The sequence below is a fragment of the Argiope bruennichi genome, chromosome X1 (assembly GCF_947563725.1).
Source record: "Argiope bruennichi chromosome X1, qqArgBrue1.1, whole genome shotgun sequence".
Taxonomy (NCBI): Eukaryota; Metazoa; Arthropoda; class Arachnida; order Araneae; family Araneidae; genus Argiope; species Argiope bruennichi.
In genome coordinates this window covers 125,426,528-125,570,706 of record NC_079162.1, presented here as the reverse complement: position 1 = coordinate 125,570,706, position 144,179 = coordinate 125,426,528, and the positions used below count along the sequence as shown (strand labels likewise).

The window sequence follows — 144,179 nt, the reverse complement described above, 5'->3', positions numbered from 1 at the left end:
TTTGTTGGTTTCCTCAATTAAGAATACTTGAAATCAAATTTCAATAATGATGAATATGCAGAATTTTTAACTTTTGGTTCTCAGATGCTAGCTTTTTTATTGTTTTGTGGATAAAAATAATAGCAGTAATATTGATTTCATCATACTATTTATTCGATACCTATTAGCTATTATATGTATTTTTAATAGTTTTTCAAATATTTCTTTTTACAAAATTCATATGGTAATCTATTTCTGAAACAGATTCATTATAGCAAATTTAGCTTATCTTAAAGCATATTAAACCCAATAATTATTAGAATAATAACATTGATAATAAGTAATTACCAGGATTTATGCATTTAAAACAGGATACATACACATTAGTTTTGAAAATCTGTTTAAGAAGGTAAATAATCAATCATTGGAGTAACTTATGCATTTTAAAACTTTAACTTAAAACCTTTAACTTAAATAAATTTCTTAATTTGGGAATTTTAAGCATCAAGAATTATGCTAGGAAACAGTGCGCAATTTACAGTTAGACAGCATTATTATTACTTTTTTTTAAATTTTGATTTATTTCAACTTATGAAACTTAACTCTTCCAATACCAATATATAAATGTAATATTGAATCAATATATACATATATCAATTTATATTTTTATATTAAGATGATTTGAAGGAGATGATGAGGATTTGAACTAATTAAAAATGAAAAGCTTTACCTTCTCCATTCAACAGCCAGGAACTAATTATGAAAGTTAGAAATGTCTAGAAAATTAAATGTATTGTAATTGTTTCAGTTCAATTATCATCAGAAATGTAGATTTCTCTTTTTAATCTTTGGTATTTCAAAACAAAATAAGATATTTTTGATATGTTAATTTTAAAATTCTACTACTTAAAGAATCTATGCTATTTTTCATAGAATTATAAAACAATAATGTTTATATTTGTTCATACTCAAGAGTTCTTCACTACAATTTGTTACATTATGAATTCTTTAGTTTAATATTATTAAGTACAGCATTTTAGATTATTTCAAAAAAAAATTATTTTGAGCATTGCAACAACAGTGGGAGCTTGAATTTAAAATATCGCTACAAAATAAAATAATTTTTATGTTAATGACTTATTTTGATTTAATAAAATTTTATACTATTTATTTAAAATTATCTTAAAGTTTTTTTGCTGTTAGTTTATATAGATCATTTTCTTTGAACCATAAACATTATATTTCATATAGATTTGCATAAATAACGAATTTATCTTTTAAATTTTTTCCTGTAAATGTGAGAATCTATGTTATGATTTCTCATAGCTGTTAGATAACATGAGAGAGAAACTTGATATATCTGTTGGTGAAAAATAGTGACAATGCATTCTGCTGCAATAACTGAATTCTGCCGATTTTTTATAGCTTTAAAAATAAATAGAAAATAAATTAATATTTAACAGATGCATATACATTATTTCATTCTGAGATATTACCTCATATTGTAACATTTTATACTAAAGTCCAAAACACATCTCTGTTATAAAAAAATGATGGTTTCAATCATCACATTCCTAAGAATAAACGATAATCATGGTTTTATTGCGAAGAATAGAAAGGAAATTAGATTCTTTTCGTTGTAATTTAAATTATATGGTGCTTAATTATGCCTTAATATTTTAATACTAATATCATGTTTTTGACTGAGTTATTTTTAAAATGTTAGCAAAACAAGTTGATATAAAGGAACATTACATCTGTCAGGTAAGTATACAGGGTGTTCATTAATTATTGTCGGGGTTTCCGTACCTCATAACTTTCGAATAAAAAATATTACGCAAAAACCGATTACGTATTCGTAAATTACAATTCAAAGAATTTTATTAATGATATTAAAGTGTAAAGCTTGCACAATTTGCACTTTGTAGGCATTCAGTTGAAGGCGATTATGTATTCGTAAATTACAACTCAAAGAATTATGAATACGTAAATTACAACTCAAAGAATTATATATTCTTAAATTACAACTCAAAGAATTATGAATACGTAAATTACAACTCAAAGAATTATGTATTCGTAAAGTACAACTCAAAGAATCGCCTTCAGCTGAATACCTACAAAGTGCAAATTGTGCAAGCTTTACACTTTAATATCATTAATAAAATTCTTTGAGTTGTAATAGATGAGTCGCTCTCATCTATTTCAACAGTCGATCCCACACCTCCAATCATAGTATTCTCTTCGATTAATAGTCTGGCAAACGTCTCTACAAAAGCTATACCAATCAGTCATTGTTTTATCCGCCACATTCAAATCAGCCATATTATACTTTTGCATACACTGCCCTAACTATTTATTCGTCAATTTCAAAATATCACATATACTCAGATGACTTCCAGCAAATCAAGAGCCCTTCCTTACACTACGAGAGCATTCATGCGGATTCACTGTAGGCTGAGGTCTACACTTCCATTCATACCCTTCATTCAGCTTGGGTTGCTTGGTCAATTTCATTTGTTTCCCACACTTAGGATATTCATAACTTGAAGCAATCAAACCTTCATTCATACATCAATCTATACTCTGTTTCACCCTAACTTGGCAGTAGTGAATATTCTACGCATGCCGAATCGCAGTCGTTGTCAAGGGAACTGGGTTACTTTAAAATACAAAGTTACAAGAAATGTAGATCGCTAGGCGAAATTTTATCGCCCAAATTTTTCGCCAAATAATAAATATTTATTAACTTTATTAGATTGTCATTTTAAATCAGAATTATTCTTACCTTATTTTCATTATTTTGTTCAATATTATTGGTACATAACTTTACTGATTTATTAAAATAATTTCATTTTAAGTTTATACTTATTTATACGCGATTGAATGACTATTAAAATCCCACATAATTGAAAGCAATGCATAAGTGAGAGTGGCTAAAGTTTTTATTTCTTGACTGAATATTCAATATCAAGAAGTTGATTTTTCAGAGATTGAAGTTTAGAACTGTTAAACAAAATATAATAATGGTTTTGAGTAATAAGCCTTGCATTAATAACAATGTATGACATTATTTGCGATGAAACAATATGCAGTGCTTAATAAAAAGTAACGTTAAACTGAGATTTTTTTCAAATGTTTTACGGTTTTCTCAATAAAGTCTAAAAATTAACAAAAGGAAGAAATTTTTAAAAATTTAAATTTTCGAATTAATACAATAATTAACGTATTTATATTAATAATAAATAATTTTGCATATTATATATATATATATATATATATATATATATATATATATATTCATGAAAATCAAATTTAAAAATCAAACATTATTAATTTAATCCAGAAAATCAAGTATTTACAAATATATAAATACGCTAAATATTCAGAATATCGTAAATTATTGTATTATAAAAATCGTAAAATATTAAAATTCGAAGTAATTGAGAATATCAAGAGAAATAAATTATTTTATGGGGAAAAAAAACATACTTACTAAAGTTATTCAGAACATTTAAAAAATATATTAATTATAATATACATTATAAATGAGACATCAAAAATCATCAGCACTCATTAGTTCTGCCTCACTGTCACTTGAATCACTGTTCATGGAAATTATTAAATTTTGGTTTTCGCATACTTCCTCTACAAGTCCGTCAATTTCCCACATTTCTTTCTCTTTTGTTGTTACATGGTTAATGCATTTTTTCCAATTGTCAATTGTTACTTTTTGTATTGCTTGGATTACGAGCTCCTTTACATCATTAAGCTTAAAAGTTTTATTTTCGCGTGCAACATGTCCTTTAATTTGACTCCAAATCATCTCGATAGGATTTAACTCGCTGTGGTAAGGTGGCAATCTGAAAATTGTATGTCCATATTTTTCTGCAATAGTTTCTACTCGATATATATCATAAAAATGTTTCACTTCAGAAACTTTCTGCAAAAGTTCGATTTTAATCATGTCTTTATCCCATGAAATATGCTTTTGGGATAACCATTCTTAAATAGACTTTTTAGTCCAAGAAGTTGTAGGAATTTTCTCCATTTTTACAGAATGATAAGAAGCATTGTCCATTACGATTACGCTGTTTTTCTTCAGTTTAGGAAGAACACTTTCTAGCCATTTTTCAAAATGATCACCATTCATCTCGTCATGATAGTCACCAGTTTTTTTCCCAATAAAAATCTCAGCTGCATCACGGACGAAACCTTCTTCGCTTCCAATATGTGTAATAATGAGTCTTCTTCCTTTTCCTTTTGGTGCCGACAAACCTACTGTTAAATTTGAAGAGGAGGCTTCATAGCTACTTTTAATTTTAGTATCTTGCCATACTCGACTCTGAGAATGGCCTTCATTTACCCATGTCTCATCAAGATAATAAATGGACGTGTTTTGTTTCTTATAATGAGCAATTTTTCTCAAATAATTCCTCCGCCACAAAATAATATCTTGTCTCTCTAGGAGTAACGCTTGTGTTTTTTTCTTTTTTCAAAAGAAAATCCCAAGTCTTTCAATATTCTGTAAAGCGTTGTTCTGCTGATGTTTTTCGAAAAGATATCTCTATCATCGTTCACAACTTTTAACACTTTATCTAATGTTGGGATCTCATTTCTACGAAAAAATGCATGAATTTTTCGTCGAATGCAGGATAAGGTAAAGTCATCATATTTTATAAGTCTTGATTGTTTACCTTCTAAGCCTGGTCGCTTCTTTCCAGGGGTACTTAAAGCACTGGATGCCTTTTTTTCTTTTTTCAAACGGAAAACTGTTCTTTGTGAAACGCCCGTAAGATGCGAAACTTTGTCAACGATTTGATTGATAGAGTCTTGAGGGTTTTCTTCTCGGAGTCGAGAATAAACATTTAATATGTTTCTACGTGCTGCACTTTTTATTGGTTTCCCTCGTCTTGAAGGTGTATAGAGAGTAGTCGGTGATAACACTTTTTCAGACATTTTAGAAATGACGACTTGAATAAATATCAACAATCGAAAATGAATGTGATTAACAAGATCAAAAAATATCAGTTAATTAAAAAGCGAGAGCAAAAAAAGTACGTGTGATGATAATAACGGTGAGAACTAAATGGATAGCTGGCGAGGGCGTACAAGAGAACCGCGCCAAATATTTGACCTTGGAGACCGGTTCTACAAAGTGGAATTCATTATGTCAATCTTTTGGTTTTATTCGTTCGCTTTATTTACAAAATATTTAACAGATAAGCACTTCTAACTTGAGAATAATTTTAAATACATGCTGATAAAAAAACGATATCTGTAATTTATGATATAATTTGATAAATTTCAGCGCATTTTAGTTGTTTTAAAGTCAAAATGGATGGGGAACTCTTTCCCAGCGCGGAGCGTCACATTTTCTACCTTTTACAATACTGCCAAGTTGGGGTGAAACAGAGTATAACACAAATTTCTTACCATACACAGGCAGCAAAGCAAAATATTAGCTAGAATATTTCACTTCATTCATGAAACATTCATCCAAATTCTTCTTGTAATCCACATATTCCATTGAAAAAATGGTTTCCGGATTAACGGCTTCAGGTTCGTAGTAGAGGCAACGAAAAGAAATGCTAATAACGGACGGGTTTTTTACTGATAAGGTGGGTTCACACGAGGCCAATGGTTGCGCGCAATTGTTGTCTCACTACTGTTGCCCCTGTATTGTCCTCGTGTGAACAGTTGAAACAACGTCAGTAGGATAATGACCATTGTCCCATTGCGGTCACGTGATTTTACTAAAGTAGGCGTGACCTTCTATTGCGTGCAATAGTTGGTCGCGTGTGAACCCACCTGTAGGATTTGAAGTTTTGAAACTATCCAATCACAGATTAATTTACAATTCGAAAGCGAGAGAACAGATGTCCAATCACAGCGCACATTAAAAAAAATATCGGCTCTTCCATAAAATTGCTCCTTCCGGCCAAGGCGAAAAATAATAGAGTTGTCAGAGTAGAGAAAACGGGGGTTGCTAGCTTCGGCGCGTTATTGCCAACTTAGCAAAGAAGGGGGTTAAACTACGATTCACCCCACAAGCAGTTTCAATTGGAGTAAAATTCATTTTATAAACAGTTTATTCTTGAAATAACTAAGTATTAGCAATTGGAAATTGTTGATAAAAATCAGTTTGACATTCAGCAAATTTTTACTACTTCTACAAATCAGAAATTTCTTTTCTAAGATAAGTTTATATAGCATAATATATATATATATATATATATATATATATATATATATATATATATATATATATATATACTGATGCATACTTATTTGTTTGAATGATCAAAAATGTCATGGAAAGAAGTTTTTTGGAAATCAAGCGCGCTACAGTGCAAAATGTTACGCTGGAATGATTTCTATTGTACCGTACTGAGTATTGGAAAATTGCAAGTCAAATTTGGGACACGCCAAATTCTGCGAGTCAAAATGTGGAATTAACTCCTGACATTCAACTCGCTACTTTGGCGAGTAGGATAACTGAACACACACGCACTAAATTTATGTCGATAGATATCACATTATTAAAAAATCACAACACAAGAATAAATTTGGACTCTTTTTCCTTTTATTCTGGTCATCATTGCTTAGCAGGCGCTGCCCTGCTACCGCACACACTCTCGCTCACGCTACACGATACACTGAAGTGTTTTTCCCTTTGCCGCGAGATGGCAGCACAGTGACAGGTCGGAACATACCGCCCGCCTTGACGTAATGTTGTTAACACACACACACAAGGAAAAACTATGGAATATCACAATTCAATGCACAATGCTGAATAAAAACACACAAATTCAGATTTTAAACACTACACATTACAAGGTAATAACATTAATCACACAATAAAGAACATTAATATAAGATTACACATCAATAGGTAAAATACAAATTTTTGAAATGGCTCTTTTATAAACTCCAGATTGAGTTTTAACTTTTACAACTCGGACCCTTTTATCTTCACCCAGATAACGCTCAATTATTCTACCTAATGCCCAATTTTGAAGGGGTAGGTTTTTATCTTTAAGAAGCACTAACTCATTGATTTTTACATTATCTTTTTCTACCTTCCACTTGGACCTCTGTTGCAAATTATTAAGATACTGTATATGCCATTTTCTCCAAAACATTTGAATTAATTTTGTCAGTTTTTTCCAATTGGATAATCGATTGTCTTTAACTTCGGTTAAATTTGGCTCTACAACAGTATTTAAGGATCTGCCAATTAAGAAATGAGCAGGGGTTAACACGTCATACACATCGGTATCGGACGACAGAGGTGCAAGTGGTCTAGAATTTAGAATTCCTTCTATTTGCGTAATAACTGTTAGGAATTCTTCATAACTCAATTTGGAATTACCTAAAATGCGTTTGAAATGAGATTTAAATGCTTTAACTCCACTTTCCCAGAGGCCACCAAAGTTAGGTGCTCTAGGTGGAATGAAGTTCCAATCAATTCCCTCTGTTGACAAATAACTAGCAAGACTATTGTCGGGTTTTACAACTAAATTGTATAACTTAGAAAGTTCCTTATTTGCTCCTATGAAGTTTGTGCCGTTATCTGAAAATAATTTCGAACATAAACCTCTTCGAGCCACAAATCTCTTTAAACAAGCTATGAAGGCATCTGATGTTAAATCAGTGACCATCTCGAGGTGCACTGCCTTAGTAACTAAGCATACAAATAAACAGACATACACATTATGATAAGTGCCCTTTCTTTGATGTTTATATTTCACAAGAAATGGGCCACAAAAATCTACTCCAGAGCAATTAAATGGGAAGTCAGGAGTCACTCTCTCTTTCGGTAAATCGCCCATCAATTGTTTAACTCCTATGGGTTTAACTCTGAAACACTTAATACACTCATGCACTACTTTCCTACACGTTGCCTTACCTTGAACTGGCCAGAAACTTTGTCTGACATAATGTAGTAAAGCAGTAGGGCCTAAATGAAAATATCTTTTATGAAAGAATTCAATAATAAGCTTAGTTAATTTATGACCTTTAGGCAAAATAATTGGGAACTTACAGTTAAAATTTACATTACTATGTCTTATTCTGCCATTGACTCTTAGTACACCAACCTCATCTAAAAAGGGGTTTAAACATTTGATCTTACTTTTGTCAAGAACAGGTTTATTTTTATTTAAACACCTTAACTCTTCTGAAAATTCCCTACTCTGGATTTCCTTTATTATGAAGGTTTCAGCCTTCCTAATTTCCTCTGTTGTCAAGGGACCCAGTCTCCTTTCAGTTGGACTCCTCAAGTTGTGGAGAAATCTGAAAACATAACTTATTACATGCAATATTTTAGTATATTATTACAATTAAGAATATCAGTAACACATGAATTGTTCAATGTTGTAACTAAAACACTGTCACAGTCAACTTTTTTGAGTTCACAGTCTACATCGTCCTTTATCACAGAGTCAGAGATTTCTCTGCACGGATACTCACTGTTTTTTAGAAAGGCAGGGCCTTCTCACCACAAGTGACTCTCGAGAATTTTGGACGGATTTACACCACGACTGATAAGATCAGCTGGATTATCTCCTGACGAAACATGTCTCCACTGCTCCTGACACGAAAGGTCTTGAAGTGTGGCTACACGGTTTGCCACGAAGGTTTTTAACTGGGACGTCTCTTTTTTAATCCATGACAGCACAATCATACTATCGCTCCAGTAATAGGTATTGGACACTTTCAGTCGAAGAGCCGACTGGATACGCTGCATCAATTTCACCAGCAGCACAGCAGCGCAGAGCTCCAATCTCGGGATTGTGAGCTTCTTCAGTGGAGCTACTCTGGATTTACTAGCCACCATCTTGACAATAACCTCACCAGCAGGTGTTTGAGATTTGCAGTACACAACAGCTCCGAAGGCAGCTTCAGAAGCGTCGCTGAACCCATGAAGCTCTATAGCTTCGACGTCGGAAAATGGAAGAATACATCTGCTCACCTTGATGTTGTTAATGCACTGTAACTCCTTTGAAAACTTCTCCCATTCACTATGATTTTCAGGAGGAAGCTGATCATCCCATTAAAGATTCAGAAGCCACAATTTTTGTAGAAAGATTTTCGCTAGTGAAATCACAGGACCAAGGAGGCCCAGAGGGTCAAAGAACTTGGCTATTGTGGATAGAACTGTTCGTTTAGTATAAACATCCGTTGAAGTTATGGACACCTTAAAACAAAAACAGTCATTAGTATGGTCCCACGTGACACCTAAAGTTTTGTTATCACAGTCTGCAAAGTCATAGTTGCATCCAGAAGTGGTAGACAACTGAGGATGATTGCCTCGCCATTTATGCAAGTTCATGCCAGCTCGTTTTAACATGGAAGTGAGCTGCTGTTGCATCTCTATGCATACGGGTAAAGTCTTAGCACCAGATAGCACATCGTCCACATAAAAATCTTTCTCAACAACGGGTGCTGCAAGGGGAAAATTGTGTCCCTCATCCCTTGCAATTTGAATTAGCGTTCGAGTAGCTAAAAATGGGGCACTAGTAGTACCGTAAGTAATTGTCAACAGTTCAAACGTTTTCACTGAACCAAACTCACTGTCCTTCCAAAGTATTCTTTGTAGGTTTCGCTGACTGGGATGAATGTAAATCATCCTATACATTTTTTCAATGTCCGCAATAAATGCATATGGATGTTTGCGGAATCTCCTCATAATTGAAATTAAGTCCTCCTGCACAATTCCCCCATTAATTTGCAAACTATTGAATGAATTTCCATTCGTAGTTTCACTAGAGGCATTAAATACTACACAAAGCTTAGTGGTCATTTTCTCTGGTCTATATACTCCATGATGGGGCATGTAATACACTGTCTCTGGTTCTGTCTCATGCGTCACGTCTCTCATATGTCCCAACTTTTCATACTCATTAATAAATTCTTCATACAATTTTAAATAAGTTTTATCACGAGATAGTTTACTCCAAAGTGAATTTAATCTTTTTAATGCTATACTTTTAGACTCGCCTAAACAACTAGATTCCTCTTTAAGTGGGATTGTGACTACATATTTTCCACTAGGCTCTCTATAATGAGTTTTAACAAAATGTTCCTCAGCGATTTTTGCCTCATGGGATTTAGGGGTCTCTAACTCAACAGTTTCTAGTTCCCAGAATATTTTCATGGCATTGTTTAAATCTTCATCAATAATTAACCCACAATGAATTTTTGGGGAATCAAATTCCATTACACTACCGCAAGCCAAAAATCCAAAAACACTATTTTGAAAAAACAACTCGTGATTTGATGAGTAGATCTTTTCTGGCCTCAACAAATGATAGAACGATTTAGCACCTAGGAGACAATCAACTTTTTGGGGAACCATAAAATTATCAGCCAAATTAATATTAGAAGGAATTTGTTCTTTAACACTTAAATATTTAACTGGGGTTAAATCAGTGATTTTATCTACAACAAGAAACTCAAAATTTTGCTTAAAGCTCTTATTAACATTTGAAATTTCAGCTTTAATAAATTTGGTAACAGTCATTGGGGAATTATTTAAACATGAAATTGTTACATTTATTTTTTCTTGTTTTAACCCTAATCTGTTTGCACACTCCGAAGTCATAATATCGGACTGACTTCCTACATCCAGCAACCCTCTAACACATTGCAGATTCTCAAATTTATCTCGAATATAAAATTTATCCGTGCTTAACAATACAGTTCTCATTTGTTTATTTTCAACCGTACTCGTAGCTGAAAATGTCGATTGCACATTTTCATTAGTTGCGCAAGAAGTTGGATAAAAGGAATTAACTTCCGGGTTTAAAGTTGAACTTTCCCCTTTATTAACTATGGTACTAGTTTCGCTTTTACCACTCCCACTGAAATGATCAAACTCTCTGGGATAATGAAGTAACCTGTTATGAGGTTTATTACAAAAGCAATTTCTTGCAGAACACTTTTTCACATTGCATATTGGTGAGAGGCATTTAAAACATAAGTTTTGGGATTTCACAAATGCAACTCTATTACTAACAGAAAGTTTTTGAAATTCCTGACATTTAAATATTGAGTGGTTGTTCTGGCACATAACGCATTTAGAATTAGTATTCGATAAGAACACTTTAGAAACATTTCTATTACGATTCTCAAAATTTCCTTTACTGAAATTCCTTTGCGCATTTTTATTCGTAACGATTGCGCGGGAAAACGAACCGCACTGAGTTTTGGTTTCGGTTTTAGAAGCCACAAATAAATCACATTTTCTACTTAATTCCTGCACATTAAAAACAGATTCTCCTTGTTTAATACTGATATGACTTTTTAAATCATAAGGAAGAGTGCTAAAAATCTGATCAGAAACCATTAACTCACACAATTTAGAAAAATCATTCACATTACGAAGTTGAATGTAATACTCAAAAACAGATCTAACTCTTGAAGCAAATTGCACATAATTTTCTGTTGGCAATTTTGTTGCACTTTTAAATTGTTTTAGACATTCTTGATAAGTTGGTTGAAATTGTTTTAAGACAATAGATTTAATTTTTTCATAGTCACTCAACTCTTCTTCTTTGATATAAACCATTAAATGGCCAATTCTATCCCCTAATAGATTTAATAAAATTTCCGCTTTAAATTTATCACTAACTACTTTTGTTTTGAAAGCTTTTTCGAGCGAATTGAAAAAGAGATTAAAACATTCAGCATTTTTGGGAACAGGAATCGTCAAAACTTTGATACTCTTAATTAAATTCTCTAAACTAAAACTCTGTTCATTATCGCTAAGTTCACACGATGAGGATTTGAGCTTTAAAAGCTCTATTTCTTTCTCTACACGCAAAAGCGAAAGCCTTCCAATCTCCAATTTTTGTTCTAATGAACGCCTATCGTTTTCGGCTTGATCCGAATTTTTACTTCTTTCGTCTGAAATCACTTTAATTAAATTTTTCACAACCTCAATTTTTTGCTTATAAATGTCACTATTCTCAATTATACTTATCAAATCTACAACTTTAGCGGAAGATGCAAATTGAATATCTAGTTCTGTACACAAACTCTTTAATTCGTCTTTCTTCAAACTAGCCAAAGACATAATGAAAATTTAAGTAATTGAACACTTACCCACAATAATTATCCTTGAGAATTGGGACGAGAGAATACGCGAAAACACAGAGAACAGAAACAGAAAACACCACTCAAGCTACAACTTTCGTTTCCTAAGCCTACGCTAATCCACTTCGCATATTTTCACACACACACACACACACAAAAAACGTAATCCATCGCTGATCGGTATTTCACCTCCTCCGAGACGGACCATATGAACACACACGCACTAAATTTATGTCGATAGCTATCACATTATTAAAAATTCACAACACAAGAATAAATTTGAACTCTTTTTCCTTTTATTCTGGTCATCATTGCTTAGCAGGCGCTGCCCTGCTACCGCACACACTCTCGCTCACGCTACACGATACACTGAAGTGTTTTTCCCTTTGCCGCAAGAGGGCAGCACAGTGACAGGTCGGAACAATAACAAATTTGCGAATTATCCACCTTTAACTTGCAAGTCAAGGTTATATCGTGTTAGTGAATTCGGCCTGTGTATACAAAACGTTAACATTAAAATCAGCCTTTAAAAAACAAAACTGCTAATTTAATAAACTAATAATTTCAAAAATCGAGTCCAAATACAGTATTTTGCTATAGTTTAAAACAACTATAGCAAAATACTATTAGATAAGAGATAAGCAAACCATAAAACTAATGGACATCAATAAGTTTGAAAATCAAATATAATTGCAAAGAAAACATACAAGTTGTATTTAAATACTCTCCAAAAGGATTTGTACTAAAATCGAAAGGAGAAAATTAAAATTTACTCCTAAATACAAATGTAACTATCAAATTTGAATTTTCCCGCATTTAAGGCTGAAACCGTCTGCAATACTATGCTCATCATCGTTACACGATTGAAATTGAAAAATCTTAGCGCCATCTATGAAGCTGAAATAAAATTCAAAGAGAAAAACTAGATGGCATATCTTTAATTGTGAAAAATGTTAGAATATAGATAAGCCCTTTTTTATTAAAATTTCTATATTACAATAGTTTTTAGGAAAATCACCAAAAGATAAGTTTCCAATAAGATTGTTTTTTTCCTAAAATATAAGACATTTTGTAATCCCTGTTAAATTGTAAGAAAATCAAATTTTTGAAAATTTTAGAGCTTAGATTAAAATGGAAATTACTTATTTTGTTTACTTTGAAATCATTACTCACCCCATTTATCAAATAAATACCAAATAAATACATAATAAAAGAATACATACCATATTTAATACAAAAAAATACATACCAAAAAAATACATATTAAAGTTTTCTCATAAGAAATTTCTATTTTTAAATCCGAATAGGCAGCTTTTCATTGGTTTTCGTTAGTTTCATTTAAATTTAATTCATTTGGATAACAATTAATTATAATATTAGAATTATTTATGTTTAAAAGAAGTAAATTATCAACACATCTAAAATTATTTGTTTTCCTCATTAATTATTTTTTTCTCATAGTAATGTAGAAAAATATTACCAAATGTACTTGAAAAACCTGTCCCCTTAGGAATTCCTTTCATTTTTTTATAAAAATTAATCCCGTTATCTGAAATATAAATTTATATAATTCAATCCAGTTTGTCTTTGTAATAAAATTTTATGGTTAGATATTTTTCATATATAACGCTACAAACATTTGTTAATGCCGGCGCCCTGACATAGGGGTAGCGCGTCTTCTCCGTGATTTGGGCGTACTAGGTTCGAGTCTGGGTTGATCTTTAGCTGCTTTATCTGTCAGACGTGTGAAGGTGCTCCGCTGTGAAAAAAGGGCTGAGTTGCAAAATCGTACTCTTGACGCTATTAAATAAAAGAGACGCTCTTTCTCGGCTTAACATCGCTGAATTCGGAATTAACGGGCTTGTCCATAGCAAGGACCACCAGGGAAAAAAACATATATTAATTTTTCGTGTGGGAAATTGTGTACAAAGTTTCAAGATCATAAGTGTTAAATTTATTAATATTGTTATCTTTCAGAAATTCCCAAGATTAGTTAACATCATTTTAATTAATTAATTTTATTCAGGATAATCTTTAGGTATTTAACGAAATATTTTCCCATGTAGTAACTGTAACTTCCAATGCTACAAGTCCCAAATCTAAACGTTAATGTCTTTTTTAATGGAATTTGACTGTTGGGACTAATAAGAATAATTTAATGAACAAGTCTTTATCTTAGTCATTTTATCGAAAGCTGACATTCTAATTCCTTTTTTTTCTCTACTATTTAAAATGTACCTCAAATAAGATTTTTTTTTCATTAATTAATAATTTTTATAATATCATTTACAAATTAAACAGGAGTTATTTGCTGCTTTCTGTACTACAGTAATAATAAACCACTCTTTAAAATTTTTTATTTCTTTCTTTAATAATTTGTTGATATAAATGCCTCTTTTTTTGGATCTCTTATAATTAGAGTTAGTTTTAGTCTTTATTTCTTCAGTAACTTTCATTCTACTCTCCGAAAACTCTGATGGTATTATATTGATATTTTAGAAATGGAAATATACAAATCCTGTCCAATGGAAATTAAATTTTTAACTTTTCTCTCAATTTAAATTTTGTTCCGCTTTCCACAGTTTTCTTAAAGTGCTTCGCAATAAGCTTTAAATTCCCTATTATAATATGTTTATTTTTATCAGCATCTATAAAATCTTTATAATTTTCATTGTTACAATTACAATCTACTTCATTTATCTCATCTATAGCTTTGTTATAGTAATTACAATTACAAATTCGTTTCCTTAAAGTCACTGAATAACTAAAAGCTATTGAAACAACTATAATATCCTTTAAAGGAAAAAAAAATCTTTACTGTAGTGCACAATTTTTTGTAACTCCAAGTTACACAAACTACATAATACTCCTTATTTAAAATATTTTCATTTTTAAATATTAAAGCGTTTTTTTTCTCCTAAATTAAGCTTAAATTTCATTAGAATTATAATTACAAATGTAGTGAAAGAATTTTCAAATTTTAAATCTCCAATTTTGTTATTAATAAACCATTTAATTTTATTTTTTATAAGGCTTAAAAGATATTTTTAAAATTGTAAAAACGTTATCTCTATTATATTCCCATCTGCGATATTTCTGAAATTGCTCAAATATAATATCATAACTGTCGCCTCTTCATTTACCTCTCTTAAATCTCTTAATATAATTTTCTTTATCCAAAATGTCTTTAAAAACTTTAAATTTGTGATAAATGCAAAGGTTATCCTAGTCACGAAACTTTCACCAATTTATTTGCTATTGAGTCCATGTGGAAATAAAGTGTTTTAATTACAAATATGAACATAATCTAATCTATCTAATCTATAATTTCATGCTCTAAAATGTAAATATTATAGATAAAATGTTTCTTTTATGCATGCAAGTAATAAATTCTATAGATAAAGTTGGATGCGATACGTTTCAATAAAACATAATTCTATATGTATGAGTTTTATACTAAAATTATATTTCTTCATTTTTTTATTGCTATTGGTTATTTAAATACGATTATGCTGACTTTTAAATAATTTATTGTGCAGTAATTTTTAAAATTTTGAAGGAACGTATGATTTTTTTTCTGAATTCGAATGGAATATATGATTTTAAGCTCCATTGATTACTGGTCTCGTGTAAGAATAAGATTTTTTTTTCTTTTTTCAAAATATTAGAAATATTTATTTATTTAGTACTAGCTGGTACCTGGCTGCCGCAGAAGAAATAATTTTGGAAATATCGTTTGAAATTTGAAATATCTATCTTGTTAAATTAGGAATGATAGAAAGAATATTTATTTTCTTGTCGACATTGAATACATTCCTTGACATTGAATGATGTATAAAAGAGAAGTATAAATAATATTTATTCTAATATTTTAATTTATTATTCAAGAATACTTTTAGGTAGACAATATTTTTTTTTTCCGTCTTCAGCAAACACAAATAAATATCTTGGTTATTCGACTCATGAGCATCCAACATACAACTGGCCATGTGAAAAACTTGGATTTTCTAGGTTCAAAGCAATAAGTTGGCAAAGTTTTATCGCCATCGGATGGACGGTACGGCAGCGTATAAAATCCAAACAAACAAAAATTCATTTTTATATATTAGATTCTTTTCATTGGGTAGAAGATACGGAGATTTCACTGTCATAAATACTTCAGACAACTCATTTAATGGCACTGTAGTGATCTGTGAGATAAGGTCTCAATTTTGAGATCTGGAAGCTCCAGGTTTGAAATCCAATTCCAGAAAACCACCATGAAAACAGGTGTGACGCATGTAAATTCCTTCGGGCACAGATGCCCTTCTGCTAACGTGGCATGAAAATTTAGAGAATGAATTCTGGCTTAGGTAGCAACCTCGTCATTTGACCATCGTTCAAAATGACTTGATCCATTCAGAAATAGCCCTCGTATTTTTTTAAAATGAGGTATAAAGGAAACTAAATTCATTCAACTTCACATTCCCCCGTAGTTAGGGGCGCCATCCTGTTGTGATTATAGAAATACTTACTCTGAGGTGGATAGAAACGAAATAATCCCTATTACAATGACAAAACTGCAAACAAAATACTTGTATTTTTAACCCGTTTTTTTCATGAATATTATTTAAAATTAGATAATTTCGTTTAATACATCTTTAATTTTACATAATAAATCATTAGAAAGAAAAACTACTCTTTTTTGAAGTATTGAATACTATAGTTAAATATATGAAAAACCCTAAAATTGTACAGTCAACGGTTTCGGGTTTCTAATGGCATTTAAATACTTCATTTTAGTTGCCTAATGATAGGCAATTAAATATCTTCGCCTACATTTTGAGTTCACACTTTTGGGTTTACATTTTCGACCTTTCATAAAAAAGGAGGGGAGAGGTGTACCATTATATAAGTATTAACTATATTTTATTAAATAGCTAGCCGCCTTTGGTGACCAGCTGGTTCACCGGGATTAATGCTCACTTAAATTTTCAACTAAGCATTTTATATGACTTGGTTTCTAAATAGCTTCTTCGGCAAAATAAGCTTCAAATTTTGATGGTCATATAACTAGCGTAATATTATAGAAGCTTTACGTTGTTTCTTTCAACGTTCTATCTCTCTAATTTTTTGTCAGTTTCCGTAGAATTTGAACTTTAAATTGAAGCGGAAGTGAATAAGCTTCAATTAATATAAAAACCTTTTAGATGAAACAAAACGTGTTTTTTTTTAAGAATATGAATGCAGAAAACGGAATCGTTCAACCTTGACGTCTCATATGCACTGCGGAATATTTTTTATTATAATTTACTCAATACCTCAAAAATTTATTCAATAAAAATTTCTTTGATTCATCCTAAAATTCAGTTTTGAGTTTTACTTTGAAAAGGATTTAAATGGCGTAAATAATGGTATTTTATTTTGTTTCAGTCAGTAAATGTACTTCTGAAAAAATTATGAAGCTTAAAGTTTATACAGTTCTTTGGTTCTAAGGAATCATTCAGCACAATTTTCTTGACACACCAACTTTTAAATTAAGAGACTTGGAGAGATTCAGCGCACTGATTGGCGTACCTACTTTGAGATGGTTAATAAAGTGGTTTAAAATAATGCGTTTTTATAAGATACCAATATCCTAATTTTTATAACTCATTCATTTCTGGTCGCAATAGAATGAGAATTTCTTTTTATTTAAAATGTTAATGTCTCAAGAATATTTCACTAAATATGACTCATAAGATTGACTATCTGTACAAAAGCCTGAATTTCGTTTTTCATCAGAAAATTTATTGTATCAAACTACATAAAACAAAATTATATATCTCATTTATATTATTTTTCTCATTAAATGTGTACGCCTATTACTCACGGTTCAGAGGTTAGCTATTACGCTCTGAATATATTTGTAACGTAACCGTGGATATATTTGTATATTAAATTGTGTTTGCATCAAATAACACAGGGTTACTGAATTAATGATGCAGATATTTTAAGAGTCGCATAAACTCCTTTGTTGCTTTTATTTTTCTAGAAAATATCATGTTTCATATTTATTTCATACAGACATGTGCTACAAATTACATTTCTCTATGCTTAGTTTGCACTGAGAATCAACTTAATCTTTTTAATTTGGGTTTTTGTCAGCATCCTGGCGACATGCTGATTAAAGCTAATTTTTTTCATGCAAGCATAACATATTTGTTGCTGGTTAAATTTAATTTTTATTTTGTGTAAAATAAATTGATGAAAAATATGCTGAACATATTTTTTTAATTGATTAAAAATAGAAACAATTTAGATGTTAGAAAATAGTCTCATTGAAAAAATAATTTTTTGAACTTTAAGACGATATGAAAATTATTTTTGTACTGTGATACTGTCGAATATTATTGCGGAAAAGGGCTAAAATTTAGTATTTTTAATTACGAATTCGTAATTAAAATTTAAATAAATTGCTCCGAGGTGCGCATTCTCTCTTATCAAATTGTATAGGTACAAAGTTTGGTAACTCTGAGTTAAATGGTCGAACCTATAGAACGCAAACACACGCACACACACGCACGCACACACTACTTCGGCGACCAACTGGTTCGTTGGAGATATTGGTTATCTTTAATTTCGGTGAAATCATTGAGATATAACGGAATTGATTGAATTGAACGGAATTGACATTGATTGAACAGAATGTGGTGAAAAGTAATGGGAGAGGTTATTCTTTTTCCTCTTTGAATTGCAAAATCTCTGCAATAATTTAAAACCACATTTCACTCTAATTGATGTTATTCATTGAAAAAAGTGTCCCAAAACTGTGGAAGTCGAAATTGTGGTTTTATACTCAATTCTGATACTGCAAGACAAAAACGTCAACTGCTAGTGTCATCTATTGGCAAAATGTGGAATTAAAAATACAACATAGAAGAAAGCATTATAAAAAGGAATCATAATATTTTATTTTAATTTTTCTTTCAAACATTTTTACATACACTTCACAAGAATTTTTAAAAATAAAAACGTGATTTAAATAACAGTTGTTTGAAACAGATATTTAAAAATAATTATAGTAAAAAGTTTTTAATCTAAAAATCGTGAATTATGCATCCTTAAGTGTGTTTTGATCGCTATCCGAGATATGCACACTACAGCAGGGGTTTACTGCACAGTCGTTGGAGGTGGTCACCACGTCCCTTGAGAACTAGAAGAGTCCCAAAATCTATTTGACGATTTATTAAATAAAATTATTATTATTTTGTATTAAATAAAATTCAAGTAAAGTATTTTTTTCTTCAATGATCGGTTCTTTCCTTAAACATTGTAAGTATAGTTTAATACAATAATTTTGGATTCAATTATATTGTCTAACAAATTAGTCAAAACACTAATAAAATGGGTTCTCCCTAGCGCTGTCAGTTATAACGCATTTTCCCTAGTTAATTCAGGTTTTCACTAACATTGTCAGTTAAAATGCGTTTTTCCTAGTGAATTCGAGTTTTCACTAGCGTTTTCCCTAGTGAATTCGGGTTTTCACTAGCGCTGTCAGTTAAAACGCGTTTTCCCTAGTTAATTCGCTTTTTGACTGATTTCGGGTTTTCACTGTACACATACACACACATACATACATACCGGGTGTTTCAAAAATGACTGGTATATTTGAAAAATCAATAAAAACTAAACGGGCAGCGATATAAACTGTATAAATTCACCGTTTGTTGCAATATGCTTGGGACAACAGTAAATTTTCAGGCAGACAAACTTTCAAAATTTGTTATAATTTTCAACAACAGATGGCGCTGCAGTCTGGAAAAAATCTAAACTACGATATTTTCCAAATATCCACCATGCGCAGCAATAACATGGAATAGTCTCAGAATGAAATGAAAAGAAACCCGTGTAAACGTCTCAGGGGGGATGGCTTCACATGCAGAGCAGATGTATTGCCTCAGTTGTTCAATTGTTTCTGGATTGTGGCGGTTCTTCTGGTCTTTCAAGTGTCCCCACAGAAAGAAGTCACAGGGTTTCATGTCTGGTGAATAGAGAGGCAATCTACGCCGCTTTCTGTATGTGTGGGATAGTCCAAAGCAATCACACGATCATCGAAATGTTCGTTCAGGAAATTAAAGACTTCTGCCGTGCGATGTGGCAGGGCACCATCTTGCATAAACCGAGGTGTTCGCAGTGTTCCTCTAAGGCATTTTGTACCGCCACAAATTCACGAAGAATGTCCAGATAGCGTGGTGCAGTAATTATTGCGGATCTGGAAAATGGGACAATGAGTCCTTTGGAAGAAATGGTGGCCCAAACCATTACTTTTTTCGAATGCAGGGACGATGGAACTGCAATATGGGGGTTTTCTGTTCTCCGTATGCACCAGTTCTGTTTATTAACAAAGCCGTCCAGGTAAAAATAAGCTTCGTCAGTAAACCAAATGCTGCCCGCATGGATACCGCCGCCATCAATCCTTTGCACCATATCGTTAGCGAATGTCTCTCGTGCATTCATGGAAGCAGTGCTTAGGGGTTGCCGAGTTTGAAATTTGTATGGATAGAGATGTAAACTCTGGCGCACGATACGATACGTGGACGTTGGCTTTATTTGGACCGCAGCTGCAACACGGCGAATGGAAACTCGAGACCGCTTTGGATCACCTGTTGCACAAGCTGAGTATTGCCCTCTGTGGTTGCCGTACGCGGTCGCCCTATCTTTCAAGCACGTTCATACTTCAGGTTCCCAGTCCGTTGAAATTTTTCAAACAGATCCTTTATTGTATCGCTTTTCGGTCCTTTGGTTACATTGAACTTTCGTTGAAAGCTTCGTCTTGTTGCAACAACACTGTATTCTAGGCGGTGGAATTCAAACACTAGAAAAATCCTCTGTTCTAAGGAATAAACCATTTTTTCACAACAAATTTGCAATCTGTGAACAGCACACGCTTAAAGCAGAAAGACGACTTACATAATGGCGAACACACAGACTGCGTTTTCTTCTATATCTTTCAAATCTCCTACAGCGCCATCTGTTGTTGTAAATTGTAACTAATTTTGCAAGTTTGTCTGCTTGAAAATTTACTGTTGTCCCAAGTATATTGCAACAAACGGTGCATTTCTATTCACTGTTCGTTTATTTTTTATTGATTTTTGAAATATACCGGTCATTTTTGAAACACCCGATATATATATATATATATATATATATATATATATATATATATATATATATATATATATATATATATATAAACTATATATAGCCTTTGCAATCCGTACTTACAGCTGCATGGAATTTCCCGCATTTTATTTTGAGTTTTGCTAATGTTCGTTTTATATAATAGTGTAAATATTTTTAAGAATATATATATATAATATGCAAAAACATATTTTTTAAGCAGTTTCGTGGTCGAAGAGAGAAGACACTTTCGAAATTTTGTAACTTCCGATTTATTCCATCCCAGGAGGCATAATTTATCTACAAGTACGAAGTGACGAGATACCTGAGTCCATGACACAAGATAAGAGCAAAAGAAAGTGAAATATTTTCTCCAGTGATTTTATACTATGAGATTCTGATAGGAATTTCTTTGACACGTGTCGTTTTAGGTTAGGGAAATACAGGTATCTTTTAAAAGAATTTGCTGAGCACAACAGATTTATATCCCTTTACTCGCAGAGCGAAAATCGCTGATTTTACAGTTTTACAAAGCTCGTGTGTAGGATTAATTAAATAAAAATGGGTGGAACTGGATCAGGAAATAAGAGACCATTTTAGAAGTAAGTTCATATGGGTTAAATTAAAATAAAAATTTGGATTTAAATTAGATTAAGAGATATCGTCACAACCCCCCTCCCCCTCACCACCACCGCTGCAAACATGGTAGTATATCGGGACCTTTCGACACACAATCATACCTTACAGTGGGGGTATTATAACCATACTGAGTAAGAATTAAAAATTTAAATGCATATTAAAAGTGGTACCTAAGTTTTCTTTACCTTTACATTAATATTAAAATAAATTTCAATAAGGAAATTAGATATAAACATATAATATATTTGTGAAAATATTAAGTAAGCTTAAATAATCAACAATACCAACAAAATATAATAGAATGTATAATGTAAAAGTAATTTTCGGCAGAAACTCAGTTGATTGCCTCTATTTGGTGAGGAATGTCTAGGGAATGCTTGCACACAGAATTCCTTAAAATAGTAGAAGGCTCACCAAAGTCATCAATTTGGATATAAAATAATGGAATAATGAATTGAACTCGTGATAATAAAATATCATTGTTATGATTTTATATAAAACACTTGAATATGAAAATAATAAACAAGAGATTCAGAATACTACTATTATAAACATTAATACTGAAACAAATGGTATGAAAATGTGTAAGTTTGAAAAGAAAAGCATTTGCAACACAAGTTAACTAATTAGTGGGTGACTAATTAGACCTTGTCCCCTATTTACTTATAGTGGGTGACACTCAATGACCTAAATATTAGGACATGAAGACGGATAATATAATTCTTATTCTCTTTCTGCTCCCATTCAGGAATATTGCGTTTCTAAAGAGAGCTAAATATATCCAGGATAAAAATAGAGATTGAAATTAATTGATGGGTTGACCCTATACTCGCATCTCAATAAGACTGCTATGTTTGAATACATGTTGTGATGGCATCTATCAAAATATGATCACGAAGGAAAAAAAAAAAAAAACTTGTATGAGTGGAGATAACGGGCCAATCCAAGTTGGGTTATATGGGGAGGGGGAAGGTGGCTAAGAATTTTATTTAAATTATTATTCATAGTTTAATTTAATTTTTCTGGTTAGTAATAAGTTCTTAATTCTGGCACATGAACAATATCAGTAGTTTGTTTGTTAAGGTTAGTTACTATTTCATATGAACATGAAAAAACTGGAGATAATTTTCTACGATTTGGATAGTTATATTCCTCATACATTTCCATGTCACCAGGTTTGAATGGATAATCTATGAATCTAGCATCATATCTTATTTTTATCATGATATCTTTTCTGCCTTCTTCTACTGGAGGTATGGTATTATCTTTGGCTAATATTCTGGCTTCTTCTAGTGGAGGATAGAATTGATTTTGAGTTAAGGGAGTAAAATAAGGTAAAGTGCCAAATAACAAAGATTCAGGAGGAAATTTTGTAACAGAATGGGATGTGAAATTATACTCATTGATTAATTGCTCTAAAAGTCTAGTCCAAGGAATTTTAGTTGAAGAAGAATTAACCTTACACTTTTATTTAGTTACTATTGATAGGTTAACTCTTTCACATTTCCCATTAGTTTGTGGATGATGTGAAGATGATAACAGATGCTTGACACTGTAATTTCTGAGGAAATGTTTGAATTTAGATGAGGTAAAAGCACCATTTCTATCAGTTAATAATTTGGAAAGAACCTGAATTTGGAAAACTTGCTTTAATATATTAATATAAGCTTCAGAGTTTTCATTTTTGGAAGGAAAAGCCCAAACATATCTAGTCGCATGATCAATTACTATATGAAGAAATTTTTTAGTTGAATTGTAATAGTTAAATCCACCAACAGTATCGACAGAAAGACATTCAAAAGGATGATCTGTGGGGGGCACAGCCTGTAAAAGGCCAGATCTTTTTTGCTTTTTCTTTTTATTTAATTGACAAATATCACAATGTTTAACAAAAAGTGCAATATCTTTAGTAATATGGGGCCAATAATACTGAGGAGTAATTAAATTTATCATTTTTTGAGTGCCTGGATGTCTAAATTGTTCATGAGCTGTTTGCAAAACTTTTCTCCTAAGAGAAAAAGGTACAACTATTTTAAACAAATTTTTCTTTTTAATTACAAGTACATCATTAATATTTTTATATTTAGTATTATCTAAATTGTCTAAATTTTGATAGTGTTTTATCTCATCTAATTCCAATAAATGCACAGAATGTTGGAGATATTGAGCAGTAGGATGCCTTGATAACATATCAGCTTCAACATTAGCTGTTCCCTTTAAATATTTAACTTCATAATCAAACATGCTTAGTTTTAAAGACCAACGAAATAATCTTCCCCTTAAATTTTTTACATTTTTAAGCCAAACAAGAGCAGCATGATCAATATGAATTATGAATTTTTTCCCATGTAAATGGTAATAAAATTTATCAAGGGCATCTACTATTGCTAAACATTCCAACTCAGTTATACAATAATTTTTTTCATAAGATCGTAAAGTTCTTGAATGATAAGATACAGGATGTAATTTACCAGAACAGTCAGGTTGTTTTAGAATAGCTCCAATGGATACCTGAGATGCATTACATAAAACATGAAGAGGTAAATTAGGGTTATATAGTTGTAACACTGGTTTAGTTATCAATTTATTTTTTAACATTTCAAAAGCTTTTTGACAGTCTTCTGTCCATTGCCATGGTGTATTTTTTTAAGACGATTATTTAAGGGTTCTCTTATTTTAGCATAGGAATCAATAAACTTATTATAAACATTTACAGAGCCAAGAAAACCTTGAAGTTGCTTGACATTTTTTGGAGGTTGTAATTTTTTAATACTTTCAATATTATGATTATCAGGAGAAATGCATCCTTCTTTGACTTCATACTCCAAGAAATTAATTTTATCTTGAGCAAACACACATTTAGAAAATTTTAATTTAATGTTTTATTTTTCACACATTTGAAAAATCTGTTTTAAATGATCATATTGTTCCTCTAATGAGTTAGAGAAAACTACTATGTCATCAAAATAGTGACATGCAAAATTTGAAAATTTATGTTTACTTAAAATTCTATGAATAGTTCTATTGAATATTGCAGGTGCATTTTTAAAGCCAAAAGGTAGGACTTGAAATTCATATAAACCTTCAGTAGTTACAAATGCCAATTTATGTTTATCTTGTTCATGCAAGGGTATGTGCCAATATCCAGATGCAAGATCCAAAGTTGAAAAAACTTTAGCAGTACTTGATTTATCTAATAAGGTATCTATTCTAGGGAGAGGCTCTGCCTCAGATTTGCAAAGGGAATTAATTTTACAATAATCAATACAAAGACGACTTTTTACTATTTTCGTCTCTTTTATATGCTAATGTTACAGGGGAGGAATAATTACTAGTAGATTCTTTTATTAAACCTGCATCTAACAAATTTTTAATTTGCTTATTTATTTCAATTTCATCAGTAGCAGAGGTTCTATAAGTTCTTTGTGACACTGGTAAATCAGATGTTAAATTTATTCTAGGGGGTTCCATTCTTATTTTACCAACATCATATTTATTTTTTGCAAACACATGAGAATATTCTGACACCAGAGATAACACAGATTCATATAGTTTATTTACAGTCAGAGGTGGGAAAATTTCCTCTGAGGTATTCACTACCTTGACCTTATTATCACTAATGTTATTGTTTTCAACAATATGTAAAGACATATAATTATTATTGGTATGCAAGTTGGTAATAATTTTTCCATTTTGAAATATTTTATTTTTGTCACAATCTATAATTAATTTATATAAACTACAATCTGGAAGTCCTAAAATGATATATGGTAAAGAATTGTCCATAATATATAATTTGATTTTCTTATTTATTTGGCCAATTTTTAAATATATGTCACAAATTTGGATTAATTCGAACATTCCATGTGCTTGTTTGACTCTAATAGGGATTACATTTTTTCTTATCAAGTTAAGTTTTTGCACAATATCTGAAGATATAATTGAAAGAGTGGATCCTGTGTCAATAACAATATTTACATTACTATGAGGGTTATAAACATTGTCCATGTTAGCTAGACGATAAAGTTGAGATGTGTCCGGACACTAATAAGTCATTGTGCTGGGCCAGGGGCCTCATTAGGAGAATTTTGTCTCGTTCCAGGATTTTGAGAACAGCCAAGAGGGACTTCTGTGCACGGGGAAGTTAAATTGGCTGTTATTGGAACATTTGTCATAAATTGGGGTTGATGAAAAAGACATACTTGTGTTCAATGATAAGCATTTGGAATACCTCTTTGAGTACAAATTCTACATAGAGAAGATGGTAATCTTTGTTGGAAATGCAAATTATGACCATAGTTATAGAAATTATTGGGACATGGACTTATTGAATAATGATAATTTTGTCTAAAATTATTGTGAACTCGAGGAGTAAAAGAATTTTTAATCTTAAATCTATAATTAAAATTATGCCTAGGTGTAAAAGATGCTGGTTGCCTTACTCTGATTCTGGTTTCATTATACCTATCTGGGTTTGGTTCTGAAGATTCTTCCCTTTTTAATAGTTTAGTTGTTATTGTAAGCCATTCTGAAGGGGTGCAAGGAGCTTTTATGCTTACCAATTGTTTTAGTTGAGTTGGCAGTCCATCAGTAAGACCTTCTAAAATCAGTTGTGGATTAAGGCCTAACTGTCTGCCATAATTTAATTTTTGATGAAAATAACCAACTAATTTAGCATTTTTTGAATCAAATTTCAATTGTGAAAAATCAAGAAAATTAACAATATTGGGTTGAATAAACTGTTCGGTTAATACACAACACAACTCATCAAAATTATCAATATTTAAACAACTATTTATATAATGAGTTAAAGCTGGTCCTTTAAGAAATTTTGCAATATTTTTAATTTTCCACAAGTCAATCTTGTTATTCTCTCGGCAAATTTTGCTGAAATATCCAACCATAAATCCTTCATCCCATTTTTGGGATCAAAAGGGATTATGGAGGGTTCTTGGGCTATTTGATCATTTTCTTCCTTATCAATTTTATTTTCTGAACTTTGAGAATCAGACACATTTGTTTTATCTTGATCAGTCATTTTTCCAGATCTTAACAATATAAAAGTATATTTCAAATAAAAAACATTATAAATTTATGCATAACATTTTAAAAAATAGATTTGATAAAAGACTAAAAATTCAATACTTTAAACAATACTATAAAAATATAATTTGCAATAATTCTAAAATTTAAAAATGAAAATCAAAAGAAAAGAAAAACGCACAATATAAATATTAATTTTCACCCGCTGAGTCGGGAAACACGAAACACTTTTTGATGAATCACTTTTTTAATTAATCACAAAAAGCCAATTTTGAGCACTGGAGACTACGGCAGGTGACTATTATTTTGGTGATGATAATGTAACTTGGAAATGACGTCGAGATCGGAATTATTCAGCAGAGGTAAGGAGCCAGAAATTTTTTATGATGACAAAGAGCCTTAACTCCAACTATATAAGGAGCACGCACATGACGATATGGAGCACAAACACAAGGGTAGCTATCGAACAATATAGCCGGAAGGTCGGATAAGGTCACAGATTAGGCACGGTACCATCGACGATTCGGTAACATGACGGAATGCAGGGGATATTGCATCGGTTGGTATGGAACTTCGTCATGGAACGCCGTAGCCGAAGAAGCTTCGCCATCGGAGACAGCGTGGTTGGCCTCACCAGTATGAAACCCTCCGATGCACGGCGAGCTGGGGAGACGCGTTGGAGTCTCACCCGTGGATTTAATTTTAATTCTTTTAGTTCATTTGACAATTTTTCACAGGAAACTATCCTTGTCGACTCTTTAATATGTAAGCATTATTTTATGTGAAGCAGAATGCAGTTTTGAAGACAGTCAAGAGACTTTCGATTTCGTGACGTCGTTTTATTTTATTTTGGAGAAGCAGACATTATGTGCAAGCAGGAGCGACGAGCAACACACAACGGCACAGAAAGAAATGAGGGAAAAGCTCTTGAACATTTTATCCTTGGTCTTATATAACCTGAGATATGGATAGGGAAAATATTTCTCCATAGTGCTTATATATTATTAAGATAGGGATTTTTGCTACACGCGTCGACGAGGCAAGGGAAACACAGGGATCTTTTAAAAAAGACATTGTCTCGTCAGCGGTATTTTGTCCCTTCACACGGAGTGTGGAAAAGTTAGGCTTTTAGCCGATTCAGCAATTTTACGAAGCTTCTCTTGAATTAACTAAGTAGAGACAGTGGAATTGGATCAGGAAATAAGAGAATATTTTAGAATGGAGTTACTATGGGCTAAATTAAGATAAAACCTTGGAAATTAATTTGGATTAAATTAAGAGTTTAAAATATCATTACACACACACACACATATATATACATACATATATATACATTAAAGCATACAGTACTGTATGCTTTAATTAGTAATATTTTTTATGCCTTGCATTAATAAAAATATTAACCATGTAATTGTTATGAAACATTTACTTATACTTTTTAAAAATTCTTCCGTATTATTAAGTAAACTTTTAAGAACGTAACATTAGATTAGCTGTTATTGGATATGAGGTATAAAAACCGTTTGAAAGAAAGGGAAAATATATTAAATGTTAGTACTTGATAGAAACCGCACTTGCAAATAAATATCTTTTTTTAAATATGTATAACATTTTCATATGAAAAATACTGATATACAAAATAATAACACTTTTATATTGCAGAAATTATTCCAATTCGTGTATCTTTGAAAATTTTATCCATTCTTGATAAAAACTAAATGATACCATTGTAGTTGGGAGAGGACCCCTATTGTCTCTTGGCAGCCAATATTTTCAGATCCAGTCTGCCACTGGCGACATTCGACCAAACTTTTTATAGTGTATTTTTGCTCTTACATAGGTAAAAATAAAACCCATTAATTATTTGTGGTCCAGAGAAATCCAAACGAATGAACAGATTTTCTTCAAATTTTGCTCTCAAATCTATCCAGCATATTGAAAAATTTTAATGAACTTATCGAGGCAATTAATTAAGTAGTTAATTTATTAATCAGTAACTATGTTTCCACTGTACATGGTGAGTACAAATTGTCGTGCTAATGATTCGTTATTTTAGGCCATTTCGAACTACTGCAATGGTCGCATTGAGGAAGATCAGTAAGCTCCGTTTCCTCGTGGCGGCCATTGATTGCTTTAAAATAATGAATTTCAGTTTCTTAACGCGGTCAATTTTGGTCGCACAGGAAGAAGCCCTTTTTAATTTGAAATGGTAGTATGTTAAAATAAATTTCTCTTTATATGACTAACAGGACCAGAGAATTGTTTTTAAAGTTAGTACTTTTTTCAGGAGTATATTTATTGAACTCAGTAAACGCAAAATATTTTTCCATCTTGAAGAAAATATTTAGTAAATAACTACTGGGCTACGATTAGAGTGGGTATTGGTTGCGTATACAAAGTGCATTGACTCTGTGACATGCCTATACTGACACTGCTCTATTGAAAAAAGAGTTTTGTGAAAGAAATGCTTTTATCAACAATTGGATAGTACGAATTTTCATTTAGTTAGTCTTAAATGTATATATATATTTAGCTAATGATAGCTTCTGGGACAAAACAAATAGTAGGTTACAATACCAATTTATCTCGGTTTCCATAATTTGAAATTACAATAGTTAGAATGTACTTTTTAAAAGAATCTGATATTATGCTTTGAATGTAACTAAGATATTTCATCATCAAGTGAATGAACTCCATTATATAGCATTCATAAATTCATTACTGTTATTGAACTCAGTAAATATGAATTATTTTTCCATCTTGAAGTAAATATTTAGAAAGTAACTATTGGGATACGATTAGAGTTGATATCGGTTGTGCATACAAAGTGCACTGATTCTGTGAAACGCCTATACTGACACTGCACTACTGAAAAAAGAGTTTTGTGAAAGAAATGCTTCTATCAACAATTGGATAGTATAAACTTTTATTTAGTAAGTTTTAAATGTATATATTTAACTAATGATAGCTTCTGGAACAAAACAAACAGTAGCTTACAATGCCAATTTATCTCGGCTTCCATAATTTGAAATTACAATAGTTAGAATGTACTTTTTAAAAGAGTTTGCTATTATGTTTTGATTATAGCTAAGATATATTTTTTTTTCATTTAGCCAGTCTTAAATGTATATATTTAACTAATGATAGCTTCTGGAACAAAACAAACAGTAGCTTACAATGCCAATTTATCTCGGCTTCCATAATTTGAAATTACAATAGTTAGAATGTACTTTTTAAAAGAGTTTGCTATTATGTTTTGATTATAGCTAAGATATTTTTTTTTTTCATTTAGCCAGTCTTAAATGTATATATTTAACTAATGATAGCTTCTGGAACAAAACAAACAGTAGCTTACAGTGCCAATTTATCTCGACTTCCATAATTTGAAATTACAATAGTTAGAATGTACTTTTTAAAAGAGTCTGCTGTTATGTATTGACTGTAGCTAAGATATTTCATCACCAAGTGAATGCACTCCATTATATAGCATTCATAAATTTCTTTGTGCAGACTGGAATATTTATAATAAATAATTTCAATGAATACCAAATAATTAAACTTAGATTTTGTAGCGTTTATTAAAGTATGAAGCAAATATACACGATGGTACAAGAATCTCTGTATAATTTCATACAAATAATACAAGATCATAAATGCTTATTTACAAACAAAAATAGGAGTGATAATATAAACTTTGTATACAGGAAAACAATCATGTCAATGTATCGCCCTGATAGGTAAATGCATCGTAAAAAATAGAATTCGAGAAATAATGGCCATACATACAATATTTACATAAAACAAATTATTTACAGAAAAAATTGAAATTATTGCATTGCACACATAATTGATCCTATCAGAAATAGAGAATCTACATTTCAAGTTCCATTTTTACTTTAAATTCACAAAAACAAAACACTTATAGAACAGTTTCAAACAGAACGGAAACACAAAAAGATATACAGTGCCACAAAAGTAGTTTGAATAAATAGAATTCAAAGAATAATAAAAAAGTAACGAAATTTTCATCATGAGGGAAAAGATTTCAATATTTCAATTACACAAAGTTATGCTCTGCATTTTATTTACTTATTCATCATGAAGCCTATGGGTTATTCCAATATATTTTTCTTCGTGACAAATAAATATACAAGATTATGACAATGAAAAGAATACGAGTGTTGCAAACTATTTCTACGATAAAATGCTCTAAAGAAGTTTATTAATATTCTAGAGTATTTCATTATTATTTACTTCCAATCAATGTTGAATGGATATTAACCCCTTCACATACAATGACGAGTTTGACTCGCGCTCGAATTAATCAATTTTTAATTTTAACCTGCAATTAAGTGAAAGTATTAAGTAATTAAAAATGTAGAAGTGACTTAAAAATGATTCCATATCCCAAATCTTCATATATTGTTATAGGAATAAAAATAAAAATAAATGTTCTCTTATAGGATGTGCTATCTAATTCGGAAGTTGAATAAATTCGTTGGTCAAGGGGTTGATTCCCCTGCATTTGGTTCTGCTTATATATGGATGGGTAGTTTAATTAGTTCATAAATACTGAACTGGTACATTTTAAAACGAATTAGAAAAAAGATTAGCAACTGAAGTTATGATTTTTGTACATATATCTTCTATTTATTTATTTATTTTAAAAATGGAATCCATTAATGCATTACCTGCAAAGATTATTGACTGCAAAAGATCCGTCAATGAAAATCATTATTTTTCAATGATTCAATGTCAATAATTTTGTTACTTTCCTTCATAAAACATAATTTAAGGTATTTCTATAATAATTCTGACTGTTCTTAATATAAAATAAAGTGCAACGAACTGTAACATCAAATATGCAAGTTAGAAAGGCAAGCAAAAAAAAAAAAAAAAAAGATAATTTGATGGGAAGAATTAGTAGCAAAAATAAAAATAGCTAAATAAGTTACATTTTGCAAATGGATAAGTTGGAAAAATGTATGCAAAGCAAGAAGAAAGAAAAATCTTTGGTAGATTATAACACTGTTTTGTACGGTGGAAAGCTTTATAAATAATATTTCACAAAGGAATAAGTTGGATAAGCTACATTACATAAAGAATCTTTGGCAAATAATTACATGTTAAAGAAATATGCATTGCTTTTTGAGATTTTCCATGGGGCTCTTTATCTAAGCATTTACTTATTTTGCAAAAAATATATAATAAATATTAAATGAATATTCTAAAGTCTGAATATATTTTGAAATCTGGATAAACATACTGAAATACATGCGACATTATCTTGTACATTATATCACTTTTATAAAGAATCTCAATTTGTTAAACAAAATATATTTTATTTACAAACTATTTACACAGCAAAAAGTGTTAGAAAACTTTGAAATGGTGATTTTGTGCGTATAAAATAGCATTGGCAAATGTATATAATACATTAATCATAAACATATATAACGTTGTTAGTTTAGATAAGTTCAGGTTTCCGAAAGACAAATTTTGTTATCCTTTTAGCAATTGATAATTGTTTTGTTTAGATATGCAACTTATCTTTCGTTAAATAAGTTACTATTTTTTAAAAATTTAGATAAGATTTCTTTTAGATTTCGCCAAATCCGGAAATTGCATAACTTCTCATATATATATATATATATATATACACACAATACAAAAGCCAGTAAAGAAGAAATAATGAAAAGAATATTACGGAGTATTTACTCATCATGAATGTACATATAACATACACAGAAATATATAAAAATTATGAACAAATATAAAATCTCAAGAAATAAAAGAAGACAAAAATTATTGTTTTCATTGCTCATGCACATATACTAATAAAAAAAGGACTCAAATAATTAAATCAGTTAAATAAACTGGTTTGATATTGCTTCACATTTCAGCAGGCTACTGAAAGTAGAAACGAGAAAATGATTAACTGAAAGACGAGATTCGATGTAATTTTGGATAAAATTTAAATGACAATCGCTTTTAATGAGCTGTATATACATACATAATACAGACCGAATAAAGAAGTAATAATGGAAAAAATATCTCGGAGTATTTACTCATCATGATGGGAAATATACCGATGATATTCAAAAACTGTTTTCTTGGCCCAACGAATCAACGTTAAGATCACTCACTATCCTTCCAAAAACACCGACGCAAGAAAATGAACTATCCTAAATTAAGACATGTATATACAAATTTATGAACAAATATGAAATCTCTAGAAAAAGAAGAAAATGAAGACAAAAAATTGCTCTCATTGCTCATGCACATGGAATAATAAAAAAAAGGATTGTGACTCAAATAATTAAATCAAATAAACTGGTTTGATATTGCTTTACATTTCTGGAGGTTCCTGCAAGTAAAAGTGAGAAAATGGCTAAAATGAAAGTCGAAGTCCGATATAATTTCGGATAAAATTTAAATGAAATTCGCTTTTAATAAGCTTTATCTATACACACAATACATTAGCGAGTAACAAAGTAATAATGGAAAGAATATTTCGAAGAATATTTCATCATGAAGGGGTATATCCCGATGATATTTAAAAATCTGTTTTCTCGGCTCAACGAATCAACATTAAAGCCACTCACTATCCCTCCAAAAACACCGACGCAAGAAATTAAACTATCCTAAATAAAGACCAAAAAAGAAAAAAACATACACAGACATATATACAAATTTATGAACAAATATGAAATCTTGAGAAAAAGAATAAAGTGAAGACGGAAAAAAAAAATGCTTTCATTGTTCACGTACATGGATTAATAAAAAAAGGATTGTGATTCAAATAATTAAATCAGTTAAATAAACTGGTTTGATACTGCTTCACATTTCTGCAGGTTATTGAAAGTGAATAAAATGAAAGTCGAAATCCGCTATAATTTCGAATAAAATTCAAACTAATACCGCTTCTAATAAGTTGTTCTTTAAAAATATTAATTTGTTTCGACACAATAATTAATTTTTTTTCTTGATACAGTAAAATTTTAAAAAAGAAAAGTTCCTTTCTTCAGCAATCAAAATTGATCAACTTATGAAGCTTTGAATTTCATTACATTAGACACGTTTCCGAGTTATGCTCAGTCCTTTCGAGGACGATGTTCGCTGATTAGACGATTTTCCATAAAGAAACTGTTCAAATTATTTAAAATCGTGATATTTAAAGCTTCATAACTTGGTCAGTTTTATTTAGAGAAGAACGATATTTTTTAAAATAAAATATCAGTGAGCCAAGATTATTTTAATAAATATTGAGTATAGAATCGGAGGATTGAATAAAAATTTAGATTCTGCGGGTTTTTTTTTTTTTCAATATTTCATTTATTGACTGAAATGGCATCGAATATAATTCATTATATCATTTAAGGCATTTTTTCCAATTGGAAATATAAATCTATTTCTAACGATTTAGGAATTAGCTGTTCGGTCACAATTACACCTTAAGTATATTTCACACACAAAAAAAAATTAATAATAAACTCAATCTAAATAAAATTATTGATTTTCTTACATTAGATAATTGCTAAAAAATCGAAATGATGTATCAATAGCAGATTATTTCATCGAAAGCATGCAACAACTTATCAAGGTACAAGCGATAACATTTCAGGATACTAAGTTTCCAATTTAGAAGCGTAATCAGGCATTTTGTAATAAAACAAAATTACCGGAAACATAATATTTCATACGCACAACAACCATCTAAATTTTTATATACATTACGCATATTATAGAAAACTGGCAAAAATATGCTGGATTATTTTTAGGTACACTTCTGTCACGAAAGCATTATGCGCATGAAATTACGGGAAGCGTGATATTTCATACGCATAACAACCGTCTAAATTTTTAAATACATTACGCATATTATACAAAACTGGTAAAAACACACTGGATTTTTTTAGGTAGACTTCTGTCACGAAAGCATCAAATATATAATATCAAATATAGAGACAAGTTGAACACATTCGGCATAATATGCTACAAATACAACAAAATTAAACCAGAGAAAAAAGTTTAAAAAAAGTTGTTACATATGATTTAAACCTTCCTCATGGACAGAAATAAAATATTTTCACCAAACGTATTTTAAAAAATAACTGAAAATACTTTGAGTACAGTTCAGAACAATGCTTGTAAATGACTATCAAAATCTTACTCAAAAAATGTCATTGAAAGCAAAAAATACATATTTATACAGAAAAATCATAATTAACAATTTATAAAAATAAGCTAATCTAATATTTGTCTAAACTTCTATATGTTCATGGTTATGTCACAACTAAATGAACAAACATCATTGCTTACAGATTCTTAATGTAAATTCTTTACACTGATTTAAAAGAAGTACATTTTTTTTATTATTATTTAACTCATTTTCTGCTCAGTCTGTCTGTTCGGAACAAATTGTGCAATCAATTATCTACTAAGTTCCGGATGAGACAGAGCCTTGAACTGGATGACAATGCAATATTAATACGCTTTCCTCACAAATTTTGCAATCGATTGAAAACTTTCATTACTGACAGATGGCGCCACAATCGTTAGATTATCGAGCTAAGTTTAAAATCGAATGCAAAATTTGAAGTTCCACAAGAGTAAATGAGCAAAAAAAGAAAAAAAAATATATATATTATTTAAAAAATAAATAATAAATATGGTATAAAAAATCTTAAAATGAATAATATACCATATTGAATTTTAAGAATACAAAATCTCACATTTCTGTATGGGTAAGGAGTATTTATTTTATACTTTTTAGTTCATTTTGAAACATGATATATTATTTTTTTTATTTAAATAATTATTTTTTACTTTTTATTTATCTGTATAGTAAAAAAATCCAACCTTCTATTTTCAGTTATGTTCAGCAGTGTAAAATACAATGTCAATATTTATTTGAATAATCTTTTTTTACTAAGTTCATTGTGGAGCTGGTGTGATTTTGAACTAATTCAAGACCCTTCCCAGATTTTCGGCCATTTGCTGATAAAATAGCAATTTGATTATCTACAGATTTTACCTTTTCCGACGCTGGTCTGTCTCTCAGAGCTAAGACGTCATTCGGAACAAGTTGCTGTTTTTTATGTGGCATAGCATATCTCAATTTCTCCCAAAACCACTTTTCTTCCCATATTAAATACGTTTTGGTGGATAGCAGATACTGAAGATCCTTATCTAACGTATCTTTTGGTGGAAGTTCTCCTTTCACGATGATAATAAGTCTATCGATTTTATCTTCAAGCATTTGATAATAAGCAGTGCGAAATTCCACTTGGAACCACATGCTATTCAAAAAATCTTTAGATATTATTAATATTGTTCTTTTACTATTATGAACCGAATTAAGAATATTCCAGCTAATTAGATTTCCTGCTATCCAATTCCTCTCATGAATGCACAAATGGAAACGGGGCTCTTTGTCTTCTAATTCATCAATTAATGTAAGGGCAACATCACGATCAGAACTGCTGTAAGAAACAAAAGCATCAAATATTTTATCTTCGTCCATATCTTCTTCGCTGAAAAAACATGTGAATACATGGTGCATGTGTATGTATACATAAGCAATTACAGTCTGCTTGTTACGATAATATAATACAGATACTACAAACAGCAACAAAGCGAGAACAACACATATAACTGTCACAGATATCAAGTGAAGTTTGTAAGGCCAATCGTCAAGAGGACATAAAATGTCATCAGGAGTCGTTAAAATAGGAGTAAGTGTCAAAGTACCATTCCATTTCAGACGATTGGTGCACATTATTTTTTGCACATCTTTGACATTTTTATAATGTTCAGCCAACCACTTTTTAAAACTCTTCGTCGAGCAATTACAATGAAATGGATTGTCACGCAAAGTTATCTCAAACTTTGGATTGTTTGAAATAAAGTTTATTAAGGCAAGTGGTAAATGTTTGATGTGGTTTCCTCTAAGTGAAATATTCTTGAGACTAATAGGTATTTTCCAATGATCCAGATCTGTTATTTGATTGTTATCCAAAAACAAATCGGTCAGATTTTCCCACATTTCATCATTAAAGCTACTCATATTCGTAAGCGTATTCTCTTCAAAATAGAAAACTGTAGTGTTATAAGGAGCAGTAGGAGGAAGAACGCTCATTTTATGATAAGAGCAGTTCATAATGTTTGATTCATCTTTAGCTCTAAAGTAGCAATGACAAGGATGAGCGCAATTTTCTTGTAATTCACAAGTGAAGTGATCAGCTGTCAAAGACATAACTGCTTTTCCAGCTAAATTCCGAGGTTCGTTGCAAGTTAAGTTGTCAACCAAGTCCAGACGTGTAGATCTTTTCGGTAATTTACGGCTTAGCTTAACATAATCATAAAAATTATAAAGCTGGCAATTGCAAACAAATGGATTAGAAGTGAGAATTATTCTTGTTTCAGCATAGTTATCGTAATCTTTAGAAGAAAGATTATAATTAATTGCTTTATCGTAATTAGCAACACGATAGGCATTTACAGTTTTAATGTTATTATGAGCGAAGTTCAGAACGGCATTGTGTTTTCTAGCCAAATATAATACAGGAAGTACTAAATAACTTATTTTATTATGCTCCAAATTCAGCCATTCTAACTTTAAATGCCGAGTAAATTGAAAAGTTGGCATTTCAGTAAGATCATTATAAGATAAGTCTATGTGTTTGATAAATTCATTAGTGTCCAACTGAAAGTAGGTTAAATTATTAACGCTCAAATCCAAAAATTCCAGGAGTGGCAAGTCACGAAATATTGTTTGACTAGCATTTCGTATCTGGTTGCCACCTAGCACTAAAGTTTTGATTCTTCTGGTTTTCTGGAAAAGTCCATCTGGTATGACAGAAAGGTTGTTTTTGAAAATGGAAAGCTTTTCTAAAATCATTTGATCAGGAAATAAATTGGGTGGAAGCTCATCTAGACGATTGAAATTAAGATTGATTTCTTTCAACATTGAGTTGTTCATGAAAATATTTTTTGGAAGACTGGTTAAACTGTTTCGTTCCAGATCGATTACAGAAATATTTGGACTATAAGCGAAGAAATTCTCATGAATTTCAGTTAAGTTGCAGTTTGGGATACTAACTTTTTCAAGTTGTGTTAATCCAAAAAATAGATCTTCAGCCAACGGTTCCATAAATCTGTTTAAACTGAGGTCGATGACTTTTAAATTTGGGGTACTTTGAAATAAATCTTTGGATAAAGTCATTAACCAGTTGGCACGAAGCCGAATATGAATCAAATTTGTGAGTCCATTGAAAATGTCATCTGGTAATTGCATTAGATTATTATCACCCAAGTCCAAAGCTATAAGATTAGATAAATTTTTGAAAATTCCACTCGGTAAAACTCGCAATTTGTTTTTATACAAATATAATTTTTCAAGTAAGCTGAGGTTCTGGAACACATTTTCCGGTAGACTTTCCAGTGCATTATTAGTTATTTCCAAGGTTAATAAATTCGTTGTATTGCGAAAAATAGATTCGGGAAGACTTTTTAACCGATTATCCGAGAGAGATAAAAATTTCAATCGTGAAAAATTACTGAAAAGAGATTCTGGAAGAGTGTCGATGTTGTTCCCACTTAAAGATAAGCTTTTCAGAGAGCTGGATATATTACCAAAGAGGTTGGCGGTAAACAATTTGTCATCTCTCTTATCTTTAATAATAATTTGTTCTACAGGGTATTTCTCACGGTATGGTATGATTTCACTGAAAGATGTATTTGGAAGTGAACATGACTGAAACTGAAAGGTCTGTATTTGACCAAGTTCAACTTGCTGAAGAATGGATTGGTAATGAGGTTCATGCTCCCCACACTGAAAAGTAATAGATTGATCTGCGACATAAGTAACAGCATACAATGGTTCAAATGGAATAGAGTCGATACACGTGTAAGTCCATCCACTTAAAGTTTCTTCCGAAAGATCGCAGAAGCAAGAAACATTCTTTGATGTCTCCTTGATGGAACAGCTTTCTGTGTTTAAATAAGATGAAGAAAGCACCAACAGAAGTAGAACACAGATATTTCTCCAGTAATCCATGTTCCTTAGCACCAAGTAGCAGCATCCTTTGTTATCTAAAAAAATTACAAAGGTTAGATCTTATATCTAAGCAATACTAATAGGTAAAAATAAATAAATGAATAATAAGTTTAGTAAAGAAAGGAAGACTTGAGAATAATAACTTAAAATTAGAAGTTTTATCAGAAGAACAGTTTCACGATCATACTTTTAATATAGCATTCGCACCAAAAAGTTTAAATAGCACATTCTAGAAATTCATTTCTTTAGCTCAGATTTATATATTAAATAAAGGGTAAAAAACCAGTTACGCTTTTATTTTATTCTATTGTATCAGAGGTGAGTAATGAACGGGATTTAGTATATACTGGTTTCTATAAATGAAAGGGAAAAATCACAAAAACAGTGGTAATACAGATACGCTAAATTACTAAATTATAACGCTCCTGAATGTTATATAATGATTTTATGAAGTTAGGACATAAGTGTGCAGTACATAACATGATGTAAAGTCAGGAGAAAAATTATCAGACTAATGTTTTCTTTTGATTTAGACATTTATGAATTTGAAAAATTAGATGTATCAGTTTGATGCAGAAAAATTCACTTTATTATGATTCAATACGGAATTAACGCATAATAAGTTTTCAGAATTCTTATGAAGTATACAAAGTAGTAAGGGATGTCAAGTACTATATTGTTCTGTAATCTGTATTATATATAAAGCCTAAGAATTCGATAAAAATCATGCAATAACCCCCCCCCCCACACACACACACAAATAGAGAAAACGGATCGAATTCATATTGCAAACAAATTTTAAGCAAACAAGTCATTTGCACATAATTATAAATTAATTCAAATTAATTAATTGCGCATAATTCATAATTGATTAGTTAAAATATAATTCAGTGCATTGTAAACATTCATAGTGCGATAACAATCGAACAACTCAGTCGTAGCTTGTAAAACGGAACAAAAAGAAATCAATGAAAATATATAATTCAATGACCTTTGAAAATAAACGTATTAAGGGACAGAGGAAAATAAAGTAAAAGAAAAGGGTCAACGGGTAAAGGGAACATAATTTGTATTGATGTATCCTAATGAAACGAAATCCACAATTTTATTGACGTCATCAAAGATATACTTGATAATTCTGCGTAATATATTCAAGGAAAATTACTACTGCAACTGACTTTTCCTTATAAAAGCACGAAATATCTCTTTTTATTATTCCTAGAGGATGCTTACACTTCAGTAACCTTTTACAGAACGTTTCATATTCTTTCTTTGCAAAAAAAAAAAAAAAAAAAATCTTGAGAACTAGTAATAATATAGAAAATATTCTTATATTATTACTAATATCTTTTTTTAAATAACTCATTTTTAAAGTTAGAGGAAGATGCTTATTTCTGTTATTTACAGAACTAAGTAAGTTACCGAGAGTTACAGAGTTTTGGCGAATTACAGAACAACGGCTTTATGGAAACGTAAGTTTAGTTTTAATTTCAGAGAATGCAAAAATGTTTGAAACGGAAATTATTTTTTGCGGTCTTTAGCCCCCCCCCCCCCCCCGAATATCTCCTAGGTCTTAAAAAAATAAAATCTTGTTTACTGTAGAAACTCTTTCAAAGAAAACTGTCATGTAAACAGTTTAAAGAAAGAAAAAAAAATTGAAAATTTTTAATAGCAATGTACAATTTTTATTACCTGCTTACACTCTCGCAAAAACTTTTTAATAATTCGAAAATTTTAAAAAAAATTAATTAACTTTAATACCTCCTTACTTACTCATACTGTTCGCTTAGATAGTTTAGTTAAGCCTGATTAAGGTGCCGTTAAAGGTTATTTTCCTAAATAACTTCAGAACATGAACAACGTCAAAAGATATAACAAAGGAAAAGAATCAAGGGTCAATGAGTACAGAATATGCAATATTCAATTAAATCATTCAATCACCTGCTTTAAATGCCATTTACAATTCCAATGACGTCATCAAAGATGTACTTGATAATCCCATATATATTTTTTGACAAGAAAATTACTACAAGATCTCATACAGGCAACTATTAAGTAGATAACCGCAAAAGGGGAAAATGATAACGAAGACAAAAACATAAATGATGAAACTGAGGAAAATGCGCAGTGATAGATGTTCTCCGAAGGTACACATTCAAAGGAAATATACGATTTCTGATCATGAGATCAAAGTGAAATCGATAATATCAAAATTTTACTATTAAAATGAAATCAATGATGAGAAAATACCGGTAAGTTCATTCAGATAGCTGCGTGATCTGTACGCAAGCGTACATAAAAGGAACTACGTAACACTAATGCCACTGATAATGGATTTCTCATGAAAGCGATGAAAGTCCATTGTCCAGGCTTACCAGACCCCAACGAAAAATGGTGGATAAATGATCTTGACAAGGTTCCGATTCGCATCTCAATGTCAATATTTGATTCATAAAAAAAAGAAAAAAATCACTTTATTTTGGAGTTTGAAACAGAATTTTGACTGGTAATGGCGAAATGACACTATGAAAGATACCTCTTTTAATCTCATTATGTCAGTCAGCTTAAAACGGTAAAAAAAAAAAAAAAAAAAAAAAAAAAAAACCATCATTTTCGGTTAAATATACAATTGTTTCCGATTTTATTTTTATTTGTTGTGTTTACTGAAACTATTGTCTTTATAGTTCTACCTTACATATATTAAAAACAAAGTCTGTTTTAGAATCTACGGAGTTTGGACTTTATTTTCAGATCATAAAAAAACTTCACATTTTTCAGGACAAAGCATCTTTACAACCTAGTCGGATATTTTAACTGATGATTTAGAAATAACTTTAAAACCGAAAGCAACAAACGCATTTTTAATAACAAATTTGCATCAATAGAACATACAAGAAACATCCACCTTGGTGTTTTAGTTTTGAAATACTCTTCCGAAAGAAACACAGATGATTAAAGAGAAAAAAAAGTTTCATTTATCAAGAAGAAAACAATAATCTTGTATATCTTTTTTTGTATTTTTTGGTGGGAAAAAAAAACTGTTATTGTTATTATTTTAACATTCTACAAAAAGAATTTGCTTAGTTGGCAAGAAATAGTCTTTATTTCATATGGAATCCTACGGATACTACGTTTGCCAAAAAAATAATGTAGCCGCAAAAATTAGGTAGAAAGATTTAAGAGTCATGACAAAGTATCTTCTTAGAAAATAAATCGCTAGAAAATTTTAAAAGTAGATATTAAGTGCAGATGCTAGATTCTAAAATATTATGGTACGACATTATAAAAAATTACGACATTATAAATAATCAAAAGAGAAGAAATCTATAGGTCATTATCACTAAGAGAACTAAAAGTAAACAAAGAGACTTTAAAAGAAGACAGTAACTGCAGATGCTAGATTCCAAAACATTATGGTACATGCTGTTAACAAAAAATTAAATTATGACATTTTAAATAATCAAAAGAGAAGAAATTTATAGGTCATTATCACTAAGAGAATTAAAAGTAAACAAAGAGACTTTAAAAGAAGACAGTAACTGCAGATGCTAGATTCCAAAACATTATGGTACATGCTGTTAACAAAAAATTAAATTATGACATTTTAAATAATCAAAAGAGAAGAAATCTATAGGTCATCATCACTAAGCGAACTAAAACTAAACTAAGAAACTTTAAAAGAAAACAATAACTGCAGATGCTAGATTCCAAAACATTATGGCACGTGCTGTTAACAAAAAAGCATGAGAATATAAATAATCAAAAGAGAAAAAATTCTATAGGTCATTATCGCTAAGCGAACAAACCTAAACTAAGAAACTTAAAAAAAAAAAAAAAGTCAATAAAACAATTCTTCAGAGGCCAATCTACTTCGAGATCTTACTTTACTATTGTCAGCATCATGAGGAAAGCGTCGTCGATGTGTTGGGTGTCTCAAAATAAGAATGTCTTTGTTCTAAAATAACTAATCAGCGATTAGTTACCTAAAGTTGGTATCTGAAGAATAAGATGTTTAAAGTTTTCTTTGAAAAGAATCGAAATATATTTGCCCTCAAGCAACCAGTATCATCTTTTTTTAAAAAATGTTATTTTTCATTTTTTAATGAAAGGGATGGGGAGATTTAATTGGGGACATATTAGCATTTATGTCACCTAAACTCCCCATTTTCTAATCCATTGCAATCAAACATCTAAATTTTTGTAAATCAATTATGGATTTCATTCAAATCTTGAATTTTTGTTAATCAGTTATGGATTTCATTCAACTCTTGGACATTATTAATCTTTAAATTAGCACAAAACTCTTTTTTTTTTTTTTTTTTTTTTTTTGTAATTTTCAAAAAGAAAAAAAATGCCGAAAGTACTGAAAAGAGAAAAATTAAAAGCAACAAAAATTCCTTGATAAATACAGAAAAAAAAAAGTAGAAAGGCTTGGAAAGACTCACAAAGGTTCTATTTGAATTAAATGAGATACAGTAAATTTATCAAAGGAAACTGGATGCATGAATCATAACCAAAATAATCTTAAAAAAAGCTGTTATAGATTTGAAATTACAACGAAAATTCATATGATTTCTTCAGTATTTTATATTATATATCATTATGAATAAATTATAGATGATTTTGGGCTCTAAAAGGACGAACTTACATAAGATTTTAAATTTGTAAAACATGATATATCTTCAAAATGCAATTTCTGGAAGAAAGAAAAAAAAAAAAAAAAATGAGGCGTAATGAGGGTAGGACAGGGAAAAGTTCATGTTGCAACAATCAGAGATACGCAGGAAAATTGTTTAACAAGTGTGAAGTCATCCCTGACAAAAATACAAACTCTATCGCGATATCCCGTAATGAATATTATCCCATACATGCCTGCGGTGAGAATTATAGTCACGATAACTAGCGTCTTAAAATTCCTGGAGAGTAATAGGTAGGAGCTATATAAAACAACATTAATAGTATGGTTGAAATCTAATGCAATTTTACAATTGAGTTTTTAATTTATAACTTCTAAATTAGAGATTGCATGGTGCGACAAATGTTAAATTTTTTTTAAAAAATGTGAAGTCATCCCGACAGAAATAAAAGCTTTATCGCGACAGAAATAAAAGCTTTATCGCGATATCCCATGATGAATATTATCCCATACATGATTACGGTGAGAATGAGAGTCACGATAAATAGCATCTTAAAATTCCTGGAGGGTAATGGTGGAAGCTGTATAATACAACAATAATAGCATAGCTGAACTTTAATGCAATTTCACAATCTCATTTAATTTATAACTTCTGAATTAGAGGTTATTTTGTGCGACTATAGCAAAAACTATAAAATTAAATTCGTGACAAACAAATAGAATATAATGAAAATTGATGAAAGTTATAATATAAACAGCCTGCTACAGGTAGTTATTATAATGATTATTCTACCACTACGCAAAATTTATTATGGACAGTTGTCGTGATAAGAAGAGCGAAAGTCGTTTTTCTCCATTCTGAAAATATTTATTAACATACAAACAGGTTTAAAATATTGTGCTTTAAGCAATTTGTTTTATAACGATAAATCAGTAATACAATCGCAAACGTTCGTGAGTTTTAATTTCCAATTCTTTCTATAATTTATTCAGGTAGAAAAAGACAAAAAAATTATGAATTACGTCTTTACACATTAATTTTGTCAGGAAATTTTGTTATTCTTTTCTCCTTTCTACGCAGACAAAGGAATATTTATTTTTATTAAACTGGTTATTAAGGAGAAAAAAATGACTCGCATTATATTGCTCTTTTGAGCAAGCTGAACATAGCGCTAGTGTTTAGTAAATATCATTAAACGCAAGATATGTCTATGAGAGAGAATCAATAGAGTCAAATAGAATTCGGTTTTTCAAATACAGTTACATAGTTACACGTCCGGCATAACTTCTATCTATTATTATTTCTAAAAAAATACCGATTCAATTAATATTTGTAATGAAGAAATAAAAAGAATTACATTCGTCATTCATTTATGTTGAATTACCGAAACTTTTATTTACATATAAAAAGTCGCGCAGAGTATAGTTAAATTTATTTTATTATCATAAGCTTATTTTCATGCCATCGTTAGTATGCAATTTCAAGAACCTCGGTGTACAAACAATTAATTGGCTCCTCGACAGGAAAAAACTTCAAATGGCGTCCAAAATTAGGCCAGTCATATACCTAAAATGTACTCCTGAAAGCAGATAGCATCCAGTTTACTGGGAGTCCAGGATGAAATAATAACAGAGATATACTTAAAAAATATAATGAAACTAAAGTAAAAATTTTTTTCAGACATAAGAATAATTCCATTTAGAAGAATTCCTAATATAGAATTAGCAAAACATAGATAATTTTTAACATTGTTAACAAATTTTTTTTGTCATGAACATAAAAGGACTTAAGAAGTAAAGAATTTTTATTTTCATGAACATAGAAATAGAGAGAATTTTCTAAATTATTATTATATTTACATTAGTTCCAATAATCAACACAACTACTTTTTAACAAAAAAATTAAGCAAAAGAGCAAAATCAAAATCAGCGAGAAAAATAAAAAAATTATCTCAAAAAATTTTTTACTTCATTTATATCGAAAATTTAACTTCACTAAAATGAATCAATTTGTACTCATGTGTTTGACTCCGGAATAATATAGATGAAACTAATAATTTAAAAAAATTATTGGTGCCAATTCATGTCTATGTGATATACATTAAATACACCCTGTCAACTCAATTTTGAAATCCGCTGAGTATTATTTATTTGTTTCTAGTATTATTTACATTACAATTCTGCAAAACTGTGCGGCGTAAGATGTAAATCGACATGAGCAGTTTTATCACGCGAATTCGATGATATTTTTTATGATTTACAATATCTTCAAAAGTGGCTAGTAAATATTATACAGCCCAAATTCGTGCCATTGAATTCTTTTTTCGAAACAGAAAACAGATTCTTTAATACACTGATTTCTGTAAAATATGGCACTGATCTATGTAAATGAATTGTGCTATTGAATCGAAGCTGAAGGAGAAGTCAAGGAGATTATTAAACATGCTGGGAATAGGAATCAATGGTTACAAATGAAAGTTTTTGCGAAAAATACAGCTTAGACTCATTTGTTGCGCAAATAAGATGAAAACACAAAAATATAGAAATTCAAATGCAGGTAGTCTAAGTACAATGCGCATATATAGAATGTTTAAAAATACAAAAGATACAAAATTTTTCCTGAGTTAATGTAGGAGTTTATTTTATATAAGGGTATAACTGAAGCTTACGCACATAATCAAAACACGTACCTTTAGTGAAATATTACAAATAGAGCTTAATATAAAAGACAGGTCATACATATGACAAGGCACTGTCAGAAATATTTTATCTAGAAAAATAAACAGATTCTCAAAATGTACTCCGAGTACATGACATGGAGCAACGGTCTATCAAACCAAGGATAATATAAACATCCATTTTCCAATCCTACAACAAAGTGAATATTTATGATATTGATTTACATCAACGTGCATATTGATATGCCAATTTCTAGTAAAAAAATTAAACTTTATGGATGGGATATCCCCACTCTTTCCGCTTGAATTACTTTTATATATTTTAAGGTATCCGACTAGGTTGTAAAGATGATTTTTCCAGAACATTTTGATTTTTTTTTTATTATCTCAAAATAAAGTTCAAATTATTTAGATACTAAAACAGACTTTATTTTTAATATATGTGAGATAGAACTAGCTATAGATGCAGTAGTTTTAATAATACACAACAAATAAATATGAAAACAATGATATTTTTAACCGAAAATTAGTGATTTTTTTTTTACCATAAAATTCTCCAAAATAATATTTGATATGTTTATATGAACACTTTATCTAATCAGGCTCGGTTTGTTTATTTATGACATTCTTATTAAAAAAGGGTAGAAACTACATTTATTTCCTGCGCATTTGCGTGAACTAATTTACAAGTACAATATTTAAAAGCATTTTCTGAAGAATGAATGTTTTACTGTGATTGATTCACGGAAAACATGATAGCTCAAAATCAGTCCAGTAAAATTTCATGAAATTTGGTATGCGTGTATCTAAAATCTTTGAGGATGTTATCGATCGTGGATTTTAAGGTAACTTCATCATTTACAAGCATTTTAAGTTCAAAACATAGATAAACTTTGGCAAAAAATCATTAACGGGGGCTTCAAATGCTCATAAAATTTTTATTTATTAAAATAATTTTTACCTTGTGGTCTGTTGCATTTTTTGTAGTTTGGGCTATATATTAGTGAAATAAAAATTAAATATTCCCATTCTTTTTTAACTTACTCTGTTTTTCCTAACATTGAAAATTTGTTAAATTTTGATTAAATAAGCAGGTATTTTTTTTTTTTTTTTTTTCAAAAATTAAAGACAATGAATGTATTTTTTTTTTCCTTCTAATTGGGATCTTTCAAGTCTGTTACTATCTAGCTATTTCGTACAGTAAAAAATGTTTATGCATCATTTTTTTAAAAGAAATTCGTCTCCGAACCTAGTCGGATACCTTAAATAGTACTATCTGTAAATTTAGAATTGTATTTATTATTATTATTATTATTATTATTCTAAAGCATAATCGCGAATGGAGAATATAAAAACCGAGTCTGTCATGATTTTCATGCTTTTTTTATATCCTAGAACGTAAATCTTTGTAGAAGGCATGAAGAAAGTAGATGCATCCTATTCCAAAATTGAATCCAATTATTATTTACCAAAGATGTAGATAAAATAAGTAAGGATTGTGTTTATGCGACCAAGAGGCGAAAATTTTATTAACACTATTCAAACATAGAGAAATAAAATTCTACGAAACACAGAAGCTAAATTTTGTGAGAAGTGAAATATTCGAAGAAAATATTGCGATGAATAAAATAGTTCCTTTTTTATCATAATTATTAATAATAACAACATCTGTGAATCCAATTCATATTACGATAAGATTTATTTCACTTTGTAATCATCTTACTTTTTATATTAATGCTATTCTGAACTGCGCATATTTCCAATTTAAGTAGGTAAAATAAGTGACAATGACGAGTTAGCACACAATTGATCACGTTTTATTCAATTCGCGCTTTTTTTCCTCATTTTTTTTTAACCACATCCAAGGCTACAATCTTCAATCAAACGTTCCATAGCGCACTGTTACTACGTTCTACGGCAATGTAAATTTCAGAAAATGTTAAACTCGAAACTTGGTACAACAGATGATATGGCTTGTATTCGAACTTTTGTCCTCGTGTGTCAAATACTCTTAGTTATAGCGTAAATCCGAAATGTAAAAAGTAGAGAGAAAGAAACTCGGTTGTCGCCCTCGTCATCTTACATTTATCAAAATGAAGAGCTCAGCACTGATTAACTCGTATATAATTTTAAAACAATATTTTAACACATGTATCAATCCAAATGAAGCTACTGTTCGTTTCAGTATCCTAAGATGGTTATTTTTCGACGATTCTATTTCACTACGTGGTGAGACGCGAAAAGATAAGCGCATTTACGAAATTTTTTGTCATTGTTTAACCTTGATATCCGCCATATTAGATACTTTTTCGTTCAATTTTTTTTCCACATATATGCGAGGAACGTATTCTTTCTGAACGTGTTATTTTATTTTAATTCAGTCAGCGAATAATCCGAGTTTACTTTATTGTTAAACTAGCCACCTTTGGCGACCAGCCGGTTCGCCAATCTTAATGTTCGTTAAAATTTTAATAATTAAATATTTTATGCAATTCCAACTTTAATAGATTCTTCAGCAAAATATTTTAAAACTTCAAATTTTGATAGTCATATAATTCACTCATAATATTATAAAGGCCTTCAGTTATAACGTGATATGTATCTCTCTAATTTTCTGTTACCCCTCATAGAATTTATGCTTTAAATTAAAGTGTAAATGATTAATCTGCAATTAATATAATAATATTTTTTACTGAAACAAAGCATTTTTTTAATAATATGATTACTGATAATAGAGTCACTGAGCGTTTAAACTTTATGGGCACTAAAGAATATCTTTCTTAATTTATGTAATATCTCAAGAATTTGTCAACAAAATTATCTCGGATTCATCATGAACAGATCGATTAATGAATAATGTTTCATTTTAAATGCATTAAACACTAAGAAAATAAAATGAATCGTTTAAAATAATCGGTCTAAAACAGGTTTAAAAAAACTACTTAAAAAACGATGTACTTAAAACTATAAGCATATACAAAAAATATATATAACTAACATAAATACAATTTAATTACAAAAGTACACAACTAACATAAAAATAATTTAAATCATTGAAAACAGGTTAAAAAAAACTACTTAAAAAAGGATGTACTTAAAACTATAAGCATATACAAAAAATATATAACTAACATAAATACAATTTACTTACAAAAGCATGCAACTAACCTAAAAATAATTTAAATGATCCGTTGAAAGTCGTTGTCATGACAACAATCAGAACAATGCGCATGCGTGAATTTTCTTCGCCAGTTAGGTAACGCAAATGCGTGAATTTTTCTACGCCAGTTGGGGTAACGCTAGGCAGATTATACATTTTTAATTTCCTTTATTCTGTGTTATTTTAATTCAAAAGTACTTCAGAATGAATCTGAAACATGGACTAATGAACAATGTTTAATTTTAAATGCATAAAACATTAAGAAAATAAACAGAATCGTTTAAAACAATCCGCCGAAAAATATTAACCCTAGCCTCATTACTGTTGGGAGAAGAAAGAAACGGAAGCCTTACTCATTTGGCGGTGGGGGAAATGGAAGATTTTTTTTGGCGGAAAGGTTGGCGGTGGGGAAAATGGAAGATTTTTTTGGGCGGGAAAGTTAATTTTTAATTAATAATTAAAATTCTAATTAAAATTTCAAAAAAAGGGACCCCAGGTGCACATTCCCGACCTCTAAGGTATACATGTACCAAATTTGATAGCTGTATGTCAAATGACCTGGCCTGTAGAGCGCCAACACACACACACACACACACACACACACACACACACACACATTGAGCTTTATTATAAGTATAGATGTAAACATTTCCTCCTTTCATCTTTCCTCTCACACCTATTTTGACGAATTAAACCCATTCTAACGCATGCGCAAAAGCCCAGAGGGTTTTAGAATCCATTGGCAAACAATATGTAAATAAAAATAAGACGAAAGACATGGAAACAACAGAAACAAAAGTTCCATGTATAAAATACAATAAAGTTTCAGAAAATTTGATCAGATAGCGAATCAAAAAATTAAAATAAAGTTTATGAAATCAAACATTTATTTCTACATAAGTGAAGATGAAAAATTTCAATTGACTCACAATCCAAAGAGAGTTATATATATATATATATATATATATATATATATATATATATATATATATATATATATATATATATATATATATATATATATATATATATATATATATATTTCTTTTCTGATTGAATAAATTAAAATTTTAATCTATTCTGGGAAACTAAGAAATGCAAAAAAAGTATGAAAGGCATTTGAAAATAAATTGATAAATAAAAGCAAATAAAATTAATAATAAAGACTTCAAGGCAATGAATTACACAGAAATTAAATGAATTTCACAAGAATGCCCCCAAAATTATGAAGAGCTAAATTTTAATGAAATAATTCACTATGTGAGCAAATGTATTCGGACACTGTCGGATTTACGCATTTTTCGGAATTTCTCCAAAAAGATTGAATGAACTGTCTTTAAACTTTGATTAGGGGAAGGAAAGAAAAAAAAAAATTGAACTATGTTTTATCATGACGATTCGATCACAAGGGCATTCAGGGGACGACCAGAAATTGAAGACAAAGAAAGGGATTTCGTCTCCTCCCTGCTTCGCAGAAAGCAGGTAATGATTTGAAATTTTCAACGATGGTTTTATTTTCTTTGAATAATACATAAATGCATTTTCGTAAAAATATCACCCCCATTCGATAAGATATAAAAGATTTTTTTTCTTTATAAAAAATGTCATATTTTTCCGCAAGTTTTTTTGCTATTAAAAAGTCAAATTTTCCACGAAATAATATTGAATTCGCAGAATTTATAACAAAGTTTCATTCATGCACTATATTAAAATTAAAAATGAAATTTGTAAATATTCGAGGGAACATGAGCATTTTTAGCAAATAAATTTAGCGCATGAGCGAAATATAGCATATTTTTACTTTCATAATTTCAAAGCCCGCTATATAAGGCAAATTATATCATAATTCTAGTTGAATGCCATTAAGATACAGAAAGATCAGTGAGATTAATTTAATTTCATTCAAAAGAGAAGTCAAAGAGAAGAAGTTTCCCACAAATTGATAAATTTTAAACTAAAATATTTATACTGAATTCTATGAAAAGTTCGAAATATGCTAAAAGATCTTCATACTTATAAATTAAGTACGTAAAATATATTGCATAAATGCAGCATAATAAATAATAAAAATTTTATTATGTTACTTATTATTATTATTTTTGCACAAACATTAAACATATATAACATGATTTCCAATATAATTATAAGCATCCAAATACTTTTATTCTTCATTTATCCTACAGATGTGTCAATTACTAATGCACTGAGGGGGGGCCACCTTTTGCTGCAAAGCCGCCTACTACTCAATGAGGAATATCGCCCACTAGTTTTTGGAATCTTCTGCAAGTATGAGCATTTTTAGCATATACATTGAGCGTATGAGCGAAATGTAGCATATTTCCCTTTCAAAATTTCAACGCCCGCTATATAGGGCAAATTATATCATAATTCTAGTTGAATGCATAATAGATTCAGATAGATATAAGTATTGCAGTGAGGTTAATTTAATTTCACACTAAAGGGTAGATAAAGAAAAGAGATTTTCCACAAATTGATAAATTTTAAACTAAAATAGTTATACTGAATTTTATAAAAGGTTCGAAATATACTAAAAGCCCTTCACACTTAGAAATTAAGTAAGTAAAACAAATTAAAGTATATTCAGTATTATAAATAATATAAACTTTATTATGTTATTTATTATTATTATTTGCACAAACATCAAACATATGTAACATGTTTTCCAATGTGAATATAAGCAACAAAACACTTATTCTTTATTTATTCTACAGATGAGTCAATTACTAATACAATATAGAGCTATCGTTTGCTGCAAAGCCGACTGCTACTCTATGAGAAATATAATCCACTAGTTTTTGGAATGCTTGTAAAAGAAAGCTCGTAAGCTCGGTCACTGATGTGAATCATTGTTCTCTAGCTCGAATTTGACGTTACAGTTCATTCCACGGATGTTCATTGGGATGAGACACGGTCTCTATGCAAACCAATCTAATTCGAAAAAATGCGTAAATTCGAAAGTGTACCGATACTTTTCATTATATAGTCTATTTCAGGCTAACATGTGCATTTCAAAAATTATGGCTTAGGGATGGCTTTCGTAAAATATCACTTGCTATCTATAAATTATGGCTTATGATTAGATTGTGATTGGAAATAAAACAAACTACACTGAGATGGCACATATGTTGCTTATGTTTCAAAGAATTATAAGGTGGCTCATTCTTACCTCATGTTTGTAGAAAAGATCGAATCCATTTATTATCTTTATTCTCAGACATTTTTATTCTCCACATGCATATTGTAATCGCTGGATCAAGTAAAAACATGATTAAAAAATCTGATGTTTCAGTAACTGGAAACGCAGAGAGAAACCATCATTGTCCTGCAAGAAAAGAAATATTTATTAAAAATCCTTATAAAAAGTATTTTCAGATTTAAATTTCTGCACTGCATTCCCACAATAAACTTAGTACCAATATATCAACAGACAAAATGGAAAGAATTTAGCATACTCAATAATATCTATAAAATAAATAACATTTTACTGGAATACAGAATTAATTTACATAGTAAAGCACATTGCCATGTATTTTATACTGTCTACAAGTCTTCCAGTAAAGCACATAAATGACAAAAACATCTCAAAACGCTATCAAAACGAGTTGTAAGGTTAATTTTAATGCTGCAATAATACATTTTTTAAGGTATAATCCAAGTATATGAAACTGTGTATGAATACTAAGTATATGAAACAGAGAGGAAGGTACCGAGAAACACACATATTTAATTGAAAAATGAATTACAAATAACAAATAGCAGTAGAATTAAAATGCATGTTAGATGGAAAGGCTAGAAAAGACCTGGCAAAAAATATATCGATGAAAATATAATAAATATTTACAATATGAAATAATCAAAATGTTCATTGTCAGTGGTCAAATTTCCTATATAGGGAACCAAGAACATTTTTTAAATACTTTTTGCATCTACTTAGCATTTACCTTTTACCTTCATATAAAAAAATTGTTATAGAAATGGAGGGAAATAAATTTCCATAATGCTTCCATGGAAAGTCATTATGACTTTCAATATCATCACAGTAATCGATACATGTAATCGATACATCATCAAACAAGTGGTTGCAGTTATAATTACTCAATGGAAATAAGGCTATGATCTCAATGTGTAATCACGAAATAATGTGACATACCGAACATTCCTGAGTCCTAATCACAATTGTGATCTTTATGTAACATTTTAGACACACTTCAATGTTTATGTCATGCTATAACACATAACTTCTTATTCCTATTAAAGGACTCATGACAGCAATAATCATTTGTCACGGTGACATAACAGCAATACGCACGAAATATGCATTCACCAACATTTGTGACTTCGACATTTCCATATACCATTCATTTGCATGTGCATTAATTCGTCACATTTCAAAGTCATTTTGTAGCGCCGATGCGCCTAGTTGCTAAAATGTACGGAGACTTCTTCACTTGCTATCATTCACAAGATGCACCTAATCCATCAAGTGATGCTTGCATTCAGGAAAGGAAAATACGAAAAATTGTTAAGATGCAGGAGAAAGTTCAGTTATATGTTTTCAAGCTAATTCACAAGCAACATTTAGACTTACTTAAATTGAAACCGATTGAAGTTATTTTAAAATAAATGTATTCGTGCAGCTGATGTAAGTGGCAAAGACAGCTTGAGCAAATGTTTATAAACGCCAAACCTTCAGTGGCAAGCTACATGACGTCATTTGATTACATTTAAATATTTTCTTTAAAAAATGAGTTCTAATATATATAGTTTCGCCAACACTTTATAACTCTTCCCATAAAAGATAAACATTAACCGAAACGTCATTGTTGTACAAAAAGTGAAATATGACTTAAGTATTATTTAAAAGACTGCAGGCATAACATTAATATATTTGAAAATGTACAGTTCAGAAACAGCATTTTCCTTATAGGCCATTTTGTTGGTATTTCTCACTTTAACCATAATGAACCTGCAGAAATCATTCAAAAAGGATTTTACTTTCGAGCAATTATTTAAGGTACCTATTGTTCTTTTGAATTTGCTCAGCGTTTAGACAGAATTATGGGTTGACTTGAATTAATAGGGGCTTTTATGAGGCCATTTCAAACGAAACACGAAAACAGCCAAATCGAGATGATTATTTTAAATCCTAGAAAAAGGTTCAAACCAACACCTTTCAAGGTGATGTGCTTTACAATACCGCACTCTTCATTATGCCCTAGGATATTATCATTGCAACAGAGATCGAGGGAAAACAGTTTGTTGTTTTTAGGAAAACAGCTGCCATTTTGAGCATCATCTCTATTTTTTATATGTACTTTTCACTACCTCATTCTTCATTATGCCCTAGGTTATTATCACTGCAGCAAAAATCGAGGGAAAACAGTTTGTTGTTTTTAGAAAAACAGCTGCCGTTTGGAGCATCGTCTCTATAAATTGATGAATTTCTTATATGTACTTTTCACTACCGCATTCTTTATTATGCCCTAGATTAATATCATTGCAACAGAAATCTAGGGAAAACAGTTTGTTGTTTTTAAAAAAACAGTGCCTGAGTTTAACGCCTTGTTTTCAATAATAAGAATTTTTTATTTATTCCAGAGTAGCAAATAACTAAGAAGACCATATTTCTTGGGAAAGTGCAACTAAAAAAAACTGTGATCTTAGAGTAAGCTTAATAAAATATCACGCCATTTAATTTCTGATACACAGCTAAAGACATTCTGCACAAAGAAATATTAACAGATTTGCATTTTTAATTATAAAAGAATACGCGTATTTCTTTTGCCGTGATAGTAATTGATTTTTCACTTTGATCACATTCCTGATCAATCGGAAAGTTTGAAAATATGAAACAAGCAAAATTTATTAGGAGTTGCTTTTATTGTTAATAGTTAAACTTCAATTAAGAGGATTTCTCATAAGCGGAAAACATTAAAAGAAATTCTTCAAATAAATATTTATGCATAGAAAATCAGGGAATACATGTACATTTATAAATAAAGTAACACATATATTCAGATAATTTTAATCTAAAGACGTGAGCGTATAAATTGCAATTTGAGAGCTACAATACCCACCAAATTATCGTCATTTCTATTATTCTCATTAAACAACAACAACAATGTAACTGCTATTTAGTCCTTGCCATGCAGGGAACTAGAACATTTCTCTGCTTAATTTGAAATATCAGATGACGCACTGGATTATGCTGAAGAATCAATTATTTAATAAAGGAAATATAATTTTATCGCTTAAACAGGAAATGGAGCAAAACATGAACAATGTAGGAAAAGATTTATTTTGATATGTCGCGAACTCCTTACATAGGTGATTTATAGTTATCATTGTTTCTATGAGATATAAAGTAATTTCGTGACAGAACACATAAATTATCATTCCTATATAATTTTTTAAGGGACGTCAGAAAGAGAGAAGAAACAAGTATCGATTATCAATGAAGCAAATGGTACTTAATTGAGGAACCAGTATTTTTAGAAAAACGTCAAATGTTGGGGTTCAGCAAAACAAAATATGGAATAAAAAAAATCCATAGGAAAACAAAAGGTCCTAGACTACCACAGGAATGCCTAGTTTTGACGAGAAATTCAAAATATCTATTAGAAATACAACTTTTCATCACAGAAACATTTGCAATATATGCTGACATTCATTGTATCATGGCCAAAAAATACTGCATATTCCATCAGTACCAGATTTAGACATTTTTTAATAAAGGGAGTACACATTAAGGGTCAATTCGTTAAAAGTGACGGCCAACATTCGAAACTAGTTTTTTGAGAAAAAAAAAACTGTTTCTTAAATTATGTTTGTGGTTTCTAGTTAAATAGTCCATAAAAGCAATAAAAAAAAATTCTTTAAAAATTTCTGTAAATGCCTTATTTTTTATTGAATAATTCGAAGAAAAATTCAACAAATTTTAACCAAGACAGTTCACCAAAACTATACAAAATCCTACAAGGATCATAATTTATTTTACACGCTAGATACATAACATAGTTGTCTTGAAAATGAACTAAAATCTGCGAGATTGATTCAAATTCAAAAATATTATGAAAGTTTATATGTTATAGTAATATAGACATAGTTCTCAATTTTTCAAACATTTTCTAATAAAAAATAATCTAATGTACATCAAAACATTTATTTCAATTTATTAACAATGATATGCAAAACGTTCCCTAAAAGTATCATTAAATTTTGTAATTATCATTGGGGATATTATGTTAAAGGTTGGTAATTTATTTCGAAAAACTAATTTTGAGAAAAGTGCGTTGTATTTTATCATAGAAAAGCGTTCCCTCCTTAGAAATTAATACAATATTTTTCTTCTTAAACCTCCTTTTTCATCCCTCATTGAACATTTTTTTCTTTCATAGAACTCTCAGTTTTTGTTTTGTTTTTTTCCCGTGAACTTTTGACAAGTGGTAATGAGTGGCTTCTGGAACTGTAAACACGTCCATAATTAAAAAGCTTTACACTTTCTACTTGCCAATATTTATTTGCAATTTATTTAGTACATTTAATTCACTAGTCTCACCTTCATTAAGCTGAAAAGTAGCAACATCGGATCCCAATGAAAATGTTTGGAGCGCAACGAAATAATGTTTCGGAACTATATTCCAGAGCAAAAACCATTAAAACTTTCATGGGTAGTGGTAACACCTCCACATTAACGTTACAATGAAAGCTGAGTTCGAGAGATCAGGAAATTATTTTTAGAGTGCACATAATTCAAAACTAAAACACACACATACACCCGCGCGCGCATATTATTGTTCCTGAATATCATATTATAGCAAGTATGATTTATGAAAATCATATATTTTATAATAAAATATTAGTCAAAAGCTGATTATTTGCCCTGTGAATTTAATGCGCAAAGAATAAGTCATCGGAAATGTTATTTCTCTTTTTTCAGCAAAACGTTGCTAAAAGAAATATATAAAAATATTGATTTAAAATAAATGCACGATATTTTTCTTCTTCGCTCTATATGTGAAAGTTTATGCTCCCGAATAAGTAGAAAACATAAATCTGCATCAGAAAGAGGTGAACTCGCGGGTAATTTCAGAAAGCACTGATATGTTAAAGCAACTTTAACAAGAATCTTGTATCGTAAACATCGAGATAAAGGTTGATAACCTATAACGCTCATATAAGTGTTCAAAGAAAGCATCAAAGAGTTTAAAGAATCGGTAGAGAACTTGAAGCTATTATCTTGATGATTTCAGCAATCAGAAATTTTCAAATAATTGACGAAACATTCTTCTTCCAATATTCGATGAAATTTACGCAGAAGTGCATAATTCCATCAATTTATCATATAATTCAGATATAGGATTGTATCGACATGGAAGCAGCCGATTCTTTTACTTTTATTATTTAGAATAACCTCGTCAGACGCAATGACACCATCACAAAGATACCATTAAAAAAAAGAGTCACAACAGCTTTAGAAGCTGCAGTGCTTAAGCCTATCATCTGTCATTAGGAAGCGGTTAGTGACCTAATTAAGATTCTCGACCATTACATTTATGGAGCCTTGGCGAAGGCGTTTTTTATCGTCATTTTAACAAATGGGCCTTATTTGCATACTATCAATTTAAATTTAACATTTAAAACTCACTGTATAACATTTATGCACGTGCAGACGGAATTTATAACGATGCCTTTCCAAGAAACGTAAACAGACTTCATTATTAGAGCCTGGCAAGACGTAACTTCGTTTTTTTAGCACTACTTATCGATGTAAAAGTAGAAATAAATATAAAAATAAAACTAAAAACAAAGGCGAGAAAAACTTTCAAGAAAATTTTAGTGAAAATGCCCGTTTTTATTTATTTATTATGATTCATGACTGCAAATGACTGATAAGTTATCCATGTTAATACAAAATATTATTAAACAGACATTCGGCTTTGATAAATATACTATTGTTAACGCCGAATCTGTTTAGATGAACTTTAATAAATAAAAAATAAATAAGAAAAAAAAACTGGAACCTGACTAATTGCTTAGCAAAGTGTTTACGCAATTATAATATTTTATAATTTACAGAATTTGCATTGTTTACAAATTTATTTACTTTGTAATTAGGCCAAAGATTATTTTCTTTCTTTAATTTCTTTTTAATTGATCTGTGTGCAGTCCTTTCAATCTAGAGGCCTTAGATAGCTGTCTAATCTGCCTAATCAAAAACTGCAATTGATCACAGAATAATACAAATGTCCTCACACTAGAGATTCATAGCATGGAACGAATGTATACTAGAAAGTAAAGAGCCAGAGTACAAGCATACTATAAAATATTAATAACCATATAGAATATTAGCCTCATACCCTCATCAGCGTGATATCTTAACCCACCGTACCGAATGAAGAGGAAATTCTCTTTCATCCAGATTCTTACTCTACATTTCTGGAGTATATCGCACAATCCCAACGACAGCAATGCAAGCCATATTCAACATTCCACTCCTGCACAAGCAACTATAACTTGAAGTCAGAGTAACAACAATAACCCCCTCTTGCAGCAATTTAACAGAGATTCAACCTCAAGACATGGAGAGGAAGGCAACTGACTGGGCTACTCACTCGTCAGAACATTTCTATCCCAAGCAAATTCCATTGGAAGATAATGAATTAAACTTAGACCACGCAAAGAACATTAATATTTTAGCAGGTGGCTCGGAAACAGAACTTTCGTTCAAGATCTTGATCAATGACATCTGATCCTATCCGCGTTCTGACAAAGTCATTCCAAGTTACTGCACCTCACGAAGGAGTTAAATATGCACCTAATCTTCCAAACAACAGCACATTTAATATGCATGTCGATAATACAGCCAAGTATCATGACACCCTCTATTTCAAATAGTACAAAGCATCTTCATTTCAAACCCAAACATCCCATGGGTAAAAGCGCATGTAGCCAACATGGGCAAAGAAAACGCTGACCAACTGATGAAAGGTGAAAAGCGACATGAACAATTTTATAAGCAAACAAAGCTTCCTATACATATAAAATACTTCCAATGGAAAAATATGCTAGAGGAATAGCGAAAATCTTGGAGCAACAAGACAGAAATTTTTTAATACCTTGACCCTCAGTAGCCTTTGTCCTATTAACTGGATCAGAAAGGGTATTATTTTTTTTCTCTGAATATGGCCTTTTCCCTACCAGCCTTAAAGGATTCTTTCTGAGAATGATCAATGCAGCTGTTGTGGAACTAGCATGGTACTATGATATAGAGTGTATCTTCAGACTTTCATGGCACATGAAGAAAACAAGCACAAAGCATCGAGCCGGAATGGATGAAAAAAGTCACCAATAATATGAGCCGTTTATTTTGAAAGTGGGGCAAATCCATTTTTGAAAAAAAAAAAAAAAAAAAGAATGGATATAATGGCAGTTACTGATAAAACTTGTTATGATCTTTTTATGCGTAAAAAAGTTATAGTAAAAAAAAAAATTTAGATTCTAGTATTTGTGAGATGGAAGCTTTAGCTCTTAACAGTATTAAAAATCTGTTTATTTTGAGTGGTGCAAGTCCATCTTAGATTGAAATTATATTTGACCGAATATATTACGGCAAAATTTTGCTCCGGTTGCTGTATGGTGAAGCAAATGTGGCCGTTTGACATCGTGTCTGAAATCTAAGGTGTTTCTATTTATTTATTTTTGATATTAAGAATCGGTGGTTGTATTTCATAAATAATAAAAAGTATATCTTAATTTTGTGTGTTGATAATAATATGTTTACTTCCATCACCGATTATTCAGTCCAGTGACAATTAAATAAATATCATTGATCACAAATTTTTATTGTCACGACATTCATTTTTACCGAATAATCGTAATTTTGGAGTGGAACTATCCGTAACTATTCAATCCAGAAACCAGTTCCTTGCATATTCTCCAGGATTACTATAAAGTAATACAAAATTGTCAAAAACATAATAAATTTTTAGTACATGAAATTAAACGTGGAAATTTATTTTCAATCCAACCTCTGGAAAAAGCAGTTTAAAAAAAAAAAAAAGAAAAATACCGATGGAGAAACCATGAATTGATTAATTATATGCTGGATCAGATTTACAAGGGGTGCATCATACAAAATGCTCAACAAAACTTCGATAGAACGAAATTTTGAATTTAAAATTATCGATTCATCAACACAACGAGGAAGGTAAATAATTCCAAGTAATTTCAGAAATATAAAATTATCTTTTATGTATGAAAAAAAAGGAGATTTATTACATTTGAAAAATACAAGGATATGATGGATTTATTACCATATATACCTCACGTCCATCATGAACATTTTAAAATGTTAAATCCTGAATGAAATTCAATTTAATTATACCTGGGTATAAACTGAAAATGTATAATTTCATTGAAATTCTTAATAAAACTGAATTGTTTTTTTGTTATGTTATATTTTCTACAAAAATATTCTTTGTTTTGTTTCACTTTTTATCAAATTATTAAATATTTATAAAAATTTGAATAGGATTTTGTTTTTATTATTAAAAAGAGGCTGATGCAAGTGAAATATTTCCCAATTAAATGTACGTTTACAATAATTTATTCATTTTGAAAGTGAGGCAAGTCCATTTAGTTATAATAAAACTCTTATTTTTTTTTTAATCAGCATTGTAAACACTATTGGATTACAAACTTACCTTATATGGTACCACAAAATACAAAAAATATATTTATTAATTCTTACCAATATTTTTAAATTTATTGAAACGCAAACCTTTAAATATCTCGCAATAACAAAAAATGGACTTGACCCATATTCAAAATAAACGGTTCATATAGTTCCCTTCAAACTATTTCTAAGATAATTATATTTATCATAGAAAATAGGGATGTTTTCCTGCTCCCCTAGCCTCCAGTGTCAAGTGTCTCGCATTCAATGATCAAGGAAAAGATAATACTTCATTCACCCTGTTCATTTACATTCATTATTATCTTTTTATTATTATTATCTTTATTAGAGTTATTACTTATAATTATCAATCAATAACATTATTCTAATTTACATATATTGCTTTTTTTGCTATGATTTAAAGATGACGAGTGCAATAAATATTGGATGAATGATTTTGTAAAATTCATAGCACAGATCTATTTATTATTATTCCAGCGATTTCTCTTTCTCTATTACATAGCACAAAATTTCTTTAATAGATAACAATTTTATATCGGTTTTTCTTATTATTATACGTTTATAATTTCTGAAAATACATTTTTCCCGTTTTATTTTATCAGTAAATATTTTGTTTTAAATAAAATTCACGTATCATGCCCATCAAATCGTTCAGGGACCGGAATGATTACGGACATGGGGGTGTGAGGACGGCGTTCTGTTCTGTATGAGCAATTTGACTGACTTAATTTAACTTTTTTGACTGAACTTAACGACTGAATTCAATTTCCGTATAAGAAATATACAAAAAGTACAGTATTATTAACGTATGCAAATTCCAGTTTTTGACGAATATCTATTTTTTAAGACTTTCTTGAGTTCAAAAGACGCCGTTTAAAAAAACTGTTTGTCTGTGGGGGAAAATACCCTCAAAAGCACTTTAAGAAAGACGGATGCAATTTGATATACAGTCTTTACACCAAATGTGAAGATTTCTGTCAAATTTTGAGCAATATCTAATCAGAGGAAGTCTGTCTGCCTGGATGCTCGAATATAAGTTAACACGATAACTACAAACAAAAAAAGCTATATGGATGAAATTTGGTACAAAAATTTAACTTTTATATTATAGACACCTATCCAATTTTGTGTCAAATCTAACAAGGGGTTGAGCGTCTGTCGGTCTTTTCTTTCAGAAGCATGTAAACGCGATCGCTCAAAAACGCAATGACTTCATTTTATCAAATTTGGTGATTTTGTGACTACAATTATAATTCTGCGTCGAATTTTGATTCAATTAGTTGGGGAAAAAACGCGTCTAAAACACAAATTCACCTTTATTAGAGAATAAGCGTGAAATTTTTAGGAAGATCACTCCTAATAGTTACTTATTCTTTTATGTTATTTCTTCCTATAACTAAGAAGGAAAAAAATGATGTTAATACTTATATATTTTATGTTATTCAAGACTTCACATTAGAATTTATTCATGAACATAATCAAAGGTTTATCCAGACATTTTCAAAATCTGCACCAATTGAAACGAAGCTTAAAACTATAGGTTATAATACAAATTATAAACTTATAATTCAAGCATCCGTTTAAGGATAGGGAATTAAATAGACAGCAATGACAACAAAAAAAAGTCCTTTTTTAAAACAAAAAAAATACCGACAATTTTTGTTTGTATTATAAGCCTCTTCATTTTAGAAAGAAGTTCTGGAAATGCATATGCTAGGTCAACAAAATAGTCTGTCGCATAAATGACAGCTCGTCCAGACACAGCGTCAGCTTTATTATACCCTCTCCAATTACTGTCAGCCAACTAAGAGGCCGTTTCAGTAAGCAGAAGTGTAAAAAAAATGAAATACACCACCAAACCTCCAAAGCTGCTCTCTGTAATCCAGAGACAGTTTTTCGAAGATAAGGCGAGACCTCTTGACCTGAAGTATTTTTTTTAACAAGAAGTGAGATAATTATGCTTTCAGGAACTGTACTTTTTCTCGAGTTGATTCCAACGCAAGTTAAAATTAGACCGGCAACATCTGTCTAGATGTGGATATTACTTTCAAACCGCTCTCTACATCTACTATTGAAACAACAGCGATTACAAAAGAGACTATTCTTCCAAAATCACTAAGATCACTTGTACGACTTTTTTTGAAAGAAAATGTAAGGCAGACAAAACAAAAGACCACGATGACACAAAATGAAAAGTGACTCTCTAATTTTAAAAGAAAGAGGATTCAAATGGTGAAGTAAAAGTTAAATACTTTAAGAATACAAATAAAAATTTTTTTATTCCATAATCTGTTTAGGGAATCCTATTGCTTTATTTAATAGAAATAGTGAAATAAAAGCACTGTTTACTGTACAAAAAAACCATACTTTGAACAAACAGTCTGACGTAATAAAGTATAAAACCGAAAAATCTTAAATTAAATTAAAATTCTTATTTGCCAACAGAAGTTTCCCTGCATGGAATAAAAAATAATTATTTAAAACTTAAATTCAAAACCTCCCAATTTTAGCAATGTATCTCAATGTTTAAAAGAATATAGAAAGCTATAGGATTTTACACGTTGGTATTTCTTCAAAGGGCGAATTTCTGATGGTTTGGTGAGATGAAATTTATAAAATTATTTAAAAATAAATTTCGCGTAAATAACAGTGCTACAGAGCTTTTTCCTACATAACAAGGATTACGAGAAAATTACTTATACTATTCCAAGGCCAGAGTATAATTTAATTTATAAAATTTGATGAAAAAGCAGAAGCAGCAATAACAACAACAAAAATTCCAGCTGGCCTCAATTATTACCAATTTGAAAAATTAATTAGATGGGCCGATTTATTTATCAAGTTAATAGTTATGCATAAAAAAGAGTTGAAATAGCGGAAATACAAGTGAAACATCAAAAAGCTACCTATGCCTTCCTCTTAGTCACAAAGATGACATCAAATTTATATGAAAAGTTTTTATTACTTGTTACTGTTGTGATTGAGATAACTTAAAAATATATCAGAAAATACAAACATTCAAATACCTCACAAAAAGTATTTTCTGAAAAGAGCAGCCAGAGAAAAATTATGTCGCTGTTTATGTTTTAGAATACATTCTGAAATATATTTATTGCATTTATTTTTATCGCAGCCGCATAAGGCAAACAAAACAACGGCTTATGCGGCTGCGATAGAAATAAGGCAACCGCATAAGGCAAACAAAACATATTTTGGTATGTATTCTAAAATATGTTTTGTTTGCCTAATGCGGCTGCGGCTGCGATAGCACGGTAGAGAAGTCCCGCCTTCGTGACCGAAGTATCGAGATGTAGGAGTTAAATCGGTCGCGGCTCAACCGTGCTTAAGTTAAAATGAAAGTCTTTTGTTCTGTATCAGACAACAACATAGATGCGATTCAAAATTGCTCAGTGAGTCTGCAACAACAGATGATGCAGATGGAAGTGAAATTTAATGGCAAACAGTCGTTACAATAGAAGAGATTTAAGATGTTGGAAAGTCAATAAATGAACGAGTCCTTTTTTACTTTCTGGTATATGAAGTATAGGGAAAGTATTGCAACTCGGGATTTGGACAAATCTCCGCGCTTTAGACCTCCGTGAGTTCGAAAAACACATTAGGAAGATGCTGTCTGTCTGTGATAAAGGTAACTCAAAAATGCTTTGAACCAGATGGATCAAATTTGGTATATGGTTTTTACACCAAATTTACAAATTTCATTCAAATTTTGGGCTAAATCCATTTAAAAGGAGTTTGTCTGTCCGGCTGTTCGAATATAAGCTAATAAGATAACTAAAAAACGAAGAGGGCTAAATGGATAAAATTCGGTACACAGATTTAGCATCTGTAGTGCAGCCACCAAACATATAATGAGCCAAATTCAACAAGGATTGACTGTCTGTCAATCTGTACTTTCAAAAGAATGTAAATGCGATAACTGAAAAACGAAATGACTGAAATATATAAAATTTGGTATGCGATTTACCGATTACAATTGTAGTTTTGTACCAAATTTTGGTTTCAATCGATTCCGAAAAATGTGTCTAAAATATAAATTAATCTTTATTAGAGAGTATGCGAGATAGTTTTGGGGAGACTACTTCCGATGGTTCTATTTTCATTTATCAATCCCGAATTATTATTCCTTTCTATGATGAGGTTATAAGCGAAACAGTGAGTTAACTTATTTGATTTAAATTGAATATATCTTCCATTCTGCTTAATTTGCTTTTAAGTTACTTTTTTTTATAACTAGAGAGAAGAGATTTAAGTAAATAGCAAGTGTCTGTCTCTTTAGGTTCGAAAAGAAATGAAACTCAAGGAAATAAATGAACAATTTTTATAAAAAATAATGTACTCTTTTAGCTTCATTTTTAGAACAACATAAACAAAAGGTTAAAACTTGCCGCGTCATTTAGCATCGCAGGAGTAACGGGCTTTCCTACGCATTTCCGGTTTCGGGTTGCGATGGGGTTTAGATGACAACATGATCTCAATAAATTTTAAATAATATGAAATATTTCTGATTAATTTCTTTTCAATTTTTATTTTTTTCTTCTACCATATAATAATTTAAGCCGGAATAGGTAACAGATTTGATTCGATGATATCCCAAAACCTGGATTTCTAGCAATGATTCTCATGCGTTCAAATGGTATAAATTGATCCACAATTCTGAAAAGATTAAAAACTGACTTATTTCGCAATCGTTTCTAAATCACCTGTTCCACAATCTAAACACGCGGAGAGAAAATGCCCTCGGGACAAATATCCATAATAAGCTGAAGAAGAGGGGGAAATATTTAAGACATCCTGCTACTTTCTGAGGTCATCATTCGACAGCCCACAAAAGCCACTGAAATCAAGCATGACTGGTGGCAGTGGGAAGAGTTTTTTTATCTGCTTTTCTTATTATGCGCTTTTCTTTTTTTTCTTTTTTTTTTCCCTACTTGAAAGGTTTTCACTACGTTTTATTGCTGCAACAAAAAACAAACGTTTGATTAGTCAGAGGTTAATGAAGGTCGAATAAATGAAACCGAATGTTGATTTGGTATTTACGGTGAATAAGGAAAAAGAAAATTTTGATTGTCTTAGTGCTGAGCATTGATAAATAAATAAAAAGCATAACATGTTCTGTTTATAAATTAAATGGAAAATTATGAATTCTTATACTAAAGCTTACTTGTGTATTATTCTTAAAATTTTGATAATAATTGCTCTTTATACTTAGAATAAAGGGGGAAAGTAGTATTGCATTCCATCAAAAGCCGAATTCAATTCTTGAAAATTTAGGTTAGTTATATTTGCGTTTTGTTTTGAAGCTTAAAATGATATACAAGTTTAGTTATATTTACGTCCTATTTTTACATAACATGAAAGCTATTTTCGGATGATCCTCGCAATTTTTAACCATAGTCAAATGATGAAGATGGCGGTTGATCCGGCGTCCCTTATCCATTTTTCTGCGCTGCACTAGCGGAAGATTTAGCAGCGTAAGCCAGGAACTTGAGTGTGGCAGTTCTTTAGTGGAATCGAGTTTTGAGCCTGAGGTCTTCCGGCACCGATGACGAGAACTTTTCACCAAGACCACTAAACCTCTTTCAAAACAAGCAATGTTTCTTAATTTTTTTCATATTTTCTTAATTAAGACCCCAAAATTTTTAATGAAATCATCAATCACCAGTGCTATTTATTATCACTTTTATAAATGATTTATGGAAATGCACCAAGAATGTTTGTCATTGAAAGAGATTTTACAAAATAAGTAAATTCACATTCATCTGCTTAGTTTTTCTTCATAAATGACAAAAAAATGTAGTTAAAAATATATTCAAAAATTAAAAAATTAATATATAAAACAGTAGCATAATTTTATTTAGAATTGTCTAATATGTTCATTTATATATAGAAATTGAAATAATATCATGAAAAAAAAAAAAGACAAAGGGCTGAATTTTTTCAGCATGCAGCAGCAGATCAAAACCCAGTAATGAAAGACAATTTTTGGGGTAGAATAATATTTCGGCGTTATTCTTGAAAAGAAAAGTTATATGAAATTTTTTAATGTGTTTCATGAAATTTGATTTTCATCCTTATAAGAAAATCATTCTTTCAAGAAATAACTTTAGCTAATAGCTATCTTTAAAGCTCTTTTAATTTTGACTTACTGCTCATTTTCCCTGAGTCCAACAGCGTTGAAACTTTTAAACTCTTCTTCTCTTTAAAAGAAATCTATTTCCACATTCTCCTAGAAACTTTTAACTCTTACAGCAGAAATATTTTTATTACAACAGACAATTTCAGTACTAGGTTATCAAAAGGATGATAGTAAAAATCATGCTTATATTGCAAGGTTGTTCAATCAAATATGAGTAAAATAAGCAAGACTTTGTTAATGGTATCGATTAAAAATTTTTCGCATGTTGCTGAACTGATTCCATATTTAGTTAACTATTCAATAAGAGTAGACTGGAATCCGCGAGTGACATTTTGACTTCTAACTGAAAATGCGAAGTGGGTTGTCCCTTTCACTGGTTGTTTCCATACAATCTGGAATCTTGCCAAAAAGGGCGGAGTTTTCAAAAATCAATAACGTATCCCAGCGTTTTTCAACCTTTTTTTAACTTGAAATATCCTTTAAATATGTTTAATTTAGTGTCACATATCTCATGCTGTGGGTTGGTAAAATATCGGCCATAATAAAAGCAATGAAAGCAAGTACATGAACAAAGACGATTTTTAATTTTTAAATTGGATATAAAAAATAATTTGCAAGTTTCAAATACAAAATGAAAAGCTTACTTGTGAACTCTGGATTTCTGGTAGTGAATACTGCATATTTGGACACTTCTAATGAGTTCTCAACAATATATATATATTACCATTGTAGACTGGTCTTCTTATTTATCCAATTACGATAAAGAAATATGATGGCAGTAACCAAAAAATGCCATTCAGTTCATAATCTAGGGGTGTATTCATAAGTTCCTTGCAAATATTACTTTCTTTCATTTTTCCAAATGTTTTTACCGACACTCTTGAATCCAATATTTAAAAAGAACTCAGTAATTATCAGCTTCTGGATTTCTATTAAGTAGCGCTTGCAAAATCACTGAAAAAGTTCTTCATTCAAAATAACGAAAACAAAAATTCGTAGAAAATAGTTAATAAAACTTAATTCGTGTTATCTAAGCAAAGAGCAGAACGTATTATAAAAAGCAGATTATTTTTATTATCACTTATTCCACAAAGCATCAATAAATCCACTTTAAAATTATCACTAAAGAAATCAGAAGACTAGCGTTTACCTGTAAAAGCGATTAATAACAATAAGCCGATTTTGCCTTCGGCGTTGCGTTAAAACTAAAAACTAGATTTCTCAGCAACACGTAATGGGAGCCTCATTTCAATTCGCATCACAACGTAGATTTCACTACTTTATATGCAAATGCTCCTTAGTAACAATAAACATGCTCTTTATCACCGTCTGTCTGAATGATCTAAATACACTTATGAAGTTACACAACAGTTCTCACAATTTAACTTCTAGCCTATTTGCCCCAAAGCTATAAAAATCGAGTTCACAAAAATGAAATAAATAAAGTTAATTTTTATAAATTTTTCCCTTGCATCGTGATTTGTATTTAAGGAAAGACAGAGTCATTTTAATCGAAGAGATATAGCATACAACATGTTACTCGTTCTTGTTTTACTTAACTTAAATCTTTGGAACTTCTAGAATACAAATAGAAGAAAACGAACGTCATGGGAAAATGTACGCCAGATTGCTTAAGGCAACAAAGGGATTTCCAAATATTTTTTCACTGATTTCTAAGTTGTTGTTCTGAAATTCTTATCAGAAATTTGTAACAACGTGACAGAAAATGAGGTATATATATATATATTTATATTCATTAGGCAGAAATACTAATTATGATACAATTTTTGTATTAAAAACAGAAGTATTTGAATTTCTTCAAAAAAATCTTTAAGACAACGAATACTATGGTCTTACTATAAATTCAATAAAAATAGTTTTTAAAATACATATTTTATTAGTATTCTAAAAAGAAGAGATTCTTTTTATTGTAATTATTTTTTTACTTCTAAGTCTCCAATTTATAATTCAATATTATAAACATTAAGGAACCTTAAAATCCACTTTTCTCCAGTTCATTAGTAAATGGCGGCTATCGCCTAAGTTAAAATTTAAATCAAAATATTCTATTAACGAATAATTGAATTCTGAAAATATTGAAACAGTGTATTGTCATCGAGAACAATAAGTAAATAAAATTTCAGATTCTAGAACAACAGGAAGTAAGAGAATAATCGAGTTAGATAAGTGCATAACGATGTAATCTATATACCGTTTGAACATGCCATTTTTTTGTTATTGATACAAATACATATTATGCATGAAAAATTTAGTTTTTATGTATAAATTTGATTCGCATACAACACACACACACACACACGCACACGCATACTGCTCCGAAATACGGAACAAGAAATAAAATGTTCATTTTGAACAATAATAATAAAAAGGCATTAAAAAAAATTTCTACAGATGAAAAAAAAATGTTATTTCTGTCGAGTTTTTGCAATTTTAATACCTGTTGCACATTGAAAGAAACCTCTAGCGCAGAAAATGTTTAAAAAAAAATTATAAAATGAACATAGTTTTCTGATTAATGTCGTTTTCAACAAAATCTTTTCTCAACGCCTGTTTCAAATTGCAGTATAAGAATCAAGCATAAAGGGCCATAAAATAATGTTATCAATATTCAAATTTAATCAAAACAGCGTTCACACTTTAAATTTTCATAAATTAGTATCTTTAGAATTGATAAACTACAAGGATAATTAATAGATTTCGTCGAAGCACTTTCCAAATGTTTATTCCTAATTCGTTTTCAGAAGTGTAAACTGAATAATGATTTATATAAAGCAAAGTACAAAGACAAACATAATAGACCATTCATCCGGAACACTTTACCTGAAAATACAAAGAAAAGACAAATAAACGGCCTACATTAATGTTTACCAAGCGTTTCCAGGCAAACATGTATTTTTAACCCATTGTTATAATTTTTATTGCTCCTTTTTTTAAATAAGGAAAGTTCAGCTCAACCAAATTAGAAATAAATATTAAGTTTAATGCAAAAAGAATCAAAAAGTAAGGAACAATGAATCCGGCCTGAAGACTTTCTCGAGGGTCACCCTCAGGCAGGGATTCAAACTAAGGATTTTCTTATTGTGAGGGGTCTGACTTTCGTCCAAACATATTGACACTTCGTGACCCGAAAATACCCAGAAATTGAGGCCTTAGAGATAAACCAGTATCACAAAAATAAAAGAAAATAAATTATACGATATCAAGAAAATTATTAACTTCCAAAGCGGCTCGGTGTTTATTATACGTATAATAATATTTAATTATTTTTTCTTTTTATACGCGAATGTTTACCAAGCATGAGTGCCTTTGTGAACGCACATACACATTAATTTTTTAAGCGAACATTTTTGTTCGATATATAGAAATTCAATTCGATATACAGAAACTGTTGTGAAAAGATTTTTCCAATAAAAAAAAACGATACATGGAGATTTTTTTTATTTATAAGGAATCGAATGAATTATTTATAATACTTTACGCGTGCGGGCAATTTTGCCGTAAGTAATTTTGACTGGATTTGAACCAGAGAGGGGAAAATTTTAAAACGGGCGAGTCAGTATAGTTCATAAAATAGCCATCCAGTTTATAAGGCCCATGATTTACTTACGATCGAAGATAGATAAAACGTCCATGATTTATTTACGATTGAAGATAGATAAAATGCCCATTATTTACTTACGATTAAAGACAGATAAAAATTCAAATTAGAGAATTATCACTTCATACCCCAAACAGATGTTGCACTGAAAGTCTTTCGACAGTTGCAAATGCTTTAAAAGGGCTGAAAAGTGATTTTCTAACTTCCACTGCGTCTTAACCTATACTTGTGAGACATGTTTGTAAAGCTCTCCTCAGTTGCTTCATTTCTTTCATTCTTAAAGATACAAATGTCATAAACATGGAGGCAGAAGGGATGAAATGTTTCTTTATTTAGATCTTCACACAAAAAGAACTTGCATTTGCCTTTCAAGTTGTCGAGAGAATAGTTTTAAACCTCTTTAATCCAAAAAAAAAAAAAAATGAAAAGGTACAAAACTAGATTTAAAAAGAATAATTATCATATGCTGCATTAAAAGTTTTATATTTCAGGACGCCAGAATTACTTTTCTGTGAAATTATTTATAGTATGAACAACTAAAACGGAGCAACTAAAAAGATTTTTGGTATAATCCTTTCATTAAAAGATTTTTACAATATATATATATATATATATATTCTTACTTTTTCATATACATATATATATATGAAAAAGTAAGAATATTTAATAGTATACATTACGCAAAAATTATTTACAGTTCTATAATTATTATCTGTAAGAATCGCAGGTAAGAAAATAGCTCTGAATTTAAAGGAACAACATAGCATTACAAAACGCAACAAACCGATTTCGTAATTCAAAATTAATGAAGAAGTGCATATGCATTTCATAGCGAAATTCGAAACTCTTTCCGCTTTCATTTTTTTAAAAACTAAAATTTTAAGGAAAGTATTTGTTTTTCTCAGACTAAAATCAAACAAAAAAAATATTGCTTTACTTATTGATTACGCAAAAACTTCAATGCAGCAGAACTGTAAAAACTATTTTTGAGATTCAGATAATGAAAAAAATAATTAGTTTAAGTCAACTAAGAAAAACTAACCATCCATCATGAGAAAACGATTTCAAGTTAAACTTATCAACATCAAAAGTTTAAACTCCATAACTATGGTAAAAACGAAGAAAGAAAAAAAAAAAAAAAGAAAAGAAAAAAAACACGGAAAGATTATTTTTGAAACTCAGTTTTTAAAACAAGTCTTCGTGGCCAAACAGGATCTCAACTTTAAACATTCACGAGGAAAGAGTTTACTTTCAATGACCTGGAGGCGACAAAACCTTTCTTGATGCATATGTATGGTGTGTTAAAAGTAACTCATTAGCATGCTTCATCAATTTAAACAATCTCGATTTGTTTTGCTTTTGGACTCGGAACAGACGATGAAGTACTGACCTGCATGAAAAATAAGAAAAAACAAATGCGGATTTTCCTTGATTGTTACCTGAAATCTCTCTTAAGGCTAAAAGTGAGGGGAGGAGGAGAGAGAATCCTTTTCTTTTCCAACTTATGCAAACATGAACTTTCATTACAGATCGCTGACACAATTTATTTCAGAAGTAGAGATAAAATGCTTATTCCAGCGAAAGGGTTTTAGCATTTTCTCCTTGTTTTGTTTCTAAACCGCCAAATATAGAGTTTTTTACCTTATCTTTAGATATCCACTGACGCAAAAACTTGTTTTCTCGATTCACTATCTATATAGAACTGACAATATGTAAATTAGGTTTTAATGTGGACTGTGATTTCAAGTAGCAAAAATAAAATTATGCTTCAGAACAACATTCTATCTACATAAAAAATATCAAAACACTTTTTCGGTTAGAGTACCAACAATTGAAAAGCCCGCATGATATTTTTTTTCCGTTGAACCCTTTATTTACTGACGGTACTTAGAAGTACCATTTAAATATGGGCTTATATCTTCGTAATTTAGCTATTTTTTCTGATGGTATTCAAAAGAATATGGGGAATGTAACCTAGATAGCAAGTAGTTAATATAAGCTAAAAGTAGAAATTAAAAATATTTAATTATTAATTAAATTAATTAAGATATTTCGATTAAATTATTTTTTTTTCTTGGATTCCCTGGGATTATTTTGCAAGGAAACTTAAATACTGGTGCAAATAAAAGTTGAAAAATTGATGGTAAAATAATTCGGTAAATAAAAGGTTAAATCTTGAATCAGGCCTGTTAGTTTCTAGTATAAAATTTATTAGAGATCTGAAAAATAAAAAGGAAAAAACATCGTAGTACAATTAACCAAAACGCACTTGAGTTAGCTCAATGCTACGTCTTTTTATCTTAATTCCTAGGCAAATTTTTTTTAGCAAAACATGAAAATAAAACAGTATCATTTATGATTTTAATCAGATAATACAAGAAAAAACAAAGCCTAATTGCATCATATAAAATCAATATTAATTTCTATTTAATATATATTTAAATATAAATTATATAGATATAATATATGTTTAAAAACTGTCATTAATCATTGTCTTCAATATTGGTAAAAATTATTAAATTTTTCAGTAGATAAAAGTAAAAGCATTTAACGCCTAGTTTTTTTTTTTTTTTTTTTTTTAATATTATGTTGATGGCTTTTTATATCATTCGATTACCTTGAGAAGAATAATTTTCAATTATATTTTTTCATCAGACACTTAAAAAAAAAAATGGTTTTTTTTCAAAATTTCCTACTTATATCAATGAATGTCGCTTTTAGTGCTTTAGAGAAAATAGGAAATACTATTTATTTCTTCTGCAACAAATTTTCATCTTTTTCCTTTTATTTTATTCTGAACATGAAAAAATAATCTGCTTTACTTTGAAAAAAGGTACTGCTTAGAAGTTAAAGATTTGTAAAAGTTACAGTTTTAACAGTATCTTTTATAGCTTTGCAATTCAAAGCATAATTCGGAGGAATCAGAACATCCGAACAGAGTGAGACTTCTGGATAGTATTATCCGAGAATCATGACAGACACGAAAGAGATGATAACATCTCCAGAGCGAGTAAAGACTTTGTAACTAACTACATAAGGTTTCCTTGTCTATTGCATCAGTAAAAGGATGTTCAAAAAGCATACTGTATGGAATTAATATCGATTTTGATCTATTTTTTGATCACTTGTCAAGCTTCCAGCTTTTGCAAATTTGCTTTCTAACGTGTATTAACTGAGTCCTTAGTTTTAAGACACATATTGTTGAAAAGTTTTTCATTCTCAAAATACAACAAAAATTTCAGGTTTTATTCGAAATCATAAAAAAATAAATTTAGGCACCACCGAATGCATAGTTCTTATGATAATAAATATAACAAATATATCCAATAATGCACAGAAAGTAAGGCAGTCCTTTTCAATCAAAACTGAAGCCGCACCTCCAATTGAAATTGTTCAGTAAGCATACATAATAAATAAATTTGAGCTCATCATTTGCTTTCAATGCTACATTCAGTCAATATCTCAAAGTAATCACTGGAAAATGTCATCCAAAAGTCAATCGACATCCCTTCTTAAGACAACATATATAACAAATGCATCCCTCTTATGATAACGTATATAACAAATATATCCAATAATGCACAGAAAGTAAGGCAGTCCTTTTCAGTCAAATTTGAATCCGCACATCTAATTACTCCAACTAAAATCGTTCAACAAGCATATGTAATAAAAAAAAAAAATTCGACCATCAATTGCTTTCAATACTTCATTCAGTCAACCTCTCAAAATAATCACTGGAAATCAATCGACATCCATTCTTAAAACAAAATGTTAATGTTTCTCATTGAATAACCAGAAAAATTGGGTGTCGATTGATTTCCTATAAAAGGCTATACTATTTACTATAAAAGGCTTACCTTTGACATCTGTCTGCTCGCAAAACCTCAAACAATTTGAAAGCCGATTTGAACTTCCTTATCATATGAGCACCTTTACTCAGAGAGAGACTGATAGAAAAATTAATGAACGTGAGCGGCATATTTATTACAGTAAACGCTTCAGAATAAATAAATGACATCACCTCAGTTTCGAAGAACAGTTGCCTACCTATCTTTTTGCTTTTCGTAATAAATCATTAGAGCGATGGAATTGAGAAAGAAATTGCTTTCAGCTAATGATCGCTGCTATTCATCGTCTTATTTACTGACAAAGAAAAGATGATTATAATACCGCGAATCAATGAAATTTAAATATTAATTAGTGTAAAATTTACGAAAAATCATAATTAAATGTCAACACTTCTTAGGAAATTCAGAAATAATGCCATTTATAAATAAGGCTCATTGTTAGGAAATTAAGTATATATCGATAATATGGGAAATATTTCACAACATTCAATTATTTACAAAAGAAACAGCATAATCTTCACATGAAAGTAATGAAATATTGAGAAATAGAGTTTCAATTGTTTATTTTTAATTATAATATATGAAATGGCATCCGTGTTCTTCATTTTAACCTTAACAATATCATAAATTAAATTTTAAAAAGTTAAAATCGTGTTATGTAAATACGAGAACTTTTCTGGAAGAAATTAAATATAAGAGTTTTTCGTCAATATTTGCCATTTGTATACAAAAATGCATACTTTAGGCAAAACTAAAAGTAAAAAAAATGGCACTATTTATATCGCCAATTTAAAGTTAAACTCAAAAACGACAACTGCAGATATTTCTTTAATTTTATTCTTTTTAACAACTAAATGAAAATCTACAAATCATCACAATAAAAACATTTTTAACATTTTTAAAAACACAAAATATGTTAACATTACGAAAAGTGTTTCCATCAGAATTTTTTATTCCCACTGAAATCAATCATGTATTTTATTAACATTTTTTTTAATCTGAATATTTCATATGTTGAAGCACTAGGTAAAAAAAAATCAACTTAAATGTAGAAATTTACTTATTTATTATCATTTTCTCAATGTAAATATATCCATTAGAATATAACGCATTCATTACTTAGAACATAATTCTATAATTTAAAAAGCATTTTTTAAATATCTGAAATGTGTCTTAACATTATGGTTGATTTCATACATAGAAATAACTGATAATTGATTCTATTATTGTATAATTAAATGGATCGAAGCATGCAAGTTTTATAAACTTCGTGTACAAAATTAAGCTTTATAAGGAAAAAAAGACACGAATAAGTTCCATACCAATCTGCAATTGCAATTATTTTAATTATTAAAAACCACTTAATAAAAGCGTTATGAGAAATGCAGCTTATAAAACTTCGATTAATATAACTTGTTTCAAAAGCTAATGAACTTGACGCTTTAGCTTTGTTTTTTAAACGGAAATTCAATTTTATTTGTTTTTTATTTAATTATCTTAAATGATTTTTCTTATTGTTTTGTATAAATCGAAACTTGCATTAAAAAAACTTCAACTGTCGTGCATTACAAGCAAAGCAAAAAAAAAAAAAAAAAATGTGTGAGCATTTTGTTTTGCATAATTTTTTTTAATGTAGTAAATAAGATCAAAATCATCCGGCGTCATTCAACAAAATCCAATTGCGTATTACTCAATAGTTTAACAATTATCTTCCAATTATTGTTATTGGTTTTTCCTTCTCAGCATGTGATAATAAAAACTACGTACAGCATGGCATGACCAGTGTGCCCTGTTAAATCAATTGTCGGTCTCTAATTATCAGTACAGTGCTACATATGAAAGAGCAGCTAGTTAGCTAAAAAATAATAAACAGTTTATTACTGATTTAAAACATTTTGCCTCGAGTCACATACTAATGTAATAAAAAATAATTCTTGAATGCTATTTTTGGAACATTAAAAAAAAACTGGATAAAAAGGAGTTCATCTTAAAAACTATTTTTTGAAGTAGTTTTCATTTAAGGTTTGAGTTTCCTCTGGTTGATGGCTGCAACACATTTTAAAAATCTAACGATAAGAAAAATGACAAGCATAATTAGATGTTCAAGCTTCCAAAAGGCTTGCTTCAGATGTTAATCTCCGAAAATTGTTATCTTCAACTAAAGAGTAATCCATTCAATTACTGAAATGCTGCGATGTCATTCTTCTGAGAACCGATGCTGAAATCCATATCATAAAAAACGTCGTTTTTCTAAAGAAATTCGGTATCTGCCAACTTTGTTTTTAACAGCGGATTATTATAGAATTAGAGAAAGAGAACAGTCTGCTAATCAAAATGCAAGAGGTCGCAAAGGCTTGCGGTTTTGATTGCCCTCACATCCACGCACTAAGCACTGTCCATCCCACCGACTTTCCCCTCACAATCAAAATCCTAAGTGTTGCGTCATCGAGGTTTCTGTCTCCGAAAAGGATATGCTCTGCTGGAGGAAGTACTTTCCTTACAAATCATTCCGAAAGACAGTGGTCTAAAAACTAGGTTTGCGACCTTAAATTAGAGCAACGGGGGAAAAATACGTGGACGCCAATAAAATAAAAAAAGGATCAAAAAGAAAGTTTCTTTTATATAAGGGAGAGTGAACAAGAATTTTTATCAGGCAGTTAATATCACCGAAAGTGCTTTTTCTTTTTGAATCGGGCTATTCCAGTATTATTGCCTCATGTTATCACTATCTCCGTATTTTAAAAAGAAAAGGAAGTTATAGATGCTTAACAACATCCGCTTCTTAGTAATGGAGTTCAAGCCCATTACTTCACCTGTAGATAAGACTTGATTTGAATTCCGTTCATATTTCAGAGAGATACTTCGATTTTCAATTAAAAGACTTTTGCATTTTTTTGTTTATAATAAATGTTTTACAAGTTTCTAATTAATTATAAGCAAAAAAAAAAGCAAGTTAAGTGTGTTTTTTTTATTTCCGGGAATTATGCAACAAGTAAGACTGGTAGTGTATAAAAATACGAAAATTTTATTAAAAAAAAAGATACTGAAATCAGCATTTTGAACTAAACTACTGCACAAATAAAAAGAAATTGATTCATTATTTGTGGCATAATGTACGTACTATGAAAATAGACGAGGAAATGCATCTTTTAGATTCAATTAATTCGTAGACTTTCTGTATATATAACGTAAAATTATATTAAAAGTTCATTAAAGAGAGTCGTATTAGCAATGCTAATATTTACATAAATGTCCAATAATTGGGAGATTCTGTTGAAATGTCTAATTACTGATCAATTACACAATCGTAATTCCATCAAAATTTTGAAAATTGCATCTTGATGAGTTTGTATTTCTCAATAACATATAAAAAATTAGCTCTTTAGACAAGCAAAATTTTTCATAATTTTTTTTTCGAATCAAATGACACTTTTAATAGTTTTGAAGGTTTGACTTACGAATGTTTAACTGGTATGTTTAAATCGTATTATAGATCAATTAAACACATTTCAAGATATTTCATTCAGATTATGATATTTTTCTTCAATCTCGGTCTTTATTTTTTGACTAAATGGAAATCCTAAATGATAACAAAACAGTTCATGATAATTGTCTCATTATTAAACAGTTTTTATTAACCGTTTTCTGGTACACTTGTTTCAAATGAATTTTTGTTTGAAAACCGTTTGTGTGATATGAACTTATAACTAGATATAACTTGCAAAAGTAACTGAAGTTAGAACTAGATTTTAGTTTCATGCTATGTACATTATAAAGTCTATTAATGTGCATAGCCTGAGAAAATGACTTATCATTTTAAGCGTCAATAACCGGCGCGCTGGGCCGGTTAGAGGGCTGTGCAGGCAGCGCCGCGATGATGCCGAGCGTGCAGAAGCGGCAATTCCTATTCATAAATTTGAAAATTCGTGCGCGCGTAGTTTGGCTGCTGGCTGAAACAGAACATAAAGGAAAGCGAATAGAAAGCTAAATGAAAACAACGGAAATCGAGTAAGAGAGAGAGCTAGAAAACGACGTAGCTTACAGTCTAAATTTTTCAGAATGCTTGAGAAAACTGACAAGTGAAAAAGCAAGAAGAATACACAAATCTTAAATTAAAGACGAACTATGAATGAATAGTAGTAAATTTAATGGATTTAAATATGATAAAAAAAATGTGAGTAGATATTTTTTAAACATTCATTCTCGTGGGATAAATTATTAATTTAAATAAGGAATATTTATAGCCACTAAAGAGGAACTTTTACAAGGATTTGAAAGCTACTTTTTTTACATAAAAATATAGTAAAATGATGTAAAATTGGATCGACCTCAGAGGGACAATATTTCTATTTTTCTTTTTAATAATACTTCGGAATAATTCTAAAATAATACACATTTTTACTTCAAGAATCCCATTTCTTCATTCAAATCAAAGTTATCTGCACGCATCCTTAGGGTAAATGCAGTGGTATCGGAAACCTAGTCGCATATTAAGAACATTTTATAGTCCGCAATACAACAACAAGTTTCGTTTCAAATATTCCCACGTATCGTTCATTTTTTTAAAAGCCAAAACAAATATTTTAGGAATCTTACAAGAAATAAAAAGGTATTCGTCATTAAATAACAATGTGAACCATCCAAGCGATGCAGAACATAAAATAAATGCACCTGCCTAAATGTAAAAGAATGCGAATGTCAACAGAGTTTCTACCAAGCCAGAAACATTGCCAGAGAACATAAGATTAATCGAATGACATAAAATGCAATAAATATAACTGCAAACCTTTTTAAGAGCTTTCTCTCAGCAGGTCAGTGAAAACGACCCATATCCAATGATTAAACAACACTCAACTCATAGAAAAAGGTAATAAAAAGAAAAGACATACGACAATATTTCATTAAAAAAATCTAACAAATCAAAAGAAAGTCTAGTCTAGAATGATCTATAATCAAAAACTTCCGCTCTCACTTTTTTTTCCTCAACCCAAAATTGAGCTCAAAAATTTTTTTAAGGCATGTGTTTTGATTAATTAAATTTTTCAAATAAATTGACTTTTATTGATCCAATAAAGTCAATTCGTGTTCCGTTGAGCATCTTTCACAGAGAAAAGGAAGATCTGTCATGCTGATTATATTCATATGTTATCTTGAATTTAGTAGTGCCACTGATGAATTCTAAATATTTCTCTATCGAGAATTTCAAATTTCTTATACATTATTATAAAAGCATGCAATTAATTAAAGTTTTATGAATGTCTGCCAAATGGGTTTAAACAGAGATTTATGGAATTTTTTAACGGAAAAATGAAAGGCTACAGTCTATTCTACTGATAAGTAATATATTTTTTAAAAAATAACACGGACAGAAGAATCCAAAAACGTTTAGAAATACACAGAGAGTAAAAAAAATCGATTAAATAAATATTACCAATATTTTTGAAAAGAAATAAATAAATAGAAAGTTAACTTTTGCACCGTGAAAAAATAAGAGGGAACAATTAATTTTTTTTCTCGGAAAAAGCGATATTTTTTCTCAGCCTTTGTTCTACAAGAAATTCTACAGGATTGAAAGTTCGGCACTTTTTTTCATTTTCCTCACGATTTTTTCGAAAAGTATCCGAATGCTATTTCATTCAAACTGATTTTAAATAATTTTTTTAAAATATTTCTTCGGAATCCTCCGTTGCAATTTACATTCATTTTGCTTTACTCAAGAAATATTTGCAAGTTTTTATCACCTTCAGAATTACACTGGAAAGAAGAAGAGTACAATTACAGCTCTTGATTATAGCATGATTTCCAATTCTTTATTTCTTTTAATGCGTTAGACTCGTGCGCCATGAATGAATCTAAATGGCACAGTTACGAGTAAGAAATTTAATTGATAAATAACCGCTAAAATTTTCCGGCGTGAATTAATAAATACAGCACGAATAGGTTCAATCTCCAGCTATTATAAATAACTTTTTTCTATCTCTCTTTTGAGTCATTGAAAAGACGAAGAAAATGCCTAAACATTGTGGCATAAAAAGCGAAAATGATTTTGTAACCTATATCTCCAAAGCGCGTTTATGTTAGGTTGACAAAGAAAAAACAACCCACAAATGTATATTTTCCCGAAGGCTTTTTTTTTTAATTCTGAAGATATACTTTTTTTTCCCCAAAATCTTTGCCATTACTAAGCATATTTCTTAAAAGAAATGTATGGAAAATCATAAAACTCATTTTAACTTCGAAAACTGTATTCGTCATCTTCATCCAAAATTGTATTTTTGCATGCGCAAATCAATTATATCACTCAATAGAGCAGAAAACAGGACAGTGTTACACTTCTATAAATGCCCTCATTGGCACGGTTTTGGACATACTTTGTTAAAAAGGCGTGACATCGAATTACTTGCGGCACCCGAGATTTCACATTCCTACAGTGAAAAACACAATACTAATTGTTTCATTGACGTATGCGGAAAACATTAAACCCATTACGAATTCCTATTAAATATGCAACCTCAAAAAATGCGAGTTGAAAATATAGCTAACATTAAGATGACCTTAAACAAATTCCAGTTGCTTGTCTGGATACGCCCGTCTAAGCAACACCCCCACTGCGAGGTTGAAATAGGAATTTTGATGCTGAAGTGAAAGTTTAAAATTTTGCTCCTATTTTTTGTACATCTTCAAGTACACCAAGCGCTCACGGAAACTGGTTTTTACTTAAAACATTCTATCCACTTTCCACTCTGACTTTTAGGCCTTGACATCTCTTTTCTCTGATTTTTAAGCTGTGTGTGTGTTCTTATGGATGAAAATTTGGATAAGACAAAGGTAAACATTTCATTTTCAACCTTGCTTCCGGCTAGAAGTAACTCAGTTTTATGGAGGAAAAAAATAGTTCTGACAGAATGAAATATGATTAGCAATAAACGAAAGTGTATGGAAGTGAAAGTTTGAAAATATGGCTATAAAAGCAGATTTAAATATGATGGAAATTTGAACATCTCTCTTATGTGAAGTACTTCTTTAAAGAGATATTAATACGTTAATCGTCACGTGAAGCAAGTATGGCTCACAGATAATGCATTTGTTTGGGCCGTATGAATCACTTATATTCCACGAGATTATATCTATAATGAGTCAAATGTTTCTGTGGACCAGAAAGTCCAGACAATATTTTGTCTGATGATGATTAATGTGTTAATATTCAGTCCAGTTCTTATTTATTAACTAAATAATTGCCTACTACATTGTCACTGCTGTTGCACGGACGTGTTTTGCTACATGTCACTTAAAAAGGACTTATCAATTCAATATTGTAGAATCGTACGCTTGTCTGAATTAATTTATTTTTAACTTATATCTAAAACATAACAATGTTGGTGCCATTGAAAGCCGGTCATTTTTGTTCGTCATTTTATTCCTTTGTGGGGTCGTTAAAGGGTTCAGTAAAAAGTCTGAATTAGTGTAACTGTTATTTATTTACAGGTTACGTTACACACGGACAATTTGCATACATAATTTTAGAATAATTTTATGAAATATATATAGCAGCATGTATTAAAGCATGCAGCACATGCCATCGACTGACCTGAACTGAGTCATTGAGCCACAAGACGTCAGAGGGCGCTGTCTCTGATGTCATCACAGTCAGTTATGGTAAATATTACAAGAGCGGCTACAAATTTATAAACTGTAATTGAACTTTCTTTACTGAAAGCAGATAACTTCCGAACTTAAATTATTGGGCCCTTTTTCTCAAGAGTCATACAGGCATCTTACATCATAAGTATTGCAGTTAATTTGACTAAAAACCAGCAATCATTGGCACCATGCACGTACTCGTCCAATGAAAAATCCAAAGGCAGTCGGAGCGCCGACACTTTCATTAAAAGTAGAAAAGCGTTTAAATGCAATGTTCTAAAGTCATCTTATAATTTGATGTAACCGTCTGTGCGCTGAATCAAATAAAAAAGTGTCGCTTTACTTTTCTCGATTTGATTTTGGCGCAAAGTATGAAAAGATGACAAGCTTCTGGTAGTTACGTTCAATTCAAATACATCCCGATTTTTTCAAGTCTTTTGCTATTTGCATAATCTCTATCATTCCGTTAATGTCTGTATAAATTTTTCGAAACATAATTCTATGCCAAATCAATATGAGCATTTCTGACTTTATTTCGTTAATATTTATGTTTTAATTTTTCAATATAATACTTTACAGCTTGTTACTATTTATTGAATTCACAAAGGAATCTAACGTTACTTGCGACTTTACGCTTTTTAGAGAGAGTTATCACTGATCGTGGATCGAGAGTCACGAATACTTCGCACTTTTTTCCACTCTAGACGCGGCATTTCTTGTTAATGAGTATCATTCGCAAAGAAGTCTTGAAATTTATTTCTTCAGAAATGTAAATTTCAAAGAAAGAAATGCATAATGATGTAGTCACGTGGCCCTCCTGTCGAAAAATCAAAGGAAGAAACGACGACCGCAGGAATTTATTACCATGATTTATCTGACTTCATGAAAATACGGTATGACACTTTCTTTTCCCCACCTACTTAAAAATCTGATTATACTTTTAAATTCCATTTCCCACAACGGAGTTTAAGATTTTTTCATTAACACTTTCTTTACAAAAAATAGAATCTAACGAAAAATTATGTAATTATTAGTGATTTTTTTATTATCCAATAGTAGAAAACTCTGCAAATTTTAAGAGATTGAACTGATATCAACTATTAAACTGGATATGAAGGAAATGCCTATTGTTTACATAAAAAGCCATTGCTTTCAATTTATTACTTTTCAGTTGCTTGATTTTGAGACGCCTGAGTCGATTTTAAGTGAAGTCGATTTCTGAGTGAATTATTTTTACTGAAAATCCGATTAACTGTACTTCTAATAAAAAAAAAAACGAAGTCTTAAGAAGCTCTTTAGACACCGGCCCAAAGAAAATTGTCTAAAAATTTTAAAAATATGTAAAAAAAAATATTTTCCTTTTGTTAGCCTGTATAATATGCAAGGTGATACAAAACTCACAGTGCAAACTTTTAGGGGGGGGGGGTAGAAAACACAAAACCAAAAGAGTTATATAAGAATATGTGAACAAAAACCCTAACCTGATCAGCTGGTGGATAATGAAGATGCAGAAGCCAATAATAAATGGAAAATACTTTATTTACTGATACTTCACCCTAGTACAGTACGTGTACACGTTAATGTTCATGTTGGAACCGCAACAACCCACGAAGTACGCACTCATAAACTGCTGAACAACGGTTCTCGATGAATGCATGAGCGGATATTATTGGTCATTCTTAATCCGACTATATCCTTTTACCACTCCGATGAATGGTTGGAAATATTGTATTTTTCAGGAAGAGACACTACCGGAATTACTCAACATTGTCCCTGAGCCTATTCGGAGTGCAGTCTTTTTCCAGTACAATTTATTTTTCCAGTACTGTATGCAATTACTTGTATTTGGGCCTCCATTGATTCGGTAGAGTGGACCCATCCTATGGCCACCACGACCTCTTGATTTATATATCCTGGTTTTATTCTTATCGGTGGGGAGGGGGCACTGAAAGTCATGATCTGCGGAACCACTTTTGACTAAAATGGTCATCTACAAAAGTATAAGTCGCAGCTGCAAATACCAGCGAAATGCTTTATAATTTAGAAAAAGTCACACAATCAATGCGCTGACGTTGTGCATAACTGAAAATGGTAATAACTTTGAGCATTAGCCGTGAATCGTGACTTCTACATGTACTGTGCTAGTGTGAAGTACCGCTATATAAAGAGTTTTTCTACCCATTATTGACTTCTTTATCTTCATTTAGCCCCCAGCTGATAAGATTGTGGTTTCCATTCATATATTCTTGTGTGATTCTGTTTTGCTTTTGAATTTTCTACCTTCACTAAAAGTTAGCTCCTTTGAGTTTTGAATCACTTTGAATCCCATGGTCCCAAGATTTGATTATAGAAGACATGATAACAATTTCTATACGGGTAAACGGACATATTAATAAGTATATGTTAAAAATAAAACTTTTTGTATCTCGCCCGCTTTAACAAACATTTAAATATATATGACGTTTTCAGCCTGAAAAGAGGAAATTCAACAAAATACAAGAAAAATGTAATCAGTAAAAGCAATTTAAAAGGAATTTTTATTGAAGGACTCATACCTATGACTTTTTGATTTTGATAGTTAACTCCAAACATTCTTTTCTACAAAACTTTAACAGAATTTTGCTATAGAATTATGGGGAAAGTGATTGAATCCTTTAGGACTATAAAATTGTTTTGATACGAATTAGAAATCGGCATTAAATACCTATCTAAAAATGGTAGCCTATTAAACTTGTAAAATGCCAGTTTGAAATTATTCAAATTAATTCTGCAAGGCAAAAGAAAGCGAAGCTGGAAAAATAAATACAAAAATGAAAATGATAAAGCAAAATATATTTTAATACAAAAAGCCTACCCATAATCGAATTTGATTAAACAATTCATTTAGAAAAACTCTTCTATTTTTATATACTCTTCTTTAATTTGATTTGTTTCATTTTTGTAAGGATGAAAATTTCTAAATCAATTTTTCACACACTTCCAAATGTGTTAGAATTTTGAAATTTGGTGCATTTGTGCATTCTAAATACACTTAAAATATATATTTTTACAACTTAGTTGCTGTTCACCAACTAAATCAATATTGATAATATCGTTTTAATAACCATCGATCACCATTAATTAAATTTTTATTTCAAATAAATGGTGGTAATTAATACCAGAAAAGATTGAATTCAATATTCTATAATATTTATAATAGTGAATCACAAATTTAAAGTTAAAAAGCAGAAAATTATTAAAATAAAAAAATTCCTCTTTTTAGTACACTAATAATAACATGTTTCTCTGAAAATTTATTATGAAGTTCAGTCATTTTATGAATGTCACTTTTATGTCAGACGAGCATTATTTATCTCAAATTTGTATAAATTAATAAGCGTCATATGCATATTACACAATAAATAAACGATGCGTGTATTTGCTTTCCGTCAGCAGTTGCAAGCACGCGTTTCACATATTTTGCCAACACAATGGCTCTTCGAATTTGCTTTAACAGCAATTTGATACACGGAGAGTTTTCGTTTAGTTTTGAACTATTTCAAACATAAACACTTCTTCGAAAACTGGTCGAGGATTGAATGCAGGGTTATCTTATCACTGCTGGCGTGGTATCTTTGCTACGTAAAGAATGTTGTCCACTTTTAAAATGATGCTAACGAGTTTTCGAAGCTCCTATAATGTAAATTATTCCAATCAGAAGTAGATTTATCGATAATCATTAATTAAAATTTACAGAAGAATTCGGAGCAAAGTATTCAGAACTGTCACCTTATCTCATCAAGTAGCATACATGTTTTAGATTCATTAATTTTTTGTTTAAGAACGCAATGGCATGAATATCGACATTCTCTGACTAGCGTAAAATTAAAAAAAAAAAAATGTTGAAAATCAAAAATAATTAAGAGAAGATTAACTATCACCATTTTGTTTTCTTTGCGGTAAATCTACAAAGATATATTTAAAATTATTTTTTTTCTTAGTTTATACTTGTATGTGCACCGACCATTCAAAGCATTTTAATAAACAGAATCAACTTAAAAAAACCTATTCAACAAAGTGGAAAAAATATTTGATAGAATCTTTTATATAAAAAAAGAAAAATGCCTTAAAAAATTCAATCCTTTTTTTAACGATGCCACTTTTGAAGATATTTTTTAATCTCTTAATAATTCGCAACTGAATGTTGCTTTGCAAGTATTAAAATAACAGGAGGGATAGATAGCAGCACTTGCATACAAAAAAAACAACAACCATGGCACAGAATCATTTGCACAAAAATAGAAAAATATCCTAAAAAATTCAAGCCTTTAACTATGGCATTTTTGAGGGGGGGGGGTTGAATCTCTTAATAATTAGCAACTGAATGTTGCTTTTCAAATATTAAAATAAAGGAGGTTCTTGAATATAAAACCACCAAAGAAAATTTTAAAAAGATAAAATTAAACAAAAAGTGGAGACTAAGAAAACATAACGCATTCATTTTCTCTTTCTTACATTTCTCTGGTCTGAAAAATCATTTTGGTTTTCTAACAGGTTTTTACAATAACAGATATATGCTTAATTCGTTAACAGACGATCTCAATTTTTTGTTGTTGTTGTTGTTTCCAAAAATAATCAGTTCACAGCATATGTAAATGCATTATTTAGTAACAATGAGGTGAGATAAAAGTTCACGTCATAAATATTACGATTTTTTTTTTCTTTACGACATTCTTAAGACTTTTTTTGCACCTTCTAACTGCTGAGATTTGAAAACAAAAATGGATTCCCCATTTCAAAGATTCATACAAGCGGAGAGGGAAAAAAAGGAAATAAAACATGCAATAATACGATAAAGAATTCTTTACGCATGATTACAGGTAAAACTACGTTCGTAAAAACGAATAAATATCGCAGGAAAAGTATTGATTTAAATAACAGAAATCTCTGAACGTTTCTCAGATAATTAATATCGTATAAAATAATTTTTAACACTAATAAAGAATTATGTTCTCTGCACAGAAATAGTAAATATTATTAGTGGATAAATCGTTCCAATTTGTTGACTAATTATAACTCAACTAAATATGACACTAGCAAGTATCTGGAAATTTTAACTAAATAAACTTCCACGTAGAAAATACGAAAAATTACTTTTAAAAAATCTTATATTTTATGAAATTTTTCTTTACTACGCCTAGGTTTAACTAACATATATAAAAATACTCATGAATAGTTCATAGTTTGTATTTAAAGGTTTAAAATCTCATATTGAAAAAGCTTTATTGAGATATCGTGTTCAAGCACATCATTTAACGCACACATGTTACAAAAAGCTTATCTTTCATAAAGCAGCCTATTCATTTTTCACGATTCACAGCCAAGATGATATGATGTTGTCTGATGGTTATATAGGTAAAGAAAAATTTAGAAAGATGGATAATTGATATGGTCTTCGGGGAGATTCTTTCGCGTCTTTTTCACTGTACCAATCCCGAAAAACGAGGAAGTTAACTCGAGGTAAATTTTCAACTTTGGCGTTTCACCAGAGTAAGGCAAGAGTACGCCGAAATCACATTATCTCAACAACGCGATAAATAAAACAAATGACTGAAAATATAAACCAGATTTCGAACTTTAAGAAAATATTCATTATCTTATGCAGCTACAGTAAATATTAGTAGAATGTGGTTAAAATGATATTGTATTTTTTTTAAAAAAAACTTCCGGTTTTAAATCCTAAATCTATCTTTTTGTTTTAAACTTCAGCAAATTTTATTTTTATTTTCCTTAATACAATTTCTTAAATTAAGTCGATTTATGCTCATAACGCTGAAAGCTTTTCCATAGAATAAAATTCGCTCCATTTTAATTATGACGATTGATTAATTTATGTTTAATAGGACAGCGAATTATTTCTTTTATCCTTATAAAACAATGTTTTCATCTATTAGCATTTTTCTGGTTTCCTTTTCGCAAATACTCTGGACAAATAATAGGCAAGAAACAATTGAGCCATGGGGTAAGAAACTCGTAGCTGTTTTTCGCAGCTTATCGTCTATATCGATGTTAATGACCATTCCTTTCCAGTTAATAACTTTCTCACATGCTAGCTTAAATATTCGAGAAAAGGTAAACTCGGAAGCAATTTCAAATTTCAACTTGGCTCAAAAGCTCGGGAAAATTTGATTTGCATTTTATAGATTAAAGGTTACCCCCTCCCCCCCGCTCCAATACTGTGAACATTAAACAAACAATGTAATTTCATGGATTTATTATGGTTCGGCAGCAACTTAACAATTATTTTGAACAATAAAATAACTTATTTTACGAAAAATATAATAATAAAAGGTTGCAGAATAACAAAGAATTAATATTTAAAGAAAAACAAATATAGCCAAAAATCTTCAACATATGCCACTGATCTTTCTTGTCTGTTCCATAAATAAAGTGTATAATTTGTTTATCGAAAACATTACTTTTTTTTTTTACTCTAATTGAATTGAAAATATTAATGGAATTGGCTATTCATTTTCCACTGGTGCCTTAAAAATTCCATGCTTAATTTATCAAATTCTTTGCAAAGATTTCTCTTTCTTCTAGATCTTTTTTAGGTTCGAGCAGGACTTAAAACTGGAAAGGGAGATATTCAGCTAATTAAAAAAATAAATAAATAAATTGGTTTGACTTTAAACTGATTACAAATAAAAAAATAATTGGTTAAACTCAACCACAACTTTTCAGAAATTTCTCAAATCCAAGAAAACTTTAATAACTTCCTGGCTCCCCTCGCAGGAGCAGATACAATTTCTTTACAAAGAGCTATCCATATATTTTAAAGCCTAATAGAAGCTATTCAGGCATCAAAGTAAGGTACATCAATCATTAATGATTAAGAATCGATCAGAAAGTTTAAATGGTAATCCTGCAGCAGCTATTTTAATTCAAATTTCTTGTCGTACTCTACTTATTAAATGCAGTAGCAAATGGAATGCTATATACTGATCAATCAAAAATGCTCCTTTTTCTTAAAGACTTCAAACAGTTCTTGCATTAAAAATCGATTTCATTTATAATTATTCCCTTTATTAATTAATATAATTATTCGTATTCTGTATTAGCTTCTATATTAATTATAAGAAATGATTGTTTAAAGGCATACAAACAATTAAGACAAAATACTTTGAGAATCAATAGGCAATGGTAAGTCAGACACTGACTATTCGATTGTTATGTCAAAAATGTTATATATGCTATAGATATTGAACGAATGACATACATAAATAAAATTTTAAAAAAGAAACTCTAACATATATAAAAATGTTATTTTAACTAAGAGTAATTAAATATTATTTAGTTATGCTAATACACTGAAAATATTTATTTATCTTATTCTTCACAATTTACTAAAACTAAATTCGCATTAAAAACAATTTGTTTAAAAATGGAGTGCAACAATTTTATTTACTGATATTTATTTTATTTATATTGTTTGTATTCTATTTTATTGATAAGTGATTTGAAATGTATATTCATCGATAGGAATATGAGAAGCAAATTCAAGAGAAATAAATTAATTGCAGATTTCTTGCTCTACAATGTATCTTATGAAATAAATAATCGTAATGTTTCTTAAAAATGTCAGTATAATACTTTAAACGACAATGTAAATATCCTCATAGAAGAATATATCTACAAAGAGTTGAATAAAATATATCATACAGAACAAAATACCTAAAAGCGAAGAGTTTTTATCCGGAGTTACACAAAATGTAAAATTTTTGTAATAATTTTGTTGCATAAAAATTCTGAACCAAAATGAAAAAAAAAAAAAATCAAAGGTCATGGAAGATTTTTAAATAAATTAGAAGGCACAAGTATTCCTATATTTAAATATGAATTTCTAAATCCTTAAAAATAAATTCCAAATATAATAAATCGATTAATACAATACAAAAAGCATATCTAGAAATGACAACATTCTGAACAGTTATAACGAATAAAAACTTTCAACACTCACCTTTATGTCAATCTGTCAAAAGAGAATAAATAATCAATCCAATCGTCAACCATCCACAATAGATCACAGAATCAAAAAGAAATAGATTTTAAGTACAGCAAAGCGTCGACTGACAAGTAAGTATGTATCTCGAAGTAACGGTCGAAGTTAATGTACTAATGAAAGAAACATTTCATGGGACACAAACTTTCAGCAAGAAAGTCATCAAAACTTTATCACGTCCAGAGAACTGTTTATACTTGCGCTACCAGATGTTTTCATAACTCGCAGCTTTCGTCCAATGGCGCGTGAGCTTTGAGTATCACATACACTTAGCGAGAGAAAAAAAATACTGCGGAACTTTCAAAAGCATTAATACACATGCTCTTTTACTAACAGAGAATCTCTTGTTCAAAATTCAGTTAATAAGCGATTTATTCCACTAGTAGAGAAACAAAAGGGAAAGCAGACTGTGTGTGTGTGCGATCACGCGCATGTAGTGTGTTCAGCTGTAGTTCGTTCTCTCGTTTAGGACCTTGATGTTCTTGTGAAGAAGGCAGTCTATCCACTACATGCCTGCGGCTCTGGGACGATTTGGATGGCGCTTTTTTCCTGTACGTAGTTTCGGGTGCCAGGGGTAATAATGTCTTCGCTCGGACCTGTTTTGAATGGACGTTTGTTTGAACGCTACTTATTTACTCCCCCCCCCCCGATAGTTATTTTCTACCCAACTGGCATCTTGGAGCTTTCGCCTGTTGTCTTTCCGGTTTAAGTTCGATGAGTATAAGAGAAGTCACTTGTTGCAGTGCTTGACATTTCGACAATGACAGAGATAATTAAAATGAGGTAATCAAAGAAAATTTAGGAGGATGTTTGCAGATAAATTATAGTGCAATCTGTCCATTTAGATAAATTATTTTTAGAATTAATGGATGGCTTACGATAAGGAAAAGGTTTTGTTTTATTTGACTTTTTTGCGCTGATGCTCGTCTCCAATCACCCAAAAACAGGAAGACTTTATATTTTTGCAGATTTGTGTTGAAACTAATTCGCATGTATGATTTGTAATACATAAATTAGCTGAAAGTGACTTGGCTCGAATATCAAGATGTAAAGTGTAATCCATTTGATCCTGAGCCGACTCATCCCCCACAAATTTTTTCCACTTCCCTCATTTAAAAAAAAAAAAAAAAAAAAAATGTACCGAAATAATACGGAATGAACTTTAAAATCTCCTTTGTTAGTAATAGCAACATCCTGGTCCCCTGAGATGAGGTCAAGAGGTTAAATCACCAGAGGCGACGAGTGTACCGGACCAGGATAAAAAAGAAAAGTGGGGGGTTATTGAAAAAATCTTGGGTGTGTGGAATGTCTGCATACCAATACTTTAATCGGGACCGAACTTGTCTCTCAGTGGCCTTGGTAGCAGCAAGGGGAGTATCTTCTCCCCCAGACTTTCAGCATGTCTGAATTTACATTAAAACAATCACCAAATTTTGAACTAATTATGGATTGCAGCTTTTTATTCCTTACATCGACGACAATAGAATTAATATGATTATAGTGCTTAAAAAAGAACGTGATATATTATTTTTCAAGTAAATATTTTTGAGAAATATTTACTGACTTAGTTGCAATATTTTATTTATCGGGGGGAAAAAACTTGGTGATCCTGAAAAATCGACGAAATTATGTTTGTTGCGATTCTTTATGTTAATACTCATATTCATCAAATTCAATTTATCGATACAAATTTATTTTTGAATTGATGAGCAGATAATTCACACTGCTGTTTCATATATTTATTTATCAATTCTCTGGAATCAGCATAAATCAGATTACGTAATCAATGCAATTAGTAGGCACACAGTAATAATGCTAGATAAACAGTTATATGAAAATCAATTGCATGAAAGTGCATGAATTGAATGATATATACTGACTGAAAAATATCAGCCGATAAATTTTAAATACTTTTTAACACTTTTAAACTTATTTTTAAATATTTTTAAACAGTTATATGAAAATCAATTGCATGAAAGTACATGAATTGAATGATATATACTGACTGAAAAATATCAGCCGATAAATTTTAAATACTTTTTTCATAATCTCTGTAAATAATAAAAGCGAACTTCTGATTTTTTTTTTTATTATTATTATTATTGGTTGTTTTACTGGGCAGAAGATTGGATCTAAGCTTGCTAAACAAACATACTTAAGAGAATGGAATGTGTATTGGAAGAAATTTTGTTAGAATTTTAATGAATCAAAAATTAAACAAACTTTAGCGTTTTTAAAGATTACTTTCGAAAATAGTATCGTTCAAAAATTTTTCCTCGCCTTTAAAATTAAAAAATGTGTCTTTCCATTTATACAAATGTATTATTAGTTTCCTGCCAATTCTTTCCTGAATTTAATAAAAAAATTTTAAGTATTTTTGTGGATAGTTTCTTCTTCATTTTGCCAAGAAATTCAAACCATTTTAGTTGCAGCTGCAAATCTTTAATTGCACGTTGCTGTTCGATTGTTGAGACTTCAGAAATAAAGATTATGTTCATTTTTCATAATCATTGGTAATATTGTAATAAAGTTCAACTTTTTTTTGTTTGTTTCAGCGTATTTTTTCCTGGAATCTATCAACATTACCCTCTAAGATATTAAGCATGTTAGGAAATTCATGAATCATGAATTTGTTTATATTTGAGGCTCTTTGATTTGATCAAGTTTTAATTCAGCTAATATACTGTTGAACATAATGAGCGCCGCTTTCGTTTTGATGTTATACCAACAGCATAAGAAATTAGAAAGTAAAGTTGTCCCTGACAACAGACATTTATTTGGTAGATGAAGAAGATAGTGATGAAATGTGGCTTGATTTTATTACTAATGCTCCTATATACAAATGTATTCCTGAATGGATGTGTGGCTGAAAGTGTGGTGTATGATATGACTCCCACATAATCAAAAGACGCTGCTAGATAAAAACTAAAATATTTACTTACTGAGAGAAACAATCAATTTGCTTTAAAATATTAAATCATCTCATTCAAACTGACCTCTCAAAATGGAAATCATATTTATTACTATACATATGCATATACATGGGTTGCTTAAAATACTGCTGACCTCTGCTACCAGGAGATGGTAGCCTGAAAAGGGATCTGAATCTAGAGATGGAGAACTGCCAGCGAGAAAAAGTCCTCCTCAGTATTAATTATAAATACCCATCACTAGAGCCAGTCTGAGGAAGTTGAAAACTGAAGATTTCAATTAGACCGGTAGAATGGTTGGTGTCATTCAGAGTCAAATAACTTGTTCTGGAACTGCTACAGATGTAAGGCTACAAAAATAACACTTAAATGTCTCTTACAATTTCAAGTCAAGAAAGATTTTGTTAAGGGAATCATGAATATCAAGTTATGCATGAGACATTCAATTGAAATTGAAGATGATCAGTATTCCCGGCAAGCAAGTGGGTCGACAAAGGCGGTAATTTTTCAATAAACAAACTTCATTTTTATTACCTACAGACTATAACATTTTTTCAGATTACCTACACTCAGCTTGATTCCCACAAATGAGAAAATCGGGAAAAATTTCCGCCTATTAAACTGGAGTTCAATCCTAATAGCACGAAACAGACTGCATAGATTTAACACAAATTATGCACGCAATGAAAATGTCTATCCTAGACTTAAGTGAAGAAGATTATACAGCACGAATGTGTCAATCAACTCAATATCGTCTAAATTGAGGGAAGGCCAATGGAGGAGGATGTTGATATTTTTGGTCGTCAGTTTTTTGAGGTCCCAGTATGACAAATGTTTAGTTAACACATTTAAAATCAGAAAACAAAAATGCCGTTATTAATATCTTCCTCAGTTCTTTTAAAATTATCCAGGTATTTTATGGTGGGTAAGAGATAACCTCATGAATCCATAGACTTTACATGTCAGCAGGGGATGTTCAATTTGGTGGAACCTTTGGGATGATATAGGGCATATGCAGATGGTGTGATATAACTCCTGATATGTCAAGAGATGACTCTAATAAGTGAAGATACCTAAGCATCTTATCCGTTTACCTACTCCTATTCATGTTCATTGTGAATTCTGACAGATTTCAACATTTTCAGTGGTTCATGAACACTCTTCTGCCTTTAGACTTCCATGGCCATCTGAATCACATGAACATTATCGAGCATATCCGTGATGCCTTGCAACGTGCTGCTCAGAAAAGGTCACCACATCGCAATCCTATATAGATTTGTGTATTACTCTGCGAAATTGATATGAATTGCCTCCAATATGCCTTCAGATATTACTCGAGACCATGCCACGTCGTTTGAGGCACTCTTGCGTGCTCCTAACATGATATTAGTCAGATGTGCCAGTTTTCCTGATTCGTCAATGTAGTAATAAAAATCTAAGAAAGGAAATCATAATGAAACATCTACAGTAAATATGCTTTTCAAAAAGAATAATTTATTCAGTTCAGCCTTTGTGTATATGAATATGTGTCATTCTCTTCCTGAAAAGGATGATTTTAACACCTTGTGGATGCTAGAAAAAAGTAAAGTGTGGCTTAAATAACGCCCATATTTTCAAAATATATTTGAATTTTAAAATACACTACCGATTAGCAACAACGCAGTTGTAGTATTTGTTTGTTTTGAAATAATTGTATGTGATGTGCTCCCTCTGAGCTTAAAATAATTATTCAAGTATATTCATTTTCATTAAAAAAAATAGCATACAGACAAAGTACGCCATTCTTTGTTCTCTTGTCGAAACGAGAACTCTCTGGAGCATAAAAATATTCCAGGGTCCTGACATGGTAAAAATTAGCAACGTAGTATGATAGTTAATTTATAACGATTTCAGTTAATGAGCGAAAAATTGTGAAAAGGTGCTTAAACAAAAGTTCTCGTCTAAAAAAAGTTCTAAAATCTTTAATTTTTGCAGCTATTACCTATCACAGTTTAGTTTAATTTAATTATATTAACGTCCCGTTTCAAAGCAACACTAGAGCTATTTTGGGACGGACCTCGTAATTTTGAACAGCGGGCAGATGACAAGTGTGGTACCTGAGCTGGCACCCCTTCCCCCTCTCCAAGCGTCCACACCACACCAGCGGGAGGACGTTTGGCCTCGACGAATGCACCAGATCCGTTTACACGATGGTTCTTTGTTGGAATCGGGTGTTTAACCTGAAACCCTACGGTTCCGAAGCCAAGACCTTACCACCAGGCCACCGCGACCCATTATCTTACACAGGTATGAAATTTTTAATGAGATTTTTTTCCTTTAGAAATTGTACACTATTTGAATAAAAGCAGCTGAAGATGAAAAGATCGAAATTATGCCTTTTCCATAATCTTACATGCACGATATTATTTAAAAAGTTCTTTAAGTTTTCTAATCTTATTTGGGATCATTTCATTCTTTAAATACAATATATTTTCATCAGTAGTATAATACTGTCACGAAAAATATGAGTTTTTATAAAGCAAATTGGATTATTTATGAAAGAAAAATGCAAATCAAACACGAATGCTCATACTCAGCATAAAAAATCTTAACAAATAACATCAAATAATCTAAATTACATGCATAAATTTTAATTGCATCACACAAAAGTATCTCGAGGCTTTCTAAATTCATTTTTTTATATGTTAGATTATAAATTTCAACAGATTAAAAAAACCTAATCAAATCAAGAAATGAAAATTGAATGAATGAATTGGTCTGAGTATCCAGTTCCGTAATTGCATTCATTAAAGGAAATGTAAATTAACACTTCCTTATTTAATATTCATTAAGTAAGGAAGTGTTATTCATTAAATAAAGCAATGCAATTGTATAATTGTTTAATTAAATTGATATAATTATCATAATTTTTTCCTTTGGAATTTATTGTATCAAAGAAAAGTTTTAACAGTAATTGAACTCTTTTAAGACAGCAATTAAAAAAACTTTGTTTTAATCGACTTCAAAATAAAATGCAATAAAAAGTGTGTCATTTCAATGTAATTTTTCCTTTGTTATTAAAAAATATATAACCATATAAGGAAATTTTTATCAATTTTATATCTTCCAATGTGTCGGTTCTTTCAGCTTGCTGAAATCATGAAAAATAAAAAATAATCGGTTTAAAAATCGGAAATTCTCCATAAAATTTAATTCTGTTCTGAAAATTATAATCCGAATTTAATAATCATATGTAATCTTATTATGGTAGAGAATTGTCTAAAATACCAGAGCTGATGGTATCATGACAAACAAATTTTTAAAAAATCCCATGACATATTTCAGAATGATTTAAACAAGCAAACATTTTCTGAACTTTGAATTGGGTCATTCTTTATATAAAGGATGGCGGTGTGAAACAAGAGCAATTTGTCACAATCAGGATAATCATGCTTACGTGTGGAATTAAATTATAGTCAAAGGATCAGGCACAAAGAATTGGGATTATTCACAAAACCAGAATGCCTATTTTCTGTGCATATTAGAAATCGCACAGAAAAAAAAATCTTCCTTATCTAATCAGTTCAAATTAAATTTAATTCAAAAAATTTCACATGAATTATTTTATTATAATTAAAAAGTGGGGCGATTTCAGATATATTTATTCAAAATCTGATTAAATATGAGCCGTTTGTTTTTCATTTCATCATAAAGAGTTAAATTCCAGAAAATGATCTCCACTTATCCAAGCCATTTGGCCATTTTATTGAAATTCAGTGATAAACCAAAACAGTAAGCTTGTATTTTGAGTAAGCCATTAAAAATGTACATCTTGAATTTCACGTCTTTTGAAATATGAATAATTAAAAGAAGTTAATTTTTTTCACTGAAATGTTGAAAAGATGAAGTGATTTTCAGTTTCATAAACTTTATAAAACCTGCAAAGTTGAACAAAGGATTGAATTCAGTTTAATGGTTCAAATAATTATTCAAATTCTGTAAGGGGAATATATTTGATAAGCCTCTTAATATGTTTATTCCTCGATCAGATTAACTGCCATGATGAGCATTCAAATTTTCGGAATTGCACAACATCCCAGTTAGAGTCTAACAAGGTACAGCTTTTTCTATTTATATGCATATTCAACTTATTTTAGTCCAACTATAAATTTGAACAGAATGTTAGCTTTCGAAAAAATATAGTTTTCTACTAGTGTAAATATATAAATAAATGTACAGAATAGAATTTTAATCTATAATAAACAATAATATATCATATTACATTTAAAAACATTTTGAAGCACTAAAATTGTTTATTATACTCTCTAAATCTATTTAATTAATGATATTCCTGTAAATTAGGATCATTTTCGCAAAATTTAACAACATAATGCATCACAAAAATTGATATCAAAAAATAATAATGAAAAACTTACATAAAAATTTTCTGAATTTGTCATTTATAAACATAAAAATAATCAATCAATACTTTATGAATGAACAAATGAAAAAAAAAATTATATCGTCCATAGCTGGTTGTACAATCCTCTTCTAGTATAAATATCTGACAATATTTAATGATTGTTATTGTTCTAATAAAAAAAAAAGGTTAAAACTGGATTTGATAGATAATTCATAATTTTGTGTTCTGTTTGCGATAAATTTGAATTTAAATCCTGAAAAAATTCATTACACTACTTTGCGATTACTGTAAAAAAAAGAATTACCATATTTAGGATTAAGGATTAGGATATGTAGGATTACTGTAAAGATACAATAAAAAAGAAATGTCCAGAAATTATAAAAAAAAATAAATTCGCCCGATATACTAAATTTGGTGCCATTTAAATATAGTAGAAAAGGAAACTCCAAATGCACTTGAAAGTGTACTTATAAATAATATTTTATTCGCAAATACAGTATCCGTAAATAATATTCTGTTCAGAGATATAGTTTTACGTAATCATTGCCATTAAAAATGATAAATATTGCAGGTTCGAAATTTTTGAAATAAATCCATTTCATCGGCATTTCTGAAGAAATGAGTTAACGGCCAGAATTTGAAACGTGCATCAAAATAGATATTTTTTATCTCCTCATTTCAAAATTTGATATGAGAGAGCAAAAAAATAGAAAGCATCGAAGAATTTTTAAAGTATTCAGTAGGCTAATTTTGCAGACGTTACTCGCTGGTCGAAAAGGATGTAATTCTCACGTGTTCCATCATTGGTAAAGTTCCCGTTTTCCAATTTAATCGAAATGATGCAACCCTTGTTAGAATGCGAAATTTAGTTCTGAATTAATTGCATTAGTATATTATTTAGCTCTTATGAATAGCTGGAAATGTCTGCTGAAACAAACGGTTCAATTAAACTTGACAAAATCTTAGTTCTTTGTAAATTTCACTTACATAATATATTTTAAATTGAAACAAAGCTTTTTAATACAGTTCGTGCTAATTATTGTTCGATGTCTTATGTTTACACACACACACGCAAGCACATATACATGTAAACACATAATTTTTAAGCAGTTTCGTGGCAGAAGAGAAAGAAGACACTTTCAATTTTTAAACTTCACTTTTATTCCATCCCGGCAGGCATAATTTATGGACAAGCAAGAAGCGACGAGGTATGTCAATCTTGTCTCAAGAGCGAACAGAGCGAAAGAATCCGAAATATTTTTCCCCTGTGATTATATACTGTGAGATTCTGATAGGGATTTCTTTACACGTATAGATTTAGGAAAGGGAAATATAGGTATCTTTTAAAAGAATTCGCTTAGCTTAACAGATTTTTATCCCTTCACTTGGAACGTGTGAAAGTGCTAATTAAAGCAATTTCACAGAGCTCCTGTAGCATTAATTAAATAAAAAAAAAAGAAGAAAAGATGGCATTGGATCAGGAAATAAGAGAACATTTCAGAATGAAGTTAATATGGCCTAAAGTAAGATAAAAATTAGGAAATAAACTAAATTTAAAAATATCTTTACATACATTAACTTCAAAGTCGCAAGTTATAGTGAGTTAAGAAGCTATCATTTTATACTAAGAATTGAATGAGTATAACTATATAAGTGAAAAAATATTGGTGGCTTGTTGTAAAACAGTTTCTTTCGTGGTAAGCACTTGCGAATTGCCGAAATAAATTAGTCACGAGTCGTTACTGAAACTGCAAAAGAAATGAAGATTTTCTTGAAATTTGTTTCTGTTGTTTATTTACCTGCGGCTTGTTGCCTTCAGGAAAGAAAAAGTATTCCGGTAATAAAAAAAGCTCACCTTTGCTGTCTATCTAGTTCCATTTCCTAATGGTGATGGCGTCTACCAGGTTTCCTGTAGGAAATATTTTGCCCCCGACTCACTTCTGGACGGGTAAAATTGAGTCACGATGCAAGGTCACGACTTCGCGGGGCCTCTCGGAAATTGCCCAGGAATTCGAAGGAGGGAGAAAAAAGTTCTGCTTTCTTAGTATCCAGTCAAAATATTTTATCGGCCCTTCCACCCAACTATTGTTAAGCCTGTTTCTTATCGTGATTTTTATAATTCTTCTCGGTCTCTACTTGAAAAATTACCTTGGATAAGATCTGTTGAAGAGGCAGAAAGTATACGAATTGCACGAACCTAGTTAAGAATTATTTGTTAAAATAAATGCAAATGAAGATATATAAATGATGGGTTACATATGCTTTAGTTATTTGAATTGTCTAGCCCGCATTATATTCACAGAACATTAATACTTTTAAAAATCTTGTTTCATTGCATTAATAGTTGTTTAAAAAATAGCTGTTAGAAATGGCTTTTTTTTAAAGAATTGCTTTCTACTCTTTTGATATCACGAGAAGATTAAATTGTAATTCCCTGCTGTTGAATAAGGAGTTCTTTTAGGTAATGAATCAGAGATGATAAAAAAGTATCAAAAGAGATCATACTAAAGACTTTCTTTTGGTATATTTTGTCAAAGTTGAGTTCAGCTTGCTTTCTGTTGTTTCTTATCCAACGTGACAAAATTTCGAAGTTTATAAAAATATTGTCTTCAATGGCAAATATACAGTTAATTATGAGTAACTTTCAATTCTGATAGTCAATAAAGATTCATTTTCGTTAAAAATGACATAAAATAACAAGCACTTCTAATTTCTGGAAATCAGCATTGACTATAAAATAACATGCATTTCCATATACCTGTGTGTATAGGAAAGTTGGATAGAAAGCTGTCAAACTTGAATTCGGTATGGTGACAAAGAGTGTTTCAAAAATTTTGATTAAACTTTACTTAATTGAAATCAAGCAAGTTTCTGATATTTTTTAGTTTTCTCAACAGCTTCAGCCAAAAATTTTATTCGCATCCAACATACAAAAATTTACAAAATTTTCTTTTCGAATGATATCAGCTTTCTTAGGATAAAATTTTTATGTTTATTTTGACAACTTTTCAAAAATTATCAAATTGGTGTTATTTGATTTTAAGGAATAATTTACAAAAATATTTTGATTATTGTAATTGAATTAAAAATATTTTCATTGTTTCATAAAAATGTGTATTTTTTTTCTTCCAATATTGAAAGTAGTTAAAAAAAAGGAAAAAAACATTTGTCTAGATTAACTCTGGGGAATAACTTCAAATTAGTTTTTAATCTTATCTTCATACGGTACAGTTACAAGTAGTAATATTTCTCTTACATAGCAATTTCCATAACATAAAAAAATTTCGCCTTTTTTTATAAGAAAAAAATTGTTTTCATTTTTAAGCGCGTCTATTTTTTTTTCATCATAGACATTTTAATACCTACGTTTCAACTCGAGTTAAGAAAAATGAGATGTTTAAGTTTTGAAATAAGTGATTAAAATGATTTTTCTGCTAGAAGTTAAAAATTCCCATAAAATTATTACATGTTTTTTTGTTTCTTCTCTTTTTATTTTTAGAAAGAAAAATAATGCGTCAACGAAAAGTGAAAAGTTTTAACAATAATAATCCTCAGAAATAGTTTTGGATTATTAAAGAAATTAGTTGCAAAAATGTAAATAGAAACGTGTATATAAGTGGAAAAATAGGCATTTAACTGGTGATATTTTTAAAATAGATTCTTCTGCTACTGTATTGTCTATATCTAAACGTTCATATGTATAAAAATTATTAAATCAAGCATATGACACCTTAATAAATGATTTGCGATAATGAATTTTCTTTTAATTGCTAAATCTTCAAGCTGAATGAGGCGAAGCAGTCAAAACAAACTACATTTTAAACAAATATTTTATATTTAAGGTGATTTGGTCTGTTTTCAAACAAGTTGAAATATGATAAATACATGACATCCCTCCGCCAGTTAATACTTAGTATTTTTTCTACGATGGTTTTCTTTCTTTTTATTAATCTGATATGCACCTAATATCTTTGTTGCGGTTTTCTGCAATCTCTACAATTTTTAATGAAAGATTAAGAATTTTCTGATGATTACTGATTAAGAATTTTCTAAAGGTCTCAACAGGGAACTTCTCTTTGAAAATCTCTGATAAACGTACATCTTTATTACCTGTTGAAGAGCTTAGTAATTTTGATTGATGGACTTTGTTCTTAGATGATATAGATTAATTTTCATTTCTACTTTTTTATAAGCCGTCTTTCTGTCTCATTTTTTATGTACTTGAGAGAATTCTTCATGGTAAACTTTTATTTCTCTCTTTAAAGGTTTTGATCTATTTATTTGAGTGTAATGGGAAACAAAATATTATTCTTTCGAAGTTCATAAAAAAAAGAAAGAAACAGTACATTATACAACAGTGCAAAAGTTTAAATTTATATTTAATTTTTTAGACTTTTAAAGTTTGTATCGACTTTTATTTTGAAATATTTTTTTTTCTTCTTTTTATTATTAGTACACTACAGTCCCGAATATCCGGCGTAATGTGGCGGAAGGATTGGACAGATAACAAAAAAGCAACAAAAAGTTTTTATACCAAAACTCATTCTTATTATACGTATTTCCTCACTTCTTATTGAGCACTAAGCTCTCCATTTATCTCAATGTGAACGCAGCCGCTGCCCGGTGAATTGTAGAAGTAGTTGTCGGTAATATGCCGAGTTAAAATAGAAGGCTCTGTACTAGTAGTTTATATATGTTTTATACTGCATTACGCGTTTCAAGAATATATTAGAAAAAAAGGTAAGTTACAGGATATAAACGGTTCACATTTTAACATAAATTCTGTAATTCCCAACTTAAATGCTGGAAACAAACAAACATTAATGTAACTGGTAGGCCTAATTCTTAAGAAAATTGGCTCAAACTGATTTTATTTTTCATTGATAAATGATTACACCGATATGAAAAGGTAACCCTAAGAGTCAAAACTTACATTGTTTAGGTTTTGAAAATTCCTTAATAGATGACTTAATAGTCACCTAGCCATTAATAGTCATTTAATTACGATAAAAGAAAACTAGGCTCGATAGTACGGATAGGCGCGAACCGGACACTCGGAAGTATACTCTAGTTTTATTTTTATTATTATTATAGTTTCTTAAATTATTTTCCTTTTTTTAGTTGAGACGGTGGCATATTCTGAGAGGCTGCATGATTTCAACTTAGAAAGAGCACAGAATTGGCTCCTCTCATGTAGATTCCAAATGACCAAAGCTTATGAAAGTTATTTAAATTTGCACTTTCATTTAATTATAAAGCTATGCTAAAAATTAAGTATTGTTTAAATTAATTTTGGAATATTTTTCTTATGAGACTCCAAATAAATTACCGTATAGAAATTTTATATTATGTTATTTTATAATTCTAAAAAAAAATCGTGATGCTTTATAATTCTTTAAAAAATATCCTATCTATTATTAAAGATTATTCAGATTGTGTTAAGAAATTTTTTTATTATTTTTTACTTTTACTATCTTGTTTAAAAGTATTTTTAAATTTCAACTCTACATTTTTTATATGCGATATATTGAAATCAATTTTAGTGAAAGCGATCCGATAAACATTTCGCTATTTTAGTTCTTTGAAATTTACAATTTAATTTTAACATTTATAAAAATATTAAATTAAAATCGATAAAAAAATATTTGGTTTTGAAAGTTTGGAGGGCAAAAGGAGCCCGGAGATTTGCATAGATTAAAAGTCCGTAAAAGGCTTTATACGGCCCCTCATATGGGGATGCTAATTGAACGGAATATTTTAAATTATTATGTTATTATTTTAGTTGTATGAAAAATTAAGATTGATTTGATGGACATCAAAGTCTTCACCATGAAATGAAGAAGAATACTTCGCCTTACACGCACTATTATAAAAAGAATCACACTATTCCAAGCAAAATACATCAAGCAATTTACATGACAGTTGAATTGTTAAAGATAGTTGATGAATTGATAGTTGAATTGTTATATCATTTAAAGAAACGTTTTTTAAAACCACTTCTACTTTTAGTATTTTAAGATGACAATGTTGTAATAAACCAGTGCTGCATTTCCCCTTTTTTTCTTATATATCCAATTTTCTTTGTTTTGTCTGGTTTACATATCACCAAACCATCAGGATAATTCTTTTTTTCGTCTTCTTCCATGAAAATTCTTTCAACAATGGAAATTTTATTTTTGTCCTTGCGGTTGTGTATATTGAAATTCGGGCCTCTACAGCAACAAATGTCGAATAACTTTTCCTGCATTTCTTTTTTTAAGATCGTTTAATTTGTCTGTGCCTTTTTTGGACTTCCTCTAAAAGAGTCTTGTGCATAGTTTTTTCCGTCATACTTGTTTTTTCTTTAATTCGAAATAGACTGGCCGCTTTTGGCGACAGTTCATTTTGTTATTTGATGCGAATGAAAAGCATGGATTCAATTGAATCGGTTACTGCAAATTAAAAGCGGAAATGAAAATCCTATTATGGATTTCATGATTGGCAAGAAAATGAGATTGAATGCTCTGATTCATGAGTTTGATTCATGAGTCATGATGATTTTGATTTCCATCACAACATTTAAAAAGATTTTACGGATAGTGTATCGATTTGAATTTAAAATATTTTTTAAATTAAGAGGAAATTGATGGAAATGGAATTGTTATCATTAAAATGATAATCTCTGAATCTTAAGATTAGAAAAAAGAATATTTTTGTAAACTAATTGTTTTGTAAGTTATGAAAATCAATTTTCAAAGGCAAGCCATAACGCTTGCATATCAGGCGACTCTCGATTAAGTTTTCTGTTTGAAGCCTATTTCTTAACTTCTTTTATATCTTCTTTCCTCTGACTGAATGTACTTTTTGATGTCACTGCGAACTATCTGCAGAAAATTTCTAATATTATTATGCAGCTCCAATTCAGTTCAGTAAAGTTCAACGAAGCAGTCTGAACTTCATATAATGGTTTGTTTACATTTAACTGTTGCCATTCGACAATGATTAATAAGTGAGATTTCTATGTCGCGTATGTTAATGTTTTATATATCGAGATATTTGAAACTACGGGTAAAATGCTATTTGAAAGTACATTTTTCATACGTATTAAAAATATTTGAACAGCTCTTCTTAACTTCAACAATCTTTTATAAGAATTTAAAATATTCTTTTTATTCTTGAGCTTGTTTTAAGTGATAATGTTACTTTGAGATATTTTTCAATATTTTGTAAGAGGCATGGATATTATTGGTTTCTATTTAAGCGCATTTTAAATGATAATGTTACTATGAGATATTTTTCAATATTTTGAAGGAGGCGTGGATATTCTTGGTTTCGATTTAAACGAGTTTTAAGCGATAATTCCCAATTCTTTTGATTTAATTTGTTACAGATAATATATGTACCAAATCTTGCAGTGATAAAATGGAACTTCTTGGCAAGTTATGGAGAGAGAAAAAGTCCAAAAGATATCTTACAGTATTTTAAATCCAAGTCAATAAGTTAAATCTTCATTTTACAAACTTCAGATTTTCAATTGGAAAATGCAGAATAAACTAATCTGGAAAAATTTAAGAAACTAGAGCCAAAAGAGGAAAACCAAATAACTTTTAACCATATCATGCAAGGCCGAGTGGTGTGTCGGTAAAGCTCCTACTTGTTGATATAAAACTGTTAGGTTCTATTCCGTTCAGCAAGCTGGGTTTATTATATCTCATCCCCCTGGTGTGACAAACTAGTTTAAGAATCTGAATTTTGGTGAATCTTTTTTTAAATGCCATGCCTGAAACTTTATGATTTTATGTGATATTTCTGCCTTTTCCAAATATAACTGATTCTCGGGCCTATTTACAAGAACTTGTGTTTTTACCTCCTTTCCCTTCCCAATACTAGCATGTGTTTTAAATTTTAAAAAATATCGATATCATTTCAAAGATTTTTAAGTTTCTCTTACCAAAGAAAAGTTAAACTGTATGGATTGTACAGCATTTACAAATAATAATTTTATTCAAAAATAAGGAAAGATAAATGACGCTATTTATAAACAAACATCTCCATGCCAATAGATTAAAAATAAACAATTAATTATTTGTAGAAACAATGGAAACGGTTTGAATCTGAGCTAAACAATGAAACATATATTTCAAAATTACATTAAAATTTTTTTTTAAGTTATTAAATTCGGATAAAACGACCACGATAATTTAATCATTTTTTTAAATTACAAATAACGCTTTATTCTCAATTGCTGTGTCTGTTGTGAGTAATCTTACTTGAATTAGCGGAACTAACTAAGTTCAAGGACATAAAAAAGATACCAACAGCACTCTAACAGTCACTCTTCTAAGAAGTACTGTCTGCGTGCGTCCAATGCCATTTAACAGTAGTCATCAAATAGCTGCTGACAGTCAAATTACTGTACCTGCAAATAACGTTTTCCTCGTAAGGGCTAAGAAAATAATTTAAGCCCTAGTGCAATCAACAATTTATTTCAGAATGATAACGTTATTCACAATTTATTTCAGAATGAAAAATTTTATAAACATTTCTCTATAATATAATGTTGTCAAGGGACGGAGTTATATAGATAAATGAGAATCCCGCTCCCTGATTTTAATAATTTTTTTAAGGTTAGCATTACTTGCAGGTACTGTAGCTATGGAGGAAACGTTATTTGCAAGTATTTGGGTTTCTGTTCTTTTGTAGGAGCAATTTAAAGATTCTCGAAATAAATATATATTCCACATTTTATTTAAATTGACTTAGTTCATGTTTGTATATATAAAATTTTGTAATCGATTTTCACTTCCGTCTACACGTGTTTGAATTTCTTACATTTAATTGTTCTTGACGACAACGACCTACTTCAATATTTTTCCAATTATCAATTAATGACTATTATAATTAGAGTAATTCCATAGAAGTGTCTGCAGTGAGGAAAAGTATTAAGGGTGTACCGAACGTAATAGAGCCCGTAGCCTGCTAGAGGATAAATCAATGCTCTACTGACTGAAATTTTCAAGTTCAATATGAAGATGATATAGCGACAATCAGTACTCCACCTTCCCTTTTTTTTAGTTTTGTGATTGTTATAACTTTAAATGGCAGTTAGCTCAGCAATTTTGAAAGAAAATTGCCATTTTCGGGAGTGCTGTTAGAAGATTTAAAATTTTAAACTATTGCTCTTCATTAACTGCAAGGAACTGCTTAAATCGATTGACGATGAATAAGACAATTTTTAAGCATTAGAATTTGTAAGGACTGGAAATTCGATTTTTTTAAATTTATAAATTGATGTGCAATTTCATCATAAAACACTTCAGTTAATATTCGGCTTCAGAAAATTAAATTAGAATCATTGGCAATGAGCGCCACTAAACCAGACAGTAAAAACCAAAACCGCCTATATGCGTCGAAAGATTGTAAAAATAGCATTAAATGTCATAATCTCTTACAAAAAAAGTAATCGTACAGGGGGGGGGGGGGGGAATGGAAATTAGACCTTTTGCAACCTTAAAAAAATTATGCTGCAGAAGAAATGTTGAATTTGACAACATTTTCAAATAACATTTCATTTATATAAGTTCAATACTTGCAACTGATGTTTTATCCGTCAGTACAATAAGTCACATGCATTAAATAGAAGTGTAAGCGGTTGTTTAAAACAACAGTTTCTTAATTAATTCTTTTAAATGAATTATTAAACATAGCACTATTTATTTATGTCCTTAGTACCTGTTTCAATACTTATGATATCATTATATTCCATACTATAAAAGAAATAAATTTAATTAAAACATTTTTAAACGTAAAACTTTATATTAGTGTCATAATTAGTGGAAAAAATTTAATTTAATAGTTTTCTCTTTGTCTATAATTCATAATTCAATTATTATAAATATCGGTATCCCTTGAAAGAACCAATCTCCTAAAATTTATTCCTAGAGGACACCACATGAATGGAATTAAACTTAATCAAATTAATCGAGATACAGATAATTAAATTCTGAAAATATTGAGTGTATTGTCATCAAAAATGCACAAGTGCGCAAAATTTTGATACTCTAGCACATCAGGAAGGGATAAAAAATTGTTAGAAAAGTTACACTTTGCAAACTTGGAATGGACCTTAATAAATAACTGTATTTAAGAAATAAATTATGACTTAAATCCCTGTTATTTGAAATGTAATTACAGGTGTGGAATAGTTAATTAGGGAGTTACAACTTTTCACTAAGCATGTAAAATATTGATAGCGAGAACAATTCCTCTTTGATAGATATGTTTTATTCCTCTAAGATCAATGTCTTCGGGTTTGAAGTTAAAAACACACACACAAAAAAAAAAAAAAAAAAAAAAAAGACTACACAAATCTTTTACCAGAATAACAAACGTTCTATTTTAAGTTCTATGAAGAATTATCATTCAGTTAGCATTCACAGGTTCCCACTTGTTCGCCAACTTTGTGTTCTGTTTCATTCACCCCAGAATGCAAATTTTTTTTAACAACAACACCTGAAATAAATTGAGTGCTAGTTTAAAGACCGGTCATTCAGGATATTCACTTGAGATTGCATTATTTCTGTGAAAGATACTTTTCGCAGGTTTCATGGAATATGAATTTAGTTGCAAAAGCGTCTCGAGAAGCATGTGAGAGAATGATTTTTAATGAAGTTAAGGAAGTTTCTCTAATAGTTCATGAAGTCATTTAGAATGAAAATATTTTGGATACGCAGCAATACCAAATGTAGTGGATGTATATTGAAACAATCTCTTGAAGAATGTTTTTTTTCCAATAAATAAAAGGGTTTTGTATTATTTAAAGAAGAATATAATGCAAGTTTAGTTTAGTTTAGTTTAATTATATTAACGTCTCTTTGTAAAGCAACACTAGGGCTATTTTGGGGTGGACTTCGTTATTTAGAACCTCGGTCAGATGACGAGGACGATACCTGAGCTGGCACTCCCCTCTCCACACCACACCAGAGGGAGGACGCTTGGCCCTGACGAATTTAACGTGCAACAGACTCCCTTACACAACGGTTCTTCGGTGCAATCGGGTCTCGAATCTGAAATCCTACGGCTCACGATCCGGGACCTTACCACCAGGCTACCGCGGCCCAAGAATATAATGCAAAATTTAGCATTAGAAACGAATTAAAAAGTAAAAAACAATTGCCGTTCTTCCCTCAAAAAAGATAGATATTTGAATAGTAATGATTATAAAATGTAAGTAATAAACACTGAACGAACAGCCTTTACTTTTCAGCTTAGCAAAATATAAATCTTTATATATAGGCCAGTGTAACGAATAAATAAATGAAGTAAATAATAAAAAGAAATACTGCATAAAAACTGTATTGTGGAGTTGCAGAAAAAACAACCATCAAACTAGATTCACTTGCTCCGAGAGCTAGAATCGCCAAGTTTAAAAAAAATTTGTTGACTAATACTTGATTGCAAGGTAGGCTTATTAGTTACGCTGTTGGTTATTCGGTTCAAATACCTGAGGAAGAGGCATTTGAGTAAGCGATCTAAAGAGAATAATAAAATTCTAGGAATCCTTTATGCGCACATATACATTGTTAAATGGTTACGTGCTGCTATTGGTCGTCTCATATTCAAATTAATTGTTGTAAAACCGCAATGCGTCGTTGGTTTAAACTTAAAAAAAAAAAAAAAAGACATCCGAAAGCTTTAAAATAAGTTACTGATAAAGAAAATATTAAAAAATAACTGACTTGCAAGATGAAATGTTTAGCATTATGGGCTATTTAAGAAATCGAAAATGGTAGAAATGAAGTGCATTGCTGAAATGCATGTATTAGTTTAGTTTAATTTAGTTTAGTTATTTTAACGTCCTGTTTGAAAGCAACACTACAGCTATTTTGGAACAGATCTCGTAATTTTCAACCGCAGTCAGATGACGAGGACGACACCTGAGTTGTCACCCCCTCTCCTAACTTCCACACCACACCAGTGGAGGACCAATGTAATAGGTAAAACTAATATGAAGGATGTGAGTAAGACTTTTGTAAGTTGGGATTTCTAATTTTTTATTTTACAAAAAGCCTTTACAGCTATATTTAGAATTTGTGTGCTTAAAATACCTTCAATATTTTCAGCAAAAATTATCACTGGTATAGATTCAAACTTTTTTTTTCACGCAATTGGATATTCGTGAAAATTCGAGTTCTTTGATTAGAATGTCTCTGAATTTCTCAAATTCTTTTCGTGAAATTATACAAATTCTTTACTTGAATTTCTCGGTCTCTTTAAAACCTATCAGAAACCGCGGTGGCCTGGTAGTAAGGTCTCGGCTTCGGAACTTCAGGATTTCAGTTCGAGACCCAGTTCCACCGAAGAACAGTCATGTAAGCGGGTATGGTGCACGCTAAATCCGTCGGGGCCAAACATCTTCCGCTGGTGTGAGGTGGAAGTTTTAGAGAGAGGTGCCAGATCAGGTGTCGTCCACGTCATCTAACCGCGGTTCAATATAACGATGTCCTTCCCAAAATAGCCCTAGTGTTGCTTTAAAACGTGACTTTAATATAACTTAACTAAATTTAAAACCTTTTAGTCTGACACGAAAAGAATCAAACTATTATAATACTTAGGAATGCCCTTTAGCATACTTTATAAGATTTTTTTAAGGAAGTTTGCCTTATTTAACAACAAATTAACAATATTTATATTTCACTATATCAGATTTTTTAAAGACATCTTTTAAAGTAAAGTTTCATGATTTGAATAATTGTTAGGAATATTATTTCGTAAAATAAAATATCTGCGTTGAAGGTTACAATTGCTGGTAGTGGTGATAAGGGTGCTGTCCTCTTATTAACTCAATGAGTAGTAATTAACTCAATGAGTACTTACTGTTGGATCATTTCAAGATTTTTACATACAAGATACATTTTCAAGATCTTTAAGCAGTTCTTGAGGCAAATTTTTTGTGGTATATATCAAATTACTTGAAAAGAGAAAACTTATTATTGCACAGTTTGTATTATTTATAAGAAGTTAAATTTAAATATTTGAAAGGAAATCTATTTAGAAGCCGTATTAAGAAACTATGATGATGGATAATGTCTTCCCATTTTTGTAACTGATTCTATAATACAAAAAATGCTTTGATAATAGATATCCCTTCTGGTAGAAGGACTATTTTCGATGAAACTAATCAGATTTCTTCTTTCTATGGAAATCATGACTACACTCGATAAAGAAAGCATGACTACACTCCATTAACTATTTCGGATGATTGATTTCTTTGCTTGATTGTTTATGAATAGCACTGCCTTTGTTTTAACTTTAGTGAGTACAAAATAAATTTTTGTGAGTGAGCGTCTTTATTGCGATCATATTTCTATTCATGAAAATTATCAGTATTGCAAAAGCATTTGTTAATTAATAATTAGAAAAATATCAATATCGCAGCATTTTATTACAAAAATGATAGATGATCTCATGCCTGAAGCATTGTAATCAATACTATATTTGTTGCCATTGATGCCAACCGTCAGATAAAATATAAAGATATTAGGAATAAAACTTGTTTTTTAAAGTGATTAAAGTCTGTCTGTAAAATATTATTTTCTACAAAATATGAAAATTATCTTCAAAAGAATGGAGAAAATCTTCATTTCCTGAAAAAAGGGCATAAATTCAAAACTAATATACAGTAACTTCCGAATATCCGGCCTAATGTGGAGGACGGGCAGACCGGATAGCAAAAAACCCGGATAGGCTGGAGTTCTATGAGCTCTATTTCTTTGCCCACCAATGCCAAAAGACAAAGTTATTTTATATCGAAATTCACTGTTACAATAGTATTTTCTCATTTCTTATTGAATACTAAGCCCTACATTTATCTCAAGCCACGTAGAATGTGAACGCGTCCGCGACCCAGTGAATCTTAGAAGTAGTTGCCGGTAATATGTCGAGTTAAAATAGAAGGCTCTGTATTGGTAGTTTATATATGTTTATATACTGCACTGCACGTTTCAAGAATTTCTTTGAAAAAACAAATTAAATGATATAAATTATTCACATTTTAACATAAACTCCGTAAGGCCTGACTTAAATGCTGGAAACATAAACAAAACATTAATGTAAATCGTAGACCTAATTCTTAAGAAAATTGAATCAAACTGATTTCATTTTTCAATGATAAATGACTATACAGACATGAAAAGGTAACCCTAAGATATGAGTCAAAACTTACAGCTTTTAGTTTTTGGAAAAAGTCCTTACTAGATGACTGCTTCTGCATTTTAGCCCACTAAAAATGTATTGGCAATGTTGCCAATGCAGCGCCTTGAATTTCTCATTTAATTACGATAAAAGAAAACTAGACTGGATCGTACGGAAGCCGGATACTCGGGAATGTACTATATATATATATATATATATAATTAAATACTGAACTTTCTTTCTTAGGAATACTTTCCTAAAGATAAATCTATGGCATTCTCTAAATAAAAGACAAAAATCTACGACAGTCTTTTAAGAATAAAGATATGCATAGTGTATTATGTATGCATAGTGTATTAATAAATATTAATTTATTTACTAATACATAATACACAATGTAGAAAATTAGTAAGTATTAAACAATTTTTTAATAAGTTATAACAGTTATGTAATAAAAAATTAAATATTTGAAAATATAAGTATAGTAAAAAGAACATCAATATAAAATGCGAACAAGTATGAATCAAAAATATACTTCGAAAGATTATATAAAATAAGGAAATATTGGAAACATATGTTTACAAAAAGAAAGATTTCATCTTATTTTTTTTAAAGAGTAAAGCAAAATGATCATAAGAATTTGATTACAGGTTCTTTTACCATTGTAAGGTATGTATCCATCTCTCATTATAATGCATGCACAGCATTAGTCGTGGATGCTTGGTCTTGATCAAATTATCCAAGAAATTTTTAGGTAAATTTTACCGCTCATATTTATGCAGGACAATAAGGTTTTTTTCCCCCAGCGGTAGAAGATTGCACTCTACCATGAGCCTCCCAAGTGCATTCTATATATAGTTTCGAATCTGCAATATTGCTTCCTTATGTAATTAGTATTATTGTAAGGAAGAGAGCTTTATAGATATAGGCGCTTTCTATATTCCACCTTTATAGGTGTCAGGTCAATGATCTTGTGCTTGGCGACAAACTTGGTTACCATTTAGCTACTTGGTGATGAATTTAATGGCTTTGGTGACAAAGATAAAAATTCTAACAAATGCGTGAATTAATTGGTTACTTTCTGTTAAGGTTTCAAGATTTGGTGATTTTTCTAAATTTTTAGATGCCCTTTAGGTAAATTTATATATAGCGAGAGGCTAAAGCGAGCGAAGTTAATCGAGAGTATTCCAGGAGTGGGACCCTGGAGTGACCGAAGATTTATTTTCCAATCATTTTTACATTATGTTGCCTTTTAGATCACAAAGCTATCCGTGTTTTATATATTTTAAGCAATCATCTCTATTAATATTAAAAGACTATATTGCGTCTGTTCTCTACCTGTCTATTAGTGTATTAAACTCTGTACATAATATTCTACATCCTACTCCTACATGTTGAATAATCTACATACTAGTTTCAAAATATTAATTTTAGTCAGTGACACTAGCACTTTCGCGGGATAGCTTGGGATACTGACTAATTGTTCAACATTCCTGATTTTTCTGATATCAGCGATGCCATTTTTCAAATTGAATTCTTAAGAGTTTTGATTGAATTTTATTTGGCCATTTGTGCGGTGAGCGAGATAGTTTGTTTTGATAATTTTAATGATATTTTTATATTTCAAGATTTTTAAGGCTTTATTTAATATTTACTGTCATAAATGTGTACTTTGGTTTTGGATCTCTTGTGGCTTCCTTTCCCCGGACATAGGCTTCCATATCTGTGATTTGTTCGTAAGTTTATCTATTTGCTGCCTTTTAGTAGTTGTCGCTTTAAAAAGATAAAAGAATCATGTCTATCTCCCAAAAGATTTACTCGTCGATATGAGATTTATAGACTGATATGATGTTATGTATTTAAAATTTTTAGCCTCATATTGCCGAAAAAGTGATAATATTTTACCATTCTCTTATATATTATGTTTATTATGCAAGGCAGGGATAGCCTGGTTGGTAGGGCGCTGGATTCGTCTCCTACGGGTTGTGCGTTCGCACTCCGCCGGCTGAAGAAATATCCGTGTACATGGTGGCTGGTGCACGTATAAATTTGTCGTAGCCACAAACTCCTCCAAGTCGAGGAGATACCACTATGGGTACTGGATGAGAGGTTCTGGTACTGGTTCAAGTCTAAATTATGATCTGTGGATGAGCGAATGAAATGTGTGAATGAAGTCCATCCCGTAAAAAGGGCTATGACCCATGAGTAGCTAAGACGCATTCTTGGCACTAGATGGCACTACTGAAACAAGAGACGCGAAAACTCGGCTTAAAATCTCTGATTTCGTCAGCGGGCTTGTCTGTGACAGGTGCCATAAGCAACGACATTTATTTGCAATATTTTAATTGTTTGAAGTTTTACTTTCCGGTGTCTGGGTGAACAGCTGTTAAACTCATTTTTGTAATCAAAAACCCAACCTCGTTATGGGTGATAATTGTACCATTTTTAAGTTACAATAAATCCATAAAAAACTGATTTGGATTGCTTCTGCTTGCCTATGGTATCGTGAATTCTGTGTAGGTTTCAATCCGCTTCGAGAGAGGGGGTTAGTTTCGACGTCCTTCATCTTTATGAAATGTCGATTCTTTTTCGCATCGGTTTATTTTGGCCCTTACGCTTATATGGGTAGACTTGGTCGATGCCGATTTTCTATTCTGAAACGACACCACTTTTTGTGGGGGGGGGAGTACTCAATGGAAGATATCCAACTGGTTTACAGGCAAACAAACCGACACCTTTTAATTTCATCATAAACCATTTGATGTGATACTTTGGTATCCTTTGTGTAAAGGATTGTCTTTTAATTGTCTGAAGTTTTACTTTCCGGTGTCTGTGTCAGCAATTGTTAATGCAGTTTGACAGTATTTATTTCTTTTGGAAATTGTCTCTGTATATTGACCTACATTTGTAATGTTTAGGGCTGAATTGCGATATCTAATTACTCTTCTAATTTTTTAAAATCTTTTCCTCGACCGCTGTATAACGCTTTATGCCATTCCAGCTTCATTATCGGCAACTGTGACTGAATGATCTTCTAAATTACAAGAAGATTTTACTAGGTTATAATCATCTGCTGTGCTCTTTAATTTATACTAATTGCCGTATCAAGATAAAACGTATATATAATCTGTATGACGCATACATAATCTCTCTTTTTCTCATTTTGCTTTATTTCACGTTTTATACTTTTCTCTGTTTCTGGCATATCTCTGTCATGTGTCTTAAAATACATTATGTGATCAAAACTGTCCGGACACTTTGGATTTGCGCTTTTTTCCGAATTTCACCAGACAAACTCCACGAGTTGTTTTTGAACTTCACTCTTTTAAAATATATACTTGAACTCACAGTTTTCTTTTCAGATTCGGTCACGGGGTATTTAGTATATTTCTAACCTTTTATAGAATTCTGTATAACTAACTATTCGAAGGTTAAATTTAAAGAATATCAGTTAATGGATGAATCCTCATCGTTTATCTGCATTTAGAGAGGATTGAAATTCGGCTCACTGTAGTGCCGTTATCTTTCTGAATCTTAAAAGTATTCAACAGAATTGTTTTACAAGTTACTTTTTATATCTGCCTTTAAAATTTTGAAAAGAAAAATATTCTATTTACTGCACATGCGCAATTAAAATTTCCTTACTAGAATACTCTTAATTTCATTGAATATTCGTAGAATTTTCTTTAAATTTTAATACAATTTTTTAATAATATTTTCTTACATATTCTGTAAATTTCATATCATTTGGCTGAAAATTCTATATTTTATAAATAAAAAAACTTGCGGAAGAATACGATATTTTTTTAACAAACCTTCATATCTTTCAGAATATGAAAAGTATTTTTGGAAAAAAATCATGTAAATATTTTCCACAGAATATAAAACCAGTATTCATATTTTCAAATCTTAAAATCTTTTCAAAAATAAAACGGAAGAGCCAAAATTCTGTTCTTCGAAATCAGTTTCTAATTAGTTCTCGAAATACTGACCTAACCGAATCTCCAAGGTAAAAAATGAGTTCAAATATATGTACAGTATATTCCAGAGTATCCGATTCACGACAATCCGGCTTCCGTACAATCCGGAATAGTTTTCTTTTATCGTAATTATGTTAGGCATTACAAAATTTATACTAAAATGTGAACAGTTTATATCTTTAACCTACTTTTTTCTCTTATAAATTTTTGAAACGTGCAGTGCAGTATATAAACATATATAAACTACCAGTATATACTACCGGCCTTCTATTTTAACTCGACACGTTACCGGTAACTGCTTCTATGATTCACCTGGCCGCGTTCACAATTTACGTGACTTGAAATAAATGGAAGAATTTGTACTCAATAAGAAGTGAGAAAATACGTATTATAACAGTGAGTTTTGGTATAAAAACTGTCTTCTAGTATTGGTGAGCGAAGAAATGAGTTCATAAAACTCCGGTCTATCCGACTTTTTTGTTATCCGGCCAGTCCTTCCGCCTCATTAATACGGATACTAGGGCGTGTACTGTATCACAAAGGCGAATTTCAAAGACAGTTCATCCAACCTCTTTGTAGAAATTCGGAAAAATGTGCAAATCCGGAATTGTCCGGATGCGTTTGATCACATATTACATTTATATATTCATCAACCAATCAATAATACATATTTCACATATTTGGCAATATAATTAACACTCACCATTTATTTTTGTTTACAAATACGCTTTTGGCTTTGTTCCTTTATTTATGGGTATATATGTTTTTAAGGTAAGATGATCAAAATAATTATTATATCTATAGTTATTTTGAATTCTTAAATAATCCCATGATCTAACTTCTGAAAAATTTGAAATAATATCTTTTGAAAGTAAATAATAACCAATTAAACATTTAATTACTACATCTCACTTGAAAAAACGCTTTCTTTATGTACATTTTTGGTAACATAATATGCTGCTGGATAATGTTTCCTGCAGTTGGATAAACAAATATCAGGAAAGGTCGACACTGATTTGTGTTGATTTACACGCACAAAAATATGGCTTTTCGTTAGAAGATTAGAAATTCTCTATTTCTTTTATTCATTGAAAGCTGATAATGCATCCTTATTTCCTGCTGCCAGCGTAGCTACAAAGGAAAATACAATAAGGAACTAACAGTAAATGAGGCAAAAAAAAATTTCTGATATTGAAATATGGATTTTTGTAAAAAAAAAGAAAAAGAAAGAAAGAAAAGAAAAACAATTTTTGAAAAGAACAGTTTTTCAGTAGCGTGGTTTCAATTTCCTGATGACAATACAGTTGTTACTATTAAAGAAAGAAATTAGAGAAGGTCTGTGAATGTCGAAATATATCAAATAGGTTTGTGAGAGACTTAATATTTGGTTCTTTTCTTATGCATTGGAATTATCGCTGGTATTATGTCGAAAACCACTGATAGCTCTAGTGAGAAGTGAAACTCCGAGCATACACAGTAAGAGAAGCAAGCATAACAGCTGAAGTTGTTGCAGTTAAAACTATTGCAATAGTTGAAGTTGTTGTATAACGTTAATCACACAATTTTTGTGTATGTTTATTGTTGGTGTTATCTTCCTTTCTCATTTAGAATGAACTATCCGTTTTAGGATTAGCAGTTTATTTAAATGTGCTGCTACTTAAGTTTTTCTATAATTTGATATGCACCATAATATGTTTTAAATTGTTGCATTTTTGTATTAATCCAACAAAAAATGTTTCATTCAGCATTCACCTTTAGGGCTTGCTGAATGTCGACATTTGTTTGTGTAAATGAGAAACAATGATGTTTGGATAGTCCTATAACATTATAATGCTATTAAGAAGATAAATATGCTGTTCATCTAATTCTAAATTTCGCGATATTGCAACTTTACTTTTTTGTCTTCTAAACTCCATACATACTAAACAAAATCCTTTTTCTTTAGTTTTCAACAATGGAAGAAAATCATGCATTTATGTATTTGATGAAACAATGAAAGCGGTTTGAATTTCAAGGCAACAGTGTAATTTATTGTAGGAAATCAGCGAAATTTTTTTTTTAAGAAGTGTTAAAATTCAGTAAAAATTCGCACTATATACTATTAAGCTGATATTATTTAAAAGACATTTTTTTTAGAAAAAATTTGGAAACGGTATAAAACTTATTTTTCTGCAATTATATTTTCGTATGCAATCACCGGAAAATATCAAAACTTAGTTTAATTTTAATTTATTAAAATTTCAAAAAATTCATTCCGATGTGCACATTTTTACCTTCTAAGGAATATATGTTCTAAATCTGCTAGATTTAGACCAAACGGTCTGGCCTGTACAACACCAACACACACACATATTTTCATTTTTATTATAATCATAGATTATAAAAAGATAAAGTTTCTTACTTTTTGCTATACTAATGAGAATGGTGCTTAAAACCTTTTTTTTCCCTTTATTATATATTATAACTCATAGTTGTAAATTCATAAAATCTAAAATTAATATCTGTGATATTAACTTCATATGAAGCCAACTGTGTGAAATTCATTGTTAGCTAAATTAATATATTAGTCGATAATTAAGAGCTCTAAAATTATTTTCGTGTCTCTTGTTTCAGTAACGCCATCTAGGTCCAGAAGTGCGTCTTAGCTACTCATGTGCAAGCCCTTTTCAGGGGACGAAATTCATTCATACATTTCATTCACTCATCCACAGATCATAATTTAGATCTGAATCAAAGAACGATCACTTCGGATCCAGTAACCCCATTGGTATTGTTCGAACTTGGAGAACTTTGTGGCTATGACAGATTTATACGTGCACCATCCATCGTTAAACACGGAGAGTCTTCGCCCGGCGCAATTCAAGGGATGCGAATCCACCCCCTACCAACCAGGCTATCCCGGCCCTTTAATCCTGTCTTGTCTAAGACAATAAATGCAACACTGAAACAATTGCAAAATCTAAATTTTTATGAAATCCCCCGAACTATTAACCATATCGAGTAAATAATTTTTGATGCAGCAATTTGAAATATTTTAAACAAAAATAAATTTAAAACTACTTCATTTCCTGCCTCGAGAAAATTCCATTAAATGCACTGTGATTAATCAAGTTGGCCATTGATTTACTAAAATAACGAAATTTAACGTCTTTATAACTCGTTCAGTTTATATTCCAGAAAAATTGTACTTTATTATTTAAAATTTAAGTGCGTCAAGAATATTTTACTGAATAAAATTAATAGGAGTGGTAGTTTGTATAAAAATGTAGGTATCCTAATCTTTTCAGAAGTGTATTTATTGATTTAATCAATATAAAACATCATTTAAAATATTTTTTCTAACTAAAAGTGCACTATCTAATCAAAAGTATCATTGACACTTTCGGATTTGCACATTATTTTTCAAATTTCTCCAAAAAGGCTGGACGAATTGATCCCCCCCCCCCCAATTCAGATACTGTAAAGAATTTGGTTAAATTCATAGCGTTTAGTGAAAATACAGTCATGAGAGCATTTAAGAAACCGAAAGAAATTGATGAATAAGAGAAGGATTTGGGCTCATGGCAATAAAAAATGGCAATGATTTGTAGCTTTCATCCATAGTTTTGCGTAATAGCAGTATGCAATATTTACTTCATATTTTATATATATATATATATATATATATATATATATATATTCTGTCGAATAAACTCGTCATAACGCAAAATGTTGTGCTTTTTCCGTGACGAGTATACTCGTCAAAAACCGTTAACTGGTTAAATACATAATTTAAGTATAAATAATAATAAATTTTACTTCGTTATTTGCATTATTTACACAACATTAGGATTGTAACATTATGTAACTTGATATACTTTGGATAATGAAAACAGCCGGATTAAAAACATTGATTTTCGTTCACTCACAATTTTAACTTTCATTCTTAATTGCGTAAGAGGTTATAATTGCTTCAGTCGGGCATTATGCATATTGTTTCCACTTCAGTGACAATACCTTTTCTAAAAAGCAATCTTTACAGAGACGATTGATGATAGGCAGTAAGAAAAATTTTGAAAACTTCTTAGGAAAAATGAGGAAAATTTTCTGTATGATTTGACTTCAAAAAACAAGTAATTGTGTTTTTGAGAGATAGTCATATACGCGACTGTTCACTGTGGGAAAAATGGAATTGAATCTGGATCCTAAAAAAATTTTGAAAACTTCCTAGGCATCCGAAACTGATGAAAATTTGCTGTATGATTTGGCTTCAAAATACAAGTAATTGTGTTTTTGAGAATTAGTCATATGCGCGACCGTTCTCTGTGAAAAAGCTAGAAGTGATCTTGGATCCTGACAATCCCTGATTGTCAGCTTATTTTATAACTTCTCATAAAATTTGAAGATTGCTTTTTGTATGGTTATCTTTCTCTGTACTCATATCAGAGTGAGCAAATTAAATAAAGAACTAATTTATGTTTATAGCTCGAAGAAAAATGATAAAATTAATTCTTTCAGAATTTTAAATGCGACATCCTCAACTGATTTTAACTAAGAATAGGTGCGATTTTAATTAAAAATATAATGATATAAATATGCATCTATTATTTCTCTAATATTTATTTTATTAGAAAAAACTTTAATTGATTCACACAGCAAAATTCATTATATATATATATATATATATATATATATATATATATATATATATATATATATATATATATATATATATATATATATATATATATATATATATATATATATATATATATATTGTGATAATAATACTGACGAAATTGTTCAGCTTTGCATTTTGAAGGATAAAAAAAAAGGATTATTATATTCAGTGTTGCGTTCATTAAAAAATTCAAAAGCATTTGAAGAGAACCAGGGATGATTGACATTTGCAAAATTTATACAAGCAGTGACTAGTTACGCTTTTTAAATAAACAGTATGAGTTTACCAAATGTCACATTACTCTCCCATTTGCCGGATTTAAAGAAATAATGCCATTTTGTGCATTCCTTTTTTCGGAAATGCTGACCACTTCCTGTAATTTCGTTTATTCTTACTAAAAATGTACAATGTTAATAACAAAAACCACAAGCATTCAACTGTTTAAGCGAATGTTACGCTTCGCAAGCTTTCGATTCATATAGAGCTACAGGTGGCTTTAGAAATGGGTTAAAAGGAATAAGAGCCCATCCGATTGAAACTTATGGTTTATTATTATTATGCTAAATATTAATATTTTTGTTCTTAATTTCATCTGCAAATAAAAAATATAGAAGAAGAAATTGTAAAAACTGCAAGTTTCCTTTCCCCCCCCCCATAAAAAAAGGAAAATGCCGGTATGGTCCTAGAGTATTTGAATGCGAACTTATAAATTTGGATTTGTATAAAAGTGTTTTGATTTTTTTATACCAAGTCTAACAAATTTAACAAATCACAATGTTCGAAAGAAAGAGGGAAAAGAAAAGAACCAGTAGTATCTAACAAAGAACAACTTTTTAATAAAAATAAAAATAATTCTTGAAAGAAAACCGCAAATAAAAAAAATTAAATCGATCTAAAGTTTTCAATGACCCATGATCACAAATGGAGTCAATAGAAAAGTATAGGGACCTCGAAACTTTTATAACATAATATTCTATCATTATCGTCAAACAGATTTCCTTTTTAATATTCTTTTCTTTCTCTCTTCTGATTAAAAAAAAATGTCGTGTTAAAATTACACTCACTTAATTCAAACTTCTTATTGAAACAATCACTATTGGTCTTATTTACCATTATTTTTTTTGGTAATTTTTTCCGAATAATATATCATTTGGAGGGGGTCACATTTTTTTCATCCGACAAAAAAAGGTGTTATGAACCGAAAAGGTTAAGAAATTGTGTAATATTTAAACAAATTCAATTATAGTTCGGAGAAAGCTGAAATTATTTCACAGTATTTGAATTTATGCTATTTAATAAAATAGAGGTCACGTATTTTTAGCCAGGAACAAAAACACGCACCATTAAAGATGTGCATCTAATTTTAAAACAAAATCCGGAAACATGAATTAACATGTAATTTTGGTTCTAGTTAAATTTCATGTGATAGAACGAATGATCATGATAAACAAAAGTTTTCAAAGAATATTCTTCACAGAAGGAATTCATTCAATTTTATCCTATTGAAAAGAATTAAAATGATAAATTTTTGTTTCCGTATATATATATATATATATATATATATATATATATATATATATATATATATATATATATATATGTAAATAAACCTCTTAATTTAATTTATATCCTTATTAATTTCCTAATTTTTATTTAAAATTAATCCATATTACTTTATTCTAAAATTTTCTCTTATTTCTTAACCCAAATCCTACATTTTTATTTAATTATTTCTAACACGGATTCTAAAAAACTGCCGAATCTGTAATTATCACGCCGCAAACGAAGGAAAAAAAATACACAACGCTCGAGGCATTTCTTTAAATATACCTAAGATTCCCTTTCCTAAATCAATATGTAACAAATAAATTTCTATAATAATCTCTTAATAAAAAGCACTAAGGGGAAAATTTCTCTCATTTTTCTCTTCTTGTCCGATGTTAACGAACGCGTTTCGCTGATCTCCCCGTGTACAAATTATGCCTTCCCCTTGAAAAAATAAATTGAAGTTAATTTCAAATTTGTATCTTTATAGACCATTCATCAGCTAACTTATGTTACACAGCTTATGTCTTAAGGGGTCGTATAAATATTAAAATGATACAAAAAACGTGTTGTGAGGTGTAAATTTCTTACGACTATTCTACAAGAGAAGGTATTACCCAAAAGACGTTTAATATTTACCTATTTGCTCAGCAAAAATTTAAAAAGTCTTATTTTTTTAATCATTTCATTTTGCTCTTTATAAAGCATAACTCCAGGACATCTCCGAAACATGTTTTTGAGTTTTATTGCGTTAAATTTATGTTGTAAAACAAAACAAAAAACATCAAAATATCGCTTGTTAGCTAATTAATTTATTAATTTGGGGATGATAATTACGCCGACCAATGATCGTGCTGAAAGTTGTAAGCATAATTACCACTAAGCATTAAAGGTAACCACAAAAATTCTATTCCTGCCTTGCCAAAGTTTCTAGGATGTCTGAATGATCAAACCATCACAAAATTTAAAACGAGTAATGTTACGAAAGCACAAGAGCTCTCACTACGGCTCGGCCCATGCATCAACCTCTCTCACAGAGGTAAAACCATTATCGGAATTCGGATGACTCAATCCCAGACCATTTTTAAAGACACTGTGGAAGTAACTCCTCCATATTTGATTCTGTAGAATAAACATTAAGGGCAAATGTATTTTTAAATGTTTCCAAGCTCATTAATTTTAGGGCTAATTAAAACAATTTGCCGGCATTTTTTAGCACAAAATAACGGAATATTTAAGAATTTTTAAAAAATTAATAATTTAGGTATATTTTGAGCTGCATTTCGCATTTAATAGAATGACCACAAAAATTATTCTACTGGAAAAAAACTGATTGTAACTTATTATAATTTATTTAATAATACCTTAATATTGAGAAACAAATATTTAAAAATCAAATATTACAGTCCTTATTTATGTAACAGCTTTTAATTATTTATTATTATAACTATTTTCAATATTTTGGCTGAATTATTGATAGTATTCCAGAAATTAAAATCGAATTGAAATGAAAAACATTCCATTCAAAATACTGAAAATTAGATGTAAGAATATATCAGAAATAAGAAATTCCATGGAAACTTTTCTTTTGTTGAGGAATTCTTTATGAGTTGAAATTTAAAGTTAAACAATTATCATTTTTGGTGGTTAGATTTTCGTACAACCAAATGGCCCATGAATGCTCGGTATGTAATATGGAAGAGTATTTTAATTGACGATTATGTTTAACATCTGCTAATTATGCCCATTATCTGCTTATATGCAGAAGTCTGTTTCACAATGAGACTTGTGAAAAATGTGCGTTCAACATTGATTCTCCAGCTAACAGTTCTTTTCAGCCACGTACTTTTTTGAACAACGCATTTGGAAATAATATTAACCCTTTGCAGTCTAACGTCGAATTTAACTCGACAATCTGAAGTATGCATCGTTTTCAAATTTTTGTTAGATAATGATTGTTATAAAAGACGTCTAATAGTAAAAACTCATTAATTTTTAGAAATTATAACAAATTTATACCTATATTTTTGAGCTTCCTGAGCACTAATAAATCACCACACTCACATATGCATCGTACTTCTTTCAGGATTGCAAAGCGTGAAATATGGAGATCCTTATGAATGACCTTTATGATCGGTAGATTTAAATCAATCACATTACCTCTTTATTTAAAAATAAAGTCTTCGAAAGAGAATTCATGAATAGAATAGATTAAATAAACTTATTAATATTGCATATCAATCTGTTACACCAAATATGTTGCATAATGGGCAAGAAGAATTTGTTTCGTTGGAGCGTTTCTGTATTTCTGCCGAAGAAAGTCATTTCGAGTCAATATTATGATAAAGTGGATTATTTCATGTTCATATAATTGTTTATTATTAAAAATTTCATTTTGTAATGAAATGATTCAATTATTTTCATCATACTACTTAGTGCGTGATTTATTTTATTTTTCTATTAATCAATAAAAAATTAAAATGCCATTTAGATTTCGCCCGAGCATTTTACTTTTCCTAAAGCTGATAATTATTAGCTGAAATAAATGCACAACTATTACTTGGTTAATTTGAGTCATAAAGCGATGAAACTTTTTTTGTTTAAACCGTCATTGTGGAAACGTTTTTTTTCTAAATACGATTAACAAGAGAGAAAATAAAAAAAATAATATATATAGAAATGTAAAATTCATAATTTTTAGAGGTGGATCGTTCCAACAAGCAAGTAATAAAGTGCCATAAACCCCATTATAATGTCTGAACGCGCAGTGGTCCATTTTTTATGGGTAGAAAGTGCAAGTGGAATAGACACTTAAAAGTTTATAGAACTGAGTTTATTTTCAAAAAAGTTAGGGAAGAAATTTTCTGATGCAGTAGTGAATTTTCCAATCACTAAACCATCAAAAAATTGTATTGTGTGTGTGTGTACGTGCGTGCGTGCGTGTGCGTGTGTTTGTGTGTGTGTTTTGATTAGTTTCTTTGTCTGTCTGTCCTTTGAAGTATTATAGGGAAAATCCTGTAACGTTTTTTTACACATTAACTCCCCCCCCCCCCAAAAAAAAAGTTAAAAAATTTGACACGAATATACTTTGTCAAGTGCGAACGAGCATTCTCAAGTTAGTTTTTCGAAGTTTTAATTAAAAGTAAGCGAAATGATGGTGTCTATTGGTGATAATTTCTGAAAAGATTATTGCACAAAAATTGATTTTACAAATAGTTTTAAGATTCCAAAAACTATGATTACGATAATTAATTGCTACTCTTTTTTTCCGTAATCTAAAAAAAAAAAAAAAAAAAAAAAAAATTAATATGTTACTATGACAAGTTTTCATTGCTGAAGTTGAAATCTAACCTATTTAATCGTTTTATCAAATCGTTTGTTTTTCTTCCGTTGAAAAAGATCATTATACCTCAATTAACTTTTTAACCCTTATCAGGTGATAGATTTTTTATACGTGACATTGCTGACAAAGCACTCTTATCACGCGGAAGGTGTCTTACGACCTCTAAGAATTAAATAAAGAATTTAATTTGCTTTTAAGATATGGAAAGTGGTTTTATAGCTTAAGTGCAAATGGTTTTTTAAGTGGTTTTATAGCTTTAGATTTTTTTTCGTCTATGTAAATGTTTTAGGCATAAGATAATTTTTATCTCAAGATTAGATATGCCAAGTGATATTTATTAAGATTACATGATTTTTGGAAAGTTTGTAACTTTTAAAGGTATGGATATTTTGAACTATTTTATCTCAAGATTAGATATGCCAAGTGATATTTATTAAGATTACGTGATTTTTGTAACTTTTAAAGGTATGGATATTTTGAACTATTTTATCTCAAGATTAGATATGCCAAGTGATATTTATTAAGTTTACATGATTTTTGGAAACATTGTAATTTTAAAAGGTATGAATATTTTGAACTTCGTATTTCATGAGAAAATGACAATACTGCTTATTTTAAAGGTAAAAGTATCTGTAACTTTTAATTTTCTATTCATTTAAGCAATATAACTGGATTAAAAATTTAACTAGATTTCATATGTAATGACTGCGTTATGACGAGATTTCATAATTTCTAATCACCTAATAAATACATTTATAGTAATAATAGTTAGAATTATGTGGGAATTTAATGTTTATGAAATTGTTGTAAACAAGGTGCCGTAAAATAACTTTTCCTATTTAAATGCATTTGCAACTAAAACTAAAAAGTGGAAGGAAATCGAGATTTTCATACAGATAGTCGAAGGAATAGAAAAAATTAATTTAAAAAATCCCCGTAAAAAATTCAAGACAAAAAAAAAAGTTTAAAAAATAAAAATAATGATAAGAAATATTTCGACGCTGTCGGAACGAAAATGCTGAAATCCATAATTACAGCTGATTGGATTATGCATAATTTCATTAATGTTCGAATCATAAAAACTGCCATACAGAAATGAATCACACGCAGTATGAAACTTACAGAAAATATTCTATTGTTAATCTCTTCGTTTACAATGACAAGTTAGACTCGCGCATCGAATTACTGAATTTTTAATTTCAATGCATAAAATAATGCATGGATATATTTTTTGTAATTTATCTCCCCATAGATTTCACAGTCTGCGCACGAACTTTGGTTTCATTCTGTTCATAAATTGTAGCTAGAGATATTTCCAAATAGGGAATGCAATTTTATAATTACCCTGTATATTAAGTATATAAAGTTTTACCAAGAATTTAACCTTGGTAGTTATTTTATAGCTTATTACAGCTCTAGTTTTTTTTCCTGCGTATGTGATAATCAATATATTATAATTTATATTTACACGCATGCATTTAGCATGTCATTTTTTTTTTATTTTTGATGAATGATTTTGTTGATTGCTTCGACTTTTTTTATTTCCTGGATATATTTAATTCTATAGCATGGTAATTTTTTTTTATTTTTGATGAATGATTTTGTTGGTTACTTCGACTTTTTTTGTTTTCTGGATATATTTAATTCCATAGCATGTAATTTTTTTTTTCATTTTTGATGAATGATTTTGTTGATTGCTTCGACTTTTTTTTATTCCCTGGATATATTTAATTCAATAGCATGGTAATTTTATTTTTTATTTTTGATGAATGATTTTGTTGGTTGCTTCGACTTTTTTTATTTTCTGGATATATTTAATTCCATAGCATGTCATATATATATATGTAATATTATTTTATGTGAGCAGAATGCAATTGTGACCAGCAGTGAAGAGACTTTTTATCTTTTTAACTTCTTTTTAATCCATCGGGAAAGCATAATTATTTACAAGCAGAAACGCGGACAAGACGTCCGCCACAGCGCAGTACAAAAGCCAAAGTGGGGAAAAAAAAGGGCCGAAATAAATTATCCCTCGCCTTATATAACCTTAGATTTTGATAGGGAAAATATTTCTTCACAGTGCCAATATATTAATAAGATTCTCATAGGGATTTCTGATGCATGTTAATCACATGTAAGGGAAACACAGGGATCTTTTAAGAAAGAATGTGCTTACTGGACATTTTTACCCCTTCACGCCGAGCGTGTGAAGATATCGGCGTTTAGCTGACTAAGCAATTTTATGAAGCTTCTCTTGAATTAATTAAGTAGAGAAAGTGGAATTGGATCACGAAATAAGAGAATATTTTTAGAATGAAGTTACTATGAGCTAAATTAAGATAAAATCTTGGAAATTAATTAAATTGAAATTGAGAGTTTAAAATATCATTACATATATATATATATTGATGAATGATTTTGTTGGTTGCTTGGACTTTATTTCCTGGATATATTTAATTCCCTAGCATGGTAATTTTTTTAGTTGTATAGTTTCTGGGTAAAACCATATACAACAATTAACTTGCCATTCAATTGTGTGTTATAATTTACTGAAATATGAACTTTATAGTTGGTTAAGTAACATGCAATTATTGCAATTGATATTAAATTCGTTCTTAGCAAAAATAAAAATATTAAATAAATTTCAAATTTTTTTAAAAAGTCATTCAGCATGAAGTTTTTTAATACTCATAAGTCAGTGACTAAATCATTAACTTTATTAGTTGCAATACATTCAGTAAATTTTCACTTTTTTTTTTGCCAAATTTAATTCAAATAACAGTATATTTTTTTATTCACTGTTTTTTTTTCATGTTTCCGAATTTATATTAACATAACTTTTTTGTAAATTACAGCTGTTTCAGTATTTGTCTTGGAAATCATTTTATCTACGTATACCTCTGAGTACTCTTGATGACCTACAGTGGATCTTTGATGTTAAAATATATACATTGCAAAGTTCTTATTACACATTCCAGTATGCTTTTTAATGCGAATAAATAGTACCGGCTATAATTAACTGCCCTTTTGTTGTTGCGGATGATTTGTGCCAACCACCTATTTTTACTTTCATATTACAACATTTCGTCGAAAGGATTTTGTCCTTACTATCTGAAGCGTTTTTTAATTTCTATTCTTTAATAAGTTGAACAAAAAAAAAAAAAAACTTTTTATAACCCTCTCACAAAAATTGCCATTCAGTGCCAATAGCTCAATGAAATTTTCAAAGAATTTTCTGGTCATGCCTTTGAAGTACCCGACTTAAAATTTTCACTTTCGAAGTCGATACGCAACAAACCATACATGGAAAGACAACAATAACAACAATAAAACTTGATAAAATTGCGTCAAATATGTCGTCCTTTATTAAAATGTATGGGGTTGGGAAGTTTTTCAAAATTGTTTTGTTGTTAAGGTCCCACTGACAATATTGGTTCAGCCATATTTGCAATATCTTGGACGTTTTTTTCGTAAATAATCAAAATCGATATGGGACACACACGGTCAAGGTTATGGCAACATACATAAAAACTGCAAGCAGAAATTAGACAAGAATATAACTTCATAATACAATAAATATCAAATCCAAATAAAATGTGTACAACACTATTCTAAATGAATGTCGATACTTGCAATACCCATTTTTCATTTGAAAGTACTTAAGAAATTAGTAAAATTCTGGCAAGGCACATATAAATGAAGCAATAATCACATCTGAATTATAGCATTGAACTGAAACTCTAAAGAGAAATAAAGTATACTATCAAAAGCATTTCTGAAAAAATAAGTCAAAATGATTTCTAAGGGACACAAATCCCGAGTAGTTTCATTATCGCTTGAACACGAATTCTAAGAGATGTTCAACTTCAGTTGCTTAAAACATGAGTTATGTTTTGTCACCGAATCTCAGGTTATTTTCTAATTGATAATGGTTTCCACTAATCCGTTCATTTCACATCGATCCATCGTTGACTTGAAAGTTTTTGAATCATCTAATCAGCATTCTTATTCTCAGGAGAAAGAGTACTCGAAATTATGAAGACGAAATTTACCGCGGAAACAGCATAAAGGGAAAAGAGCACTGAAAAAGACATACATAAGTTTTTACTTTTTAATTTTTTTTAAATTTTGTATTTAACTAAGTAGTCAGTGCTTTTAAAATATTAACAAAGTAACCTATGCTTTTAAAATATTTAAAAAATAAATAAAGTTTTTGTAATTATTATTCGAATTTTTCTTCATGGTTTTATAAAATGTATTATGAAAATTATATATCGTTATATCATCATCCATTGTTCTCATGAAATGAATATCAACTTGTGCTGATGAAATATACTTTTTTGTCGATGTAGAAAGAATTGAATGCATCCACAAAATTTTCATTTCCTGCTATTACTTGCAAAATAAGCTATCTCTCACCGTATGCCATACTTATCGATTGCTTTTTTCATCTATCCATTTACATTTTTTTGTATCCTGTAAAAAACAATTATTTGTAACAATTTACAATTGTTTGTATCCTATAGCTAAAATAATCGTTTTGAGATTAAATTAAATCGTGGTGCCAGGTACCGATCCCGTTTTTAACAATCAAGGAGAACGAGGTTATTTCAGCTGTCTTCTCGCTTGTAACTTCTAAACACTCGTCCAAAAAATGATGACTCAACGAATATTTTTTGCACATGCCTTAGGAAGGTTTCAGTTACCCTTTAACGGAATCTCGAACAAAGATATAATTTCACTCTGCAACTTCTGTAAACTACATGCTCTTTCCATTAAGTTACACATGCTTACGATCTTAGCTTAGATCTTTCAAAACAAGCTAGATAGAAAACACACATTCTCGGAGAATTTATTATCATAGTTTGGATTTTTTTTTACTGCAGAAAATAAATGAAACTCTCTAGGGAAATATACTATGCATTGGAAGACTGGGAATTTTTCATTTTTTTAAATTATTTTTTGGATATTTATTCGTGCATTAATTATGAACTATATCTTTTTCACAACTGTTGTACTCGCCTTTTAGACGATATATGAAAATTCATATATCAGTAAATAAATATGCCAATAAACTTTTCACACCGAAAAAACTGTGCTTAATGATGGTTGTCTTTGTTGATTGTAGACAAAAGTAAAAGTATTTCTATTTTAGAAGAAGCAGGAAATGCTTCTTTTTCCCGTTAAATACCCAGATAGATCTGCTGGTAGTACGGATTTAATAAATTAGAATTCTATGAGTCTCAGAATTATTTAAACAGCATCAAGAAAAGTTGGAAAGATTTTTTATTTTATGTATATAAAAGTAAATGAGATTCCACAAACATAAATGGTTGTAATAATTATTTTAAAGAAAAGATGGAAAGATCAAGAAAAGCTGGAAAGATCCTTTCTTTTATGGATATAAAATAAATGAGGTTCTGTAAGCATAAATGGCTGTAATGAGAATTTCATGACAATGCTGTAAATTTCCATTTTAAATATTATAATTTACCAATCTGTTTTCACATTATCAGTTATAAGTTATATTAGCTAGAGAAGCATGGATTTTTTCTATATATCCGTAAATTTAAGAAAGTATAAATAGAGCCTTTACTAAAAACCTGTAAAAAAATTTGAATTTAATTGGAAAAAATTGAAATAGCATCTACCTAAAAGTAAATTATAGACTTGTGCAAAGAACTAGTCCTAGCAAAGAAAAGATTTATCTAAATAAAAAATAAAAGTTTGGAATGAAAAGTACAACGACCTCCTGGCATTAGAAATGACATCAAACTGCAAATTAAATATTATACAAAGATATACATAGTATAAAAATCAGATTTTAAAAACTGATGAGAAAAAATCATTTAATGACAAGAGAAAAGCTACTAAATCAAGATTTTAAAAACAGTGAAAGTTTAATTAAGTGGAAAGATAACATTGTTATTTTCTAGAAGTTGCTTAGCCTCATCTGAAGTGGGAATAAATAGAGAGATACGAGAGGCTAAAAAGCGGTGAAGGTTAGAGAACTGAAGTGTCCGTATTTCTACTGGACAAGTCCAACGAGTTTTCTTTATACGGAATCACGTGGGTATGACGTAAGTTTTCGCGGTTGTAGGGTTTGGTGGGAATTTTTAAAAAAATATCCAAGGACAAACAAACGCGTCAATGGTTTTTGTATGAATTGTGAAAAGATGATCGTGACTATCATATCAGAGTAAGGGTGGGCCAACTTAACTTTTGATGCAGGTCACTATTAGGTGTTTTTGCATTAGAAGGTGATTAAATAGGGAATGGAAACAAATTGCTTGTTAGAAAATGTACGACGAGATTTACCAAATTTGCATTTTTTACATAATAACCTTTTTTATTTCTCTGAAATAATTTAAATGAAGTATGTGATTATTTGAAAGCGGATGCAATTTAGCCTTGAAAGGCTCGTTTACAAACTTAGTTAGAGATGCTTTCAGCATCTTTTTTACAGTTTTGTTTCTAATGGAACAAATTTTTGTACAAAAGCATTACAGTGTGAAGAAATATATAATCGTACTACCATTTATAAAAACGAAAAGTCATAAAAGATACGGAAACTAGTTATTAAAAAATAATTTTTAACATATATATGACATTTTAATAATTTTCTGCTTAGTCATTTGACTCATACATCAATTCACAAATACAAAACTGTACGTAAAACGATTCCAAGCTATCTTCAAGTTATTTTAAAATTATATTTTATGACAAAATCAAACTGTCACGCAAAATCATTAATTAATCATTATCATTTTCTTTCCAGTTGGTTTATTAATCTAAATCTTTTCATTATCTAAAACAGCATTTTGTTGATTTCGATCTAGATTTCTTGGGTGTTTTCTGAAATTACCTTCTTCTACTTTTGAAATTTCGTTCTTTAGACCTTTGATAATTTAGTTCTGAGTGTTGTAAAAAAAATAGTTGTTAAATTGTATAATTTCAATTTTACAGCACCAATTAATTGAACCGCTTTTCAAAACAAGTTGCTGTTCCCGGAAGGGAGCGGTATACATGCTTCTGAAAGCGTGTTTTTATTTATTTGCATTAGATTATTAGCGAGGACTCAAGAAAAACTGAAATTTAATAGCTTTATACAAAATGATACTATTGAAAATACACCGAAATTGTAAAAATAAAAGAAGGCAGTAAATTAAGATTATATAATCTGAACAACAACATTGAAAGAAAATGCAAAATAAATAAATAAAATAACCAATTCATGCATACCCTTTTAGTTTGTTTGTTTTCTTTCTAACAATCTTAGTAGAGTTTGTTAATGGGAAATACACATAAAAAATGATAAAAACACATTACACATGTGTTTTTATCGCTTTATTTGAAAGAATGTTTCTGAAAGTTAGATGTAAAGTTAAAATCTTAATAGTAGCTATGGACAATGCAAAGGATATTCTATAAAGAAAGTAATAAGAAAGTATAAAGAAAGTATATAATAAAGTATAAAGAAAGTATAAAGAAAGTAATAAAAATATTTTTTACCCTTTAAAGAATGTAAAATTAAGCCAAATTTATTCTCAAGATTAATAAATATTAGAGAAAATTACAAAATATCTTAAAAATGAGAAAACAGCAGAAAAAAAATCATTACAAAATCAAAGATTTTTAGAATTTAAAACCATAAAAAGCAAAAAAAAAAAAAAAAAAAAAAAAGGCGAAAAAGATACTTTTAAAATACGGTGTATTTTAATTTTTAGACTTTAATAAGATTTAAAACAATGAATATAAGATAATGAGAAATAAAGGTGTGGCTATAAAGCATAGGAAGAAAATTGAAACGGTTTCATATGGAAAATCAGTTAGATGTTTAATTTTAGTAAGTAAATATGAGCTATGGATCAAAGAAGAATTCATACTCACCGTAAAAGCTTTTTACAAAAGCAAAAATTTTAAGTAATATATGCAATTCATTTTTTATTTTTTTTCTCTACTACCTTTTTGTGCACCTCTTCTAGATATCTTGTCTAGATTTAAGCATTTATAATTTAATTTTATATGTTAATAATTTTGTATCTGTCCCTATTTATATTTCTAAAGAGAATTGAGTCTATCAATCATATTAGATTGTAGAGTGAAGAAAAGATCAGTCAGTTTGGGTTTATCTGCAAAACGTTGCTATTTTTACGATGCAAACATTTATTTAAAGAAAAAATTTAATAATTGCGTCATGTTTTCTCGCTGTGGAAATTTCCATATTACAAATGCAGCAGTTGAAGGACTGCACACTTGCTAACGACTCCCAAGGCAAGTTCTTCCTAGACTTGCAAAGCGTTTGACGGTTTATGGCACAAAAGCCTCACGTTTCCTCATAACTAGTCTCGACATTTTTACTTTTCTTGAATTGTAAATTCAAAATAAAATTTCAAGGTCCAATGTTCCAAATGAAATAATTAATTATTCAAGTCCATAAGAATCTAATTTAAGTCTTGTCCTTTACACTGTGGTTGCTTTAGGCTTTCTACGGCATTCTAAAATAATGAATTACACAATTTTGTTCACATTATAAGAAAATCAATAAAAATGTATACTTTTTAATATGGAAATATTTGATTCATGGCAGAAAGTTTCAAATAAACTCATATTTAATCATATCATATTTCAGAGCAGGAATTTTTTCATATAACTCTAAATTAAGTATTGTTCAAAAAATTCAACAAAAAAAAAAATTGTTCAAAAAAATTCGAATGCCAAAAAAATCTTCAACTAAAAAAAATGTATCACATTTTTGAAACCAAATATCAATCTTTAAAATTTTGTTGGACCTCCTTTGGTATCAATCATTGTTTTCAGTCGTTGATTCCTGCTATCAACGAATTTCTGCATCGCCTCTTGGCTGATATTGTATGACTCATTTTTAATCAGCTCAAAAAGCTGATTTTAACTTTTCATTCTTCAAAAAGTAATTTCTAATCCGATATCGGCCATTAATTTTCGAAGGAATTAAGGTCTAGGATTTAGGGAGGCCACTCCAGTATCTGAACCTTATCTTTCGAGAAAAGTTCTTTGGCGATCATCGGGCACGGATCGGGCATCGGTTTTGGATCATGATCTTGCTGAGAAATATGCCGTCGGTTCAGAAGCAAATTTGAGACGGTTTTTCCCGTTTCAGATTTTGGGATAGGTTATTGACGAACATATGCCGCTCATTGCAATTTCATCAACAATTTTATAAGTAAAACATACCCATTCAATGATATTTCCATCTTTGCATTTTACGACGTACGTACATCAACGTACATAAGCTTTGTATTTTACGACGTACAGACGTAGAATAGACGTGTGTTTAAGCACCTCGCCTGATCGTCGTCACATTTTTTTAAGCATTATTATTATTATTTTAAGACTTGAAAATTGCTTTCATCTGATTGTAAAACACTGTTTCAGAATGTTAATTTTTTCGAAAGAAGCTTATATGCAACAACCATGTTCCATACATATTTTGTTTTGAGATGGAGCCTCAGCCCTTTGCATGATGATGGAAATTTCCATCATAACGTTTAGTGAATAAAAAATTGTATTCAAAACAGTGTACTGTAAATTGGTTATTGCTGGCAACTTTTTCACGACTGTTGCGTAATAAGGAACGTAGTTGTCAAAAAAATCTAATTTCACAATCATTATAGCGAGTTTGAAATTGTCATTCCGCTGTTTGTTGTGGTTGTTCTAGAATATTTTTTATAACTAATCTGTGATTTTTTTCCTCATAAAAGCGATAGTGAGTGGAATAAATGTTTGTTTTTAGTGTTTCTGTTATTTTCTGTGCAATTTATATCGAATACCCCCAAATAATCTTCCCAAAACCATGTGGCAGACATTTTACTTTTTACAGTTTTTAATATATGTTTATTTTATATTATATTTGTAGAGAAATTTAGAAGATTGGGACATTGAAGATTGGTCAAAAGTAGGTGGATCATTCCAGTACAAATACTTTAAATGCAAAGGGTATTCTACAATCTCATACAGTAAATGTGGAATTAATTTGTATCTTAATAAGAATAATAATTATTTTTTTAATTATCATCAGGAATAAAAATGATACAAAGATAGATTATTTTTTTATTTATTTTGTACCGAGCTTAACGTGTAAATTTACATTATGATGGATATTTCCATCATACTGTTATTTAATTATTTTATATTATATGTTTATACTAGGATTTTTTAAAATATTTTCCCTTTAATCTAGAGCATGAATTATATCATCCTGATTTATTTCACAAAAAAAAAAAAAAATCATGGAAAGAAGGCTTAACATTTTCCGGGGACCCCATATTATCACACCTGATCAAAAGACTACTTAGAAGAGAAAGAGAAAGCAAATTAGGGGAGAATGATACTTCAAAAAGATTAAAATAAATAACAGGGCGTTCAAGATATATCTGAAACTAAACTAAATACTAAAATAATTTTTTAAGAAAAGAACGCTATAAAAGCAAGGGAAAAAAAGCATTCAGATTGTATAATTCGAGCGCTAAAAATAACGAGTACTTTAGCATTTGCACTGAAAGCAACGTTGAACACGTTCAAGCTACTCCGAATTTTAAAAAGCTAAGGTTGGTTAACCGGCCGTGATACAGCGAGATACCTAATGCGCAGATCAGAAACTGTTATAAGATAATAAAATTATTTCACGTAGAACCAAGTCCACAAAAACTTAGGGATCAAAAAGAAATAATAATAAGTCATAGTTACCTGTATTATAAATAGACGCTAAGTTACTACAACGACATATTTTAAATGGAAAGTTATGCATTGTACATTTAATCATTTGGATTATTTCGACTGCGAATAACGCCGAGCCAATTCATTTTTATCTTTATACTTGAGTTTTTGTCTGCTTAGTATAAGTACAAGAAAAAGTTTTTTTTTTTTTTTTTTTTTTTTTTTTTGCTTGAAGAGTGATCAATGCATTTTCATCTTGATTTTTCTTCGTGTTTGAAAATAACATTCACAAATAGTAAAAAAATAAATTTGTTGAAATTAAAGGAAAGAAAATAAAATTGTATTAATTTTTTTCTTGATATAAATAATAATATCTTGATAAATATTGCTATTTGAATATGAGTAAATATTCTGTTTGTTCTAGTCTTGTAGTACAAAGTGAGATTTTATTCATTAATTAAATTTTTTTATTTACCATTGCTCCACACCCAAGTCTCATAATCTGAAGAGTGACACAGATGTCTATCATATGGAAATCCTAGGATAATTGCTGAAATTGTGAAATTAATACATCAAACTAAAATAAAATAAATGAATATCCGAATTTTTATAGGTAAGAGACTTTGAAAGTGGCAGACAGAAGGCTTTTGTTTTACTGGTGATTATTAGGTGTACCATATTGCTTCCTTATACTTGCTTCCTTACTTAATTCTTAAAAAGTGGTTATCTATTCACGATTAAAAGTACTGCCCGTTGCTAGCTACTACTTTTCCTTATTTTGTTTGGCAATTGTCAGATGCCATCTCGAAAAAATGATGCGTCTTTTTGAGGTGATCCCTGAATCGATCCATTTTTCGATTTCTTCATAAAAGCGGAAATTCTGATCATCCAGACTTTTGTGCCATCAATCGAAACAAATGGCAATCGATTGGAGCAACGTCTGGAGAGTACGGCAAGTGGAATAAGACCTCCCGTTTTTGCATTTTCAAGTACGTCATGACCGGTCTTGAGACATGTGGTCGTGTATTGCCATGCCAGAGGATAACTCTATCGTGCCTCTCTTGATATTGCCGCCATTTCTCCTCCAGACTCTTCAATTGCGTTCGATACCAAGCCCCTGTAATGGTTTCATTCGGTTTAACCCTTTAAAGGGCCATTTTTTTCTAGTCATATTATGTTAAAATACTTTTAGGCTTGAAATTAGAATAAGAAAAGGGATACATTTAGCTTATTAGATAAATTTAATTTGATTAATTAATTAATTTGGTTAATTAATAATTAAGTAACAAATCAAGACACATCATTTTGTGTGTAAGAAAAAGAACTGAAGCATGTAAGTTTCTGTCTTTCTAAAAAGAAAAAAAAATCAGAACTTATGCAATCTACATAATTTCACGCAAAAATTGTTAAATTTGGTGGAAGCATACTTCCCACGGCCCTAGAAAGGGTTAAGTAGCTTATAATATTTTACACCGAATTAGTCTACTAAATATAGAGCATAACCTTGGCACTGTGAACATTCGGACTGAAGCGTTGAAACCACTCACGACGCTTTCTTTTATTAAGAGCATAAGTACTTGAGATTATCCGATGCACCTCAGCTGCAGTTTTCTTCAAATGGAACCAGAAAATCAAAAACTTCCCGCAAATGACGAGAATTTGGGTAGAAAACTGACTTCGAGAATACATTTATTATGCAAACACAAACTAACTAATATGGTGCTGTATTTATGTTAAAGATGTCCAGGCTTACTGTGACATTTTTGATGTACCTATTTCGACCAGTACTTAACGCTGAAGTCATCTATCAAGAAACTGTGGAGGCAAAGTTGTACAAATAATAGAAAATTGTTAAGATTATCCCTACTAAGCAAATGAATTAATGCGAGATGGTTCTCGATTTGCCTTCATTATAAAGGTTGTTATCTTATGCCTTATATTCAATAAATGTTAAGCTTTCCTAGAAAAGCTCGTGTTAAACTTATGTTGGATAAAGTATAGTCTGTGTATTTTCTGTAGGTGGTTCAAGGTCATATTTTCTACTTCGTTATTGGTTGCCTGGTACCAGTAACGTGATAGAAAATGTGACCTTGAACAGCCTACAGAAAATTTACAGACTATAGCTCTGTACTGTATTATATATGCTTTCAGCAATAAATATTATTTGAAAACTATATTTGGTATTACTCTGTTTTTGAGAACTGAATTTAATTTGATACTTTTAAGCTATAAAAAGTTACCTTAAATAATTTAATGATTAATTTGTCTTTAAAAATTCTCTTAAATAGTTAGTTAATAATAAGAAATTTTGACTCACATATGTACCAATTTACACTTTCTTGTGATTCCTGAAAATAGCGTGATAAGTTAATTTCAGGGTTTTCAATGAACACAGAATTTACCTAAGTTTTATTAATAGTAACTATATTTTATGCGATTTCATGCGCAAATAAATACTTGCGCAATGGCGCATACCTATGTGCACACACATGAAATAATTGAAAAAGGATTTTATAAGAGAAAAAAATCTGTTTCATTATATATGACGTCATATATACTATCTATATTTCATTATAGATATTATCTATGACGCCATCTACTGCTAAGGTAGAGGTCAGTGTTCCTTTTATTTACATCCATAATAAATTTGTAAATTGTTTTTAATTAGACAACTTACCATATTTTTTGGAAAATTCTGTAAAGAACGTTTTAAAACCTTAGAAATGTTTGCCTGCTGTTTCTTTTCAATTTTTAAATCTAATATTTCGTTCATTTCCTCTTTTGAAATCTCTAAGTGATCAATATTTAAATAAAATTATAAAAATACTAGATAATAAATCTAGAATAAACTAAACGATTATTTTTAAAGATAAAAAAAATGACAGCATTTATTTTAGAGAATTTCTGATAAATAATTGCCTACTTAAAATAAGCATTTAAAAGACCGGGCAATTATGAAATATGCTTCTCAATTTAATGTCTGATGATGTCTATCTGAAACCTGCAATTTTTCATTTTTTAAAATAAAAAATTGACATCATTTTAAATTATTGCTTCAGGTTTGTTACTATAAATTCGAATCAATCTATGTGTTCGAACAAACTGAATTATTTTTAAAAGTGCATGAATCATGCAATAATTTGGAATCAGCCTTTATCTATATTTTAGGTAATGAAGCAAAAGGATGTATAAACGAAATTCTCGCACAGGAGGAAATTTACAGGGAGTCCACTTTAACTTAGTCCAATATTTCATTTCTAAGCCATTACAAATAGGAATGTACTTCCAATAGGAAAAATGCTTTAAAAGGCATAAAGAAGTATATTTTCAGCTGTTTGAGTCAATGAATGTACTTCTGACAATATTACATCTAAATTTTATACCATTTCCTGGCGCTGTTAGTCACATTTAATCCTTTGAGCTCTGAAAAGTAGTTAGATGCATAACTGTGCACTTAATACAAGAACTTGTTTATTATTCCAAAAAATAAAATCATATATAATTGGTCATATTAAGTTAAATTTCCACGAAAAATTAATCTACATATTTTTACCTTTCTGTAGGCATTTTTAACAATCAAAATTGAAAAATAAATAAATAAAGCGTCAAAATGATGAATGGTGCTTGGTCTTGGCCTTGAATGGTGCCTGAGAGGAGTATCTGAGTGATAAGGGTTAATAAATAGCCTTGCTGTTGTTGTTGTTGCTTATGGCACTTGTCATAGACATGCCCGCTGACTTCTTCAGTGATTTTAAGCCGAATTTTAGCTTCTCTTGTTTCAGTAGCGCTATCTAGGGCCAAGAATACGTCTTAGCTATTCATGCGTCACAACCCTTTTCACGGGACGTACTTCATTCATACATTTCATTCACTCATCCACAGATCGTAATTTAGACCTGAATCAATGAACGATCATCTCTGATCCAGTACCTGCAGTGGTAATGTCTCGATTTGGAGGACTTCGGTTACGACAGATTTATGCGTACACCAGCCACCATATGCACGGAGAATCTTCGGCCGGCGGGGTTCAAACTCACAGCCCAAAGGATGCGAATCCAACGCCCTACTAACCAGGCTTAATGTACCAATTGATAAAAAAAAATCTTTCACACTTCTTCAATTAAAAGCAACCAAATTTTAAAACTTTCAATATTACTATTTTTGACCATTTTAATCGCCGTTCGAGAAAGATTCGCCAACCTGTGCACGGTATTTCCTCTATTTATTGATCCAAAATAATAAAATTCGAACCTTTATAGTTGGTTCATTTTAGTCTCAAAAGAGTAAGAGTTCTTTTTTTTTCTTTTTTTTTTTTTTCCCCGCTTAGTTGAGGGTTTTTGTTTTGCTTAGAATGGTAGTGAGGCAAGAATATTTCATCAAATAAGAATAGTAGGACCGATAGACAGTATAAAGATTTATACTTTGTAACTTTTTCAGAACTATATTTATTGACTCGAACAATATAAAATGTACTTCTTTTTGTCACTTACAACATTTCTCTTTCAACCGGAAGTATATATCTATCTCTAATGAGATAGAAATTAGCTGCTGAGTCACGATTAGAGTGGGTAACATATTACTTTGAGACTGATATATAGTTATATGACCATAGAGGGAAAAAATCTGCTATAAAAATAACCAGCAGACGGCATTCTTCATGTATATAAGGAACAATGAATCTTAAAACTCCAGTATGGAATGCCAGGAAATCGTTCTCCGCCATGACTTTAGAGAATAGCGAGCGAGTGTTACGGGTCAAATTGTTTTATCAGAAGTGCAGCAGTAGTTAAGGTGTACGCTGCATTCCAAGAGTAATGATTTACATATGTTTGGCTCATAAGTTTTTTATGGTTTGTGACGCGGTATGATCGAACGAAGCAAATATTTCATCTTTACTTTGAAGATAATAAGGTATTTCTAGGAGTGCTAAGAATACTTAGCGCTCTTCTCCAGACTTTGATCCTTGTGATTTCTAGTTATGGAAATTCACAGAAGAATGTGTCCGTGGAGAAAGCATATGCACTCTGCCTGAATTGGAAACTAGGCTGAATGTCCTTGTTGCATTACTACGTAGAATATATTTTAATGTGCTTTTAATATTTGGTTAGGGTAAATGGAATGCTCTTTGAACCCTATGGCTGCCCAATATTTATGAACATTATCTTACTTAAATTCTGCCAAGCTCACTTGAACTTTCCTGTAGAGTTAAAACTCGTATTTTAACACGTCTGTTTCTCCATCGTCATAATATATCATAATTTGATATGCTAATGCTAATCGCTTCAATATAGATACGAGTACAATCCGAATTGAGCAGAAGCGTCAAAACAGTAGTACGAAAATAAAAATTATCTAAATAAAAATTATCTTTAATTTTTTCATTGTTTTATTTAAATTCTGCTGAACTCACTTGAACAGTGATTAAACTCGTATTTCAACACTATATTTTCTGCATCGTTGTAATTTATCGTAATTTGATAACTAATGCTAATCGCTTCAATATAGATAGTAACTAGTGCAATAAAATAACTAGTGCATTCCAAATTGAACAAAAACATCACGACAGTGGTACAAATAAAAATTTAATATTTAGTAGCTGCATCAACAAGTTTTTAGTTGTATAATGTATATTATCTGCTTGTAATAAAACTAAAATTTTTTATCAACAGTTTTTTTTATAAAAGTTTAAAAACAAATTATATGTAGCCGAAAGAGCAAAATACAATAAAATTTTATAGTTAGATTTTTTTTATGAATAAAATTTTTATAGCTATTTGAATGAGTGAACTGAGGGTTTATGGATCAGGGTTTATGATTTATTAATCAAACTATTACAAAAAGTGTCCAAGGCACAAAAAATTTGTCTCTAAAAATCTCTTTATTTATAAATTTCTTTTTTATTACTTATTTCCATTATTTATTTTAGTACTGTATTACTGCTACTACTTCTTTAACTACGACTTAATTCTTTTCTTAGCACTTAAATTTAGCATTCGAAAGGTAATTTTGCAGAGATGTTCATTCTAATCCTGCAGAGGTGTTCATAATTTTGGTGAAAAAAAAAATGGGTGCAGTGCTTAATCTCTTGAGTGCATTTGGAGACTGAAACTCTTCAAGCACTTGTTTTTACGGATGACGAGTTTAATTTATCTTCTAAACTTAGTTCATCTTGTTCGTAGCATTGCAAGAGTTATTGGTATCAGTTGTAAGAGGGCGTTTTTTTTTCCCTTACAATTTTAATCAATGTGTATATCATATCGTACAAATAAATGAATTCTGAAGCAAAACCTATTACTTTTATATACTATTCTGTACATCAACAAATTAAATCCAATCCAAACGCAATATTTTTTTTAAATAAATCTGTGCCCCAGAGTTTAATTTGAAAAATATGGACTCACGTTAAATCGATCACAGGAAACAATGTATCATTTGTTTGTGATAACAGCAATTCTCACTAAGACTTGCTTACCTTGATTGCTTAAACATTTTTTTTTTATTTATTGTACTACAAACCGCTTAATATACAAACTACTTACTTTTACTACTGATAAACCATTAATTATCAAATATCTTTTGAACTTTAATTAATAAAAATGGTAGCGAAAGAATATGAAAGGATATTTTTAAATATTGACATTTTTGTTCTTGTTTTCTCCAAGTCTGTGAAAACTTGTTCCTGGTGGAGAAAAATGGTAAGAACCAAAGGTTTTGAAAAGAATAATTCTTGTGTTAAAATCAACAAAATCACCGAATGTTTTTTCTTTTCTTTTTATGTATATAAAGGATGAATAGTTATGTTATAAAAAAGTAGTTATAGTCAAGAAACCCTAAACGCATATAAAAATATAAATATTTTTCCTAAAATTATTACAACCAGACCTTAGCTCTCCTACGCATCTCAAAATAACGAATAAAATGAAACAAAAATTTCCGTAAAACTTTTTCCAAAACATAATAGTTTTTATATTATGTAGTTGAAATGCCTATTATCCATTGTAAATTTCTTTATGACCAGTAGCCTGTGCTTCCAAATACAAATTTCAATGGAATATCCTATCTTGAGGCTCAGTGATTAAACTAAAAAAAAAGAAACTAGGATTTATAGCTAATCTTCTATAATACAAAAATACCCAAACAATTGAATTATAAAAATTTAAATGTTTGTAGGCAAAAATTTTCAATTCTTTTTTGACAAAAAAATTAAGTTCTTCCACAAGTTTGTAGAGAAAAAAACTCTTATAATTTAAACTTGATTTTTATGCTTCTTTTAGATACATATATCGAGCTATAATGGCCTAGCTTCGTTAGACTAGGTTAGTAGAGTAGAGATTCATCGTATCAGCGACATGTGCTCCATAAATCTCTCGGCATCGAATGTTTTACAGGTAATACAGTGTAGAAATTTGGATAACCGGACGGTTTCAATACCGTTCTGGTCATCTGACCGCTGTTTAAAAGGACCGTCGCAATGAGCCGTCGCAAAGTATCCCACATGTGGCTTCAAAACGAGATTTAATCTGATCAAACTATTTATTCATATTTTATCCCCAAAAAATTAAAAATAAAAATAAACGCATTTTTTTGTCATGCATATTTTAATACTTTTGCATTTTTGAAAATGTTGAAATATTCAAGAATATTTTTAAAAGCTAATACTAGCTTCCAAAAATTCTTTTGAATTTTGTTCAAATTTAGCTGGCAGCTATGCATTGAAATATTGTTTAGCAAATAGCATTTTAAATTATGTTTTACCAAAATGGAAAGTAAATAAGGTGGCGCTGAGGTGACGTCAGATTTTAATACTAACCCTAAGCTACTTCAACTTTTTACACTCGTGATTTATTTTGAGTGGAAAAAGGTTAGGAATCTCATTGTCAATAGGAAAATAGACATTTATTATTGATAGTTAATTGAATAAATAGAATTATTCTGAAAGTTTTAATGAAATTCTTCAAGATAAAATACTCGCCTACTTTACAGTCGCTTTT

The 144,179-nt window shown here is 30.1% G+C and overlaps 1 protein-coding gene across 3 annotated transcripts; it reads right to left on the bottom strand.

The window, feature by feature from the left end:
- Nucleotides 1-30,626: 30,626 nt before the first annotated feature.
- Nucleotides 30,627-90,987, bottom strand: LOC129958269 (protein toll-like). 3 transcript variants are annotated; one of them, XM_056070598.1, is made up of 3 exons: nt 90,420-90,987; nt 52,624-52,779; nt 30,627-38,997 (listed from the first exon to the last, which is right to left on the bottom strand). In XM_056070598.1, exon 3 carries the CDS (start codon nt 38,960-38,962, stop codon nt 35,804-35,806), a length of 3,159 nt encoding a protein of 1,052 aa, XP_055926573.1. In that variant the 5' UTR covers nt 38,963-38,997; nt 52,624-52,779; nt 90,420-90,987; the 3' UTR covers nt 30,627-35,803. The 3 variants fall into 3 exon arrangements, with proteins under 3 accessions (XP_055926573.1, XP_055926574.1, XP_055926575.1); XM_056070599.1 differs by lacking the exon at nt 90,420-90,987 and adding an exon at nt 74,789-74,871; XM_056070600.1 differs by lacking the exon at nt 90,420-90,987 and adding an exon at nt 67,957-67,977.
- Nucleotides 90,988-144,179: the final 53,192 nt, after the last annotated feature.

Coding starts and splice junctions, on each gene's coding strand:
- LOC129958269 (XM_056070598.1), bottom strand. CDS start 38,962: ATGGATTACTGGAGAAATATCTGTGTTCTACTTCTGTTGGTGCTTTCT.